Source organism: Arctopsyche grandis, chromosome 2 (assembly GCF_051622035.1).
Source record: "Arctopsyche grandis isolate Sample6627 chromosome 2, ASM5162203v2, whole genome shotgun sequence".
Lineage (NCBI taxonomy): Eukaryota > Metazoa > Arthropoda > Insecta > Trichoptera > Hydropsychidae > Arctopsyche > Arctopsyche grandis.
The window spans coordinates 1418046-1539941 of record NC_135356.1 but is presented as its reverse complement, the minus strand read 5'-3'; the positions used below and the strand labels follow the sequence as shown (position 1 = coordinate 1539941).

At 34.8% G+C, this 121896-nt stretch overlaps 2 protein-coding genes across 3 annotated transcripts; both read left to right on the top strand.

The window, feature by feature from the left end:
• Positions 1-1518: 1518 nt before the first annotated feature.
• SCaMC (Short Calcium-binding Mitochondrial Carrier) lies at positions 1519-60077 on the top strand. Its single transcript, XM_077444768.1, has 7 exons — positions 1519-2055; positions 9289-9415; positions 11864-11951; positions 17821-17932; positions 55880-56038; positions 57609-58182; positions 59776-60077. Exons 1-7 carry the CDS (start codon positions 1906-1908, stop codon positions 59958-59960), a joined length of 1395 nt encoding a protein of 464 aa, XP_077300894.1. The 5' UTR covers positions 1519-1905; the 3' UTR covers positions 59961-60077.
• Positions 60078-66448: 6371 nt separating this feature from the next.
• On the top strand, positions 66449-85451 carry LOC143922230 (pyruvate dehydrogenase [acetyl-transferring]-phosphatase 1, mitochondrial-like). Of its 2 annotated transcripts, XR_013261573.1 has the most exons (5): positions 66455-66662; positions 80135-80273; positions 80362-80531; positions 81592-82663; positions 84770-85451. XR_013261573.1 is itself a non-coding variant. In XM_077445446.1 (4 exons), the coding sequence occupies exons 1-4, from the start codon at positions 66546-66548 to the stop codon at positions 82564-82566; spliced, it is 1401 nt and encodes a 466-aa protein (XP_077301572.1). In that variant the 5' UTR covers positions 66449-66545; the 3' UTR covers positions 82567-84408. The 2 variants fall into 2 exon arrangements, 1 of the variants encoding a protein (XP_077301572.1); XM_077445446.1 differs by lacking the exon at positions 84770-85451 and having other exon boundaries at positions 66449-66662; positions 81592-84408.
• The last annotated feature ends 36445 nt before the right edge of the window (positions 85452-121896 follow it).

The window sequence follows — 121896 nt, the reverse complement described above, 5'->3', positions numbered from 1 at the left end:
GATCTTTCGACTTAAGATCTTTCGATTTTCGATCTTTGCCTTCCGATATTTGCGTTTTCGGGCGTTTCACTTTCGGGCCCGTGAGGGAGACCGATTCCTACACTACCTCTAATTATTACATTTCTCTGCCCTACCCACAGCCACAACCCTATTTAAGGATGGTAATTGGACTATTCGTCACATTGCGGTGGTCACAAAGACAATTTTTGCCATGAAAATCGCGAATACACAATATTTGGCACTCGAGTTCTCGTTAGTATGACAGTTATCGTTAGTATGATGGACTTTTCGGCTGCCAGATGTTCCGTTATAGAGATTTTAGTGACTTTTGGGCGAGCGCTTTGTGACCAATAATCACCGAACCGTATAATCATCATTCACAGTCGTTCGCCATCCACTGCTGGATGAAGACCTCTCCAACACACTTCCATTCGTCTCTGTTTTGAGCACGGACTATTTCGCACATTACGATCACGCACACGACAATCGTTGCCACGAAAATCGTGAATACGGAACATCTAGCACTCGAGTTCTCGTTAATATGATAGTTCGCGTGGACAGCTCTCGATGGATGGAATTTTCGAGTGGCAGATGTCCCGTGATCGAGGTTTTAGTGACGTGTGGGAGATCGCTTTATGCGGAATAATCCCCCGACAGTTTTGAGCAACTTTTATCCGTCTGACTCCATTCATTTTTTTTATTACATTCACTCATCTCCTCTGTGGCCTTCTTCCATGCACCCTTTTGGGTATCATTTGAGCACTTATTTCGTCCATCTACATATCATCCGTTCTTCTAGCTACGTGACCCTCCCATTGCCATTTAAATATATTTAAGCCAGCAGCATAGCTCGGACGTTAAGCTTCTGCTTACCGTCAAGAAGGTGCCGGGTTCTATCCCTGAATGAAAATGAATTTTTCAGAGTATGCTGTTGGTCAGACCTGGATTTGTGACTCCAGGTTGATCGTTTCCTATCAGAGTTTGCCAATTTTCTCTGATTTCATTGTTGAAACGGTTCCCGGAAAAAAAATTGGCTAAAAATCCTTCCTACCTACTATGTCACCAGTATTTGAAAAATTTTATTGATGTACAATAAAAATTTATGTACAATTCATAGATGTCTCGTTAATTTGCGAGTTTTTTCAGTGTCTCGCAATTCAACGACTTATAATAAAAATGCTGTATTTGTATTTGTAATTGGCCAGGAAGGCGCATTGGGATTTCCCTGTAAGGCCTTCCTGGTATATATGTAAAATAAAAAAAAATAAAAAAAATTTACTTCCGGTCTCTGTCACGGGCCCAAAGCAAAGATCGAAAACGCAAAGATCGAAAATCGAAAGATCAAAAAAAGGGTGCATGGTAAACGGTACATACTCACTTAATTTGCGCGAGCAGGATACAACAGGAACAAGAGGAACAAGCTTTTCCTCCCGTATTAATGTGCGCGCGCAGAATGCGGAATGTAGAATGCGAATGCGGAATATTTGACGAGTTTTCGTTAGTATGATAGTTATTGTTAGTATGATGGACTTTTCGGCTGCCAGATGTTCCGTTATACATAGAGATTTTAGTGACTTTGTGACAAGTAATTTGTGACCAGTAATCACCGAACCTTAAGGATAGTCGTGACGGTGCTATTTTCCACGAAAGAGGACACACTACAAAGTTAGAGAGCATACAAAAAAAGATTGACCGTGGAAATTGACAATGATTGGCCCATTTATGCACGCTGACGTCGGTAGTGATGATTGTCATGATTGGGGTTTTCCCTTTCCCCCCCTCCTGTCAGTCGTGCATGCGAGCTGTCAAAGTGGAACGCGCCCACAGTTTGAGAATGGTGGCAGTTTCGGTTCGATGAGAGGCGCGCGCGCGTAGTGTCAGTTCGCGCTCGGCGTGGCGCCTGTCATGGGGGTTCTTGCCAAGCTGCCTCCTGAAGATGAGGAACGTCTCGAGAAACTCTTCGCGAAGCTCGACTCCGACGGCAACGGCAAGATCGACATTCACGACCTGTCGCTGTCTCTCAAGGAGCTCGGCCTGCATCACAAATACGCCGAGGTGAGGCGAAGCCCCAGCCTTACCTAACCGAACCGAACCTAACCTAACCTAACTTAGACCCGACGGGTGGGAACGCGTGCTCGCTGCTCCCCTCATTGACACACATTCTCTGACTCTTGCTACGTCACACTTTCACCAGCTCGTGTCGTCAGTGCACAGTGCAATGCTTGGAAATTGGGTCCCCCCCCCCCCCCACTTCATTCACATTACTTTGTATATGGACGTATTAACAATAGATGATAAGTTTTGTCAAATCTTCAAAACCAAAATTCCAACTCGAGATTTTGTCGGAATCGATCACTGGTCGTGTTTTCGTGATGTATAAAAAAATGTGTGATTTTTTTTTTTTGACGTCGTTAGACTATTAGTATAGATGATAAGTTTTGTCAAATCATACCAAAATTCCAACTCGAGATTTTGTCGGAATCGATCACTGGTCGTGTTTTCGTGATCTAGAAAAAAATGTGTGATTTTTTTTTTTTTGGACGTCGTTAGACTATTAGTATAGATGATAAGTTTTGTCAAATCATACCAAAATTCCAACTCGAGATTTTGTCGGAATCGATCACTGGTCGTGTTTTCGTGATCTAGAAAAAATGTGTGATTTTTTTTTTTTGGACGTCGTTAGACTATTAGTATTGGTTACTAAAATTATTAAAATGCCAATTTTATTTTACTACCGCCATCTAAGTATGTTTAAGACTAAAAACTGGATAGACGTCAGTCAGTTTTCAGAAATTAAAATTTCAAACGCGTCTTATGGTGCGTACGCACCAAGCCAACGAACAGGCCAACTTTGATATTTAATTTCAATTTTTATTTCAATATTTTGTACGCTACAAAATCGTCGTTGGTTTAGTCCGTAAGCACCATTACACGGTATTTTTGCACCATCGTAATGGCATTGACTTACATATATTATTATTGTAATCGAATTATTATTATTGTAATCTAATTATTATTATGATTGTAATCGAATTATTACTATTATTATTGTTGTGTTAATTGTTCTACTGTATTCTAGATTAATTGTTTAACATTTAAAAATAATTTGTAATATACTTAAATAATGTTGTGCACACACCTATAAGTGATGTACATATATACCAGAATCATAAATATGTATAGAATATATTGTGTAATGTATGTACATTGTTGGTGAGCCTTTTTAAATGAAATTAAATTAAAAAATATATTGATGGCCAAAATGAGCAATATGGCAAAATATGAAAACGATCGGATAAGAGGCAAATTTTTTCCTGAATTGTAATCGTAAGTGAAACGTAAAGGAGATATGTAAGTATTTCAAAATTGTAGCTGATCCAATCAAACCCTAGATAACTACCGCCGAGGATTTCTAGTTTTGTAAAGGTGCGTTTAGACTCTCTATTATGTCTTGTGATAATATAAAATACACTACCCGCTAAGCCTTTCCAGGTAGCATTGAAAAAACTGCATTGAACATGGGTCGTGTAATCCGTGTCAATGTTTATAATGACTGGTTTACACCGGAATTTCTGAATTTATAACCATAGCAGAATTTCTCGATGGAAATTCCTAGCTGCTGAGTATTTTAGATTGTGAGCATTACATTTTAACAACAGTGAAGAAGAAGGAACTAGTTTTGGAAGAATACATTCATTAATAGACTTCTTTTGCTAATTTTATATTGTTGCAAGATAAATTAGAGAGTCTAAACACACCTTTACAAAACTCCAAATCCTCGGCGGTAGTTATCTAGGGTTTGTTTGAATTAGCTACAATTTTACACCTTTTTTCTATTGGATTTCTTAATAATTCTAGTTGGATATGTTGGCGGAATTTCAACAGAAAAGTAAGTCGTATTCAACCCATGGACCAAGGTGTCACATAATTGATGAAAAGGTTTTTAGTTCTTGTCTTGCTGGGAAAAATGATTACTTGATCAACTTGGGGAAAAATATGAGCCGATGCTATACACAGAATAGTAAAATCTTGATCAACAAACAAGGAAAAATTCACATAATTTCATGTTTTAGTTAATTTGGAGCGTTCAAATTATTCACACATAGATTCGGAAGAACTGAACGTCTGCAATATCGGCCTGATTTATTACCATTATTATTTTTCAGTTCTCAATTGCTAAGCATCCCATTTCCACTTTTCTATATGTTTATATTTAATTTGTATTATTTTTAACCCTTGCTGTTAGTGTGGCCACATCAGAACAGTCATTTTCCAAATTAAAATTACTACAAAGCTTAATGTGTGAAGACAGGTCGCCGGAACTTGCCATTTTATCCATTGAAAGTTAACGAGCATGTAATTTAAATGTAAGAAAATTTGCAAGTGAAAAATTGGCTGACTTTTCTTTTTTTTATTGATTATTTTTAATTTATGAGTGTGAACTAGATTTCATGTTACATTATTTTGTAAAACAAAACACTTCTCAATCAACAGTTAAGTGAAAGTAAATGCAACAGCAAATTAGCATTAAAGTTTCAGAATTAACGAGAAAAATTTTCACTATATTAAACTGGTGTTTATTTTTAATACAAGAATTTTTTTTTTAAATAAACCATTTTCGTGTATTTTAAAAGTTGCAGAACTACAATGATTTCTCAATAATTATTAAATAAATTTTATCTAAATACATAATTGTCATCTCATCCATATTTTCTATATCTATGGATTTAATGAACTATACTAATTAAAGGACGGAGGTCCAGCTTGCATTCCAGGAAACGGGGCAAACTACAAAGCTAGAGAGCATAAAAAAAGGTTCATTATAAAAATGGACAATGTACGGCGAACAACGAACAATGAACGGCGCAAAGTTGGTCCGCTCTTTAATAATAATCAAAAAAAATATATTTCACTTGTGTTGTAACATTGTAAGGACGTAAAATGATTTCTATATTTTTTTTAATTATTTCTTATTTAACTATATAATATTATTACAATATAATTCAATGCAAGGTCTTTAACCCTTTGCCCGCGTCACCAAATTTAGCGAACATGCCCTGTACGCGGCTGCTTTTTTGCGGATTTTGTTATCGCGTTTTCGACTATAAATATAGGTTGTAATATTTTTTTGAATTTTACAACCTATATTTATTTTTTTTTACTACTGCCATCTATTGAATTTGGTAAAGTATACATTTAGTAATATTTTCAACCAAGTTATAAAATTTTAACACAATAGACGGCTCTTATACCGGTTGGAACTTCCAAGACATCTATGCGTGTCTCACGCGCTGAGGGCATGTTCGCTAGGACATGTATAGTAGTCGTACGCGGTGGAAAGGTTAATCAATACTCAAATAGTGGTGACATAGTAGGTAGGTAGGTTTTTTAGCCAATTTAATCGAGGAACCGTTTCAACAGTGAAATCAGAAAAATTGGCAAACTCTGATAGGAAACGATCGACCTGAAGTAACAAATATCCAAGCCTTACCAGCAGCATTACAGATAAATACTCAGAATAAATTCTTTTCAATCGAGGTCAACTCACAAGATCGAAACCGGCGCCTTTTGGTGTTAGGCAAAACCTATATATGTGGCATAGTGGATAGAGCAATGAGATTGAAATGGCAATGGGTGGGCCACGTGGCTAGAAGAATGGAATAAAAGTGGACTAAAGAAGTGCTTGAATGGTTCCCGAGAGAATGCAAAGGGGTAAAAGGAAGACCGCAGGGAAAATAGGTAGACGAAATTAGGAAAATGTGTCTGGTGAGATGTATGAGAGTTGCTCAAAACGGAGACGTGTGGAAGGGTGTTGGCGCGCTGAGGGCATGTTCTCTAGGACATGTATAGTAGTCGTACGCGGTGGAAAGGTTAATAATATTACTGTGAGTTTTATTGTCCATAACATGACGTTGACAATTAATTTTATCGTCTAAAAAATATAAATTTCCATTAATATAAAATATGGACGTATTCCATAAATAAATTAATAAGATCAACGACTTATGTATTTTATATTAAAATTTTTATTAATTTAAATATTTAAAAATACGAAACTCGAACTCAAAACTAACAATAAATAAAAAGTCAAATTATACTTAAGGACAATGTTGTAATTCTTTACTAAAATGCAATGCGAAACTGAAACGAAATGTAATAGGCCATCGTGGGCCGTGTGGGGGGTGAATGCGATAGCATGTACATTTTACGTAAGTCTCATACTACATACATACATATATCGGTTCGACTATACTGGCTTTGTTTTAGACCAAGATTATGTCTGTGTTAAATATATTGTAATGTACGCCAGAATGCTGCACAAGGTCCAGTGTACTCAAAAAAGTATGGAACGCTGTATGCTTGGTATAGTTAGTAGATATAGAAAACGGAATACGTGGGTTAGAAATATGACAAAGGTGGTTGATGTTATGGTGAGAGTAAATAGTTTGAAATGGAAATGGACGGGTCGCGTATCTAGATGAAAAAAGTGCACGAATTGTACTCGAGAGAATGTGAAAGGGTGCTCGAAAGGCTACAGGGAAGATGGTTGGATGAAATCAGAAAAATGTGTGGGATGAGATGGATGAGAGTTGCCCAACATGTATTATACAGGTCAAAAAACGTAAAGGAGGTTAGTAAAAAATGGTGACCGGAAAAATGCACTCGAGATAGTTGCACTCTCGAGACTACCAAACTTTCAAAGATGCTCAAGGAGAACTAACGAAATAGAATTCCACAAAAAAGCGTCGAGGGGTATTTGTACGTTACCGGAGAGTGCTAACCTTTTTTTTTTTTTGAATTCTACTGCACAAGTTCTTTACGAGCGCCTTTGAAAATTATGACTTCTCGAAACTGCGCTACTATTTAGTGCATCTTTCCGGGAACCCCAAAAATTTAATTACACATACTATTTTAGTTAAAAATAGTATGTGTAATTCAAACTATACATTATTATTTATATTTAAAACACAACATATTTCCAATCCAAGTCTAGTTATATAAGTTATCATCGTGTTGTATTAGAATCCTCATCGGTCAATTTACTTCAATAAACTGTCAACTGAAATTAATGTTGTGTTGTGACTTATACAATCGATCATTTACTCTTATATCGAAACCTTGGATCACTTAAATCATTTTCTAGCCACTTCTGGTTGTTTACTTACCGACGTTTTCAACGTTTACTTGTAGTTGAGCATTTTTACACCCTTGGTAAAATAATAATAAATTATAATCTAGTTCGAAAAATTATGGTGAATTAGATACCCACTTTCACACTAACTAACCACTAACACTTTCAGTTCGCAAGCAGGAAGAATGTTAAAAAATATCCCATTCCACTTTTTTTTGCAACATGCTTGTCTAATTTTGGGGGATACTTAACCGAAGTTTATATTCATCTTCACGAAAGAAGCGATTAATTTTTTTGTTGAATGTAGATAAAGAAAGTCTATTTTTAAACGTTGCAAATTCTAATAAAAGGAGATCGCTTTCAATTATAAGCACATTGTAGTGTTTATCGGCAGGGAAGGCTTATATTTCGAATATGTTCTGGCCTATAAAAACTCGGTTGAATCTTTAAGAAGAACTTTATTCATGTTCAGTATACTAGTATTATTGTATGTACAGTGAAGGAGGTAGGTGGTTAACTTTGGAGGAGTGGGCAGGCTGAACTCCAAAGACTCAATAACGTCTGGGGTTAGTGCGCTAGTTTTTTTTATCTTGGTTGGTTGTGCAATGCGTAGCTGTGTGATGAGATGAGATGTGGAGCGAATCAAATTGTGTCTTTGCCCTTGTATGAACGAAGATATTTCAGGCTAGGATGCAATCATATGGCTTGTGCTTATGGGTAATTGGATGATATCACCTACCTCGATTCGGGATCGTACAAGTTGTACTATATTCCTACATACTGATTTGACATTTGACATACTTTTATAGATACACTCATTAATGTTCGGAAAAATATAATAAGGTTGATGGAATTCTACAGCAGTGTGGAAAATGACATTTTCAGGAATGATTACACTGTTTGACATATGACGACTTTTTTTTTTGGTTCAGAGACTAGATATGACTTTTCTTATAGATCTATGCCCAGTGAACACGAATCTGGTAATAAAAAATGTTGATTGGCTCGAGATTCGGAGATATGTGTTTTTTAAATCGTGCGATTTTCTATATCTTGGTGTTTGGTCGATGTCCCAAAATCTGTCAATTTCCTGTTCAAAATGAATATTGGAATCTATAGTCGGGTATTTTATCTTTCATTTGTAGTACTATTCAGCTTTCAAATCTCTAAGTAGTCTAAGTTCAAATCAAAAGTCAAAAGTACGTATTTTCACTTGTGATTTTTTCTCACTGTTAAGACTCTTTTATGTTGAGTATTTTCTATTGAAACATGTTTATTGGGATAGTTTTCTGGCCACACTATTGTTTTTTTTTTCGTTTAAAAGGGTTAATTGGAAGTGTGCTGAATTTTAAATCGGTAAAATTGCGAGCTAAAAACTCGTACTAGTATTTACTCGTATTTACACGAATCTGAATTGAATTAATAGGGATAATATATTAAATTGTCTTTATATGAGAATTAAATAAAATCCTACTCAGAAAAATCATATTTCGACTATTCCTGTGGATTAATAACAAAAATTCGTTTATTTTATCGAGGTAAGCCAGTTATCAATATAATCGAAGAAATTAATTTCAAATTGCTCCGAAGGTCTAGAAATCTTGATTAAAAATGGCGAATCATATGATTATAAACAAACTTTGGCAATTGTATCGAAAACTATATGATTTAATACCAATGCTTGTTTAATAAGGTAATGCTTCATAGACGTTTTACACACGTGTAAATCACAATCTAAACGTAAACACACATCAAATCAGTTGTAGATGATACAAATGCAGTATAATTGTTACCAGATGTAAACGATACTATCTTTAGCACGGCAAATACCTCAAGATAGTTTTCTTTTTTTTTTTTAATTTACTCTTCGACGTCCTCCTAGAATCTGTTGGCAAATTTTCTATCAAAAACATTTAAAAAAATAGTCGTGTCAGCAGCGTTTCGTTATTCGCACATCTAATTATGATTTATTTTTAACCTCATACTGTTATGCTATTTTCGACGTTTGTTGTGCTATTTTGTGACGAAATGGGTGTGTTAATTAATTATTATAGATGCGTCATGTTTATGGTGTACATATTGTGAACACGTTTTGTGTTCGCCGATGATGTAATTCTGTCAAAATATTCACATTGCCTTTTTTTTGTGCTTTACAGAAATTCTTAGCGCAGTCAGATTCAAACAAGAGTGGTGATGTCTGCCTTTCCGAGTTCATATTTTACGTGCGGGAGCATGAAAAGAACCTCAAACTTCAGTTTTCACATCTTGACAAGAACAAAGATGGTAATTCTTATTTTTTTATTTATGTTGTTAATGTTTATAAATGAATGAAAAACACCTTTGGACGAATGATGGATGGTAAAACTCGATCTAAATACAACAAGTAATAAGCTTGTTTATAGTCAAAACGATCTAGTGAAATGTACATGGTATCGCATTCAACCCCCCCCCCCCCCCCCAATTAAATATTTACATTAATAAAATTTTAATATAAAATATGTAAGTTATTGATATTATTAGAGTTTTGCGACAGCATGATATCTTTTTGCCAATTAGGGCTAAATCAAACGTGCTCATGAACTCCCCCCTCTCGAGAGCTGTTCGACTCCTTAACTTACTGGCACATTACTTGGACCTTTCAATGCCAGTTTTGTTGAGTTGACATTGACGCTTTGGGGCAACCTGTCAAGTCTCTGTGGTATTGATTTTTTTAAATAAAATATGTATATAAAATTGAATGTATGTCTGTCTCGTATAGGCTCCTAAACCACACAACCGATTACGATGGAGCTTTCAGGATTTGTTGTATGCATGTCCGGGAAGCTTACTGTGTGAAAAAAAAACCTCTTAATAATAATATTCATAATTACGATTTTACCGATGCGAAAGTTTGAAGCGCCATTGTGTAGTCACGGAAATGTTCGTTGGTAACCACATTACCAGTTGGTTTATGATGACACGGCGTTAAAGAGACGTTAGTTGAGCTCGCATGCCGGGTGCAACTATTGTAGTATATAAATATATTTATATGCCGATTGTAAAATGTCGAAAAAGATTGAAATTGAAAAAGTTGGCCCCGGGTATCAACAACCATCTATTATAAAATAATTGTTTCAAAATATGGTGGCGCTGAAAACCAAACTGGCCTATGCCAAGTTGGTAGACCAGTCTGCATACACACATAGTGTAGATCGGAAACAGTTTTACGATTAATAACTTTAAAAAAAGTCAAATTGAAAAGTAAATACAATATTTACTATCAAAACAAGAAAATATTGTATAAAATTATTTTTTAAAAAAATAAGTCACATAGAACTCAGTCTACATTGTTTTCGTAGACAAAATTTCCGAAATTGAAGAACTCCTGAATAGTTCAGGCAAAAAATCGTACGCCGATAAATCAGATATAACATATAATTGGCACCATCCAGTTGTGTCTGCTATCAGAACCACCAAATTATTTTAGAAATTCATTGGAAGGTTCATAAATTTGCGTACATATAATATATGTAATGCTATAGTACATATAATACATGTAATTTAACTTCACATTAAAATATTCACTAGCAAGTCATTAACCGTCTAATTGTTTCCACCACATCTGATCCACACATGTGTTGTTGGTGAACGTCACATGTGGCCAAAATTTTTGCCTAATATATGTATGTATATGTTGGCACAAAAAGAATAACGAATTGACTATTAAAAGAAAATAAAAATAAATGCAATACTCGAGTACAAATGTAAGTTTAAATGAGACTTACGAAAACTTATTATTGATTATTTCTTATTTAACTACTAGCTTATTGAACCATGCAATTCCCGTTCCCGTTTCAAATGATGATTGGAGCTCAACTAACGTCTCTTTAACGCCGTGTCGTCATAAACCAACTGGTAATGTGGTCACCAACGAACACATGTCCTTGACTACACAATGGCGCTTCAAACTTTCGCATCGGTAAAATCGTAATAACGAATATTATTATTAGGTTTAATATTATAGAGGTTTTTTCACAGTAAGCTTCCCGGTCATGCATAAAACAAATCCTGAAAGTTCCATCGTAATCGATTGAGTGGTTTAGGAGCCTATACGAGACAGACATACATTCAATTTTATATACATACATATGTAGATTACATATGTATATTGAAATAAAAGTTGTAATATATTTTTCTGAAGATACAGCAATTACAGGAATAAAATCGAATTCAGCACCACATATGTACATATGTATATCAGAAATCTACACTGAAAACTTTTTTCTCTAGTGAAATGTAAGACGTAACGAACCCAAAACGTTGTTTGACTTCATTTGTATTGTTGCTTTATTAAATTATGTAATAAATGTGGGTAACATAACAAGATTTAATTTCAATTTACTCAGTAATCTTGTTTAAAAAAGGCAAGTGTTCGAAAGATATCCAAAAGGATGCGAAAGGAATACTTGTAGATTATTTTAGAGGTTTTACGGTGTAATGTTATACATAATACTAAAACTTGTTACTGTTAAAAATTGTTATTCGATGCTCTTCGAATAAATTTCAGTGGAAATATTTAAAAATACAAATGGATTTGTGCGATTATGTAAAGTAGACGTCGCTCAGTTACAAATTCAATTCTTATGAAAATCTTGCTCTCAATTTACATATTTAAATTTTAATAACCTCTTCTTTGTCCACCTTTGTGTCAAAAAGCATATATGTAAATATTTGTCTAAATTTATCTTTCAGGTAAGGTGGATTTGGAAGAACTCATCACTGCGTTTGCTGAATTGGGTGTTGCTATGGATAGATCTGAAGCCACCAACTTACTTAAAAGGTATATCCTATGTACATGTACTGTCAAATAAGCGATTCGATTTTAACGAAATTACTCTTAATGATCCTTATCTAGCGTCAAATGATCGAATTCAACCCTCCCGTGTCATTGTTTTTGAACTCCCACGTCATTCATTGCCTTTGGCGACCAATCCATTGTAATTTTCTGTCACTGCAGACAGTATAAATTAATTGATGATTGAAAGTAAACTGTTTTGATCACACTGAGCAACAAAAAAGTTAAAGAAGCGGAGAATATTCAATCTTTACTAAATTCGACACGTGAATTCGAATACGACCATGATTTTTGTTGCTTTCTTCTCGTTTATGAGATATGAGTGTTCAAAAAGTGCACAATTTATACCGGTTTTTGACCTTTGCAGTCTTTAACTCAAAATATGGTATTGCTGTGCCTAAAGTGAGTATTGAAATCAAACAAAAGAGCGAGTTTCAAAGCAGCTTAATTTATGTACTTTGCCTGAAAGCCTACGTGGCATGTTTTCGGTGATAGAATGTTATGATTAAAAATAAAATATTAAAATGAGTTTGAAAGTAATTACCTTTCAAATTTTGCATAACTTGGAGTAAACAATAATAAATTTCATTGCACTTTCATACATAGATTTAATAGTACACCCTTGCGTTATTGGGGTTGTACGCTTAATACTTTATGTAATTTTTCAGTAGCCTTTACACTATCTTGGTTTTGCATCATTGTGGGTGTGCTAAGTTGAAATAATTGGGTCAAATTTGCAACTTTTAGCTATGGTTCTATAACAAAGAAACAATCGCTTTATTTGCTATTGCTCAAAGCAGTATTTTGAACTACTGTTGTAATTTTTTTAAACAGAAAACTCACTCCGGTCTGTTCCTGCAATTTTTCCTCAAATAATGGTCTCGTATTCCTTTAGATGTATCGTAAAAGTCTCTCGTCTCTTCTTAACACACACACCAAAAATGTTTTAAGTTATTGTTAATTCCAAGTGATTTTGCATTGCAGTACATAATGCCAAGTGTTTTTGCGTTATACAAAAAGTACTGAATCTCTTGTTTGATTAGAAGTTTTATGATTAGCCATCTCCCGTTGAAACTTAATTATCCAGATGGAAAATGTGAAACCAAATCAATGGATTGGATAAGTAAATCTATGTGTATCATCATCATATCGAAAATGTACTGTTCAAATTTTAAATTGTTTTAATAAAGCATATATATAAGTAAAACGTATGAAGTGAACTGCGCTTCAAAAGTTAAATATTGACTAAAAAAAAACTTAAAAAGTGTTAAATCTTCTACATATAAATAAAAGAATTATATATTATATATCATGAAATGTAATATTGTACTTTTCTTACATGTATATATGTAGAGTCTATACATATGTACATTATACCATCTTATTCCACGAAAACGCTGTAACAATATGTAAACCTGACTTTTGTCGTAAACTATTCATAATGATACATTCATCATTATCTACAGCTGCTCACCAACCAATGCTGGATGAAGGCCTCTCCAACACGGTTCCACTCGTCTCTGTTTTGCGCTCTCATCTTATCTCACTCCACACATTTTCATAATTACTTTTACCCATCTCCCTTATGGTCTTCCTTTTACCCTTTTGCATTCTCTCGGGTACCATTCTAGCACTTCTTTTCTCCACCTTTCGTCCATTTCAATATTCTCAAATAGATTTTAACCTCGCTGTTTTATCTGCAGTATTATTCTGTTTTCCATAAGATTCAAAATTACTGTAAATTTTTGTTTATCTGATACATAGCCGAATTATTGCTCGGGTAGGTGAGAAAATTAATAAATGGAATATTTACTGTCTACAGTCTAATTTAGAGTACCATGAGATACTATGCGAAATTAAGTGCTTTTAAATTGAAAACTGTAGATTTGCACAGCAGAAAAATGAAAAACATTAATATTTATAAATTAGAAGAAGATTTGTGACTTTTTTAGACAGGTTATTAAATATTAGGAACACCATTTTATTATAGTTTGATGAAAGAAGACTCAGAAGTATGATCATGCACAATTATAGCTTTATGTATTTTATATATGTAGAAATATTCCAGGAAGGCCTAACAGGTAAACTCCAATGCGCCTTCCTAGACAATTAATTACAAACATTGTAACATTTTTAGTACATAAATCGCTATTTTTCGAGAGGTTGAATAACACGAATTTAACAATTAATTAATTAATCCATAGAGACATATATATATATATATATATATATATATATATATATATATATATATATATATATATATATATATATATTATAATTTTTGTTTTTTCCTGCCGCCCCATAATGTCGTCGAAGCATTTCTATCAGAATATCGTCACCAGCGAAGAAAATACCGACCCTAACAACCTAATCTTAAGTGAATAGGGCCAACCCTAACTTAACCTAACCTAACCTGACCCTAAATTGTTTTTCTTTTGTGAAAATATTGATGAAATAAAACTAAAAAAAAAAACATATTTTAGCAGGCATCACCTATTTATTTAAAGGTCAGATTAGGTTAGGTTAAGTTAGGGTTGGCCCTAATCATTTAAGATTAGGTTGTTAGAGTCGGTATTTTCTTCGCTGCTGACGATATTTTGATAGAAATGCTTCGATGACATTATGGGGCGGCAGGAAAAAACGAAAATAATAATAAACAGGTCGTTGCTACTTACTAAAGTAGCACCAACTTTTTTATTATACATACATAAATTAAATTCAGATATTTGTGACATATCACCAGGTAGGCTGATTTTTGAGGAACTGTTTCAACAATGCAATCAGACAAATTGGAAAACTCTGATAAGAAACAATCGATTCGGTGTCACAAATATCCAAATGTATGGATAAGTGACTTCCCTAAAATTGTTTTCAAAAGTCTTTTATAACAATTTTCTTAATAGGAGATGCTGCCGAGTGTTGCAATATTTATATCATCAATGTTCTGTCATATCTCGTACAATTCATGATATGTATGTATATGTACATATGTAATTACAAGATCATATTGAGAAAGTTTGTATTATAAATAATTCTACTATTGTGTGACTTTTTCAGTCGGCAGTTCATACATATATACATACATATATATATATATATATATATATATATATATATATATATATATATATATATATCATCATCATCATCATTTACAGCCATTCGCCATCCACTGCTGGATGAAGGCCTCTCCAACACGCTTCCACTCGTCTCTGTTTTGCGCAACACTCATCCATCTCATTCCGCACATTTTCCTAATTTCGTTCACCCATCTTCCTTGCGGTCTTCCTTTTACTCTTTTGCCTTCTCTCGGGTACCATTCAAGCACTTCTTTTGTCCACCTTTCGTCCATTCTCCTAGCTACGTGACCCGCCCATTGCCATTTCAATCTCTTCACTCTATCCACTATGTCCACTACCCTTGTCATATTTCTCACCCACGTGTTCCGCTTCCTGTCTTTCCTCGTTATGCCAAGCATACAGCGTTCCATACTTCTTTGAGTGCATTGGATTTTATTTTGCATCTTGGCGTTCAGTGTCCAAGTTTCACATCCATACGTCATCACTGGCAAAACGCATTGATCAAAGATCCTTTTCTTCAGGCAGAGTGGCATTTTTGATTTAAAAACAGCATTCATCCGTCCAAATGCACTCCACCCTAATTTCATACGTCTCTTTATCTCTTCATTTTTACTACCAGACATGTCAATTATTTGACCTAAATATAAATAATTATTTACTACTTCTACTGGTTTATCATCTAAGGGGATGCTATCAGGCATGCAATAGCTATTGAACATTAGTTTAGTCTTATCTACGTTAATTTTTAATCCTACTTTTCTACTTTCCCTGTCCAGCTGTGTTAGTCTGATAAGTAGGTCAGCTGAATCACGAGCTACTAAAACTATATCGTCTGCGAACCGAAGGTGACTCAAAAAGCGACCATTGATGCTTACTCCGGCTGTATCCCAATCCAATTTCCTGAAAACTCCCTCAAGCACCGCATTGAATAACTTGGGCGAGATTGTATCTCCTTGTCTTACTCCTTTTCCTATGCTAAATCTATCTGTACCTGAAAAAATTTTAACCGAAGCTGTGGCATTCTTATATATTGCAGCTAACAGTCCCACATAGGGTTCCGGCACTCCCTGTGTTTTTAGAGCGTTAAGTACTGCATTATGACTAACTGTATCGAAGGCTTTCTCATAATCGACGAAACCTAGGCACAATGGCCGTTGATATTCGTTGGCGCGCTCGATTAGTTCGCCAACTACTTGGAGGTGGTCCATTGTGCTGAAATTTGCCCTAAACCCTGCCTGCTCTATGGGTTGGTTCTCGTCGAGGATATTCTTCAGCCTTTCTGTAATAACCTTCGTGAAGAGCTTGTAGACCGCTGAAAGTAGACTAATGGGTCGGTAGTTCTTGATATCGCTTTTGTCGCCTTTTTTGTGTATTAAAATGATAGTTGCGTTATTCCATCCTTCTGGTATAGCTTGGTTCTGGATGCATTTGCTGAAAAGCCTAGCTAAGATATTAATTAGGGGGGGGCCGCCACATTTTAGTAAGTCAATGGGAATATTATCTTCCCCTGGGGTTTTACCGTTCTTTGCAGTTTTTAGCGCGGCCTCTACTTCGCTAGGCAATACTGCAGGAACCCTTTGGCCGTGTGTCGATTCCAGAGCGGGGAATTGGCCGTTGTCGTTCTCGTATAGTTTTGCATAGAACGTGTAAACTCTGTCTATGATTTCTTCTCTATTCCTAATTATTACTCCGCTCTCTGATCTGATTGCGATCATTTGGTTTTTGCCTAAGAAAAGATCCTGTTTGCACTATATATATATATATATATATATATATATATATATATATATATATATATATATATATATATATATATATATATATATATATATATATATATTATATTAGATTTGAAACAATGGTTTTTGTTTCTGCTTCAGCGATCTGCGAAATATTTCCTTCATTTTCATCAGTCCACGTGTGTAAATTGGTTGAATATCATGGAATTTCATAAAAATTAGTTGTCATAATTTCCGCGCCTCTTTCATTTCTATCCAACTGAATTAATATTTACGTTATGTTGTTTCCATAGGAACGCAAAGTAGACATAGCTTTATCACACATCTTCATATTTGACGTTATCAATCATCACGGTTACATTGTGATCAGTTTTATTATATGCAGATTAATGCCGTTGTCAACTGTGCAAAAGATTTTTAGTATCTGCATGTACATGTGCCAATATTCTATTTTTATTTTTTGTGTGATGATTTATAAAAAATGTGATGGAATAAAATATAGATGGTGGTGTAAATTTTTCAACACGCATTTTATTTTATTTTAAGACCGGAAACGGAATACGTGGGTGAGAAGTATGACAAGGGTAGTGGACATAGTGGATAGAGTAAAGAGATTGAAATGGCAATGGGTGGGCCACGGGGCTTGAAAAATGGTTGAATGATGGATTAAAGAAGTGCTAGAATGGTACCTGAGATAATGCAAAAGGGTAAAAGGAAGACCGCAGGGATGATGGGTAGATGAAATTAGGTAAATGGGTCGGGTGAGATGGATGAGTGTTGCGCAAAACAGATACGAGTGGAAGCGTGTAAAGGCAGTGAATAGTGAATGGCTATAGATGATGATTATAAATATATATATATATATATATATATATATATATATATATATATATATATATATATATATATATCGTTATCTTTAAAGAAAAACGACTTGTAACAATGAGATAGGATCAAAACAGAGAAGAACGGTTAAATTTCGAGATGTTTATTTAAAATCATTGGTTATATCATGTTTGTGTATCTTTTAAGGATGGACCAGGACGGCAGTCTTAACATCAGCTACGACGAGTGGCGGGACTATCTCCTGCTTGCGCCGAGCACCGACATTCACGGTCTCATTTACTTCTGGCGGCATTCAACTGTGAGTTTGCTCAATATATGTACATTTTGTTTAATTATACTGTTTAAGCAGCTGATGGAATCACAACTGTCTGAATTTCCCGGCTACATTTTACCGAATGTACACATTATAAATCGTTTAGATTTATGATACAACTTTCATCAGTTCCATTTTGTACTATTTTTGATTTACAACTGAAAAGACCAAACATTTAATGTCCAGCACTCATCATTGATATCCTATTGCCAGTTTTGCATATAAATGGTGAAAGGTTATGTTGGAAGTCTTTCTTAACCCTTTGAATGCTGACCAACGCCGATCGACGTTTTGCCAACGATTCCATGAGCTTGAAATACGCTGATAGGCGTTGTTTTTTGAGTATGTAAAAAAATAAACAAGAATTCTACTCGCTAAGCCTGGAAAGGCAGCATTGAACATAGATCGTACAATCCGTTTCAATGTTTATAAAGACTTTTACATCGGAATTTCTGAATTTATAACCATAGCAGAATTTCTCAATGGAAATCCCTAACTGCTGAGTATTTTAGATTGTGGCTTGGCATTTAGATTGTGAGCATCATTTTAACAACAATAAAGAAGATGGAACTAGTTTTGCAAAAATACATTCATTAATAGACTTATTTTATTTATTTTATATTGTTGCAAGATATGTTAGAGAGTCTAAACACACCGTTACAGAACTCGAAATCGAAGCGGTAATTATCTAGGGTTTGTTTGGATCAGCTACAATTTTTACACCTGCTTTCTATTGGATTTCTAAATAATTCTAGCTGGAAATGTTGGCGAAATTTTCAGCATGGTGGATAAGACGTCAGCACACAAAGGGTTAAATGAAATATTTTACAGGTGAACATTGGAAATGTTTATTGTGTCTGGAAGTTTGATATGCCGAAGTGCTTGTGGATTATTGGTTTACACTCTCTACTTTTCAAATAATCTAAAAGAGCTTTAATCGAATTGTATTCAAAGCTGATTGACCTCGCCGCTTTGAATTTGGACTTGGAATGAGCGATTAGTGTATGACTGTTGAAATGGTCCAAATCATTGAACCATTCGAGTGCCGTCCTTCAATAATTTACACCTTGTCATCGATTTCCATTGAAGCACGACTGATTTTATTGTTTCGAGAAGAAAAAAAAACTGCAATCTAAATCAGTCTGTGATATTTAATTTGGGATGTCTTTGGCTTCTTCTTATTATTCTCCTACAATTTATGGCTTCGTCGAACACATTTACGTATTCATTTTTATAATAATACCGTCGACCGAATAAATTCCCTTTATATGTATGATGTGTTCTGTCAGTTGATGATTTTCACCAGCTAGAGGAGCGAAAATCGGATCCAAATTGACAGCTCTCGGAGCAGACCTGCCCCTTAGCTCCGTTATCGCAATCTTTAAACCGATACGGGCCTTTGAACATCAGCACTTCAGCTTAAATAAAGTCGGTAAATGATAAATTACTACATATGTTAAAATATCGACGGATTTAGTCACCACTTGAACAATTCATTCAACGAATGTTATATCTTCAGATAAGACAAGCGATCTCGTCTTTTTTTTTTAACACAGGAAACGTTTTCTAATCTAAAATATGTCGTTTGCACACTCCGTCGAAACAGTGGTTGCAAGAAATTTCTGCGGCGAATCTTTAAGCCGACATACATATATTGTAAATATTATGCATCACTTCACGAGAAATCTTTTGCTATCGTCCGACCAATCTAAATTGGTTTCTAGTATGTATCAATGTTGTGCATAGTGCAAAGTATACTCCGTCGCTTACATATACATACATACATATAATAATCAGCTTTTCTGAAAAAAAGTGGTGTTCCGAGTACACTTATGGTGCACTTGAGTGCACATCTTATTTAAAGGATGTACGGACATTATAGAACGAAATACATACATTTTTTTAGTCTTATTCAACATTTCTAAAATAATAAAAGGAAGAATATATTTTGATCAGTATGTACATATGTACTAAACGATCAGTATTTTTTATTCCAAAATTATCAGTATTATATATAAAATCTGGTTAGTAATCAATTTTTTGCGAAATGATACATATAAGAGGCTTGTAAAAAATACTAAAATGTCATTGAAAGTCCGCTTTGAAGGTCAAGGAATTGACCCTTAAAGCCCTCAACATGAGGCCACCATCCCCCTGAAGAATACAGTCTAAGAGACCCTTTCGTCGATATTCAAATGTCAATAGAAAATTTAACATGTCATATGTACATATATAATATCGCTATTCTGTATGTGTGTGTGTGTGTGTCGTACTATAGTAGTTGTTTCGATTCGACATGCATATGTACGTCACAGCTAAAAAAATATCAATAAAACGTACGAATATAATAACAAAAGAAAAAAACTTACTTAATGTGCGCGCGCAGAATACGGTAGGAAAAGCCTGTTCCTCTTGTTCCTGTTGTATCCTGCTCGCGCAAATTAAGTGAGTATGTACCGTTTATCATGCACCCTTTTTTTTATCTTTCGACTTAAGATCTTTCGATTTTCGATCTTTGCCTTCCGATATTTGCGTTTTCGGGCGTTTCACATTCGGGCTCGTGACGTAGACCTGTATTTCATATATGGTTAGTAAAATAACTGAAATGTCAGTGTGACTATTTTTTAGTTGAGAATTGGTTTTGTTATAAATTTCGACGGTTGAATGATCGAGTGCGTTGCCGACACGAATCGCGCCACCCCACGTCGCAACCCGGCTCCTGTCCATTCCCACTCTTCTCATGTTCCACTATCTGTTTCAATTTCGCTTTATTTGATGCCGCATTTGCGGATGGATGCAGCCAACACTTATTTATTTGGTTTTATTTACTTAAGGTTAGGCTAAGATAAGGTTGGTTTTATTTATTTAAGTTTAAGTTAGGTTTGGTTTTATTTATTTAAGGTTATGCTAGGGTTGGTTTTATTTATTTAAGATTACGTTATTAGGGTTAGTAGAACGTTGTATGTAGTTCGAATTCATACGTTGTAATTCGAATTACAAATTCACTGACATTTTTCATCGAAATATGTACTGATCGTTTATATATTTCATGCTGACGCTTTGGTAATATACACTAGTTTTTATAATAGTTTACGTTATTTGGTACTGTTGCGTAGAGGTGGGTGGGTGGGATCCAAGTAAAGGCCGAAGTCGTTTCACAGCATTTATTGGTGATTAAGGAGATACACGCACTGGCAGTGCTCCGTACAGAATGTCTTGATATGGTCTAAGTACCTCCTTATAAAGAACAGGTCGCTCAGGGCATCTTCGACGTCCGGTTACTTCCCTATTGTTTAGCTATGCACCCGGATATGTATTCCCACGACACTCAGTCCCATGGTATGGCTGTCACTTCTGAGAAGGGACCGGGTGCCGTTACTACGCCAATTCGGTGGCCATTGTTTAGCCTACTTGCACTTAGTCTGGAGATAATCCTTGAAACCAATTATAACGGTCGCACAGTGTCAGGGATGCGCCTCGGCCTAATCCGATTATCTTTCTTTTCGGGCGTTTCACTTTCGGTCCCGTGAGGTAGACCCACCTACATATATATTACACCAATTGGAATTCAAAATCAATATTTTTCAGCAAAACGAGGGTCGCTATACATATGTACACAGTGGCGGACTGGGACTGAAATCAGTGCATGCCAGGAGTCAAAGGGGGCCCACCCAGGGTTAAAAGAATTCCAACAAAATAAAGTAAAGGGGACCTTTCCCCCTAGCCCCCTATGCCCCCCCCCAAATTACGTCCCTGAAAAAAATGCATAATATTTTCAATTAATGTTACTCGAAAATCGGGATTTTGGGGAGGAGGCCCCTATCCTATATTTCTATTTACATGGATGTGTCTAGATTAGGAATAGATTTTATATTCGGAAACTTTTTAAAATTGTGTATTTACTATATCTTACTATATCGTCGAAGTATAATCAAATGTTATTTTGAAAGTATGAAGTAAATTTAAATCGCTGGTTGATGATGAATCGTCCTATCAAAATTTTTTTAAGCAATTCAGTTTATATTATTCACGGAAATTTGTTTATTACCTTTTTTTATTTAAGTAGGTAGTTGTTACATGGGTATTATGGGTATATACACAATATTGACGTTGGACAATTGCGTGGGCCCGGCAAAAGGGCCCACGCAATTGTTGAAACTCACTTTTGAGCCTAATAAAAAAAGTTAACCGATCCTTGGGCTGTTAAAGCAGGTATTAGCTGTTTTTGTATATCGTAAGAAATTTGTTTTGTTTAAATATCCAAACTTTAGGTCCCAAAGTGCAATATCCTATAAATTTTTACACACGTGAAATAGTTAAAAAGTTATTTAATTTTACTGAGGGCCCATATTTACTAACAGATAGTGGGGCCCACATGCCATTGGGCATGTTCGCTTGTATGGCCAGTCCGCCACTGTATGTACATATATTATACATTTATGATTTGTTGCTTGACTTGGATTGCATCATTCTCGCGATTTGTATATCTCCAACGTGATCTGAGAATTATCACATGATAATTACAATATACATGCATACACATGTGCGCGTACACATTGTTTGTATATCGTTCACCTCTTCGCGTTTCTAATTATTTATTTTCGTTTGAAATTTTGACTTGGAACGTCCTCAAGATGCCGCGGCGACTTTCGTTTCGAGCAGATTTTTATGCAACGTCGAAATGTATCAAAAGCACGTGTGTTTTGTTCTTTTTTTAGAGCGTTCGTCGTGTCTTGTGTCATATTGTGGGAAAGGCGGACATCTGATCTAACATTCGACCTTTAAGCTAATAATAATACACGGCGTTTACAAATTCTTTTCACCTCCTTGACAGAACTTTTGTAAATATTCGATTCTTGGCTCACCTTTGTCTATTTACCTACGTACAAACGCGTACTAAAATTTTATGTGTATGTATGTATATTTGTGCAGGATATGATAAATATTATCATATTGTGATCGATGTGCATGAGCTCTTTGACTTGTTAACGTGATTTATCGTAATGATTTAATTACCCGATTGTTTGTATGTTGTCGTTTATTTTTATTTTTATTATTTACATACATATACAATGCAGCAACTCAAATTGCTGAATTACGAGACACTGAAAACTTGAAATTAACGAGACATCTATGAATTGTACATACATTTTATTGTACATTAACCCTTTGCCCGCGTCACCAAATTTAGCGAACATGCCCTGCTTTTTTGCGGATTTTGTTATCGCGTTTTCGACTATAAATATAAGTTGTAATATTTTATAAATTATTTTAGCCTATATTGAATTTTTTTGACTACTGCCATCTATTGAATTTGGTAAAGTATACATTTAGTAATATTTTCAATCAAGTTATAAAATTTTAACACAATAGACGGCTCTTATACAGGTTGGAACTTCCAAGACATCTATGCGTGTCTCACGCGCTGAGGGCATGTTCGCTAGGAAATGTATAGTAGTCGTACGCGGTGGAAAGGTTAATCAATACTCAAATAGTGGTGACATAATTGGAAGTTAGGAAGGTTTTTTAGCCAATTTAATCGAGGAACCGTTTCAACAGTGAAATCAGAAAAATTGGCAAACTGTGATAGGAAACGATCGACCTGAAGTAACAAATATCCAAGCCTTACCAGCAGCATTACAGATAAATACTCGGAATAAATTCTTTTCAATCGAGGTCAACTCACAAGATCGAAACCGGCGCCTTTTGGTGTTAGGCAAAACCTATATATGTGGCATAGTGGATAGAGCAATGAGATTGAAATGGCAATGGGCGGGCCACGTGGCTAGAAGAATGGAATAAAAGTGGACTAAAGAAGTGCTTGAATGGTTCCCGAGAGAATGCAAAGGGGTAAAAGGAAGACCGCAGGGAAAATAGGTAGACGAAATTAGGAAAATGTGTCTGGTGAGATGTATGAGAGTTGCTCAAAACGGAAACGTGTGTCAAAAAGGGTGTTGGAGAGGGCTTCACCCAGTAATGGATGGTGAATGGCTGTAGATGATGATGACGATGATATATGTATATATATATATATATATATATATATATATATATATATATATATATATATATATATATATATATATATATATATATATATATATATATATATATATATATATATATATATATATATATATATATATATATATATATATATATATATATATATATATATATATATATATATATATATATATATATATATATATATATATATATATATATATATATATATATATATATATATATATATATATATATATATATATATATATATATATATATATATATATATATATATATATATATATATATATATATATATATATATATATATATATATATATATATATATATATATATATATATATATATATATATATATATATATATATATATATATATATATATATATATATATATATATATATATATATATATATATATATATATATATATATATATATATATATATATATATATATATATATATATATATATATATATATATATATATATATATATATATATATATATATATATATATATATATATATATATATATATATATATATATATATATATATATATATATATATATATATATATATATATATATATATATATATATATATATATATATATATATATATATATATATATATATATATATATATATATATATATATATATATATATATATATATATATATATATATATATATATATATATATATATATATATATATATATATATATATATAGATTATATACGTATTCCATAAATAAACCAATAATATCAACAACTTTTTTATATTAAAATTTTATCAATTTTATTTTGTATACATCGGGTAGTAAGTTTACTGACAAGTGCATTTACTGTAATATGTATAATTTAAGATGTCCAAGACTCCAAGGTACAATCTCTTATACATACCTCGACATATGTATATTGCACACACTGTCTGTACAAATTCGTTTTATATATACCACACATGTCCAATGTGGTATAAATAAAATATATAATAAACTAGCTGAACCCGGCATGCTTTGCAATGCCACAATAACGCATGCAATTCCCATTCCCGTTCCACAATCATTCAATTTTATATATAGGTATAGATATATTTGTTGACGTGAGCCATCCGCTGTGTATTTGTGGTACACCCCTGAATGGTCAGTACATTCGAGTGCGAGGTAGGCGTGGCGCGATTATTGTCACAATCGCGGCGTGATGCGTTGAAGGCGGGATAGCTTTACTTTCGCGTCAGTAAAATCGTAATTACGAATATTATTATTAACACACCTTAAGCGGGCGAATTTTTTTTGCGGCGACTAGCGGTAGATATAATAATAAATACAATAGATTATAAAAATCGTTCAGCATTAAAACTCATACAAAAAAAAAACTCCATATACTAAATGTAGTACTGCGTATCCCGCCTTCCGCGATGAACCAATGTCAAACGTAATACTACGTATCCCGCATTTCTCGTCAAATTCATATGAAACGTAGTACTACGTGACCCGCTTAAGGTGTGCTAGGGCGGTTTCAGACTAGCGTTTTATACGCGCGTATAATCTCGTTTTTTGAAGTGCATGTAGGCGCGTATAGGTGCGTCGTTTTCCATACGCGCAACTCGTACGAGCGTATACGCGCTTATAAGCTCGTATTATCCATGTTGATACTAAATCACCACTACCGGTTGGAGCGAACACGCTGGAATAAGCCCGTGTACGCGAGTGCGGTTTTTTGAAGCGCGTGTAAGCGCGTATGCCGAAACGATGTACGCGCAGAAAAATACGCTAGTCTGAAACCGCCCTTAAGAGTTTTTTCCCCGTTTTTTTTCACAGTAATCTTCCGGACATACTTACGACAAATCCCGAAAGTTTCATCGTAATCGGTTCAGTGGTTTAGGAGCCTATTCGAGACACACACACACAGAGACATTCAATTATATATATATATATATATATATATATATATATATATATATATATATATATATATATATATATATATATTTTGGTCAGGATGGTCCAAATCTTCATATTATTTTGCCTATAATTGGCGTTATTGTGTATTGCTTTAGTTCAAGCGGCCAATAACTATGTATACACTGTAGCGGTTTTTCTTTCTATGCAGTTATATGCATACTGGACGACGATAACATAGAAAATCTAACAAAACTCTATAATAAAATATATTTATCAGGCGAAGTACCTAGCGATTGGTTACAATCCATATTTATCCCGTTGCCCAAAAAGAGTAACGCGAGGACGTGTAGCGACTTCAGAATAATTAGCCTAATGAGTCACACATTGAAGATCCTACTAAAGATAATACAGGGCAGAATTTACTCACGGTGTGAAGAGGCGATTAGCAGAGAGCAGTTTGGGTTCAGACAAGGTTTGGGTACCCGAGAGGCCCTTTTCTGTATGAAAACACTACTCCAAAGATGCAGAGAAGTCCGTAAACCTGTGTACATCTGCTTTATAGACTTTGAAAAGGCCTTTGACCGTGTCCAACACGCTCGCCTGATGGAAACATTAAAAAATATTGGCCTGGATGACAGAGATGTCAGATTGCTACGAAATATTTATTGGAATCAGACTGCAGTAGTACGTGTCGATGATCAATTCACTGATGAGATTCCTATAGAACGGGGCGTCAGGCAAGGATGCATCCTATCACCTACTCTTTTTAACACCTACACCGAATCCATCTTCCACGATGCTCTCCAAGAGGCGGAGGGCATCAAGGTGGGCGGCGAGACGATCACCAATATAAGATATGCTGATGACACGGCACTAGTCGCTGAAAATTTAGCAGACCTGCAAAGATCTCTAGACCGTGTACATCAAGAAAGCAATCGAAGAGGTCTGCGCATAAATCTAAAGAAAACAAAATTTATGATAGTAGATAGAATGCAAACAGACACCGGGAATCTAACCTTGGATGGAGAGGTGATAGAAAGAGTAAAAAGATTCAAATACCTGGGTACCTGGCTGAATGAAGAGATGGACCCAGATGAAGATCTAAAAATCCGCATCGAGATGGCTAGAACAGCATTTGTAAAAATGAAGGCGGCCCTTACAAACAAGCATCTCAATCTTCATACGCGGTTGAGATTCGCGAAGAGCTACGTCTGGACAGTATTACTACACGGATGTGAGACGTGGACTCTGAAAACCAAGATGATCAGCCGCATTGAAGCTTTTGAGATGTGGGTCTATAGGCGTATGCTGAAGATTCCGTGGACCAAAAAGATATCAAACGAAGCTGTCCTCGGCATGATGGGGAGAGGCAGGGAACTTGTTTCTGTCATCAAGCGGAGAAAGATGGAGTACCTCGGACACATGATACGGGGTCCAAAATACGAATTTCTCCGTTTGATAACCATGGGGAAAATAGAAGGAAAAAAATGGATTGGCAGGAAAAAGTTATCTTGGCTTCGAAACATGCGCATGTGGACCGATATGAGCGCCGAAGAGCTGTTCCGAGCCGCTGAAGACCGATGCGGATATATTCAAATAATCGACGAGGTGGTCGCCAACGTCCGGATGCGGACAAGGCATTAACAAGAAGAAGAATATGCATACTAGTGAATAGCCCGATGAAACATCATCGCATGGGTATAAAATTATTATATACTCTTATAAAACTAAAAAAAAAAATCCGGAACCGGAACCGTTATTTTCGTAGACTCTCATAGATAGTTTTCAATTCTTTATTTGTAATAATTTTCGATTCTTAAAAATACGCAGACTCCCATGGAGAGTTTTCAATTATTTATTTAAAGACTTCCTATTTTTTTCTATTATTATTAGCTATCGCCCCGAGCGATACTGCAAATCGAAATCGATTCACTCGATCCATGACACCCGACTCCTTCCGACTTCTTCCGACAACTACCGAAGATATGACTCCGTTTTGATTGGTTGTCCATACGTTCTGTACGATTATTGAATATTACCGTTATTTAGAGCAGCCTTTATATCCGTATCATGGTGTACTGGTCAGTGTATATTGATCTGGGCGCGATGGGGGTAGGTTCGAGTCGGCGTCCTGGAATTGATTTTATTTTTTCAAATATCGCTAAAATATAAATTAATTTCAATTTCAATAATTTCAATTAAAAATATATATTTAATTGTTTTATATGAAAAGAAAAAAAAATGGTTCAAAACTTCGATAAATGAAATTATTAAAATTACGTATTTTTATATGGCGAGAAGGAATATTTCAATTAATGTTTAAAAAAAAAAGGCGAAATGAAAAATTGGATTTGGCACGATGTCCGAGACCATTACCTCATTAGACCCATATTCAGGCTATTTGGGGTGAACGGTTCGAGTCGCGACAAAGTCGTCTCGTCGAAAAATGAATTAATCGATTTTTATCGATTCGTTCATTATGTTCGGCGAGAGTTAGGACACACACACACCCACACACACACACACACACACACACCCACACACACACAGATTACCGTCTTTATATATATGATTCGGCGTCACCCAAGATAAAATTCATCCTAGAATAACTTATCGGTGTTTAAGCGGTTCAAATTAATGTGTGGCATCGATTGTGATGGATGTGCGAAATTTGCCTTTTGAAATTGGTGAGCGGGTCGGAGTTGGCACACACAAGCGGAACACTTCCGCAGTGGTTATTTTAGTATGAAAAATAAATTAACAAACGCAGACAGTCTCGTCTAGTTGCCCAATCATCGTTAAGACACGTCTGCTGTCAGGAATTTCCATTTTGGACATTCCAATTGATTTTTTTTCTTAATTTTCCGATTCCGATATGTACATATGTACAGATGGGTGATGAATTGAAGTTGGCAGCGGCCATGAATGACTTATTTTTCAGTTTATATATATTTTGAACTCTGAAACAGTCCAGATTCTATTCTATACATAGTATGAGACTTGTGTAAAATTTACATGTTGTCGCATTCACCCCCCACTCGACCCGCGATGGCCAATTACATTTCGTTTCAGTTTCGTATTGCACATTGGTGAATAAATTCAACATTGGTCGTATTTTGAAATATCTACGAATTCGAATACGTATATCAATATATTATATTAATGAAAATTTATATTTATATTCCTTCTTTTTTACTCTTCGGCTCGCGTCCTTCGACACCTAAGACTTTGGCTTCGACTCACCTGATATCATCACTCATATTCATACGTAATACGCGAAAAAAAATTAAACACTTTTAACAGTTGACCGTTGTCAATAGCGGAACACTGCAAAGTTGTCACTTTTTGTATCTATTCGAATGATCGTTTCATATTTTTAATGGTCACTTTATAATGCCAAAATATTTTATTCGATGCACTATACGAGATTGTTTAATTGCAGCGAAAATAATGCAAATTTTTAATGCACAAACATTTTTTTTAAGATACAAAGTATTTTTCTCGATGTACAGTTAATTTGCACCAGTTGTTTTTTTCCTCTTTTTGGATTTCGTTCATAACACCATTTATGCAGGCGGTCGTGGTATACTGCTGCAAAAAATCAAAGGATGTTTTGAATTTGTGACTTGTCCGTTCTAGATATACGACCTCAACTAAAGTCATTAGCCAGCAGCATAGCTCGGTCGTTAAGCTTCTGCCTAACACCGAGAGGCGCCGGGTTCGATCCCATGAGCCGACCTCGAGTATATCTGTAGTGCTGCTGGTCAGACCTGGATAATTGTGACTCCAGGTCGATCGTTTCCTATCAGAGTTTGCCAATTTCTCTGATTTCATTGTTGAAACGGTTCCCGATTAAAATTGGCTAAAAACCTTCCTACCTACTATGTCACCACTATTTGAGTATGATTAATGTACAATTCATAGATGTCTCGTTAATTTCCGAGTTTTTCCTTTTTTCCTGTCAAACCCCCCCCCCCCCCCTTGATAAAATCCTGGCTACGCCACTGCCTGTAATACCTTCCTGGTATAAAATGTAATAAAAAAATAAATATTTTACGCTCGCTGTTTTCCATGTCCGTAGCTTTCGGCGTGTCCCTCTTTCGTGACACATTTTCTATGTGGATTTTTCGTGTGCGGTTTCGTTATGGAACCACTTCAATATGTACATATTAGGCTTTTCAGTGTATCACGCGCCGTCAATGACGATTTATTTAGTTCACGTGATGCATGACAATATCACTAATTTCATTATCACCACTTACTTATTCAGCGACATTCGTCCAAAGTGAGCTCTAGGGTAAAATGGAAGAACGAACAAAGAAACAAATAAACCAACGACCCGCGGCGGGGGTCTTCGTGTGTGACCTGAACTGGATCAGCCGCGAGCTAGATAATCATATATATATATATATATGTGTGTGTGTATGTAGTGTTGAAATTGAACGAAAGGCTGATTACGACCGATTGTAGAGAGGGGATGGAAAGTGGCAGAGGGCGCAAAATCAGAGTAGTAGAAGTTAGCCTTCCACTGGGGGCGGTTGGTCGCTAAACTACCGCGTGGTGTCGTTTTAATAAACAACATGACTGAAAACGCACGTTTTTGATCTTCAATTCCACCACCACATCCCATCGTGGTCCTGAACAGCGTCAAATGTTTAGGAATTACACCCACATACATATGTAGTCATATATACACACCCGTCAACTTGTTTGTTCCACACATTTCCATAAATTTTTTCGTGTTGCGCAACTAGTCGGCCGACAAAGTTGCACGGTGCGGCCCGGCCCATAGGCTATGTAGTATTAACTACCAAATTTCGTGGTTTGAGGCTGAAAACTGTGGATTTGCATATATATATATATATATATATATATATATATATATATATATATATATATATATATATATATATATATATATATATATATATATATATATATATATATATATATATATATATATATATATATATATATATATATATATATATATATATATATATATATATATATATATATATATATATATATATATATATATATATATATATATATATATATATATATATATATATATATATATATATATATATATATATATATATATATATATATATATATATATATATATATATATATATATATATATATATATATATATATATATATATATATGCAAATCCACAGTTTTATATATATATATACATATATACATACATACATACGTACATACATACATACATACATACATACATACATAAATACATTCATCGCACAATCGATAAGTTTAAGGATGATGGTTGAAAATTTTCATCAAATTCATAATAATAATAATAATGTTTACGTGTTAAAACATTTGCTCTTATCGGCGATCTAATGTAGCGTGAGACGAGAACCGAGCATGCTGTCGCATTCGTGCATTGTGTAACATTTTAAGGACGTAAAATAATTGCTTTATTTTTTTTAATTATTTCTTATTTAACTTTATAATATTGTTATAATATAATTAAATGTAAGGTCTTAAAAATTACTTTTAACGTCTAAAAAATATAAATTTTTATTAATATGAAATATGTATATACACATACGTATTCCATAAATAAATTCATAATATCAACGACCTACGTATTTTATATTAAAATTTTATTAGTGTAAATATTTCAAAATACGAAACAAGAACTCAAAACTAATAAAAAATTAAAGTCAAATTCACAATGTCGTATTTCTTGACCAAAATGCAATGCGAAACTGAAACGAAATGTAATTGGCGATTGCATATTCGAGGGGGGGGGGGGGGGGTGAATGCGATGACAGCACATTTTACACAAGTCTCATGCTAAATCGGTTCGACTGTAATTATTTTTATGTAAAACCGTTGCGGTAATTGTAACGAAAAGTGCGTGCACCGTTTTTCCCCTGTTTATTGGCAACGAATTTCACGAAACAACTTGGAAGTTTCATATGATCTATGCTGAACTAGGTAGTTGAGTGGTTATTGAACAACACTCATTGTTGATTTTATCCAATATGAGTGTCGTTCTGCACGAGTGTGTTATATGCCCATATTTCTATTGGTGCGATGATTATTCCGCAAAAGGTGATCGCGCGTACGTCACTAAAATCTCGAACGCGGAACATTTGGCACTGGAAAATTCCATCAATCGAAAGGGGCCCGCGCAAAATATTGTACTAACGAGAACTCGAGTGCCAGATATTCCGTATTCGCGATTTTTGTGGCAACGATTGTCGTGCGCGCAATTTGCGCAATAATCCGTTTACCATTTGTATTATGCTTATATGTATGGCCACAGTGACGCGTTAGAGTATTCTGTAATGTCACTGGCTAATATGTTAAATAATAAATAAATAAATTTCGACCGTGCGTGGCCTTATATACATTGGATTTTTTAATTGAAATATTTATTTCAAATTTTTCATATGCAACACATTCTAATATTTAATAGTCTTCAACTGTTGTTTTTTAAATGACGAAGTTTTTATAAATCCGACTAAATTATGATGAAATACAAATGGGTTTTCCTAGAATGCGTTCAGTATGTATTATATGAATGAAGATAAGAATCTGTATTGTAAATCTGTGACGATTTGTTTGAATGTTCGCTAGTTTTATCGTTTAAATTTGATCTATCACATTATTTCAATTCCGTGTAAAATTTCAAGTCATCGTCATTGTATACAACAATAATTGAATTATGTATGAAGTTTGCAGCATGTGCTGATTAAATTTTTGATTCTGAATAAATAATACCGCACGTGAAAAGCAGTACGAAAAGTCTTCTTTGGTATATTCTATTATATGTATATGGACACATTCATATTTTATTTTATTTTCACACACATATATACCAGGAAGGCCTAACTGTTAAATCCCAGTGCGCCTTCGTGGCCAATTTCAAACATTGCCGCATTTTTTATTACATAAATCGCTGAATTTCGATATACTTGAAAACTCAAAATTAACAAGACATCTATGGATTCATTGTACATAAATCATATTCAAATAGTGGTGACGTAGTGGGTGGGATGGTTTTTGGCCAATTTGATAGAGGAACCGTTTCAACAATGAAATCAGATAAATGGGCAAACTCTGATAGGAACGCACTACGTATTATACTCGGAATAAAATCCTTTCAATCAAATCCGGCAACCTCTCGGTAAATTGGCAAACTCTGATAGGAAACAATCGACTTGGAGCCACAAATATCCAAGTCGGACCAGCAGTATTCAAGATAATAGAATAAATTCTTTTCAACCGAGGTCAGCACACGGGATCGAACCAGGTGACCTCTCGGTTCTTTGCATAAACGAAGCCTCGGTGCTTTGCATTACGGAAAATGCCGAGCCATGCTGCTGGCACTTTCCGTAATGTGTACGCGGCGTAGACTTACCAGCAGTAGCCGACACAATCTAGTACATGTCACCGTAACGTATCAAGCAAAACCGGTTTTCTCTGGCCACTGTGGAAATATTCACACACGACGTGACGTCATAGTAGCGATTGCACGCGTACTAACAAAAATGCGCATGCGCATATGAATATTTTCGGAAACGTCATATTGATTCGACGTAAGCAATATTGCGCCGTATCGTCGTGCTCTGAAATTTATATATAAGCCGATTTTGTCTTGCACTCAAAACTTGTCTGAACGTGCACTGCTGTATAGTATGAATAGAAGTAGTCTTCCGTGCCGGGATGTTGCCTTGCAGTTCTGCGTAGTATGAATGGACCTTTATCGTTCGAAAATGTTCGTTTTGACTGGATTTATTGGATATATTTGTATTAAATATTTGAAAATGTTTACACAACGGCTTGCGATTAAAGTTTTGCATGCATATTTGAAACGGATAGGTGTGGACTTATTAAGTGATATTAAAATAGACTTTTTAATGTTTCGTAAGAATTTAAATTTTACCATAGACATACATTATATATATATATATATATATATATATATATATATATATATATATATATATATATACATATATACATACATACATACATACATACATACATACATACATACATACATACATACATAAATACATTCATCGCACAATCGATAAGTATATATATATATATATATATATATATATATATATATATATATATATATATATATATATATATATATATTACTATTAATTATATATTACTAGTAATTATTATATTACTATTTATTGTTGTCATATCCATTGCCTATGTATTTGAATTCATAGAAAAATATATACTGTAATATTTTTTTTTTTTTTTAAGAAACATTTGAAATACATATAAGAAAAATGCCCTATTTTGCATGTTTTTTTAAAATTCGTATCTCGCCTTAATTTAAAAATATAAATAATCTTTTTTAATCGTAAAACATGTTAAATAGTTGAAATCAAATAATAAAACAAAAAAACTTGTGTATAGCTTCATGTAATTAAAAAAAATCGAAAACATCGAACTGTACATGTCTGTTGATTTGAATTTTGATTCAGCTGTTTGATTTTGATTCGGTCTGTTGGTTGCACTTTGAACTACTATGTAAATGTTTGTCTCTTCGCAAATTATTTTGCATGATTTGCAATCATCGTTGTTATCGTAGATCACCGCTCATACATAAATTACACATTACGAAGCTTTTCTTAAATATAATGTATATTTTATATTTTATAGGTGAATATTGGAAATCTTTTATGAACGTTTATTGGGGATATGTAATATCGTGATGTATATACATATGTACGTGAAGCATATGTAATATCGTTGATATGACTATCAAAACTTCATTTACAGGCAATCATTCAAATTGACCTTAATTTGATCATTTAATTATTGTATACCCAAATTGAATAAAATTAATATAAATTGGCTGTGGTTTCAACAAGACGATGCCACATTCCATACAATTTTATCAAACAATACATTCCATTAAAAGTCATCAAACAATCGTTCATTATTAACGATCGCACCATTTCCAAGGCAATTAACCCTTTGAATGCTGACAAACGCCGATCGGCGTTTTTCCAACAAGTTCAAGAGCCTGAAATACGCCGATCGGCGTTTTGCCAACAAGTCTGAGAGCCTGAAATATGCCGATAGGCGTTGTATTTTGAGTATGTAAAAAATAAACAAGAACACTACCCGCTAAGCATTTCCAGGTAGCATTAAAAAAAACGCATTGAACATTGGTCGTCTAATCCGTGTCAATGTTTATAAAGACTGGTTTACACCGGGATTTCTGAATTTATAACCATAGCAAAATTTCCCGATTTAAATCCCTAACTGTTGAGTGTTTTAGATTGTGGCTTGGCATTTAGATTGTGAGCATTACATTTTAACAACAATGAAGAAGATGGAACTAGTTTTGGAAAAATACTTTCACTAATACACTTCTTTCGTTTATTTTATATGTTTGCAAGGTATATTAGAGAGTCTAAACACACATTTACAAAATTCGAATTCCTCGGCGGTTATCTTGGGTAGTGATTTAGGGTTTGTTTTAATTAGCAACAATTTTTATACCTGGTTTCTATTTAATTTCTAAATAATTCTAGTTGGAAATGTTGGCGAAATTTTCAGCGTGGCGGGCTTTCTACATAAAAGACATCAGCACTCAAAGGGTTAATTAATTTTCAAAATCGTGCGTTTTGAACTACATATTTTGGACTATTTTAAATTTCATGCTTATTTTAAGACAAATAATTAAATAATAAGACATCTAGTTGTTATATGTGTATAAACAATGGGGTAACAAAGATGTCCCGGGCGCACCAGTTTTGAGGGCGCTAAGAAAAATTTGTCTCAAAATCTCACATTTTGCAGTAATTTAGGTACAATATGAGCGGGTGATGAATGAGTGAATAAAATTCGCCAAAAACATTAATGTTTATTAGTGTTATTCGTAATCCGTCTGTCAAACATGCATTTTTCTAGGTTTTGACTAAGAAACTGACATATATGCCGAAAGTAGGAGATGGGTCAACCTTTTTGTTTTTTGCTCTCTTGATTTGCTGCAATAGTGAACCATTTTTTGTGATCTCTGATCATCTTCATCATCTGACATCCACTGCCTCTCCAATACACTTCCATTCCAAATTCATCCACCCATCTAACTTGTGGCTTTTCTGGCACCCTACATTATCTCGGGTAGAATTTGAGCACTTCTTTTTTCCATTCTTCTGGCTAGATGACCTGCCCTTCGCCATTTCAATATCTTCACTTGATCAACTTTGCTTGTTATATAATACTTGTCACCCACACGTTCCGTTTCCCATTTCTCGTCGTTATGCCAAGCGTTCGAGATGGATTGTCATACATTGTATAGGTAGATTGATTCCCGATAGTGTGGTTATACTATCGAGTCTTCTTAGGTTTTAGATATTGATAATTTAAAACTGTAATAAATCATTGAAATAATTCCACAGCTGATTCCGTTGCATCCTTGTCATGTTAATTTATTTATTTTATTATATTGAGCTTTGGACTCCGATCAAACAGACTGATTTCAATAATCTTTTCTACGTCATCACGTTATGTACGTGTAATTGCGATAAACATATCACATTTGATGCCGAAAGATATCACGCTAATTTCCATACCAGACACAAGACTAGGCGAATGATCACGACTCGTGATCGCAATCTGAAGAAAAGCAGTATAATTCGGATATTTGCAAATACATATGTACATATTTATCAGAGCAGACTATCATTGCGTGTACCAAATAGAATGACTAGATGTAATGAGCTCCTTTACATACCTAATACTTTTTCTAATTATGGAAGAAGCTCATTCATCTGGCGTGCAAGCTCCACCGTCAACACACTAATCTTAACAATTTCTATGTTTGACTTATTTAATATTAATGCTATACAAGCTAGAGTAATTATTGCAAATTTGTTTTTCGATGATTAATTTTAATGAAAGTTTATGATTATGATTATGAATTTTTATTTTGATGTATTTATTTTGTCTTTTTGTTTTTTGTTATATATTATATTTTTTATATTATTTCATAATTTTTATCATATTATTATTCTTATTATTCTGATATTTTTATTATACTGTTATTTCTATTTTTTTTCTTTTTTTGTTTTCTTTAACTATCTTACTCTATTATCATTTTTGTTTCTTATTTTAAATGTTTGAGCTTTTCTTTTTTTACCTATATGTGAAAATTATTAATGGTTTACTTAACATAATTATATTTTTCTTACTATCAATCTAATAAACTGTAAACTGTAAATTTTCCAAATAAATAAAATAAATAAATAAATAAATATTTATGTAGATGAGAATTCGTGTGAAGACTATTCCGTTACTTCTTCAAATATTTTTCAACATCAGTTCAGAAGATTCTTTGAAGAACGTTCTCAGCTGTTAATAATCGACTTAATACTAAGGATCGGCGCCAGAGTGCTTTTGCCCAAAAAAATGCCCCAATTTCTATTGTGAACCTTTTTTTTTGCTCTCTAGCTTTGTAGGACAATAGTAATCAACCCTCTTTCCTGGAAAATAGAACCCGAGCGCCGAACTCTGCTTATAGGGCGAAATCACACAGCGGTGAATGTGGCACGTGGTTTTTTTTAGTTAGTTTTAAACATTTAGAACAAATGTGACGTTCATGGCACGCATGCATGGCACACGGTGGAACACGGCCTTTCAAAGCGGCACTTTCGACCTACATATGTCGTTGAAATTGTATGGCAGTGGTGAACGGTGTATCCCATATTCGTTAATCGATCACTGTCAAAGCAAGCATACAATTTTACCGAAAATGGTCCAAAGGGTGGGTCATTTTGGTATAGATCACTGTCAAGCAAGGATAAATACTACCATAAAATTTCAACGAAAGTGTCATTTTGAAAGGACGTGTGCCGTGCATGCGTGCCATGAACGTCACATTTTGTCTACACATGCAAGCATCTGTAAGGGTGAAAACACACAGCGATGCTCGTGGCACGTGATACTTTTAAACATGCGAAAAGCATGGTCCGTACCTTGCACATATTCATGGAACGCCCTTCACGCCCCGCCCCAAAATGACCCTTTGGGGTGTTTTCGGTAAATTTGTATCCTTGCTTGACAGTGATCGATAACGGTGTATGTTATATCGATATTTGAAGAAATAGTCAAAGAGACCACCCACAGCGGGGAGCCATGCACTCAACGTGTTGTTCTTCCCTGTGTGATTTCGTCGTAGTGCTAACGAAACAATCGACAAATTGTACAAATTGACTAGCAGCGATGGACGTACTTGAAATTTAATATTTTTTTCGATTCCAGACGGCATTTGACCCAAGACCTCTGTGCTGGTAAACAATCGTGTAACTAATGGTAATGAGCTACACAGCATGGATATTTTCTTTAGAAATTGAAATTGACGGGCTCCATTGGGGGGATCGTTATACTTGACGTTTTCTCGGAGCTCATTAAATTGATCTATTCATCAAGATGGGTATATATTAATAATAATATTATATTTTTTTCCAACTTAATGTAACTGCTCGCATTAGTTACGTTTTTGTCTTTGGCTATTTGGAGTTACGTTTATTTGAACTTGCTGATTTTATTCTTTGGATTGCTCTGATTTTCGAGAATCCAGGAACACAGTTCATACCATTTCTGCGATGAAAGAGCGTAATTAATAAACAAGTAAGGTCGTTGACCAATTTCCGGGCGTTGACAATTGCCAAGAGCCACGACTTCCTAACAAAACACGTACAATATGTAACCTTCAGATCTGTAGTAGGCGAAGATCTCACACTTCTTAATAGTATTGTGTATTTGAAATTTGGACTGATGATTCATCATATGGTCGAGACGGATTCGGATGACGTATATAACGACTAGTATTTCAAAATTTCAAATAAATAGTCGTTTCTTGATTACATTCGGTCGTTATCTATTCAACGAAATATTATATGCATGAAATGGTTCTGCATCGTATGTATGTATATAAAAACTTCTGAATTTGAGAAATGCACCGCTTATGATATATTTTTTACTAGTTTTGGAAAATTTTAACGGTGAGGTTCTGGGATCTTTACCTGCCCATTGGCGACGATTTTTTACCTGCTCATCGCTTACTAAAGCTCCAACTTTTTGCGTTAAAGATTAAGTTCTTGGATGTAATAAATGAATGATAAATTGTAATGGTTTCTGCTCCACCAGTGCCAGTCAAGAATTATCAGAATGCCTAGAATTTTCGGATAACAATTATCAGATGTAATGTAATAAACCAATTTACAGATGTAAATTGGTGTCTTTCGTAGAATTTTATCAAAGTCGCTAAATATGATGGAAAGCAATCTTTCATAATGAGAATTTTTGTATACCAATTTTGTATACATTTTCAATTTCTACAAATAACTGCTTTTTAGTTGTAAACAAATTTGTTTCATCAACATCATTGATTTTTACAAACCTCCTTTATGTTTCACTTTATTAATATTTGATTAATTAGATTTCGTCACCGTATTAATAATTAAACCAGTAAATTCGCTAAATTGAATAGTGTGTAATTCTTATTTTGATTTTAAATCCCATTCATATGTAAAGGTTTTTTTTCAAATTTAGGTATAACCCAGTGCCACTACATTCGGCTCGTCCGATAACCCCTTGGGATTTACGATTTCAAAATGACATATGTAGATAGCACGGTAGTTTATTGTTTACCTGATACGGCATTAGAAAATAAACCAGTTTTTGCAAATTATGGAAAATAATATACTTTAGGGTAGGCTCGGGCATATTTTAGACATTTATAATCTGGAAGCCGTTCGAATCACTTCAATATATCACAACTTAAAAAGGTGAATTTTTTTTTTAAAGAACTTTAAAGTTTCATGTATTCCGAAAAATTATAATTTTGTTTGATTCATAATAATTGTAAACAATTAATTAACGCTATTCAACTTCAACTTCACTTCGGTTATAAAAAGTTTTTAGAAATTTTGCGCATGTTCGCTTTTTTCCGTATGCATATTTTTTCTGACCGCTTTTCTCCAATGCTGAATAATTAATTTACCCTATTGCAGCATTTTGATCAATTTTTTAAATTAAGCCTAATTAACCTTTGACATAACAATATACACCAAAGTATTAAAACAAATTTTAAATGGCGTTATTTTATAAAATGCAGAGTTTAAGTTCGTCAAAAAGAATACGATTTCGACCATAAATATGTACATTTTTTTAGCATTGGGTTCATTTTGAAATATATCTGGAGTGTAAATCATTACATTTTGATATATTTTTTTCAATATTTTATATTTTTACAAGGCTCTTTTATATTTCACTTCGAAAACGATCCAGCTGAAATCCCTCGTTTAAAACTTAGAACGTCAACGATATAAATTTAAATCTCATCCGATAGTTCGATGGTGAAAAATAATCGTTACATACACGTTTATTACAAGCATTTTATTAGCTTCGCTCGTTTATTTATACATTAATCTAATTACATATATCAGGCTTCTTCTCAAATGAGAAAAAGACAGATCTGCATACATCGGGTATATTCGAGTCGCTCTTAGTTAGTAATTCGATAACTAGCGGGGAAGTTGGGAAAAAAATTGAAAAATTTTTTTCCCTACGATGCAGCGGTACCTACCTACCTACTAAGAGAAACTGTGCATGCGCCAAAAGGGAGACCAGTATAAGAGGTGAGGGCGGATCTAGTGTATTATACATCAATGGTTTTAATAGATTGTAAGTTCCTAAGTATGATTTAAAGGCGGTAGCGATAAGTCACATTTTTGACTGTTCGCTTGCATATTCTTGTTGATCGATGAATCAATGCGAGAGAAAGAGACAGCTATTGTTTTCGTCGCTTTTGGCTCGTGGCTATTGAGTCATGCAGTCGCCTGTTGGCCTTACCTATGTGCGTTTGCATGTCGATGTTTGTCGTTATTTTTTAATACAAAAATAGTCAAAAAACACGCTATATAGGACTAAAAAAATTATATTGATGTATAAAATGATTAATAAGATATATATTGAACCCATTTGTATTGAGAAAAGTTGTAAAACTCGACCCCGGTTCGGGACACGTAAAATCGGAATTGGATTTGCTTGAATTTTTAACCACTTCGACTCCAAAAAACTTCCAAAATTGGAAAATAAAAGATAGTTTATTGGATTTGAATATGAAAAATTATCATTATTATAATCAGTCCCTCTGATTTCTGTTATCTTTAAAACTATGTGTTTCATCGATCGACAAAAGTTGTGAAATGACCGGAATACGTAATCGCGGGGCTCGTCCAGATATGACGTCGATTGTTGAAAGTTTTGATAAAATAGAACCGGTGCAATGTTTAAATTCAAACGAAAACAAAAGAAGTATGTGCATATGTATTTATTTTGTCATCTATCAATTCAGACATCAACGTAACGATACTTTATCAAGTGTTTGAATCCCCGCGCTCGCTTTCGCATACGAACACCTGCGTCGCAAACCTTTTTACGTTCGCGTGCTAATATTTACAAAAAACAATAAATGTATGTCTTTGAAGGTTTCTGGAATGGTATTCGAAGTTCATACTGTTTTTTCGTCTGTATTTTTATTTTTTTAAATTATGTTCAAGGTTCGATCATTTTCTAAGTTATTTCTTAGTTCTGCAAACTTTCTTTTCCAAACAAAACTGGGTTGGAAATCAATCAATTGAATTTCTAAACTGCTCAAAAATCTCCAGGTTGAGAGTATCAAACGAGACAACGTCTGGATACAAAAGAAATTTTGACGTTTCTTCAAATATTCTGAATTATTCGAATCTTGGAGAAAATTGTTACTTTATTGATTGAAGTGCCGTGGAAAATTCAATTTCATCTGGTCTTTCGTCTTTAATTTTCTTTTTGTATTCGGAAAATATTTTTTGTTTTTAAATGCTTTTTATTATTACTAAATTATGTTCCCAATACTGATAATTGATCGTATTGTATACGATGTTTGCAATGTCTGACCATATATGCTATGTATGGTTTCGAATTATGTATTAAAAAATGGTTCGACGATTATTGGTCACAAAGCGCTCACCCAAAAGTCACCAAAATATCTATAACAAAACATCTGGCAGCCGAAAAGTCCCATCATACTGTTGCGTAGAGGTGGGTGGAGGATCCAAGTAAAAGGCCAAAGTCGTTTCACAGCATTCATTGGTGATTACGGAGATACACACACTGGCAGTGCTCCGTCCAGAATGTGTACCCATAATTATAAGAAAAAAAAAATTTTCTTATCAATTACATATCACAATATAACCGATATTAAACGATAAAATCGACTTTAAAAAAAATAAAATTTTTCTTGACTTCATAATTTTTGTCACATGTCTTGACGTCCGGTTACTTCCCCATTGTTTAGTCACGTACTCGGATATGCAGTCCCATGCTTTGGCGTTGTCAGTTCTAAGAACTCCACGGGAATGCGACCGAGTGCATTCGGGGGTCTCTCATTGTTAGCCGAATTGCACTTAAGCCTGAAATAATCCTCAAAACCAATTATGACGGCGACTCCAATACTAACGAGAACTCGACTGCCAAATATTCCGTATTCGCGATTTTCATGCCGAAAATTGTCTTTTGGGCGATCGCAATTTGACTAATAATCCAATTATATAATTTCTAGATGTTTATATAGTACACTCGTCGCATTGGAGCGATCTGTAATGACGAGTGCACATTGATTGATTGAATAAAAATAAAAGAATGCAGTGAAAGCAAAGAAAGTCCTCATAGTTACTGACACGATTCTGGGAAGATCATTTCCCCGTTTATTCTCAGCATTTACAATTGTATTGCAATTCTTCTCGATATTAATCTTATTACAATGTGACCCTAACGAAATTAGCCAAATGAGCTGAAATCTTGGTGAATCATTCGCGTGCTATTTGAGTTGTTATACGTGCCATAGGTTCTCTACCTCTGGCTACGTCACACACAACTTCCCCCTCCACCGGCTTTAGCACGCGCTCCGGACTCATATTTCAGTCTGACTCTTGCCGCCGTTTTGGCAGGACGTGCGTAGATTTGCGGTCCGTACCGATCAGCTGATTGATGCCGGTTTCGAAACCACGATCGCTCCAGAACATTCCTTGCAAAGTGGATATCGCCAGGCGTACCGCCAACATGTCGTTCGAGCTGGAGGACGCCCTCGGCGCCCTGAAGGGCGAATTCTTCGAGGACTTTTTGCACATGTTCAAGCAGTTGCATCAGGTTCGAACGTGTATATATATATATATATAATATATGTGTGAACTGATAGACCGGTGAAATTTTTCTGGTGCGTTCGGAAATCCCGCGACCCGACACACCCTTATTTCATTGCTGCCAACTCTATATCGTATATCGTATACCGTATACGTATTTACCATTTTGGAATTTTTTCTGATTTTTCCGGGTGCTTAGTACTATTATTAGTCATTGCGTGTTTGTGTGTGTGTGTGTGTGTGTGTGTTTATGCAGCTGCTGATCTGTGATGCGTTCGCAAATAAAAAAAAAATAAAAGGGAAAAACTTCATATAAAATGGAACCCCCCCCCCAACATGAATATCTGAATGGTGATCTTGTTCACTTATTATAATAATTGATGTTTTGTTTCAAATTAATGTCTCTTTGTATGGAGGGATCTGATCTAATTTCATTTGTATCGAATAAGGTAGAGGAGGGTTATTTATAAAAAAAAAAAAAATACAAATCGTAAACAATTAAATGGATATGTATATGGATTGGGATAGGTGTTTAAACGGTTGGCTGCGATGATATTTTTCAAAAACTTAGCGAGAAATGCTTACATTTTTATGTATATTTTTTTTGAAGAAATAAAAATTTATTATTTATTAATATACTACATTGTATTTGAAACAATAATTTAAAGCGGATGATTGATGGTTCTCTCTTTCTCCCTCGTACTATATACTTTCAACCTCGTAAATGCACTAGGGGATGACAGTTGATGATTTTGGTGTCGTAAACATTTGGTGTGCATTTCAGTTGCATTTAATATCACGACGGCTCGTGACCTCTATATAATAGAAAACGAATTTCTGTTGTTTTTTTGTTATTATTCGGTATTCTATATTTTTATAGATACAAAACAGTGGAATTAGAAACTACCCGAGCGCAAAGAAAACGTTGAAGAGTTGTTATAAATATATATTTATATGAATATAAAATGTTTCATACCTACAATGCACTATTCGAATACGGCCATTGTGGCGTCAACAACAGTCGTTCTCAGCAATTCTCTATGTTTTCATAAACAAGCATATATCGTTATTTAGCATGCAAGGGGTTAAAATGTGCTATAATTAGTCACTGGAGCCTGAGGGGGCCGTGTATTGTTCAAAGGTTGTAAATGCATTGTTAAAGGTTTGCCGAACAATGGATAGCACTGTGACTATCCTACCTCTAGTTATAATTTAGACGGATGTAAAAATTGTCATTTATGGATGGACCTTAGGAATAAAAAAGTTTTCGTTAGTAATGGCTAAAGAGCGGAACAACTTTGCGTCGTGCTTTGTTCATTTTTATTATGAACCTTTTTTAATACTCTTTAGTTTTGTAGTTTGATCTACTTCCTGGAAAATATACCAAAAACGCCCTGTTTCCTGGAAAAAGCACGCTTCCAGTCCTACCTCTAGCGGTCTCCGTGACGAGACAGAATGTTAAACGACAGAAAACGCAAATATCGGAAGGCAAAGATCGAAAATCGAAAGATCTTAAGTCGAAAGATCAAAAAAAAAATGGTGCATGGTAAACGGTACATACTCACTTAATTTGATTTTGATTTTTGATTTTTAAATGCTTTTTATTATTACGAAATTATGTTCACAATACATCTTATATCTATTTTAATAGCTACTGATCTACTGATCCTTTTCTATTTTACAATTTAATTTAATTTGGTTAGTAATCACAGTATTATCTAAAGCATAATAGGAAAAAGAGCTCAAAAACCTATTTACAATCCTTATAAATAATACATCATAATACATCTAATACATAATATTAATTAAAGACTCTCTTAAGTCGATGATCTAAAGCAGATTGTGTTTAGGTAATCTGTGTGTTATACCTGAAGGGTATAGACATTTTGTTGTAATCACTGAGACTCTTCACAAGTGTGTTAGTATGGTTATTAGTGATTCTGTCATAGAATCTACTGGTTAGTTTGTTAGTAATGTCTGTAACAAACGGAATTTTATATATGGCATGCAGTTTTTTCAGGTATGGGTGTATTATAAATTATTTTTAGGGTCACTTAATTTGCGCGAGCAGGATACAACAGTAACATGCTTTTCCTCCCGTATTAATGTGCGCGCGCAGAATACGGGAGGAAAAGCATGTTCCTCTTGTTCCTGTATCCTGCTCAAATTACGTGCAATTACGTGTAATTCCTGCTGCAAATTACGTGAGTTATGTACCGTTTACCATGCACCATTTTTTTTTTATCTTTCGACTTAAGATCTTTCGATTTTCAATCTTTGCCTTCCGATATTTGCGTTTTCTGTCGTTTAACATTCTGTCTCGTCACGTATATGGCGTATGTTAAGTTCAATTTTATAGGCTCCGTGTAGTCAAATGTGGTTCGGGGGTAAAAATAGGGTAGTTGAGATTGGATAGGTCGGGGGAAAGATGGACTATACGAGTTCAAAATATGGGAAATGAAAGAGAGAGGCCTTCATTCATTAGTGAATGGTGAACGGGATGTACGTGAGCGATGACGAATGATATTATGACACACACTATTCGATGCATGTTGGGGTATAAAACCAGCCGTTTTTAAATACATATGTGTGTCAAAACATGTTTTTGTGTGATTTAATTTCATTGAAGAACTAGTCGTTGGCGGGAAATCCCGGCCGGTGTGAGTCAACACTTCGGTTAAGGTCTGTTTACACTGGCGACACGTGGTCCTGCGCCACGTGGGTCCGAAGGCCGCAGCTGTTGTCATTGGAGACGAACTTGTCTCGAAAGTTGCAAAAAAAAAATTGAATCATGTCGACAAATCAATTTTTTATATAAAAAAAAAAATACACCTAAAAGGATATACTATATTGACACAATAAAAAAAAAATGCTACGACAAACAAATTACTACAAACGGACGCCATTGCAGATATCGCCAATGCAATTTTTAATTGCTTTTTTTTATTATTAATAAATTATGTTCACAATACATCTTATATCTATTTTAATAGCTACTGATCTGCTGATCATTTTCTATTTTACAATTTTAAATAAATTTTGTTAGTAATCATAGTATTATATTATTATTAATATGTACAGCGTAATAGAAAAAAAAAAGAGCTCAAAAACCTATTTACAATTCTGTCTATTTTTTATAATTTAACTCGTACGCTATTATTACCGTGGAAAAAGCCCTCTTCTATGATTTATGACTAATACACGCATTGTCATACATTGTCTAATTACGAGATAAGACGTGTTGAAAAATATAAAAATAGCAAAAGCCAGTTCAGTCAACCTTCCAGCTCGATATATGCCAGTTTTTCGCGTCCTGTCGCGTCTAAATGTGGCTTTGCTCGATCGGTTGTGTCGCGTCGCGTCTCGCCAGTATGCACACGGCTAAGGGTCAGTCGGACGCAACGTCGGCTCTGTAACTGTCGTGGCTTCGTATTGATTATATTCGTGTTATATAAAAGTTTAAGTTCTCTTAACTACATACATTATTTGCAATTGAGCATGTGATAGTGTGGAAATCGCAGGGACGGATCGGGACTTTGGGATTTTCCGGCGAATCAATCATGGCGATCTTTCTCGACATTCACGGAGATGTACCCAATAGTGAGGTATAGATACTGATCTACGGTATTTTTTTTTTTAGACATCATTAATTGTGTTTTTGAACGAATGTCGATTACTTATCCTTAGTAGGTTCTGTTTGTGAATGCATTTATCTACATATACAGTACCTACTACCTTGACTTTTCCATTCATTCTCCTGATTGGAAATTTCTCATCTGGTTTTCTTTTGTATTAAATACGGGTACACTTTTAATGGTTCGGGGTACGTTTCGAAATATATCAAATACTACTATAGATTGTAAATTATTTCAAAAAGATTCCTACATCTAATATATAATTTCGAAAGAGACTTGTAAGTAGAATCCGTGACGTTACCGAAAAAGTTTAATATTTTATTTATTTATTGAAGATGTAGAAATTCATAAAAATAAAGAATAAATATAACAAAATAACATCTGGGCCCAATTATAGATTTTTACAAAATACGTAATATATCTAGTACATATAGACAAGCAAATGAAAAACTAAAATTAAAATAGGAAAATGCATAATTAAACATAAAGAATATATAATAGATATAGAAATGGATCAATCAGTCAAGACTCTCCTGATGGCAGTCCTGAATTGATGTAAGAAAATACCGAATAGATCAACCTCATTTAGCTCCCCGTTACGCATACGATAAACACGCTGTAGATAGGAATATTTTAGGGAATTGGTTTTGAAAGGTTTAAGTGAAAAGAGTGCAACGATATTCTATGATGACGATATCGATATATGATTTCGTTTTCAATTTCGATCCCGATTCCTTTTTCCGTTCCGGATCCGTATCACTGCTTCAATTCCAGATCCGGATTCCAGATTCAAATAAATTTAATAAAAAAACAAATTAATGTTTACTATTAGATTAGTCATGTTTAAGCGGTTTATTCATATTGCAAACACCGAGCGAAGCCGGGTAAAACCACTAGTATGATATAAGTTAATACCATTAAAGGCACAACTTCAGGCTAACATACATTTTTAATTAGAATTTGAATATTTTAGAGCAGGTCGATAATTTATTTTAAACTTGCCCAGTTCGGTACATCACCTACAATACTTGCTATATTTGATGTGATACTTAACCCTTTGAATGCATGCAACAATGATATATCGTTGTTTATGACAACGTAATGGTCGTATTTGAATACGTACTTACATCGCCAGTGCAACGGTGCACGCCAGAGCCAGTGCATCGTTGGTATGAAACATTTTATATATACGTATACTTCTTACTTGCATTCCATTATTTTGTATATATAATAATATAGAATAATAACTAAAAACAATTGAAAATTGGTTTCTGTTATAGAGGTCACGAGCCGTCGTACAATTAAATGCAGCTAAAAATTCACATTATACGTTAACGATACCAAGATCATTAACTAGTGCATCTTATTCGCACGCTTGCATTTACAACCACGAAAGAGAGCCAACAAATACTTGCACATGGAAGAATGCGCACACAACAATGATGATATTTTTAAATTGTGTGCACATTTTTTTTTCATTATGTTATTTCTTAGTTCTGCAAACTTTTTTTTCCAAACAAAACTGGGTTGGAAATCAATCAATTGAATTTCTAAACCGCTCAAAATCTCCAGGTTGAGAGTATCAAACGAGACAACGTTTAGATACAAAAGAAATTTTGACGTTTCTTCAAATATTCTGAATTATTCGAATCATGGAGAAAATTTTTACTTTATCGATTGAAGTGCCGTGGAAAATTCAATTTTATCTGGTCTTTCGTCTTTAATTTTTTTTTTGTATTCGGAAAATATTTTTTGATTTTTAAATGCTTTTTATTATTACGAAATTATGTTCACAATACATCTTATATCTATTTTATAATAGCTACTGATCTACTGATCATTTTCTATTTTACAATTTAATTTAATTTGGTTAGTAATCATAGTATTATAATATTCTAATGTAAATCTACAGCATAATAGGAAAAAGAGGTCAAAAACCTATTTACAATCTTAAACTGGGTCATATATGAGGAGTTCGCATAATGGGCCTTTCTAGAGTAAGCAATTAGGGTTGTGTCGAACGTTGCAGTTGCGGGTTTAATTATACGTAAATTGGCAATTAACGTTGCACCCTGGAGTTTTCGATCCCGGGATGTTGGGGCTCTGGACCGATCCAATGCTTTGCATATTAGATTAATTGGCATATATATCAGATGAACGACCTTGATTTACTGATAAATGGACGTAATCATTCTGACATTACTGCTTTCGGTGAATATTTAGAACGTCTTTGTGTGATAATTCTTTCGCGAAATAATTGGTCCATTTTTTATGTTAGTCATGTTAAACAGTGAGTGTCGTCTCTGAGAATGTTAATATTCTTGTATAAACCGCAATGAAGTAATAGCGAGTGGTTTCGTAAGAGTTTTCCACGAAATTTTCTTGCTTTATGTTAATTTGTTAATCTACTGCATTAGTGCAAATATAATTATGTTTATGACTAGCTAGGATTTTTATGATTTTGTTTATTTAACTTCACCGGTGTTGGTAGTGGGGAGAAAAATACGTGATTCATATTTTTCGTTTTAGATGTTAACCCTTTGAATGCTGTCCAATGCCGATCGGCGTTTTGCTGACAAGCCCATGAGCCTGCAAAACGCCGATAGGCGTTGTAAATTTTGCATGTACAAAGTAAACTACCTGCTAAGCCTTTAAAGGTAGCATTGAAAAAAATGATTTGAACATGGGTCGTGTAATCAGTGTTTATAAAGACTGGTTTTCACCGAAATTTCTGAATTTATAACCATAGCAGAATTTCTTAATGGAAATCCTTAACTGCTGAGTATTTTAGATTGCGAGCATTACAATTTAACAACAATGCAGAAGATGGAACTATTTTTGGAAAAAGCCATTCATTAATAGACATCTTTTGTTTATTTTATATTGTCGCAAGATATATTAGAGAGTCTAAACACACCTTTACAAAACTCGTAATCTTCGGCGGTAGTTATCTAGGGTTTGTTTGGTTTAGCTACATTCGGCTTTCTATTGGATTACTATTCTATTGGATTACTAAACTAAATTGGATTACTTTCTATTGGATTCCCATATACTATAGGTAAATAAACGAGCTTTTTTACCTATAGTATATAGAAATCGAGATTTTGTGTATTGTTGCGTATGGGTGGGTCCAGGATCGAAAAGAAAGGCCAAAGTAGCTTCATAGCATATAACCAACGATTCAGAAGGTCCACTCGGTAGATAAGATATCCATAATATCTTATCTACCGTCTGTACTTCCTTTGAAATGACTAGTTGCACAGCACAGCCTCTCAGATCCGTTAACGTGTCCATTGTATGCTCGTGTCTAGGTACTTAAGGGCCTGGTCGGTCTACTCTATTGTCGAGTATCTATTGTTCACGCACGACCTAGCCCAGGTGTGTGAGAACTTCAGCGTGTCCATTGTTAGGTCAGATTGAGTAGGGGCCCAATGTTTGGAAAATCCGATTTTCCGATTATTTTGTATTTATAAATAATATAAAAAAATACAATATATTGTATTTTTAAAAAAGATCGAAAATTTCTGAAGTAATAAACGAATAAAAATCGTCGAGTATATACCGAATTAATGCAAGCTATGCATATTCCATTCACCGTTTAATTTGTACTTGACTCGCGGACGAAATATAATATGAGCCGTTTGTAGCTTTAATTATGAACAATACATCGAACGCATTTCCGAGAAATATCATATTAGCAGCTGTATATAAAATTCATATATCAGCATATCTATCTGTATGTATATATATTTCATAGATTATAAATTTTGCAATCATATTCAAAATGTGAGTAGTATCGTTTTTGTCAACTTGATGAGGAACCGTTTCAACAATGAAATCAGATAAATTGGCAAACTCTGATAGGAAAGCACTACGGACCATACTCGGAATAAATTCTTTTCAATACACATGATCGAACCCGGCAACCTCTCGGCGCCTAGCATTAACACAACAACCAAGCTTTGCTGCTGGCTAAATATTTTATTTGATTTTATATATAGGTAAATGTTTATTATAGTCTTTATTTTTTTTTATTTAACTATATAATGTTATTACAATATAATTGAATGCAAGGTCTTTAATAATATTACTGTTAGTTTTGCTGTCCATAACATGACGTTGAAAATTACTTTTACCATCTAAAAAATATAAATTTCCATTAATATTAAATATATACGTATTCCGTAAATAAATTAATAATATCAACAACTTACGTATATATAATATATTAAAATTTTATTAATGTAAATATTTCAAAATACGAAACACGAACTGAAAAGATAAAAGTCCTATTATACGCACGAACAATGTTCTATTTCTTGACCAAAATGCAATGCGAAACTGAAACGAAATGTAATTGGCACTAAAGAGATTTTCAAAAATCAAACCAAAGGAAATTTTGTTTTAATCATAGACGCATTGAGTCGTGTTTTTTTTTCGTCGAGTCGTGGTGTGTCGAGACTTTGCAGGAATTCTAGTGACAATAGTATTTTTCGTAGTAAAAACGAAAAGCCTTGAAATGCATCATCATCATCATCATCATTTACAGCCATTCGCCATCCACTGCTGGATGAAGGCCTCTCCAACACGCTTCCACTCGTCTCTGTTTTGCGCAACACTCATCCATCTCATTCCGCACATTTTCCTAATTTCGTTCACCCATCTTCCTTGTGGTCTTCCTTTTACTCTTTTGCCTTCTCTCGGGTACCATTCAAGCACTTCTTTTGTCCACCTTTCGTCCATCCTCCTAGCTACGTGACCCGCCCATTGCCATTTCAATCTCTTCACTCTATCCACTATGTCCACTACCCTTGTCATATTTCTCACCCACGTGTTCCGCTTCCTGTCTTTCCTCGTTATGCCAAGCATACAGCGTTCCATACTTCTTTGAGTGCATTGGATTTTATTTTGCATCTTGGCGTTCAGTGTCCAAGTTTCACATCCATACGTCATCACTGGCAAAACGCATTGATCAAAGATCCTTTTCTTCAGGCAGAGTGGCATTTTTGATTTAAAAACAGCATTCATCCGTCCAAATGCACTCCACCCTAATTTCACACGTCTCTTTATCTCTTCATTTTTACTACCAGACATGTCAATTATTTGACCTAAATATAAATAATTATTTACTACTTCTACTGGTTTATCATCTAAGGGGATGCTATCAGGCATGCAATAACTATTGAACATTAGTTTAGTCTTATCTACGTTAATTTTTAATCCTACTTTTCTACTTTCCCTGTCCAGTTGTGTATACATCAATTATTCCCAGAATCTAGAATAGTCTGGACTCGTACGATATAACTGTAAATTTTTACGGCTTTGAACGGAGACCTTCGACCGCACATATCACAACGGCCTACATATGGAACCAAGGAAAATTGCGATAGACCACGTATTTTCTTCAGACACGTCCACAATATAAGAATGCACTTTCGCCACAGAAATGTGAACATTCATATATATATATATATATATATATATACATATATGGATATATTTGATGCTTTCGACTCGCCGAACGACTGGCTTGGCACGGTTTGATGTGATAAGCGAGTGATAAGGATTACGCGACCGTCGGTTGGGGACCACTGACCGTTTTTCGCGGAACGAGATAATGACAGCTATCGCTTGCATGGCAACAGCGAGAGGTGTCAGTGTGTATGCCAATCCACGTGTGACGTCACGGCGAATGGCAGCAGCCGGTCGGCTCACACACCCACTTACCAACACCATCTCAGACACGTGTTAACACTTTAATGTCCCACTGCATACCTACAATGTGTCGGTAGACTTTGACCGATACCAGGTGCGTTTCCGCACTCTGCGACCTGACTTTTTTTTCCTTTATAGCTTAGTGATATACATATGTATAGTTTTCCTATCAAAGGTTTATACAATGTATGTCGGGACTCGGGATTGCAATTTACCGTCAAATTTCATAAACCGGTAAACGACAGATGATTTTTTCGTTCTACCGGTATTTACCGGTAAAGTAAATAGTTTTTTACTCGTTATCGTTACTAATTAAAAATAAATCTCAGGTGAATCGTGTCTAGGGATTGCAATTGTAGATAATTTTTCGTACTACCGGTAAGGGAAAATAGTTTTTTATGGTTGGGATAACAGTGTGTGGTCACTTTTTCTATGAACCTTAACCTAGATTGAATCGTTACTAATTAAAAATAAATCTCGGGTGAATAGTGTCTAGGGATTGCAATTTACAGTCAATTTGCATAAACCGGTAAGCGGTAGATGATTTTCCATACTACCGGAATTTACCGGTAAATGAAAAATCTTTTTTATGGTTGAGATAACATTATGTGATCACATTTTCTATGAAAGTTAACCTATATTGAATCGTTACTAATTAAAAATAAAACTCAGGTGAATAATGTTTAGGGATCGCAATTGTTGATAATTTTTACTACCGGTATACCGGTAAGGGAAACATTTTTTCTATGGATTAGATAACCGTATGTGGTAACTTTTTCTATGAACGTTAACCTAGATTGAATCCTTACTAATTAAAAATAAATCTTTATGTGAATAATGACTAGGGTTTGCAATTTACAAATTTTTTATACTACCGGTATTTACTGGTAATAGGATACGGGATACGGGAGGAAAAGCCTGTTCCTCTTGTTCCTGTTGTATCCCGCTCGCGCAAATTAAGTGAGTATGTACCGGTTACCATGCACCCTTTTTTTTGATCTTTCTATCTTTGCCTTCCGATATTTGCGTTTTCGGGCGTTTCACATTCGGGCCCGTGAGGTAGACCCAAATTTCATATATCAGCATATCTATCTGTATATAAATTTCATAGATTATAAATTTTGAAATCATATTCAAAATGTGAGTAGAATCGCTTTTGCCAACTTGGTGGGGAACCGTTTCAACAATGAAATCAGATAAATTGGCAAACTCTGATAGGAAAACACTAAGGATCATACTCGGAATAAATTCTTTTCAATACACGGGATCGAACCCGGCAACCTATCGGTGCTTAGCATTAACACAACTACCAAGCTATGTATGCTGCTGGCTAAATATTGTTGCGTAGGGGTGGGTGGAGGATCCAAGTAAAAGGCCAACAGTCGTTTCACATCATTTATTGATGATTAAGGAGATACACGCAGTGTCACTGCTAAGTCCAGAAAGACATGATATCGCCTACGTACCGCCTTATAAAGGGTAGATCTCTCAGGGCGCCTAATCTGTTTACCTGTTGTATAGTCACGTATTCGGATATGTATTTCCACGACATTGGGTCTTCCCGTACCCAATGTTTAGCCTAAATGCACTTAGAGTCCAGATATAATCCTGGAAGTAAGTGCAAGCACTTACATAGTTAATCCGATAACAGATAACCCTTGAACGGTCACATAGTCTCTGGGATTCTATTCGCTTAATCCGCGGCGTACGTAACAATATTTTATTTGATTTAATATATAGGTAAATCGAGCGATGTGTTGTAACATTTTAAGGACGTAAAATAATTGATTTATATTTTTTAAATTATTTCTTATTAAACTATATCATATTATTACAATATAATTCAATGCAAGGTCTTTAATAATATTACTGTACGTTTTACTGTCCATAACATGACGTTGACAATTACTTTTATCGTCTAAAAATATAAATTTCCATTAATATAAAATATATTCGTATTCCACAAATAAATTAATAATATCAACGATTTACGTATTTAAAACTAACAAAAAACAAAAGCCAAATTATACGCACGAACAATTTTTTTACCAAAATGCAACGCGAAACTGAAACGAAATGTAATTGGCCATCGCTGGTCGAGTGGGTGAATGCGATAGCGTGTACATTTTACGTAAGTCTCATGTTTCCACTATAATCAACGACACTAGCAGTGACGTAATTACACATGTTTCAAATAATGTTTTTTTCAATTTTTCGCGGTTCAATTTGAAAGCGCTAATCGTTAATACAAAGTTTTTTTTTTTTATCAATTCATATCATATTTACATACGTTCGTATCGCATACATAATGTAATATACTATTGTGACCGTTTTTTCTACTTATAGTGGTGGGTGTACGTTTCCATTTTTTTATAATATTAGATTGAATTTGAATATCGCCGTTGAATCGAGTATTAATTTCCCGAATGAGTAAAAGTATTATATGTATGAATGCCGTTCACCTTGTCGAATTTTTGCCCACAATTTCTAGCACGGTGCATAAATCACTTACGAAAGTAGAATTTTACAATGGATTTCGAGTAACTTTTTGTACACTAGGAAGTGAAATGTGATAAATTTAGGGCGGAAACACGCTGCGTGGTATCCGACTTCACGTGTCCTTGTGGGTTTTCTCCACACCGAATTTGGGTGTACTTGCACGTGCAGACTACATATGTATGTTTGGGATGTTGCACGTGTATGCGTATCCATATCCAAGCTTCTCCTACATTTCTTCATTGTTGTTCAAATGTAATGCTCACAATCTAAATGCCAAGCCACAATCTAAAATATTCAGTAGCTAGGGATTTCCATCGAGAAATTCTGCTATGGTTATAAATTCAGAGCTTCAATGCTACCTGGAAAGGCTTAGCGGGTAGTATTCTTGTTTATTTTTCGAGCCGATCGGCGTTGGCCAGCATTCAAAGGGTTAAAAGTATCTTAAAAAAAACGGTTACCTGACAACTCGTTCACAGATTTTCCGTAAACCGAGGATGCGCTCCAGGCATTACGTACACGGCCATCTCTTTGTCACCCCGTCTGTTCACCGAGATCTCGTTTACTATGCCATTACGTATGCAGCCATCTCTTTCACAAACCGTCTGTTCACCGATAACAGATGGTCTGTGAAAGAGATGGCTGCATACGTAATGGCATAGTAAACGAGATCTTGGTGAACAGACGGGGTGAGAAAGAGATGGCCGTGTACGTAATGCCTGGAGCGCATCCTCGGTTTACGGAAAATCTGTGAACGAGTTGTCGTGTCACCTAAAAAAACATGTACCATGTACCACTCGGTGTGTTTTCGCCCCTGCTCTCGATTACCTTTTACTATATACATTAGTATTGTAATATTACAGAAAATATATATATTTATTTTTTTTAATAGATCTGTAATTTAATCATTATTTTGTGTTGATTTCAGTATTTGGACATCGGTGAGGATATGAACGTGCCCGATGACTTTACACAAAGTGAAATGCAAACCGGCAAATGGTGGAGACATCTTCTTGCCGGTGGTGTGGCCGGAGCCGTTTCTAGAACGTGCACAGCACCCTTAGATAGACTTAAAGTATTTTTGCAGGTAATATTTTAAATATATTTCAAAAGTATTAATTGAAATTGTATTTGTGTTGATTGTTTATTGCATTGCTGGCGATTTTATATTTTGTAACACATTACATATGTACTGTGTCATTGTTTTTTTTTTAGTTATATCTTGAATGTATATGTATGTATATGTAAATGGTTGCTTTTGTTTATATGAAAATTTTAATTGTTGCGAATAACTTGCGGTTGAATATTGTGTTGCATTTTAGCGATTGCTTGGTCTGTTTTAGTTTTTACCATGAAAAGAGGTAAAAGTTTTTTTTTTTTTAATATTTCTGAATTATTGTCTCGATCTAAATCAGCCGTCTTCCCTATTATGCTATTTGGACTGGCGTTTCTTAAAGTTTTTACTATTAATACTTTATTTATATACAAAGTATCTATAGATTATTCATGAGAATGTTTGATTTTTTTTTTTTTTTCGATATACTTATACCACAGTGTCTTTACAGGTTAATATGACACTTTGGCCAAATAATACATAATTAACACACATTTTATATATACATGTGTGCATGCATATAAAACGTAAAAATTCATTTAATTTAATTTAACAAATATTTATATATTTATATTTAAAATACAAAAAAAAAATTAACAGGTTTAAATTAAACTAAAAGTAAAAAAAATACAATTAAAAAGTGGATAGATGTATTTACATACATATAAATAATTTTTATTTAACATAAAAATTAATGGTAAATTTTTTTTAAAAATAAACTCGTTTGTAAGTATTTTTTTTTAGATCCATATGTACATATATTATAATGGTGGCGAAATTTTTTTCAAAATAAAATTAAGACTACTATTTCGTGATGTTTTTCAATTATTGTAAACTAGCGATTTTTTTTTTTAATAAATTCACTTTTAAATAAATTTCAAATATGATGATTTATTATAAAGGTTTTTTTACTTTGGCCGCTTATGACATTTTAGCATTTATTGAATTTTCGCATTTATCCCATATACATAAAATGTTAGTATCTAAAAAAAAAACTTTTTGTTGTTTACGTATGCAAAACTTAGCGAAGATTCATTAAGCGGATTTTTCGGCTATAGCGAACATTTAAAACTAATCGAAAAACTTTCCCATGTATTTACATACATATATTCTATTGCACATATGTATTTTGAAATTTTAAATACTAAGATAATACATGATTTACTAATGAGAGGCAAACTACACTTTTGATAAACGCTGGTTTAGATAGTTAAAAAAACTTCACTCTAGGAGGCAATGGAATACTATCGGACAATGTCTTTCCCAAGACAATTGGCAGGCAATAATAAATTGTTTGTCACAGGGAAGCGACAACGCTCGAAAATCGAGTATGCATCAATAAAAACATTTATATATAATATACAAGGGTAAATTACACACGGTATTATTATTCAACGGTGATTTATTATTCACTTGAAAATTTACATCGTACATGCATGAATCGATTACTCGTCGTCTTACCCTCTTATATTATATAAAATTTGTATCTACACGTGTAAAGTGTGCGTGTGTGTGACATTTTCGATGATTTTTCTCTTTATAGGTTAACCCGACTAGAGAAAAAATGACAAACTGCCTTACCAATATGCTCAAAGAGGGCGGTCTGACGGGCCTGTGGAGAGGGAACGGAATAAACGTGATCAAAATCGCTCCGGAGTCGGCGATCAAGTTCGCCGCGTACGAACAGTGCAAACGGCTAATCCTCGGCGACAGAAAGGGTGCCCCGCTGGAGATCTACGAACGGTTCATGGCCGGCGCGATGGCCGGCGGCATCAGCCAGACCGTGATCTATCCCCTGGAAGTGTTGAAGACGCGACTGGCGTTACGGAAGACCGGACAGTATAGCGGGATCGGAGACGCGGCCAAGAAGATCTACCTGCGAGAGGGGCTGCGGAGCTTTTACAAAGGCTACATTCCAAATATTTTAGGTATCATTCCTTATGCCGGTATTGATTTGGCAGTTTATGAAACCTTGAAGAAGAAATATCTGAAAAATCATCCTGGAAACGAGCAACCCGGTATATTCCTCCTACTTGCTTGCGGTAGCGCTTCCTCTACTCTCGGTCAAGTTTGTTCTTACCCACTCGCACTTGTTCGAACTAGGTTGCAAGCACAAGGTGAATATTTTATTTTATTTTTTTTGTTTATTTTTTTTCACTCTTAATTGTTTATATTTCCGATACATGTGATAGTTTCATAATGGCATGTGTGTAGTGTATGGTACCCGGAAAAATGCACTAAATTGCACTGAATAGTAGCGCAGTTTCGAGAAGTCATAATTTTCAAAGGCGCTCAAAAAGAACTTACGCAATAGAATTCCACAAAAAAAAGGTTATCACCCTCGGATAACATCCAAATACCCCTTGTCGCTTTTTTATGGAATTCTATTGCGTTAGTTCTCCTAAAACATCTTAGTGCAACTATCTTGAGTGCATTTTTCCGGTCATCGTAGTGTTCATATATATGTGTGTAGGTTTGAATTGAGACTTTCATGCACTTTGCAATTACGGACTGTTAGAAAAATCATCACAAATGACACCGAGCAACAAAAAAAATTACAAGAGCTGAGACCTGATGAGAGCTGATCAATCTTTACGAAGTTTTGACCCACTGAATTCGAATATGATAATGATTTTTGTTGGTTCGCTCTCGTTTATGAGATATAAGCGATTTAAAAAATTCCATTTTTTTAGCTTTTGCGGTCGGTAAATCAAAATCTAGTATTTCTGTGTTCAAAATGAGATATTTTTCCTATTGATTGTGATATTTTATTGCTTTAAAATACTTATAATTAATTATCTAGCGAATTTTAAAAGTCAAATTTTTTTTTCTCATGTTATACTCGAGCGGTAATTGCGTTAGAAAGGCTTTCGTTGGTGCCCGTGTTCGTACACATTTCTGACGCAGATGGCGTTGGTGCAAGCGAGATGGCAACCAGTCTGACCGCTTACACGTTTCATTATCATATTCGAATTTAGTGGGTCAAACTTAATTCAGATTGATTAGTTTCCGCTCTGGTAACTCAAAAGCGTGATTTTTTGTTGCTCAGTGTTATTGGTATATACCACTGATTTGAAAACGAGTGCTTTACACTGATAAGTACAGTAGAACCTCGATTATTCGGAGTAATTGGGGATGAAGGTGGTCGACAGAGAAAGAAAAGAACGCTTATTATGAATAATCTTCTATATGAATAGTTCAATTAATTAACCCTTTCAATAACGATCGCCGTTTTGCCGACAAGCCCATGAGCTTTAAATACGTCGATAGCCGTTGTATTTTGAGTATGTAAAAAATAAACAAGAATACTACCCGCTAAGCCTTTCCAGGTAGTATTGAAAAAAAAATGCATTGAACATGAGTCGTGTAATTCGAGTGCCAAACATTCCGTATTCATTTGGGATTTCGATTTTCCTGAAAAAAATTGTCTTTTGGGCGATCGCAATGTGACTAATAATCCAATTACCAATTTTGAAGTAGTCAATATGTAAAAAATAATGAAAATGACGCGCTTTTGAACCCCTATATATGCATGATTTGTTGTTATACAATTGGTATATGTATGTATGTATGTAAGTAGTTTTGGCCGAAGGGGCTAATGCACAAGAGTATTTCGTTTGGTATTCATAGTACAGCTTTGTAGTAAATTTGGTGATATTTCCAGTGTACGTTCATACAAAATCACTGATTGTGCCACTTTTATGTTTCAGAAACTGCAACAAGAGGTGTGGACCAAACGATGCGCGGAGTATTCCGTAACATAATAAAAAAAGAAGGAGCCTTAGGATTGTACCGAGGCATCACGCCGAACTTCATTAAAGTGATACCGGCCGTTTCAATCAGTTATGTCGTGTACGAGTATGCGAGCAGAAGTCTGGGCGTCAATATGACATGATGGCAAGGCTCTCTAGGAAATTTCGTTATAGTATTTATATTCCTTCTCATATAGGCTTTTACTATATCAATGTTTATTATCTAAATAAATTGAAATTTCATCAGAAAATAATAATCAAAAAAAAAAAAAACAAATAATAAGAAAGGAATGTTGACTGCAAGGTTTGCCGACCTTTGTATGGGTCGCCTTAATGAAATCGCGAGCGAGTGTATTTACAAATCGACGGTTACAAAGTCGACGACTCCAATCGGCGAAGATTTGTAAACGGCTCTGTAAGAGTTCATTGTGATATTTAGTGTTCGCAGTTTGATTATACGGAAACAGTTATATTGTTAAAGTAAGTAAAGGTATGATTTTTGTTGTGACCTGACTGTGATCTATTCAATTTTGTGAATCGGATTGATAGTCTGAACGTTATATTTAATATCGATTAATGCGTTTTGTTTTCGAGTAGCCGTGTCGTCCCAAAGATCTTTGACGTTTCGTCAGAAACGAACCGACGGACCGATTTTACTTACCGATAGATGAAAATTCAATTCTAAACAAATGTACATACATACATATGTATATAGGGGGGTTCTGTTTAGACTCGTATATATATATACGAGTTTAGATACTGTTTAGACTCGTATATATATATGTGTCGGGCCGCACATTCTGTGCATCGTCACGTTAAACGAGGAGAACTTTCGGGATGATTCAATACTTGTTGCGATATTATTTCTTTATAAAAAATATTATTTAAGTAAGTTTTTTCAATTTAAACGTGAAATTAAATTATTTAACCTCTTGTCGGCATATTGTGTCTTTTTAGATTCAACTCAAACAACGATTCAAGCAATAATAATAGTAGGTAATTTTTGAATACGTATATTTTATATATATTTCGTCCTTAAAGTGCAAAGGTGATAATTTAACACAATCCAATTGTTTAGAGTGGCGTTTAAAGATAATAATATGACTGAATATAAAAATATAAATTTTTCATTTATTTTTTTACTAGTATTTGTTTATTATATTTAATTTTAATACTCTGCTAGAACTGGAACCGAACCGCATTCGTATTTGGGTACGATTTAACTGTACATTGAGAAAAATACTTTGTGTCTTAAAAAAAATGTTTGTGCATTAGAAATTTGCATTATTTTCGGTGCATTAAATATTTTGGCGCTATAAAGTGACCATTACAAAATATGAAACGATCATTCGAAAAATACTTTGTATCTTAAAAAAAATGTTTGTGCATTAGAAATTTGCATCATTTTCGGTGCATTAAATATCTTGGCGCTATAAAGTGACCATTACACAATATGAAACGATCATTCGATACAAAAAGTGGCAACGTTGCAGTCAGTGCCGGTTTTAGGGGGGGGCTGGGTCGGGTGGCGCCCAGGGGCGCCGAACGATGCGCCAAAAGCGCTTTAAAATTTAAAATTAGAGCGCCAAAAGCCATTCAAAATTTTAGATTAGAGCGCCGAAGGCAAAACTTTTTTCTAGGGGTGTTTAGAAAAAATTGCCCGAGGGCGCCATCAGGTGTAAGGCCGGCACTGGTTGCAGTCTTCCGCTATTGACAACTGTCAACCGTCAAAAGTGTTAACTTTTGTTTCTCTGTAGTGACATGTAATTTTAAATAAATAAAACCAACCCTAACTTAAGCTAACCTAACCAAACCATAAATAAATAAAACCTAAACGAACGTTGGTTTGTATTTTGGTATTCGCTGACGTTGCCGATGCAGTTCATCTTGTCATTTAAATGCACATTTCATTCACTTTTTAAGTAGCAAATATTTTTTTCAATGATCAAAGCAAACTCTCTAGTGCAATTTGTATCCGTAATTTAGAAATGCACGCAAATTTTTTGTAATGTACAGAAACTTTTTTAATGTACAAAATTTTTAAATGCACATTTATTTCATAAAATGGACGTTTAAATTGTTCCCTTAGTATTTCATTATGGCCGAATTGTGGACATATCACCGTTGCATTTTAAGGATATGGTACGTAGACTAGATCTCGCAATGAGCTTCCAAGTCCATAAATTAGTATAAATCGTAATAATCAAATTGAGACTGTCGCGTACCACATATGTATGTAAGCTGGCAAGAGGTTATTCAATTCAGTCAAGTATTTTTTTTCCTTTCCAATGAGACTGCTGTGTTTAATTTTAAGCATTTGATATACATTATATTAATTTATAACGAATGTAAATGAGTGGATTTTCCGTTGGCAGTTCAAATATGTATATTAAAAACTGCTAGCGCGAACGCCTCTTATATGTATATTTCTGATGAAAATTGAACGAGTCATACTATATGTATGTATATACACATTTGAACCATCTTTTTTTTTATTATTATTTATTGTTCACGCAATAATCTCAGCAAATTTTGATTTTGCCATGCGGTTAAGGAACGAAAGAGTCGTTATAGTGATCGTTATTAAGTTGTTAAAGATGTTGCATACATAACCACACGTGTACTAGTTGATTTTGTAGAATGACGTCACACATGCATACGTTCATCTACACACAATATTGTATGCATAAATAATGTAATGGAAAATTGTATGCACTCTGTGTCACACGGAGTTTGGACCTGAATACTTTCTGTACTAATAAAATTACTCAACCGAAGCTGTGGCTCGTGTGTAGTTTGTAAGATAAAATTTAGACTATTTTACATATTTATCTTGTGGTTTTCATGGGTTGAGCGTTTTTGTCATGTATACACATTGTATTTATGTATGATTTTTCGTGTATTCTTAACAACGGGGACAGGATTTTTGGATCGTTCAATACACAGTTGCCAATATTCTAAATGGAAACATTTATACAGGCCCGATTGCAGTGGCCAGATTGACAATCATGATAATTATTAAGGTGACTTTGTGTTTTTGGTTGTTGTATGATTGATTTGTTGAGCTTCCTAACTGTTACACCTGCTGTTGCCTTATACGAATGTCCTGTCTCCGGTAATAATCTTATATTATATGTATATACATATGACATTTATCAAAATTTAAATTTGATTTCTACTCGTAATGAAAAGTGTATTTTTAAATAATAGTTATGACAATTTTATTTCATGACATTTATCAGTGTTTTTGAATAAGTTAATTTTAGTCCTTTTTTATTTTGGAAATTAATAGCGTTAACAGTCCATACAGCGTTTTTCTCTGTTCTTTAAATGAAACAAAGATATAACGGGCGTAGTACTGTTTGCATCTTTTAATCCATTACAAATTAAATTTTTAATCTTGAATTGAATTGTAATTTGAAAAATGATGTAAAACACTGATTTGAATAAAATTTTGTTGTTTTTTTATTATTATTATTATTATTATAATTTATTTAAATAATTTTTTTAGCTAGACTAATTAGTAAAAATCTCATTAATATTTATTTTTTCACTAGTTTTAAGTAATCAATTTTTTAAACTAATTAATTTACCGCATATTCGCACATAAAAATCAAATTTTTTAGTTTCATGTTTAGTTTTTTTTTTTTTTTTAAATATTCATTGATGTAAAAAATTGATAATTTATGCATAAAATTTTGATGTCGAAATATAAACTGATATGTGATTATATTTAGGCATAAGTTATTGCTTGATTTGTAAGACATAGTTAAGCGTTTTGTAATACTTATGCCATGTCTGTATATTATGTAAAAATAATGATGACGGTCATCTAATTAATGTACTGTTTATTATATAAACTTACATGTCAGTGCTTAATTTTTTATGATGTTATTTATGAATCATCTTTGAATGTTATTTTTTAAATATTATTTATTGTCATGTTGAGGCAATCGGTAGCTAGGTGGTAATAAACTCAATAGTTGAGGATTATATAAATATGATACATGCGCATACATTTCGAATAAACTGTACATATATAACAATTAGAAACCAATTCTTTTTTAAAAAAAAAAAATATATATTCTTGCTGTTATAAATGATTGTTAATACTTCTGAAAGGAAATTCTGCTTGGAATCTCATATATCAATGCTACAATTACATATTTACATGCGGTAATTCATAAAATCAATATTTAACCAAAATAATTAACAAAAAAAAAAACCAAAAAAATCAGTGACACTTATAAACATACCAATAAAAGTTTTGAATAGTTGTATTTCGTTTTTATTCAATTTGTTTCCTTTGTTTATTATATGATTCATTGATCCTTTTGTTCAAAACTGTTTTGATATTTTGGATTTTTTTCATTTAAAAATTTCTATTATACATACGTTGCGTCGACCAATCATTAATTTACTTTTGGTGTTGGGTGTATTTTATAAAATCGATTATATAAGAACTTATCCAACGAGTTTTTAAATCTTTCGATATTAATTTGTGAAATCTCTTTTTACTAAAGTTTTCCTTAACTATATATACATATAAATATATATGTGGTAAAGTGCGTGTTGACTAAAGAAACGATTTTGTGCAGATGAGGATTTGTCGTCCATTTTTATATCTCATCGAACGCCACTTATTGAAAATTGTATGTTAACATTAGTCGACCTTTCCCCTCTGCCTTAATCAAATTTTGAAATCTAATTGCTTGTTTGTATGTAAATGTTTCTTCACTAATTTCCTGTTGAATTTTGTCTTAAAAAGAATAAATATTGCAAATGGTGTTATATCTCTTGGTATATTCATTCTTTGTCATCCAATTTTCCTACATTCCCTATTAAGCATTTGTTTAGTTTAAATATATGTTGCTTACTGCAAAAAAAAGAGAATAAACAATGACACCAACAGTCATCAGAGCTGTCAGTATAGAAAGTAATAATTTGCTGTTGTTTTAAGTCACTGCTTAAATGTGCATATCTATAAAAATTTCAATCAATATATATTCGCACGAATCGGAATTCATTTTCCAGGGCGATTCTGCGCCGTGCCATCGTGCCAAATCCATAAGGTGTTTTTTTTCCACTGCCTCATATCGTAATTGGTCACCGGAGCCTGAGGGAGCCGTGTATTGTTCAAAGGTTGTAAATGCATTGTTAAAGGTTTGCCGAACAATGGATAGAACTGTGACTATCCTGCCTCTAATCATAATCAATAACTAAAATTAAGTATATCAAGCTAATTTTATTCTGTAAATTTTAGGTGAAAGAATTTATTGCAAAGAAGGGCATTTTGTCATTGGAATGGCCAGGTAACAGTCCAGACTTGAACCCTATCGAGAATATCTAAATTTTGCCCAACTAAATATTAAATAGTGTATTTTGTATAGCTATTGTAATTTTTAATATAATTTAAGTTAAATTTTTTAGATAAATAAATTAGTTTGGCAGAAAAAAATTTTTCATTGAACTACGAATTTTTTTCCCAAAATCACTAATTTACAAGAATGATGATAATTTCAATATATATAATTATACTTAAGTTTGAATCACTTAAAAATATCATAAATACATTGATTTCAATAATAATGTACAATAAATATATTAGAAAACATCGGTTTCCGTGACGAGACAGAATGTTAAATAACAGAAAACGCAAATATCGGAAGGCAAAGATCGAAAATCGAAAGATCTTAAGTCGAAAAATCAAAAAAAAAAAAATGGTGCATGGTAAACGGTACATACTCACGTACATATTCACTTAATTTGCGCGAGCAGGATAAAACAGGAACAAGAGGAACAGGCTTTTCCTCCCGTATTAATGTGCGCGCGCAGAATACGGGAGGAAAAGCATGTTCCTCTTGTTCCTGTTGTATCCTGCTCGCGCAAATTAAGTGAGTATGTACCGTTTACCATGCACTATATTTTTTTGATCTTTCGATTTTCGATCTTTGCCGATATTTGTGTTTTCTGTAATTTAACATTCTGTCTCGTCACGTAGACCCATATAATTATACTTAAGTTTGAATCACTTTAAAATATCATAAATACATTGATTTCAATATTAATGTACAATAAATATATTAGAAAACATATATACATCAGTATTCAACAAAATATCGATTATCGGGAGGGGGCGATTGCTCCCATCACCCCGCCTCTGGATTCGTATTTTTTTCCGGGGAGTGGGAGTCGGCCAGTTAGCAAAATGCCAACCTAACCATTGGCATTTCCGCCAACCGAAGAGAAGATGAGAAAGACGTAGTGTTATAATTATGAAATTTCTTTGTTTCTTTTTCGTTTTTCAGGCTCCCTTTTGTAAAGTTAAAGTTTGAATATCTTTCAACGTCTGAGCGGTGCTCCCATTGGGGCCGTTGACACCAACAATATGCCACAATATTTTCCATATACAGTTCCGATATTACAACCTGTAGTTGCTATTTGGGAACTGGTTATGGAAAATATTGTAAGTAATATTGTAGGTGTCGACGGCCCCATTCGCTAATAACTGATATACTGATAATATATTGATTTATTACAACTGTATCATACAATTGCACGCCAATTCAACGATAGGAGTTGTCAGAATAATGCTGGCCACATTTTTCAACCATTACCAGCTGTCACATGTATACGTTGGCAGCAGTGCGTCAAACGTCAGATGGGCCGAGTGCGCCGTCGCTGTAGACTGTTTGTTTGTACTTGCTTTATTACCGGTGTTTCCCGCCATGGTTATCAATTCGACGTTGATCCTTCGTGGAGTGAGGACGTTCAGGATGGCATCCTTCAGCGGAACTGCTCCCATGTCCAGTGCTCCGATCATAGAACATCTCACTGCGGCGCAGGTGATTATATTTTCATTATCTTTTATTATATGTACATTTCATTTCATTTTCCATACGCACTAAGCTACATTTGCGATTCTGCACTCGACTTTGGCGTTTAATTTCAGCCTGCGCTCGCCCAAACGAAACCCTCCATGCATTTGTTTTCATATTTACATAACCTGAAACTTTGTAATGCCTAATCTTGTATGCATGTTTTTATGAAAGTTTAAAAAGCACTTTTATATGAATGAAATTGAAAGAATGCACATTTAACTTAAATTTTTTTAAATACACATCTCCAACGAAGAGAAACCTTTTAAAGTTTTTAAATGTGGAATCATTTTACTAAGAAAAGTTGGAATTTTTCCTCAAGTAATTTATGAAAGAAAGAATTTATAAAATATAATAGAATCATATTGTATCTAACGTATGCAATTTCCATTATTTAAAAGTTTTTTTATTACATATAAACCATTGTCTAGCGCGATTCAATATTCATAGTGCAGTCAAATAAATCTCTTAGCGGCAAACTTTAAATTTAAATTTAGCTACAACAAATATCAAAATGACATTTTTTTTAATATAAATACATAGATTACTAATTTACAAATCTACTTATAATATGTAAGATTTGGCCGTATTGAATTAAGTCCAACTGAAAATTCGTTCCGAAACATAATTCTTTTGTAATATTCGAAAATTATATGCTTTATTGGAAATATAATTATTTTTTTTTTTTATTCAATTTATTTCTATTTGACTTTAATTTATATTAAAATAAAAAGCTCTTTTCCATATGTTTCCGCGTGACGAATCTGTTTCTGGCTTGATGATGGTTTAAAATCCGAATAAAATTAAAAAAACACACTTTTACTTCAAATAAATAAAAAAAGCAATGAAAAATCATATATTCATACCTCGCTTTACACAAAAATATGTTTAATATGTAGGTATATTTAAATTATGTACGTCTAGAGGAGCATTTTTAACATTAAATAATTCGACCATGACTTCAGTTATGTATTTGAGGAATATAAAAAGTATAAAAACAAAAATTCGATAATGAAAGCATTTTCGATACAAAAATATAGGGAAACTTACACAAGACAGAAGTTCTACTTCTGGCTGTTGGATTTTGTTCAATTTTTTTTTTATTACTTAACATCACCATAAATAATATAAACATAAAATATCAAGAAGATACAAATAATTTAAAAGGTCAAAATAAAATGATAAAATATTGTTTTAAAGAAAATTACTACTTTTACCGATTTAGACGAGTAAACAATTACTTACGTAAGATGAGTGGTCAGTAATTACGATAGGTTAAAACGCGAGAACATTCCGGACATTTATTGACTGACTGCAGATTTAAATAAATTTATCTGATCGTTATTGTTTGGAGTCAAATGATAGCATATGGCGCTTTGGAAAAGCTCGATTGAATTATATCTTGTAAATCGGGTACATATTTATGTATGTTATAACTAGAGGTAGGACCGGAAGCGCGCCGTCTATTGTACCATTATTGTAAATGCTTTGTAAAAAAGGTTCGGCAAACCTTTAACAATGCATTTACAACATGTGAACAATGAACAGCGCGCTCTGGGTCCGCTCTTTAGTAATAACTAGAGGTAGGACCGGAAGCGTGCCGTTAATTGTTCAATTGTTGTAAAGCCTTTGTAAAAAAGGTCCGGCAAACCTTTAACAATGCATTTACAACATTTGAACAATATACAGCCCCCTCAGGGTCCGGGCTTTAGTAATAACACTGAGCAACAAAAAAAAAAAACCAGAGCAGAAACTTATCAATCTTTAAGATTAAACAGTACTTCCGGAAGGTCATGACATTCACCCCTTAGAATTTTTAGAAAAGCTTACCGAGTTGAGCGTTTCTACGCGAGGCTAAGGGCGAAAACACACTGAGTGGTACGTGGCACGTGTTTTTTTTTAGATACTCTTAAACATGCGAAAAAAACGCAGCACCCCTAGCCTATATACATGGTATACAGTCCCAAAAATCACTCCCTGGAGTGTTTTCGGTGATATTTTATCCTTGCTTGACAGGGATCGATAACGGTGAATCCCATGTTTGAAGAAATGTAGGAGAAACTTGTCGGTTGCGGTGACCGGAAAAATGCACTCGAGATAGTTGCAGTCTCGAGACATCTTTTTGAGCGCCTTTGAAAATTATGACTTCTCAAAACTGCGCTACTATTCAGTGCAATTTAGTGCATCTTTCCGGGAACCGTCCGTTGTGAGAATCATTTTATCGTGCAAACGTCGAGTAATATTTTTATTGTATTTTATTTTATTTCATAGAACATGAACACTCACACTCACATTTACAGATCGCTCCAAAGCGACGAGTGCACTTAGGGCGGTTTCAGACTAGCGTTTTATACGCGCGTATAATCTCGTTTTTTGAAGTGCATGTAGGCGCGTATAGGCGCGTCGTTTTCCATACGAGCGTAGACGCGTTTATAAGCTCGTATTATCCATGTTGATACTAAATCACCACAACCGGTTCGAGCGAAAACGCCGGAATAAGCCCGTGTACGCGCGTCCGGTTTTTTGAAGCGCGAAAAGTAGCGCGCGTGTAAGCGCGTATGCCGAAACGACCGTATACGCGCAGAAAAAAACGCTAGTCTGAAACCGCCCTTAAGCAGATGCAATACAATCGAAACACATAAGCATTTTATACAATGCGAATTCATACAAACATCCACAGTGACATATATGGAGACATTTTCGCAGTGTTTTATAATCAAATTGGCGAACCTCAAGACGCTGAATAACTTGAGATTAGCAGGAGAGATAGGAAAGGAAATGCCAATTTTACAGGAACTTTCAATGAAAATCAGAAAAATTGGCAAACTCTGATAAGAAACGATCGACCGGGAGTCACAAACTAAGGGTCTGGCCAGCAGCGGGACTCGAACCCGGGACCACTCTGGTCGAAAGCATAATTTGCTGACCCCTAGTAAATTATGCTTTCGACCAGACCCCCATTCTTGACTCGGTGGTTGTGTTGATACTGAGCACCGAAAGGTCGCTGGGTTCAATCCCGTGAGCTGACCGCGATTGAAAAGAATTTATTACCGACTTGGATATTTGTGACTCCAAGTCGACCGTTTCCTATCGGAGTTTGCCAATTTATCCGATTTCATTGTTGAAGCGGTATTTCTGTTAATATTGATCAATGTTTTTATTTCGTAATGGCATATTTCGACTCATAGAAGCGTTCAGTATATTTGGAGATATAAAATAAAATATAAATCCTGGTCATTCGCTAGCCTTCACAGTGCGACAAGTGTTAATAAAGTAAACGAGGATTTATTCGGAAGTATTTTGAAATTAAAAAAAGTTATTTTTAGTCAACATTAAAATCAATAGTATTTTATTTTATTTTTTCTTAATTTTACAATATACATACATATATGTACGTACATACAATGCTATTTTTACCCACGAGTTAAATCCATTTTTCGTTGGTTATGTAAAATGATGGTAAATATTTCACATTGCGAGTCAAGGGTTGCCAATTTTCACTATTTATGTATTATTATTTTGCGCGCTTTTGTCTGGGTGCCTTAGCCGGGCCGCACCGTGCAACTTCGTCGGCCGACTAGTTGCGCGACATGAAAAAATGTATGGAAATGTGTGCGAGAAACAATTTGACGGGTGTGGCATGTCCCAATCTACCTGCATACATTGGTCTGGTCGCCCTCAACCAAGTCGCTCGCAAGTCGCACGGTGCGGCCCGGACCTTACTGCGCGCTCTAGCTTTGCGCGCCTATTTATATATATATATATATATATATATATATATATATATATATATATATATATATATATTTATATGTATGTATTAATGTATAACATGTTTGCATCATAGTTACCAGTCTCTGTGACGGGCCCGAATGTGAAACGCGCGAAAACGCAAATATCGGAAGGCAAAGATCGAAAATCGAAAGATCTTAAGTCGAAAGATCAAAAAAAAGGGTGCATGGTTAACGGTACATACTCACGTACATACTCACTTATTTTGCGCGAGCAGGATATAACAGGAACGAGAGGAACAAACTTATCCTCCCGTATTAATGTTCGCGCGCAGAATACGGGAGAAAAAGCCTGTTCCTCTTGTTCCTGTTGTATCCTGCTCGCGCAAATTAAGTGAGTATGTACCGTTTACCATGCACCCTTTTTTTATCTTTCGACTTAAGATCTTTCGATTTTCGATCTTTGCCTTCCGATATTTGCGTTTTCGGGCGTTTCACATTCGGGCCATAGGTACATATAATGGTACAAATTCTTTTCTTTGAAGGAACTTCGGCGTAAATCATTGGCCCTCAATACTATTCACCATCATTTCTTCAACGAGAAAGGTGGACGTTGAGAGCCACTGATTTACGCCGACTCGCAATGTGAAATATTCACTGAATATTTCACATTGCGAGTTGGAGGTTGTCAATTTTCATTATTTTATTAATTTATTATTTTGCGCGTTTTTGTCGGGGTGCCTTACTGCGCGCTCTAGCTTTGCGCACCTTTGTCGGGGTGCCTATTTCTATATATGTATGTATGTATGTACAACATGTTTGCATCATAGTTACATACATACAATGGTACAAATTATTTTCTTTGAAAGAATTTCGGCGTAAATCAGTGGCTCTCAAGTCTCAACCTCCACCTTTCTCGTTGACGAAATGATGGTAAATATTTCACACTGCGAGTCAAGGGTTGTCAACTTTCATTATTTTATTTATTATTGTTTTGCGCGCTTTTGTCGGGGTGCCTTACAGCGCACTCTAGCCTTTCGCGCTTATGTCGGAGTGCCTATTTCTATATATGTATGTACAACATGTTTGCATCATAATCACACACATCTGAAAAAAATCTTTCAAGCGAAAATTTACGAATACCTTTGTACCCCTAATTGTTCATTCCCACATCAAGTTTCTTCTCGAAAAAAATCTCGATAAATGGTTCTTATTATTTTACGACTTTTCTTACGGAATTACACACACCAGAGAAGTTTTTCAAAAATCTGAAAAACTCTTCCACAGACAATGTAAAGTTTCAAAGCATTCCGTGTTTCCTTTCGACATAAGTACATACATATTCATAAAATACATAGTCATTATTCCAGAACCATACATTCAACTTTGCTCTATTAAATATTGATATTTGCACCTCGAAGATAAGTTTGTGTTCATCAATATCTAATAGAAATGTATGCCGTCTCTTGAATACAATCCGTATTAATTATTTATAAACGAATTAAGATCTATTTATACTGACACAGTACATACCAGCAATTGCACGTAAGCAACATCATAGAAAGTGTTTGCTACATTCTGCATATATGGACACATTAATATGCTTTGTAACGTGTAGGTGGTGTAGACGTACCAGCAGTAGCCGATATAATCTATTCATACTATACAACAGTATATGTACGTCACCGTAACGTAACAAGCAAAATCGGTTTTCTTCAGGCACTATGGATATATTCACGCACGCCGTTACGTCATAATAGCGAGTGCACGCGCACTGACGAAAGTGCGCAATACGTGCGAAAGTGCGATACGACGCAAATAATATTGCGCCGTATCGTCGCGCTCTGTAACGTATTTGCAAGCCGATTTTTCCTTGCACTCGGCCAAAACTTGTCTGAACGTGCGTTGCTTTATAGTATAAATAGAAATAGTCTTTTCCGTTCACTGCTGTGCTGGGATATTACCTTGCATTGCTGGATAGTTATTATACCTTGCATTTTGGTCAAGAAATACAACATTGTTCGTGTGTATAATTTGACTTTTATTTTTTGTCAGTTTTAAGTTCGCGTTTTGAAATATTTACATTAGTAAAATTTTAATATTAAATACGTAAGTTGCTGATATTATTAATTTATATATGGAATACGCAGAGAAATTTTATAATAATAGAAGTGGCCTTAGGTGTCGTATTGTTGTCTAGTGGAAAAGGTCTGTGGACCTTTCATAGTCGTTTTTGATGTTTGGTGCTCGACGTATGTACATATGTCCGATTGTTTGTTAAATTTACTCGCAAGAAATTTGAGAAGATTTGCAAGAAAATTGCACAATGCATCCAAAAATACACAATAAACAACATGGGATACATTTTTATAAATAAATTAATCATCTAAGTAACATATTATTCAATTAACATCGTAGTTTGACAGGTTTTAAAATTGTCATGGCGAATGCATGCATTCTACATACAATTTCAGGGGTGGCAACAGATAAATGTAAAAATTATTTTTAAATAAATGTAAAAACATTGACAAATGCAAAAAAAGTGGACAAAAATAATCCGCCAATTGAGAAAAGAACGGATTGGCTATCAACGCCCAACACCGCCATATGCTCAAATTGTAAATAAATTTATATCAAAATAAAACTTTTATTTATGTAGTGAAAATGTGATGACCCCGGTTCTATTCCGTGCGTGTGTATCTGTATGTAGTCATGGAAACGTTGCGCCTATTATTATGACACAGGCAATGTATTGGTAAAGGCGCTTCTATTATTCTAGTAAAAAATAAATAATTTAATAAAATGTTACAACACATTGTACGAATGCGAACAATTCGATAGTATGTTTCAATGCTAGTAGTTAAAAGCTTCTATTAAGCCTCCAGCAACAGATTGTCCGATTTGTCTTTAGGTAAATCTCCAAAAGAATGGGTCTCGAAGTGAAGGAGATCAGCATGTATGTTGCGGATGATAATGATTCATGTCGTATACAAAACGTGTTTCAGGTTTTCATCTCCAGTGGGGAATTCAAAAATTCTTGAATAACAAAAATTCTATTGATAACTGGCTTACCTCGATAAAATAAACGATTTTTTTTTATTAGTCCACAAGAATAGTCAAAATATGATTTTTCTAAGTGGAATTTTATTTAATTCTCACATAAAGACAATTTAAATACATTATCCCTATTAATTCAATTTAGATTCGTGTAAATACGAGTAAATACCAGTACGAGCTTTTAGCTCGCAATTTTACCGATTTAAAATTCAGCACACTTCCAAGTAACCCTTTTAAACGAAAACAAAAAATAGCGTGGCTAGAAAACTATCCCAATAAACATGTTTCAATAGAAAAAACTAAATATAAAATAGTATTAACAGTGGGAAAAAATCACAAGTGAAAATACGTACTTTTGACTTTTGATTTGAACTGGACCACTACTTAGAGAGATTCGAAAGCTGAAAAGTACTACAAATAAAAGATAAAATACCCGACTATAGATTCCAATATTAATTTTGCACAGGAAATTGACAGATTTTGAGACATCGACCGAACAACACCAAGATATAGAAAAATCGCGCGATTTAAAAAACACATATATCTCCGAATCTCGAGCCAATCAACACTTTTTATTACCAGATTCGTATTTACTGGGCATAGATCTATAAGAAAAGTCATAGCTCGTCTCTGAACCATTTTTCGTGTCGAACAGTGTAATTGGTTATAATAATATATTTCCATATGTAGATTTTTTTGTATGGAATCGTCTTATGATTACTGTTAGATGAAACCTGCAAATTATATCAAGGGACGGTCAATGTTGATTTTTATTAATTCACCGAGAACACTGCACCTGACCATGAACTCTCAACGGGAAACAGTTGTTTATAATAATTCAGCCACGTGAATCGTTTAATGCATCGTCGCTCAAATGATCCCTTTTTATTATTTCAAGTTCAAATCTCCGTTTGTTTTATTTTTAAACTATTGAATCGTTTTCCCGTCACGTGTCAAAAAGTTCAAGTTCATGGTTGGATCGAACCCGTGTGATATATTTAAAGCATTGTGCTATGTGCTAATTTTTCTTTACACATTTACATATATTGTTTCAAAGTAACCGCCTTCCATCTTTTGAATGCTATTTTCGCCATATTAGTCGGCTTCACACGGGCGAATGAAAAATAAATCAACTTTGACCTTATCTAAAACACAACGCTTCGGTACTGCAATTGATTATCTAAATACTAAAATAGTAGGTTGTGAGATGTTCCTTATTGGCGGTTTTACTATATTTAATACTGTGGAATTGCACAACGGGCAGACGTGCATGGCGTTGCCATGGATTTCAATATGAGTCCTGAGCCCTCTCCAAACACAGGTACGACTTATTTACGGTTGAGAGATATACCTAATTGGAGGTTTTGCTTTATTTAAAACTGTGGAATTGCACAATGGGCACGCATGCCCGGCGCTGCCCTGGATTTGTATATGGGAGCCCTTCGATATCGATCTTTGAACCAATCTAAAACTGTGGAATTGCACAGTGGATAGACATGACTGGCGCTGTCCTGGATTTTCGTAAGGGAGCTTTTCGATATCGAGCTTCGAGTCAATCGAAAACACATCTACGGTCAAAGCTTAGGTACCGCGATATGTACATAGCATACCAAAATTATGAGATTTTACATTGAAAATTAATAAATTATACAGTGAGCAGGCATGCTCGGCGCTGCCCGGGGAATTTTATACGAATAGTCCTTTGAACTCGCGTACTGAGTCCTTTCCAAACACGTCTACGACTTGATGGTTGAGAGATATACTTAATTGGCGGTTCTGCTATAGTTAAAACTGTTGAATTTCACAATGGGCACGCATGCCCGGCGCTGCCCTGGATTTCAGTATGGCAGCTTTCCGATATCGAGCTTTGAACCAATTTAAAACTTAGAGCTTTGAACCAAATTTTGAGATTGTACATTGAAAATTAGAGAATTGTACAGTGAGCACGCATGCTCGGCGCTCCCCGGGAATTTTTTTACGAATAGCCTTTCGAACTTTCGAAACACATCTACGACTTAGTTACGGTTGTGAGATATACCTAATTGGTGGTTCTGCTATATTTAAACTGGGATTGCGCAATGGGAAGCCATGCCTGGCGCTGTCCTGGATTTTCGCAAGGGAGCTTTCCGATATCGAGCTTTGAACCAATTTAAAAAACGTCTACGGTCAAAGCTTCAATACTGCATAGCTTACCATATTGAGATTTTTCATTGAAAACTGTGTAATTGCAGTGGGCACACATGCCTGGCGCTACCCGGGTGTTTTTATACGAATAGTCCTTTGAACTCGCATTCTGAACCCATTCCAAACATGTCTACGACTTTTTTGCTCTAGTGAGATATATCTAATTGGGGGTTCTACTATAGTTAAAATTGTGGAATTGCACAGTGGATAGACATACCCGGCGCTGTCCTGGATTTTCGTAAGGGAGCTTTCTGATATCGAGCTTCGAGCCAATCGAGCAAAACACAAAAGCTTCGGTGCCGCGATATACACGTAGACAAATATGGAGTTTTAAAAAAAAACAAATTTTAGAATACCAGTAGATACGTTATGCATAGGGATGTCGCGGGGAAGTGGGGGGGGGGTGGAGCGTTTGACTTGTGCTCCTGATATTCAGCGCGCCTGAATTTAGCGTACACACATACACACATCCACGAAGAGACACACACACACACATTCATTCATAATTTTGAACGGGTTAGATCGGCGAGCGTGTGATGCTTGCACTCAACATTGTACTATTAACCTTTCCACCGCGTACGACTACTATACATGTCCTAGCGAACATGCCCTCAGCGCGCGAGACACGCATAGATGTCTTGGAAGTTGTATAAGAGCCGGCCATTGTGTTAAAATTTTATAACTTGGTTGAAAATATTACTAAATGTATACTTTACCAAATTCAATAGATGGCAGTAGTCAAAAAAAAAAAAATATAGGTTGTAAAATTCAAAAAAACATTACAACCTATATTTATAGTTGAAAACGCGATAGCAAAATTCGCAAAAAAGCAGCCGCGTACAGGGCATGTTCGCTAAATTTGGTGACGCGGGCAAAGGGTTAATACATGCGCGTGCTTTAAATTACCTTACATTATATTTATATATAGTAACATATAACTTTATTCTATATTGTGTATCGATTCCTTCCCGATGCCATCCGTTTGAAATCGACGGGCATATAATACTAGTGTATTAACCCTTTGAGTGCTGGCGTCTTTATCACGCTAAAAATTTCGCCAACATTTCCAACTATAATTAATTGGAAATCCAATAGAAAGCAGGTATATAAATTGTAGCGAATCCAAACAAACCCTAGATTACTACCGCCGAGGATTTCGAGTTTGGTAAAGGTGTGTTTAGACTCTCTAATATATCATGCAACAATATAAAATAAACAAAAGAATGCATTTTTCCAAAACTAGTTGCATCTTCTTCATTGTTGTTTAAATGTAATGCTCACAATCTAAATGCCAAGCCACAATCTAAAATACTCAGCAGTTAGGGATTTCCAATCGAGAAATTCTGCTATGGTTATAAATTCAGAAATTCCGGTGTAACCCAGTCTTTATAAACGTTGACACGGATTACACGACCCATGTTCAATGCATTTTTTTTCAATGCTACCTGGAAAGGCTTAGCGGGTAGTATTCTTGTTTACTTTGTACATGCTCAAAATACAACTCCCATCAGCATTTTTCAAACCCATGGACGTGTTGGCAAAATGCCTTGGCTTATAATGATTCAAAAGCAAAGTCTCTCGATATTTCCAGCTACCTCAAATACACAGTTTCTATTTACGAACCTCTACGGCAAATCTCTACCTCTGTATACCTTGCTTTGTTCAGTACTATGTACTATTTAGGTTCCTAGAAGGACCTGGTACCCACTGTCTACTTGGTAGATTACATATATTCAATGCCGGTTTTAGGGGGGCTGGGTCGGGATGGGCCCGAGGGCGCCAAATAAGTTAAGGCGCCGCACGATGCGCCAAATAAGTTAGGGCGCCGCACGATACGCCAAAGGCGCTTTAAAATTTAAAATTAGAGCGCCAAAGGCGAAATTTTTTTCTAAGGGGGTTAATAGAAATAATTGCTCGAGGGCGCCATTGGGTGTAAGACCGGCACTGCATATATTATATATGCACCTACATAGTTATTCAGAATTGCAACTACAAATAGCTTCGCTTGCCTCATTATATGTAGGTCACCTCCTTTTAGTTGCGACATAAGACCCAGTCCCTTTGAAGCTCTCAGACGAATCGTTCCCATGACAGTTATATCTGACATGAGATTTGCACGTGTCGTCGTTTGCCTGCTTTCGTTATTTTCCATTTGTCGCATTCAGTGATGGTTCAGCGGATAAAAGGGCAAGGTTACAAAATACGTGCATCGAATGCTGCAACTGGGTTTATTGGATTCGTTATAAAGCACGCATTTCGCACACAGCCTTAATAACCGTCGATTGCAACGGGACACGTGCTGGTTTTATTTTTATTTTTAGTGCTGTTTGTTTTCCATCGCGCTGAAATTTTACAGGGAAACGAGTTGGAAAATTTTGCAATAGGGAAAACCTCACGCTCTCGTTTATTATTTATCAACACGTTTGTTCGAATCTGAACACACACACACACCCACACACACCTAAATAAAATATTGAATATTTATAAATACATTATGAAGATGTGAATATTTCAATCGTATACGACAAAAACACTCTGAAATATGCTTATATAAAAAAAAACGACAAAATGTACATAATAGGGGAGGCTTCGAATCGAACGCAATTCATTTCAATTCAGGAAAGCACATTTTTATATTTAATAGCCGTTTTCAAAAATTCTACCACTCATTTTAGATGTTTTATAATTTCACAATCCTCCGACTATTCTTATCTCTTACTTATTTAAATCGTTCCCATACATTATCAATAGACAAATCATTTAAATCGATTTTTGTAAATTACAGACTACTAGTTGTTTCACTCGGCTTCGCTTAGTATTTTTGATATAAACAGCGTAAATATGGCGAATCTAATAGTAAATATTCATTTATTTTTTTATTCAATTTATATGAATAAAAAAAAATCGACTCGTCGTCATAGGACTTTTGCCTTGTTTACGAAATTCCCAACCAAAGATACATACTAGAGGTAGGACCGGAAGCGTGCTTTTTCCAGGAAACAGGGCAATTTGGGTGTATTTTCCAGAAAACAGGGCAAACTACAAAGCTAGAGTGCAAACAAAAAGGTTCATCAAGAAGATGAACAATGCACGGCGAACAATGAACACATACATACTTACAAATAAGGTCTCGAAATTATATATTAGACAAGCTGAAGCGATATTTTCCTAATGTCGAAGTAGTTTTATATAAAGAAGTTTTGGAAAAATGCATTCTTTTGATTATTTTATATTGTTGCAAGATATATTAGAGAGTCTAAACACAAGTTTACAAAACTCAAAATCCTCGCCAGTAGATATCTAGTGTTTGTTTGGATTAGCTACACTTTTTACACCTGCTTTCTATTGGATTTCTAAATAATTCTAGTTGGAAATGTTGGCGAAATTTTTAGCGTGGCGGGCTTTCAACAGAAAAGACGTCAGCACTCAAATGGTTAATAAACATCATTCGGTTCCTTTGAGAGTATTATTTTTACAAACCTCCTTTACGATTACAATTCAGGAAAAAATTTGCCTCTTATCCGATCGTTTTCATACTTTGCCATATTGCTCATTTTGGTCATCAATATAAGTAAATGGATCCTCCGCCATTACGATAGAGATAAAATATCGTTTAAGACGCGTTTGAAGTTTGCAAATATGAAATCTGGGCGATATATGGTCTATGTAGTCTTTAGTTTTATACATAGATGGCGGTAGTAAAATAAAATTATTGATATTTTTATTCAAAATATTAATTTATATATCTTATTAAATAAAATGAACATCTCTGTTGGCAGCTAGATAATATCTTGCCTACAGAAAAAAGTATTTAGTTAACAGTAATTTAATACAACAATACATAGTCTCAATGAACGGGCATAGCGGGTACTAAAATACCATAAGTATTCATTGCAGATATTTCCTTCGAAAAGATGCTAGAACAATATCAATTTCTTGACTGGTATTCGTCCTTTATTAGTCGAAAGAAAAAAAGATTCGGCCATCTCTGATATATGTACATATGAGGCAGTGACTCGGAGACTTTCCTCATAAGACGCAAAATGTTTGAAATGGACAGCATTTGAAACGGAAGTTCTAGTTCAATCTTCAGACGCCGTTGATAAGTATTCGCTATACACATCCTTAAAGTTACAGCCAACAACCTTGACCCAACCTTCCTCGCAAAGTCTCCCTTCGGTTTGCTTCATCGGAGGACAGCCATGAATAAAATTATAGAGCCGGACACGTGCGCACAGAAACAGTGTGCATGAAAACAATCACCGTGATTAGTAGGGTTGCATACAATATGTCAATTCCCCGCAGACCTCGACACGTTCCAGCCGGAAAACGTCATTACAAGTATTGATGTACGTATTTAAAACACGTTCGAACAAACAAAACCCCCGGACAATTCTATAATATATTCATATGTATGTATGTATATGGTTCCTTTGCATATATTTTCAAATGTTTATGCCCCGACAGATTTCGGCCATTTTAAGATACAAAGAAGTGAGGACGCCGGTGAAGAACCAAGTCGTGAAGATGGTGGATTTCAATCAGCTGCCGTCGAATGATCCATGCGAAGACACTCACTTCGAGGCCAAATGCTTGCATTCGCCGGGTATGTGTGTATTGCTTATGCAGCAACAGCCGTACAATCTTGAAATTATACGTTTCAAATGATTATTGATATATATTTATGTTTACAGGTTATATATTTGGCGTATGTGATGGTCACGGTGGTCAAAACTGCTCCATCGCTGTGTCCAAGAGGCTGAAGAATTACATCGCTGCCAGCTTGTTGCCGGCGGCTACCTTGAAGAAAATCACCGACAAGAATTGTGTTCCAAACTTGGTGCAGGCTATGTCTACGGACACGGTCAGTATTTATTAAAATCTGTAATATAAGAATACGAGAACCGAGCATACTGTCGCATTCGTGCAGTGTGTGTTGTAACATTGTGATGACGTAAAATTATTTCTTATTTAACTATATAATATTATTACAATATAATTGAATGCAAGGTACCGTCGCGGTTTCGGAAACCGGAACACTTGTGATTTTACGATTTTTGGGCAGTAAAAATATTGTCCCTTTAAGTGTTTGGTTTTCAACGATCGGGTCTTTTACATATGATTGTTTTCTACGATTTGAGTTCATTTTAGTGTGAGCTTTCGAGGTTTATGGATCGAAATCGTTGAAAATAAAAATACCATGCAAAAATACATTCAACTATCATTGGAGGAGAATATAAAAATCGCGGCTTTAGCAGACTATGGACATTCATTGCGATCAATTTCTCAACAAATGGGACCTTCTGTATCTACTGTGTCAAGAATAATGAAAAAGAAAAAGGATTTTGGAACTTTTGATCGTAAGAAGGGGACGAGACCGAAAAGATGCACATCCGAGAGACAAGATCGCCTGATAACTCAATTAACTTTACGGAAACGGTTCAAAACTGCTGTAGAGATAAGAAAAGAGATCTCGGATTAATTTTTAATTGAAATTAGTGATGTAACCTTAAGAAGACGACTAAGAGAAGCTGGAAAAATATTAATTAAGTTTTTATAATTTGTAAATAATACCATGTGACTAATAAAATTAAAAGTTTACGCTCAACTGTGTTTTTTCATTCAAAATTTCATTCAACTGTGGAGACTGCGTTTGGTCATAAAAACCGGCTCGGACTAAATTCTCCCTAACTTTTTTTTTGTTGTTTCTTTTCTTAACGATTGTCGTTAAAATGAAGCACTGTGATATAATCTACCATTTTAATGACTTTGGGTGTTTATTTTATTTAAGATCACTGATATTTCACGCAAAATCACATTTTTCTATGGTGTTCCGGTTTCCGAAACCGCGACTGTAGATAAAAAAATAAATAACCATTTACTGTTAAAAAGTAAATAATACATGAGAGTAAATATTTTTTCAGGTGAAATTCACTGATGATTTGCAGCCCGTATTCGACAACAGTTTCAAAAACTATCTCAAGAAGCTAATCTTGGCTAACGAGGAGGACTCCGTCGAGGCAGCCTTGGAAACGGCGTTTCTACAACTGGACGATGACATATCGACCGAGATACTTGCGACGAGGCACGACAAAAACAAAGATCTACATCAGAAACTATTGTCGGTTGGAATGTCAGGATGCGTAACATGCGTGGCGTACATCAACGGACTTGACCTGTACGTGGCCAACGTTGGCGACTCTGGTGCAGTTCTGGGTTCCCTGAACGAAGAAGACGAGTGGGAAGCCATCAAATTGGTGTACGAGCACAACGCGGATAACGCCGAAGAGGTGGAGAAGATTATCGGCGACCATCCGCCGAATGAGAGAGAATCCGTCATAAGGAACCGGAGACTGCTCGGCACACTGGCACCTCTGAGGTCTATCGGCGACTACCAGTACAAATTTTCGAGGAAGACCCTGCAGGAGCTTTGTTCCGACTTCGAAGTCTCGTCGCACTATCAGACCCCACCGTACCTGTCGGCGAAGCCCGACATACAACACCACCGTCTAACAAACAAGGACAAGTTTCTGATCCTCGCTTCGGACGGCCTTTGGGACATGGTGACACCGACGGAAGTCGTAAGCCTGGTCGGCCACCACTTGACGTCGACGGTCGAGCCCAAGAAGTTCGTAAATCTGAAACCCCAGATATGGAGTTTGTTGGAGACGCTCGATCAGATGGCTATAGAAAGGCAGGCGAGGCCGGACGATAGTAACGGAGCCACGCATCTCCTGAGACACGCTCTCGGAGGTATCAACGAGACCGTGGGCGAGCGAAATTTGAACCTGTCGCGATTTTTGAAATTGCCCTCGCAGTTTGCTCGCAAGTACCGCGACGACATAACCATAACCATTGTCTATTTCAATCAGGAGCAACCCGAGGACGATGACGAGTAATTCAACCACGTTTTAACACATTCGTATATGTATGCATGTGCATTTGCATAACCTGTGCGTTGATATTATATTTGTGATTGATGGAGCTCTAGTCACCGCTGCAGAATTGACAAAAATTCATTTATTATATCCATTTTATCAAATATTATATTATACTAGCATATGTTTGTATAATACATGCATACATTCCTAGTTCTGTTCAGACCAAAATTGTAGTGTAAATGTCAAATTATTCAAAAAGTAACTTTGCGGCATATTGCTATCTTTGATTGCGGCTTATATTAACCCTTTAAATGTTGGCTTGCTGATCGGCGTTTTGCCAACAAGTTCATATACCTGAAAAACGCCGATAGGCGTTCTATTTTGTGCATGTACAAAGTAAACAAGAATACTATCCGCTAAGCTTTTCCAGGTAGCATTGAAAAAAAAATGCATTGAATATGTCAATGTTTATAAAGACTGGTTTACACCGGAATTTCTGAATTTATAAACATAGCAAAATTTCTCGATGGAAATCCCTATCTGCTTAGTATTTTAGATTGTGAGCATTACATTTAAACAACAATGAAGAAGATGCAACTAGTTTTGGAAAAATGCATTATTTTGTTTATTTTATATTGTTGCAAGATATATTAGAGAGTCTAAAGACACGTTTACAAAACTCAAAATCCTCGCCGGTAGATATCTAGTGTTTGTTTGGATAAGCTACACTTTTTACACCTGCTTTCTATCGGATTTCTAAATAATTCTAGTTGGAAATGTTGGCGAAATTTTCAAAATGGTGGGGTTTCAACGGAAAAGACGTCAGCACTCAAAGGGTTAAATAGGCAAAAAGTTCGTATTAAATACCTTTACGTGATCATAAACAGTCCAATGATCAAATCATAGACACTAGGCAATGACGTGCAATCAAATAAAATGTCACTTGCATTGCAATTTTGCATTATGTCCGATACAGAGCTGGGTAATTTCACTACTTCTATTATATTTAGTAAGTTGCCAGCTTGTTCGTTTATTTATGAAATTTAATGCTTATAAAATGCATAGCTCTACACGTGTGTGCAATGTGTAAGTGTTTGCTTTAAATGGTCAATTTGTGCTAACGTTTTCTTTAGTTTGTAGCAAACATACATACATAGGTTTGCAGCGAATTTGCTTATTATTACTTGAAGTTCGTCTACTTGTATGATTTATACACCTCATAGGTGCATTTTGTTTTTATTGTTTTTATGTATTACCTATGCAGAATGAACGCGTTACATTGATGCAGTTCTTTTGATTTATGTAATGTAAAATGTACATATATGCAGTGGCGGCTCGTGGATAAAATATCTGGGGGTGCTGCGAAAAATAAAAAAAAAATGTTTATTTGGATTATATTTTACTATTAACATCAAAATGATCGGTCTTTTTTCCTTGAATTTAAAAGGTCTATCACCTTTTCGTTAAATTTTTCAATGTTCATAATCATTTTTTTTCAATTGACAGCATATACAAAGCCGTCAATCTTTCCTGAACCATTGTGTTTCTTATATATGTATGTCTTTATTTTATTTATTGATGAAAAACACCGTTCTGGCTCAGAGGTAGTTGAAGTTGTAAGCAGAATTTGAATAAGTTTTATTTGCAAAAATAAGTTTTAAAAATATTAATATATCATTAATTGTATTCAGTAAATTGGTAGAATATGTTATTGTTTTATCAGTATTTTCGGAAGAATATTTAAGTTCTTGAAAACATTGGCTCAGCTTCTCTTGATTTTGATACCAACTTAAATACTTAAAGTGACGTGTAGAAAGGTAGAAAGTGTAAGAGGTGTAGAAGGAAAGACAAAAGGTGCAGAAGAAATGAAGAAAAGTGAGGAGCGTGTCGAGCGCACACGAACGCAACAAGAAATGTGTATAGCACTGTTGGAAGTGCAGTACGGACCAAGCTTCTAGCTGCCCCCGCGCCCCTCCTTCACCCACTCGGCATATTCCATCGAAAACCGTACTGCACAAAATCATAAACGATGCCTCACTTTCTGATATTAGTACTGCGATGTATGATCATTATTGGATGTATCGGTGTGCGGGCGAGCTTAATACACGCTTAAATAATATTGATATTTTCATATAATATACATACATTTATGTATGTAATAATATTAAATTTTTCCCAATTTCCTTGGGGGTGCTGCAGTACCGCAGTGCGTATGGACGAGCCGCCACTGCATATATGTTTGCTGTCAATTGATGAACGAGACTATATATTTATATCTAATACCCTCGGGCCGGGCCTGTATGCAGAGTGATTATGAATTCCAACAAACCGCCATCAGATGGTTGATGAAAATGTCCGAAGAGTTAACCTTAAAAATACTGAAAAATAGTTGGATTTCACTACAAAAATAAGAATTTTGAATTTACTTAAAAATTATATATTTTTTATATATACACCTTTATTGCAGATGGACCCGATATATGTAGGTATATATGTATAATATATTTTAATAAAATATCGTCCTATATTTTCTATGTGACTGAATTTAATGGTTGTAAGCATTTACCAAAAATGAGATTTATCGTATCTTAAAATATCTGTGTTGTAAAAGAAAACATGCTTATTTAAACTGATACATTTCTCAAACATATATGTGAAATTATCAATATACACATGAATGTAATACCTTTCCGAGTGAAAATTCAAAATGACTGATGCGCTTTTAAGACATTTATGGATTTTCATTTCTAGAAGTTTCCATGTGTGTAAATTTTGTTCTGTTGTGCCATAGCGCTTATATTGTCAAGTTTATATATTGCATGTAGACATTCTTAAAATTGTATCAAATACAAATGATGTAGTATAGAAATTTATTGTAGCAGAAATAAATCTCCACTTATTTCAACAACTTTGTGTTGTTTTTTTTATTTCCATGTTTACGAGGGCTGGACACCAGCGCCTTGTCCATACAAACGTGTTACACTTCCCACATTCTCAATTATGGCACTAGAGAAATTATTTTTTAATATGCTATGGATATCCACCATAGGCATGTTTCTGTGGTTTTATTTTTTTGATTAGTTATTTTTCATAGGAGGTAGGAGCCGCCAAACATCTATAAAATCGCCTCTTTTTTACACCCACGAAAAGAGTCCAGCATGCTTATTTTAACGGTTGATTTTTAAAAAAATACGAGCACACCAACATAGAAAATATCTTTCTCATACCGATGATGAATACGGCATTCATTCAATATATGTATATATCGAAGAAAGGAACAGCAACAAAATTAAGGTTTCTACAGTATGTAAGTGTAAAAAATTCTAAACTATTGACCACTTTACAATATAGATTTTTTTATTTTATTATTATTATCAAATAGCCAGGGCTGTGGAGTCGGAGTCGTAAGAATCATACAATCATAAGAATCATCTGACTCCAACTCCTTTTTATTATTTTTTTTAATTAATAGTTTTACAGTATGCATCAACTATGTAGTGTCCAACTTTACTGTAGTAAATTCACTAATAAATTGAAATTCAACAATTTCTTTATAAAAATCAAGAATTTAAATTAGATTATAAATAAAATCGTCGAATTGCACATATTTTGATGTGTTTTGGCAAAATATGTTTCCTCCGACTCATACTTTATTTTTATTCTATTGATTTGTTTGTTTATGAAATTCATACACATACACTATGAATTTACTTCCTTTTTCTTTAATTTATACCGGGAAGGCCTAACAGTTAACCCCAATGCGCCTTCCTGGCCAGAAACATTTTACATTTGGTACAAATATTATCAGTATTATACAAAGTACATAAATCAATCGATATCTACGGAGACATCTATGGTCAAATTTGTAAATTTGCAGCATTTTATACAATTCAGCGAAATTCGAGATTTTGCGAGAAAATGGGTAAGTATGCCAATTTTTTGGAACCGTTTCAATGACAGTCAGATAAATTGGCAAATTTTGATAGGAAACGATCGACCTGGAGTCACAAATCCAAGGTCTGGCCAGCAGAAACCAATGGGATTTGAACCCGTGACCACTATGTTCAAAACATATATGCTAACCACTAGTCTATTCTGCTGGTTATACCTATTTCATTACCAATAATAAAATAAATTGGGTTACATGTCAATTTTTAGTGACTTTTTATCTTCTTTTAGTGTCATGTCAGGTCCCCCCGACGTTGACTACCACCTGTGAGTATGTGTCCCTATCCTGAGCAGCTCTAAACAGTGCCTCGACTGCTCTAATCTCTGTCCAGACTCGTATTTTCCGGAGCCAGGAGATCTGTCTTCTATCCACACTTCTTCCCACCCTCTATTTTTTATTTTATGATTAGGTGCAGTAAACCGTACATTTCGCCTCTAAGTACATGCCCCAGATATGACACCTTTCGGACCTTGATATCAGTCAGCAACTGTCTATGCACTCCTGCTCTTTGGAGCACATTTTCATTTCTGACCATGTTGGTCTATGGAATCCGTAATATTCTACGATGCATCCACATTTTGAACGCCTCTAGCCGGTTCATGGTACTAATGTTAAGGGTCCATGATTCAACTCCGTATAAAAGCACCGACCAAACATACACACCTAACCATTCTTTGCCGAAGTTTCAAATTGAGGTTATCATTGCAGAAAATTATTCATTTAGTTGCTGCCGAATGAAAGTCTTTCAAATCATCTCTATCTAGCTTATTTTTTTAAAAGTTTCGTACTCATATGGATAATCTACATAACGTTTATCATCCAAGTTTCACACCCTCTCATTTAGACTAACAATATACGTACATTTATTTATTTATTTTACAGTACAATTATTTATTTATTTTCGATACAGTATTTTAATATATTTTCATAATATTGAAACCAAAAATGTTTCTATATACATATTTATTTATCTGCATATTATATATTGACTTCGACCATAGGTAGCCCGTAAGGCGACACCTATGCTCAAACTTAAATACATACATACCATCATTACTAGGGTTGTGGAGTCGCTTCAAAATTTACTGACTCTGACACTTTTATCTTAGGCTGCTTCGACTTCAACTCCGACTCGAACGATTTTAGTAAGATCGCCTTTTCTTGCAAACGTATAAAATTGTGCTCTGAATATTCACAGCAGCCGTGAACAGAGTGCGGATGGGTATTCTGCTAATAATAAATAATAAATAATAATAATAGTAATAATTAATAATATTAGTAATAAATAATTATATTAATAATAATAATATTAATAACAATCATAAATAATAATAATAATAATAAATGGTGTAAAGTTATTAAGAGAAACGCCCGTAGACCCATGACGTCAACAAATGGAGGAGTCGGGCATTGCGGCCAATGGCAGTGCCGGACTCCTCGACCAATTTCTAAGCCCGCTTTAAAGGTCAAGGAATTTGACCCTTAAAGCCCTCAACATAAGGCCACCACCCCCCCCAACGAATACAGTCTAAGAGACCCTTTCGTCGGAGAACGAGACGGTTGTTCACGAATATCGCACAAGAACAACCGCACATCACTGTTCTAATAAAAAAAACCACACTGTACATAACCAAGTACAAAATAAACAACAACGCATGAACACATAAAGCGCGCATGCGTTAGGAAATAATACCTGAAATATGCCGTGCGAATGCACGCACACCTCCTCGACCAATGACTAACTTCGACCAACGTGTATGCGCTGAGCGCTCTAGGATATAAATATGGTGCGCTCTCGAACGGTGGCATTCGGACTATGGCCTCCACCTGACGAGCAGCAATAAAGACTTGGAACCTGCCTGCGTGTTTTCTTGTACCTCGACCTGACTCCACTTACCTCTGAATACTCTTCACTGGTGTCAGAAGTGGGATTAACATGGTTGGGACAAGGAGCAACAAAGGCATGGCTTCGAGATCTTCAGCGCTGCCGGAAAACATGGAGCCGGATCGAGAACAGAGCCACGGAGGACGGAGACGGGAGGAGCCGAGGAGCCAGGAGTCGAGGAGCCGGGAGCCGAGGACACGGGAACTGAGCTATAAGGATCTAAGCCAGGAAGTGCTGAGCTGCCAAGAGCAGGTCCGGTCCCTGCAAAACACTTTCGCCACCTTCTTGCAGTCCTGGGAGAAGTCTGCGACACCAACGCAGCCGAAAGCCGACGTACATCCAGAGCCTCCGAAAAGATCAGAGGTTTGTTTTGAGGACATGAGGACCACACAGTGAGATACGTACGGGTCGCGGCAATATTCCCACCGGTACGACTACACCACGTTCGACGGTACGAAACGGTGGAAGGACTTTTTCAACCATTCCAATTTTGATGCACGGCTGAACCGGGAGACGACGAACCTGGAAGACCGACTGTGCTGCCAACTTCGAGGAGCGGCCGCCATTTTCGCCAGTCAGCTGCCATCGACGCTGAGTTACGATGAATTGACGGAAGAGCTGGCACGCTTCAAACGACAGGGCAAGCCGATTGCATGCTTTGCGGCTGCGGAGCAGAGAAGATGGAGTACAGAAGAACAGGCCGCAAAACACGTGGATACGATACGAGCCCTCTGCCAAGACATGCTGGAAGGCGTCCACACGAACGCCGAAGCAGTCGAACGCATGATCGTGTGCATAGCGGCAAACTCCTTCACGTACCCCAGTTTACGGGCCAAACTTGGCACGCTCCGGATCACCCCAATTACAGCGGACGTGATAACTAGAGCCGATGCAAAACTTCAAGCCATCATCTTCGAAGCGAAGATGATGGCGAAGATTGGCACAACCAACATCGAGAGCAGTACGTCCCGACGCGGGAGCGTTCAGACCACCTGGACCCCCACGTTGGGTGTCATCGGACCAGACAGCGCGACCAGCTTACTCCAACGTGCTGGAACTGTGGACAAACGGGCCACATTAGCCGGTTGTGCCGAAACACCGACGCCAGTCAACATAGCATTGGCGCAGTTTTGTCTCAAGTTCAAGGGGGAGTGGAGAAAGTGATCGGGTATTTCAGTCGGACAATGAATAAACCCGAACAAAACTATTGCGTGACCAGAAAAGAACTATTGATGGCAATTAAAGCCATTCAACACTTCCACCACTACCTATTGGGTTCGAAGTTCACGTTACGAACCGATCACTCAGCGTTAACGTGGCTGAAGAACTTCAAAAGACCGGTGGGCCAGTTGGCGAGGTGGCTGGAAATTCTGGGCCAGTACAACGTGACCATCATTCATCGACCGGGGATAAATCACGGGAACGCGGACGCACTATTGCGAAGGCCGTGTACGGAAGAGTGCTCCAAATGCTCACGCGCAGTGACAACCGATCGGGATAACAACTTGGCCCGAACGGAACCAGTAGAACCCACAGAATCGGAAGCACGAAAAGCACTCGTGGGGATCCCGCCAAACGAGATGACAAAATCATCGAGTGGAAAAACGCCGGAACGAGACCACCTTGGAAAACTGAAGAGCAGGAACTAAAAATCCTGTGGACCCAATGGGCCGCATTGGAGGTGGAAGGCGGTAAACTGTACCGGAGATGGGAGAATACCGCGGGAGAATACCGCGGGACCGAGAAGATACCCGAAATCATGTGGGAAATGCACAACGCACCCACGGGGGGGCACTTCGGTATCAACAAGACGTACCGAAACGTGCGCCAAAAATACTACTGGCCGACGTGTCGAATCGACGTCACCCAGTGGTGCGAAGGATGTGCACAATGCGGGGCCCATAACGGACCACACCGAAGAAATCGCGGGGCACTCCAACCATACCTTTCGGGGACGCCACTACAACGAATGGCAGTCGACATTCTGGGCCCACTTCCGGCCACCGAACGAGGAAACCGCTACATACTGGTGGCTATGGACTACTTCACGAAGTGGCCGGAAGTGATTCCACTACCGAACCAGGAGGCGGAGACCGTAGCAGACGCCCTAGTCGAACAAGTGTTCACGCGACTAGGCGTCCCGAACGAGCTGCACTCTGACCAGGGACGAAACTTCAAAAGAGTCAAAGTTGTTCCGTCAGGCACTGGACCGGCTGGGCGTCCACAAAACAAGAACAACACCGTACCGACCTCAGTCCGATGGATTGGTGGAGCGACTCAACCGAACCATACGGGCGCACTTGACGAAGTTCGTCAACGAGGAACAGGACGACTGGGACACGCTGGTTCCGCACTTCCTCATGGCCTATAGAGCGGCCCAACACGATGCGACCGGAGCATCACCAGCAGCCATGATGTACGGACGGGAATTGCGCATGCCAGCGGACCTATTATATGGGTGCCCTCCAGCAGACAGCGAACCTCAGGATCCACACCGATATACCACAAAGTTGACCGAAGACATGGCCAACGTACATCGGTTCGCCAGAGCCCACCTCCGGATGCAGAACAGCCGGATGAAGACGCGATACGATGTCCGCAGATCCGAACCGGCTTACGAGACAGGTGACCGAGTCCGGCTGTACAATCCTGCCAAGACTCCAGGGCTTTCACCAAAGCTGCAATCGCTGTGAGAAGGACCGTACACCATAGTGACCAAAATGAATGACGTAGTTTATAGGATACGCAGAGAATTCGACGGCTCAAACCGATGTAACTGTTTTATAATTGTTGTATAATTAATGGGTCGATCGGGACGATCTCTCTTAAGAAGGGAGTTGTGTAAAGTTATTAAGAGAGACGCCCGTAGACCGATGACGTTATGGTGACGTCAACCAATGGAGGAGTCGGGCGTTGCGGCCAATGGCAGCGCTGGATTCCTCGACCAACGTGTATGCGCTGAGCGCTCTAGGATATAAATATGGTGCGCTCTCGAACGGTGGCATCCGGACCATGGCCTCCACCTGACGAGCAATAATAAAGACTTGGAACCTGCCTGCGTGTTTTCTTGTACCTCGACCTGACTCCACTAACCTCTGAATACTCTTCACTGGTGTCAGAAGTGGGATTAACATGGTTGGGACAAGGAGCAACAAAGGCATGGCAAGGAGCAACAAAGTATTAAATAAGTGGGAGGAGCATCGAGCAACGGGTGACACACACACACACGCACACACACACACGCACACACGCACGCACACACACGCACGCACACGCACACACGCATGCACACACACGCACGCACGCACGCACGCACACGCACGCGCAAACACACACGCACGCACACATATACATACACGCACGCACGCACACGCACGCACACACACACGCACGCACGCACGCACACAACGCACACACGCGCACACACACATACACACACGCACGCACACACGCGCACGCACGCACACATGCACGCACACACGCACACACACACGCACGCACACACACACATACGCACACACGCGCACACACACATACACATACGCACGCACACACGCGCACGCACGCACACATGCACGCACACACACACGAACACACACGCACGCACACACACACACATACACACACGCAAGCACACACACACGCACGCACACACGCACGCACACACGCACACACACATACACACGCACGCACGCACGCACACATACACACGCACGCACGCACACACACATACACACGCACGCACGCACGCACACACACACGCACACACGCACGCACACGCACACACACATTCATTCATCATTTCGAACGGGTGAACGGCGCGGGTATAGGTCTGACCGCACTATGCGTCAAACGAAAGCTCCGACACTTCACAATAGTGTGCGACAATATTAGGTAAACTGCAGACATGACAGCGATGCGACACCACGCAGTAAATTAAGTCAATCATTCGTTCGGTACCTCGGAGCAAGATGGACGAAACAGACGCTATTATAGTATATTTTATATGCGAGGAAGAATAACAATCGAGAAAAATCAAAAGATTATGGCTACATGCTATTTCAAAGTCACGATATGAAGAAGGAGAATAATTGTCGCAAGGCAACCCCCACTCAACGAAACTTGCGTCACGTCGTAAACGACACCTTGCGTCAAAGTTGGTCGAAAAGACAACTTTGACGCAAGGTGTCGTTCTACGTCATGCGACTGCCGCGAAGTGCGTTATGTCTCATACAATTTCATACAAACAATATTTGGTTGCGTATTGTTGTGAAGTGTCGGATCGTTCGGTTGTCGTATAGTGCAGTCAGACCTTATAACCGCGCGCGCTTATAAATTACCTTACACTATATTTATATATAACTAGCTAAGCCCGGCATGCGTTGCAATGCCACAATAACGCATGCAATTCCCGTTCCTGTTTCAAGTGATGGTTGGAGGTTGAAGCTCAACTAACGTGCCTTCAAAGCTGTGTCGTCATAAACCAACTGGTAACGTGGTTACCAACGAACACATTTCCTTAACTACACAATGATGCTTCAAACTTTCGCGTCGGTAAAATCGTAATTACGAATATTGTTGTTAAGAGGTTTTTCCCGTTTTTTTTTCACGGATAGCTTCCCGGAAATGCATATAATAAATCCTGAAGGTTGCATCTCAATCGGTTGAGTGGTTTAGGAGCCTATACGAGACAGGCAGACATACGAACAGATATTCAATTTTTTATATGTATGTATAACTTTATAATTCGTGTATCAATTCCTTTCTGTAGTCACCCGTCGAAATCAACGGGCATAACACTAGTTCTTCATAGCATTAACGTTGGCAGATTTAATTATTATCACATGTATATATATTAAAAATTTTCATGCAAATTTTATTAAATACCAAATAAACGATTTAAAATAAAGTTTTTTTTTATTATTTTATTGTTGTGTGTATGTTTGTATAAGAAAAAAAATGGTAATAGAAATAATAAAATAAAAACCATTATATTATTGGTACAAGAAAAGTTACAGTCAATATTTCAGATATTTAATATTACAATTACATATTTTTTTAGAAAGTATATACTTCGGTGCGGATATAATTTTTTTATGAAATTGATTAAACTTTGTCCATTCATTGTTTGACCGTTGTTGAAAGGAGTTTGATAAAAATTTTAACATTCTGAAAGACCAAAATTAGTGGTAAGTTCTGGTAAAAATATGATTCCCTTTACAAAAATTTTATTTTCACGAAATATTTTAGTTCTTTGAAAAGGTAGGAATAGTTTGTATGTAAATTAAAAATGGTTGGATTTTATTTAAAAACAAAATATTTGTACAATATAGTTTTATTTATAAAAAATAGTTTCAAACATGAAAAATTTTATCATGTTTATTAATTTTTATTTTTATTACATGAAAATGATTATTCTATAATACAAAATATATATGTATGTAAAATAGAAGTAAATTATAAACATAAAATACAAGTAAATGGAATTGAATACAAAAAAATACTGAATACAGAATTGAATATTCGGTTACAAAATACAGCATTCTTTTTTACCTTTGGTATCTGCGAATCTTACTTTCTTAACTTTTTTTGGCTTGTTTTCTTTATCTGAAATTTCAATACAATTTTTACAATAATTTTAATAAAAACATTTTTAAATACTAAATAAATATGTAATTTTTTTTACCTTTCTTTGAAGTGGAAGGAACTGGCTCGGGAAGGCTGATAACAAAATATAATAATGAACAAATCGGACGTTGAAAGATATGAGAAATAAGTATATTCATCGAACATAACATACAAATATGCAGGGCTTCTTCATCATTTAACTTTTTCAATCCATATTCATATGGATTAGTCAAAAATATCAAAATTTGGCATAGGAAAAGCTGTTTTAAATTTTATTTAAATGCTATTTGAACAAGAATTGAGTTTCGGCGTCTTCTTTTTTTAAAAAAAACCCTGCAAGTAAGTATATACGTAGAAATCTATGAGAAACAAACCTGGGATGATTCTGAATTTCAGGAACTTCCTCCGGCGGTTGGTCCGTAGAGCTTTCTCGGAAGTACATCTCTATGTAATCATTATCGGTGAGATTATTATCTATTGAATACATAAATCATACTTGACTGCTACTTTTTTGATTTACAAACGCAACAAAATCTATTAAACTGATTTATAAAAATATTAATTACCATAAAAATCTGGAAAGTGCACTAATATATGATTTCTAATCGAGTCCTGGAATGGAAAAAATACATTCTCAAACTGAGTACTCATTTAATGAAACTCTTAACAAAAATTTATTATTTTTTAACCTGGCTTTGGAAAATTGTTGCAATTTCTCTATCGAGTAAATCCTGTTCATATTCTTTTTGCATCTCCGATTGTTGGTGCATTTGAAGTCTGGTAACATAATATGAAAATAAACATAATAAATTTGACGTTAAAAGATACAATAAGTATATTAATCGAATATAATATAAACGTAAGTATGAAACAAAGGTATGTATTTAAGAGAAACAAACCTAGGATGATTCTGAATTTCAGAGAGTTGCTCTTCTGGTTGAACTGTAGCATTTATATTGAGGCACATCTCTACGTAGTCATTATCGATGGGACAAATATCTATGTATATTTATTAATAAATTATATTTTACTATATAACGCAATAAATTCTATTTAACTGATAGATAAAAATATTTACCATTTATGTCTTGAAGGCTCGAATTTTGAATTGCACACTGAAATGGGAAAAAAATACGTTTTCAAACTGAATGCTAATTAAATATAATACAACATAGAAATGTTTTGTTTTTTACTTTTTTATATAGATTTTTCTTGTATGCACCACCACCTGAAATTTGAATACTATCCTATTAAATTCTATTTAAACCACTTTAAACACTTAAAACCGTTTTCAAGAAGTAAAAAAATATGTTATTCTCTTTTTTTTACCTTGCTTCGATGTTGAAGGAACGGGCTCAGAAATTCTGACATTGTAATACAAAAATTAACATAATTAGAGTAATAAGTACATTAATCCAACATTTGTACATATGTATGAATACCAAACCTGAGACGATTCTGAATTTCAGGAGTCTTCAGTGGTTGCACCATAGCGTTTCCTTTTAAAGACATATCTAGGTAATCACCTTCGATGCGGTTATTATCTACATTGTTGAATAAATTATTCTTTGCTATTATTTATTATTACAAACACAATAAATTCTATTAAACTGATCGATAAAAATATTTACCATGTGAGCGTGGTGAATGCATTGCTACCGTATTTTGAACCGCATCCTGGAATGTGAAAAAATACATTTTAAAAGTGAATGTTTATATAATGAAAATTAGCCTGGTCGTGTGATATTGAGGTGGTTTCTCTAGCAAGTAAACTGTCTTAACATTCTTTATCAATCGCCTTTACAAAATATTAACAAACAAAGTCTTATCATTACTTAGACTGAATATAAAGTGTTTTTTTTTTTTTAAATAATTATAAGATCTTATATGTATATCTATAAAATTTGTGTGAAAGCAGTAATGGTATATATTTAAAAATCTATAAATTTATTTATATGTACATATTTGTATATGCATATGTTATTTGCAATCAAGTCGATTGAAACGTAAAACGATACAACTGGGTTGTGTTATGAACAAAGTTTTGTCTGATTTTTGAGCTTTTTGTCATCTGCAATTTCATGAATCTATAAAAGTAAACTTAAAAAGCTCAGCAACGAATGTATGTATGTATCATATATTAACAACAGTGGTAACATTTAACCATTAAATTTCATGGCCTTCCTTTTGCATTGTATAAAAAGATTTCAAACATGTAAAAGTGTGTAATATGGAAAAAAATACTCATGAGGGTTAGATCTACCATCAATCAAAATTGTTGATATTATACTACATAAATCAATAGAAAAAGTGTTAATATGGAACGAAAACATTGATATTATTAAAATATCATAACAGACAAAAGACATACATTTATTATTATGTATTTAAAGTAATATCAGCTTACATTATCAGCATATTTTCTCTCTCTTTCTCTAGCTACCCCAATCTTCCTAAGATCTTCACTTATCTGCGGATCCATATTGTCTATTAGCGTTTTGTTTTTTATCATCTTTAATAAAAATGCATATATCGATTATTAAACAGGCAATACAAAACGAGAAAAGATTAAAAATGTGTAATTAATGTAGTATTAGCTTACATTGTAAGTTTCTTCTCGGAGCACTCGACTTCTAGTATCTTCTATAGCCGTCCCGATCTTTGTAAGGTCTTCTCTCATCTCCGGATCCATATTTTCTAGGAGAGCTCTAATTTTAAGCATCTTTAACGAAAACACATATGTACATATATCGATTATAAAACAGGCAATTTAAAAAAGGGGAAAATATTATAAATTTCTAATTAATGTAATTCTACTTAATGGTACTGATTTGAAAAAAAAAATTGTACAATAGAAAAACAAAAACAGTATGCTATATTACCAAATTTTATAAATTGGCGTTAATATTTTACAAAACAAAATTCATGAGATTATCCACAAAATCCTCGAGTACATATGTACATATTCACAACTATATCCACATATAATATATTATGGGGATTTATGCAAGTTCTCTTTGTTACTTTTTTAGCAGGACGAAGTGCTCTGCAACTGTTCTACTTGCTGCTGTTTTAAACACTGTAATGAATTTTAAATTGATTAACGATTTGCAGTATATTGATGCTGCAAGTTTCGAATTTCCACTAGTTTCATATTCCAATAGAACAAACAAACTCTGTTTAAAATACCCCCACACACTCCGATGATTAATATTCATTGGTACATTCTTTATAAAGTGATAACACTGTCTGCCATAATTGCCTTATCTTAATTGCGAGGAACTCATCATTGCTATGTTATTTTATTTTATATTATATGATGTACTGAAATGAGCTTTTACCTAAACAGATACATAAATAGGTATCGAGGGAATGTTAAATAAAAAAATCATTGATTTTAAACAATGTCCTGTGACTTGACTAAAATTCCGAAAAAGTAGGTATTTTATATATATATATATATATATATATATATATATATATATATATATATATATATATATATATATATATATATATCTTTTTTTTTTATTACAGTTTCGATTTTTTTATTATTTACAAACAATAAACGTTTAATATTTGACTGATAAACTATGTAGAATTCAAAGTTGCCGTTTCGCTTGAAAGTAAAATACATATGTAGGTCATTTCAGCCTCCGTATATTTTATATCATTGGCAAACTTTTTGACTATTTTTTTTGTTCAGATTAAAGGTGTATACCCAAGGAAGGTCTAGATGATTTTTATTTTCAAAATAATCACAGGAACATGAAAAATACGACGATTTTTCTTAAAATAACATTTCCCCATACAAACACTCTTTGCGAGCGCGGGACACTTTGTATGGGGACTTTAGAGCGAAACGGTGACTTTGAATTCTCGTTTATCAGTCAAAACTTATGATAATCGATCCAAATAAACTTCAACAGGTGAATTTTCATTTTTCACAAAGAAATATGGTCAGCGTACACATAACAAATCAGGAGGATTCGTATCGGTCGATATTAATCAAAGAAATACGCAAGACCTTTTTGTTTTTTTATAACACTATATGAAGTTGATTTTATTTGACTTTATGTATCTTCATTTATAAAATTGTTTATGTACATGTGTATGTAAACACTGCTCAATGGCGTGCAGAATTTAATTTAAAGGGTTAATGTGATAAAAATATTAACTTAGATAGTATTTAAAAAATGTGAGTCTGTCTTAGACATATTTCCGAAGACCGACTGCGATTTAAAAAATTAACAAACCTGCAGAACATCTCTGGCAAACTAATACATGCATACATGACGCATATATGCATGGTTGTGAGTTGATGTAAATCATAGTAACATTCGATTAAACTTTTTGTATTATTTTATGTACACGAAACTAATCAAATATATGTACGTAGTCGCGAGCACAAATTCGTTGCGAACTTCCGCACGTAAACAACGAATGTCTGCTATCAACTGATTTAAATCCACAATCTTCGACCGTCACTTGTGGACTGAAAACGTTCTGTCAGTTACTGAATGAAGACGAGAGTCGTGCTTAATGCGTTTTCGGAAACGCGTACGTGCACGCAAAAACGCCTCATTGACTTTTATTATCGTCTGGTGATATTTTGTGGAGAACAATAAAGGTTACACGTTATTTGCACACCAAGTTCAAGGCGAGTATGTTGAAATGGCTGCTATAAATAAGTACATATGCATTTACATACATACATTGTATGTACTAGTCAATACGTGCAAATATCGAACTTCTCGCAAATGTTACGCATTTCGTTAAACAAAGAATGCTTTCGTGCAAACAACGTTATTTTTTTACATCATTACATTTCTGATTACATCAGAAATCGATTCAAATTTCATGATGTATTGGATTGGTGTAGAAACACTATTATAATTCATCAATTTTTTTGTTTTAAATACTGTATAAATCCGCCACTATATAAATACGCATTAGGCGTAACGGATTTGTCAATTATAGATTACATATATCTCCCTAATTTGATGTCTTGGCGAGATAAATATGTATATGCAAAAAAATAATCTTTGTAAAAACATAAACATTGCGACTCAAGTCTGTATACATTGGGTATATGTAAGTGAGTCACTTTTGTCGTAAGTACGAGTTCTTTTACACACTACACGTTCGTTGGTAATACAATAAAATAAAATAAAACAATAAAGAATGCAAACAACTTACATTGTATGTGCATACATATAGTATGGGTGTGCATTTTGAATATCGTTGAACCTGAAACTTTGTATTGATTAATGACATGTTAATCATGGTTCGGTGATTATTCATCACAAAGCGCTCGCCAAAAGGTCACTAAAATCTCTATAATCATCCGGCAGCTGAAGTCCATCAGACTAACGATAACTATCATGCTAACGAGATCTCGAGTGCCAAATATTCCGTATTCGCGATTTTCATGGCAAAAATTGTCTTTTGGGCGATCGTGATGTGACTAATAATCCAATTACCGTTAATCATTACATACTTTGTAAGTTTTTTCCTAAATTTCCTCTTCTTCGTCGCTTTCCCCATTCCTGAAGGTTGGCCTAGTGCTTCCAAACCAGGAATGTTTTTCAGAACCAGGACTTTGGTCCTGGAAATTTGCAATCCCAGGATTCTGGCGCCACCTCCGAAAATCTGAATATATAAAACAAACAAAAGTATAAAAAATATATATCTCGATGTATTTTGGGGATTATTTTAACACCATTAATCCTATCAAACTGAAACTTATTACCAATTACTTAATTCCCATATAAAGACAATTTAATATATTATCCTTATTAATTCAATTCCGATTCGTGTAAATACGAGTAAATGCTAGTACGAACTTTTAGCTCACAATTGTACCGATTTAAAATTCATCACACTTCCAACTAACCCTTTTAAACGAAAATAAAAAATAGTGTGACCAGAACACTATGCCAATAAACATGTTTCAATGGAAAATACTCAATATAAAATAGTATTAATAGTGAGAAAAAATCACAAGTGAAAATACGTACTTTTGACTTTTGATTTGAACTGGACCACTACTTAGAGAGATTTGAAAGCTGAAAAGTACTACAAATGAAAGATAAAATACCCGACTATAGATTCCAATATTCATTTTGAACAGGAAATTGACAGATTTTGAGACATCGGCCGAACAACACCAAGATATAGAAAAATCGCGCGATTTAAAAAACACATATATCTCCGAATCTCGAGCCAAACAACATTTTTTATTACCAGATTCGTATTTACTGTCATATGTACTTCATCTCTGAACTATTTAGCCATACGTTGCAAGGGGTAATGTGCTGAAGATAGTATTTCAGCTCTGGGATGAGATCGCTATATTTCTACAACAAAACCAACGACCAATATCAGAACTATTTCAAAACATAAACTGAGTAAGCAAGCTACGTAGCTTATTTGACAGATATTTTTTGGATTTTGAACGACATTCTTCCATGCAAGGAAGAATGTCATATTGTTATACAATAGCAGACAACACAGTTAGGTTGAACGGAAAACTAAACTCATGGAAGATTCGTACTTCAAAATATTGCTATGACATGTTTCACAATTTGGCTGATATTTTTCTGTCTTTGACAAATTTATCAGAGCGATTCGATTTCTATTTCCCACCAGATGACGATCCCCGAAAGGGAAAAGGATGGATACGAAATCCATTTTTGCCATGGAATGATATGTATGTATATCGGTTAATTTGGAAGATAAATTAATTGATCTGACTACAAATCAAAGTTAAAAAAGTGTTTTGAAACCACGACTTCACTTGCGTCCCTTTGGATCAAATTGAAAGCAGAATTCGCAGATCTTCATGAACTTGCAGTGAAAACTCTTTTACCATTTGCATCAACTTACCTTTGCTTGACTGGTTTCTCAACCATGAGTTTAATTAAGACAAAACATCGTAATAGTGTGGATATTCATGATCCATTACGTGTGGAATTGTCTTCAATGAAACTACCACTGGATAAGTTATCTAATAACAAACAAGCCAACTGAAAAAGTTTTAGTAGCACTGGGTTACAGTGTTCTCTTTTTAAGTTTTTAAAATCTCCGAAACCAACGGTTTCCAACCTCTTTTGACTCGCGTACCACTTGGTAGTACATTACGCTAAACTGTACCACCATATATGTATGCAAAAATGATTGTATTAAATGAAATTTGATATTGCACGTGTAATTACATATATAGAATTTGCATTGTATGGAATGCGAAGACAATGAAGAGGCAATCGATCTCTTTTGTTAAGAAATTTTGTAGAAAAATTGTTATTTCCGGAGTCACAATTATAATATGCTCAAAGTTTAATATATTTATCTACTACTTCGTCGTACTTCTATTACTGATAAATGGTTTTAATAAAAACACAAAATTACAAAGTACATATCATATATTCTCTTTTCTTAATTAAATCTCCTTACAAAATAAATTTAATGATAACTTTCTGCTTGTTTCGAGGAACATAGTTTTTTTAAATTCGGTTCAAATGATGCGAGATATACCCTTAAGAGGGCTGTACATCCGAAACCTTAATTTTGTTTCCGTTCCTTTCTTCAATATATATATTGAGTGAATGCGACAATATATATATATCAATATATGTATTGAGTGAATACGACAGTTGCGTTTCGACCAGATAAAACGGACAAAATCGAATTTATAACCATAGCAGAATTACCCGAGGGAAATCCCTAACTGCTGAGTATTTTAGATTGTGGCTTGGCATTTAGATTGTGAGCATTACATTTTAACAACAATGAAGAAGATGGAACTAGTTTTGGAAAAATACATTCATTAATAGACTTCTTTTGCTTATTTTATATTGTTGCAAGATATATTAGAGAGTCTAAACACACCTTTACAAAACTCGAAATCCTCGGCGGTACTTATCTAGGGTTTGTTTGGATTAGCTACAATTTTTATAACTGCTTTTTATTGGATTTCTAAATAATTCTAGTTGGAAATGTTGGCGAAATTTTGAGCATGGTGGGCTTTCAACGGAATAGACGTAACCACTCAAAATGTTAAATAGTCAAAAAGTTCGTATTAAATACATTTCCATGATCAAAAAAAGTCCATTGATCAAATTATAGACATTAAGCAATGACATATGATCTTATAAAATTTGATCTACGTTGCAATTTTGCATTATGTCCGATGTTTGTATCATTAATTTCTATCTTCGTTATAATGGATATGTATATAGCGCTTCAAAGTAATAAAAATTTAACCGTAGGTAGAACTTGGTGGTGATTTATGGTTTGTTTGGATTAGCTACAATTTTTATACCTGCTTTCTATTGGATTTCTAAATATGTAATTCTAGTCAGATTAGACGTCAGCACCCAAAGGGTTGAAGATTGTTTTATGTAGAGCTGTTCTTGAGTGTCAAATTCAAGTATTTATTGGAGCGCTAACCTGGTAAATTTAAAAAGCACTCCAAAATCCATACCGGATCAAAAGGAAACGGTATCGATTGCCCGAATTTCGATCATCGATTGTATGTATGTACATATTGACATCGATTTAATTGCGATAACTTAACTAAGTAGAACTCTTTTCTTGTGTGAATTTCCCTACATTAGCGCTGAAACTTGTATCGAAACTGCTCTCATAGCTAGGGTTGTCAGATTTCATGCAGCTCAAACCGGGACGACCCCCCAAAAAAAAAATCAGATCTTAGACTTTTCTATAAATATATTTTCAATCGAAGTGATAATATTTAGAATATCTATAATTGATTTTTTCCCTTCTATTTTTAATATATGTAAATAAAAAGTGCTTCAATAAAAATTAAGAAACCAAAGATAGACTTCACTGAGAGGATTAGTGAAAAAATCTAATAAGGTTTTTGGTGCTTTTTATCCAGTTAAAACAATCTTTAAAAGCTTCAAATAGCTTTAGAGTGTGTTCTATTGCAGGTAATAGTGATAGCCACCTAGTTTTTGAATGTGAGAGTAGATTTTTATATTCAATATTAGAAAAATCACAGATATATTTTAATCTTTCTGTTCTGACAGTGTCTATTCCGTGTTTGCGTGTGATGAATCCTTCAGAGTGTAAGAAAATTATCGATTCAAAATAAATTGATTGATGGCTGATACACGTTTTTTGTCTCCCTTGAAACACATAGTTCTCCAGAAGGTATAATGGTGCTTACGGACTAAACCAACGACGATTTTGGGCCAACTTTTTAACCAGCAGTAGCGTACAAAATATCGAAATAAAAATTAAATTTTAAAATTGAAATTAAATATCAAAATCAAGCTAAAGAGCGAGATTGAGCTAAAATTAGATCATCGTTGATGTTTTGAATTACAACAATGTTTTGAATTACGACAATACCGCATTTAAAACCAGAGAAATATTATAATTTCTCTGCATACGAGCGAAAAAAAATATTGTTAAAGTCGTCACGAGATGTTACTGTATTTCCACGTGGATGATCGATAGAAAAAAAACAATTCATAAAAAAACGCGGTGTCGGATGTCGGTGATTTGTCAAAGGGTTTTTTTCTTTCGTCGAAATAAAATTAATAATCACACATTATCCGATAAATTCTACCTCTGAAATGATTTAATTACTTGATTTATTTCGACGAGAGAAACAATTGAAGAATAAAAAAATCCGTTTGATGTGACCGACAACACCCCGGGTTAGCAAAAATCGTTGGATCACCCATACTAATACATGATATATTCTCAGTAACTGCGCATTACGGGGAAGTAAAAATAATAATTCTTTGATTTTTTTTTGATCTTAGTGCCTATCTTCGTAAGTCAAAACATCTTCGACAAACAAAAGTCGAGGATTACCTGTATGTGATTGTTGATGATCTAATTTTAGGTCAATCTCGAAAATTTATTTAAATTGTGCATGTTCTGTTTTAACTTTCAATATTTAATTTTAATTTTAATATAATGATTATAATTTTATTTTGATACTCGAATTTAGTTTTAATATAATAATAATAGTTTTAATTTTGATATTTAATTTCAATTTTTAAATTTAATTTTTATTTCGATATTTTGTACGCTACTGGTTTTAAAAGTTGGCCTGTGGGCCATTCGTTGGCTTGGTGCGTACGCACCATTAGACAGAGACAAATAGTTCATTGTTGAATATTTGCTGCAGTGTTTACCAAACTGTTTGGTCCAGACATCGATTTTTTGATTATTGTTTATGTTAATTCTGAGTTAAAAACGTCTGTAGGAATTTAAAAAGTAAACCGGGACATTTGGGCGTTCCGAGAGGTTTGTTCGGGACACCGGGACACGAGACTTAAAACTGGTGACAATCCCGATTAATCGGGACGCCTGACAACCCTACTCATAGCCGATATGAGTGAACGAGTCTGTTTTTTTTGTACTTCGTAGATAAAACTACAGGTTGGTCATATCCGAATTTTTTGTGTTAACATTAATTATTGACATATTGAAATAGTGGTAAAAGTATGCCATTAACACACGTTTGGAACCCCGTTTCAATAATTCGACTCTTCCCAGTGTTTCTTCCTTGATTTGCTCGATTTGATTTTGTATTGCAGAATTCAGTTCTTATACAGAATACAGAGTGCGTGACTTTCCTTCGTAAATGTTTGCCTCACAAATAAATATCACACATGGAAATGTCAGGTGAATGGGCAGGCCAGGTGACCACTGAAGCGTGAAAGTAGCCGATTATGGAACGCTCGAACTGCAGCCAGTAAAGCTGTGCTTGCCCCGTCTTGCTGGAGCCATATGTATGTACATACATATACATATACGTATGTACATTTTCCTTATTGACTCCTCGTCTTCGAAGTCCTGATTCAAAGTTGAATCCCGTCTTGGAGTGGGGAATCGAAAAACCCAACCTCAGGTCCCCCTCTCTCTAGATCAGTGCTACTCAAACTTTTTCAGCTGGCGGACCAGTATATATTTTTCAGTAATTCTCACGGACCAGCATCATATTTTAAAATAAAAAGGTTATATACTCGTATGTATATGGTTGAAAACTCGTAAACAAATAAAAATAAAATAAAATGTAATTAATAAAATTTATTTTATTGAATTCAAAGAAGTACAATATGTACATATATACTCAGACAAAGATAAAAAATGAAAAAAAAATAATGAGACATACATATGAGCTTGTTTTTTATTAGATAACTTATCAAGTCACGGTTTAATCGAAGACAATGCCACATGCAATGGATCATAAATATCCACACAATGACGATGCTTTGTATTAATTATACTCATGGTTGAAAAACCAGTCTCGCAAAGGTAAGTTGATGCAAATGGTAAAAAAATTTTCACTGCAAGTTCATAAATATATGGAATTCTACTTTTAATTTGGTCCAAAAGCCTGCAAGTGAAGTTGTGGTTTCAAAACATTTTTTTTAATTCTTGATTTGCAGTCAGATCAATTAGTTTATCTTCCAAATTAGGTGATATATCATCATTCCGTGGTAAAAATGGATTTCGTATCCATCCTTTTCCCTTTCGTGGATCGTCATCTGGTGGAAAATAGAAATCGAATCGCTCTGATAAATTTGTCAAAGACAACTGATTACATCGCGAAAAAGATCAGCCAAATTGTGAAACATGTCATAGCAATATTTTGAAGTACGAATCTTCCATGAGTTTAGTTTTCGTTTCAACCTAACTGTGTTGTCTGCTATTGTATAACAATATGACATTCTTCCTTGCATGGATAACTTAAGATCATTCAAAATGCAAAAAATATCTGTCAAATAAGCTAGCTTGGCTATCCAGACTATATTTTGAAATAGTCCTGACATAAGCTATTGTTTTATTTTTTCAATTACGTCTTTCTTCGCGGACCGGCTACCGAATTTATTTATGGAATACGTATATATTTTACACTAATGAAAATTTATATTTTTTAGACGATAAAAGTAATTGTCAACGTCATGTTATGGACAACAAAGCTTACAGTAATATTATTAAAGACCTTGCATTGAATTATATAGTAATAATATTATATAATGCGGATGATTCAAAGCTCTATTTGAGTATAGATTCTGAACGTTCTTGCGATTTTTTACAAGAGGATTTATGTATGTAAATGCTCTTCTTGCTTAGTTGTTAACTAACCGTTTGCCTCTATCCCCTAGAGTCTAGGGGATAGATCTAGACCTAATGGGAAACTTTCATTGTATCAAGGGAACGTTAGATAAATTATTTAATTGATTTTAAACAATATCCTGTGCTTCTAATCAATTGATTTATCTCAACAAAAATTTAGAAAAAGTAGGTTTTTATCATATCTCCTCTCTTTTTCGGAAATAATTTCGATTTTTTTACTATTTAAAAAAAATAAATACTCATTATTCACATATTGAAGTTTATTTAAGTCAGTTATCATAATTTTTGACTGATTAACGAGAATTCAAAGTTGCCGTTTCGCTCAAAAGTCATCTTTGTATGGGGAAAGCATCATTTTCAGAAAAATCGTTATCCATTTCATGTTCCTGTGATTATTAATCTTACTTGTGCATTCATAATACTTTGTATATCTATCAGACTTTCTTGCAATACAATATAAATCAATATCAATTGCATTCACACTAAATGCATCAATCACACAATCTGGAATATTTTGATTTATAATATCATTAAACTTACATATACTTGTGAAACTACTTCAAAATCTCAATATATACATACTGTATGTCGTGATCATTATCTTGTATTTCATTAGAAATATCATGTATTTTGAAAAGATTGAGATTTCCAATAAAAGCAATAATTATATTTTTACACGTTATAAGATTACAACATTTTCCTTGTAATTGTTAACAAATCAAATTTCTCAATTTTACACCAACCATCTCTTCCCAAAATTGGTTTTCACTCATAAAGAATACAATACAGTGTACCAAAGTATAACAACACGATTAGAACTTCTGTGTGTATTAGAAAGCGCCCAAAATCCTCCTCGTTTTCCTCACATATGTATGTATTTGTCGAAAAAGGCGATCTCGAAGTGGACTTACTTTAATGAAATTTATTGTTTTTATTATAATATTAAGAGAGCCATGTAAACTCCTTCCAAACCTTATTTAAAACATATTTGCGATAAGTCCTCGATATTTGCCAACCATTGAAGCAGCCCCATCAGTTGCACAAGCATTTTCCTTAACTATTTTCTGAAATGCAAACGTATATTCAGTTCGATGACAAATAAAACATTTAAGTTTTTCTTTCGATATTATTTATATATAAAAAAATTATAATTTTATTCTGACCGTGCTTTCCCTAGAGCTCGTTATGCCTTCCCAAAAGTAGAATTTTGGTTTGTGCCTCCCTTGAGAGGGTCTGGGCCTTCCAAGGGACCACGTGGACCCAGGTTGAGAAACGCTGGTTTAGAAGATAATTGAATCCAAAATTTAAAAAAAGAGGACATCTGTGTATAAGAAGGAAGTACCACTTATGTCATGTCGTGACAAAAATATAACGTCATGTCGATAAGCATTTCAATAATTGACACTAAGTTTCGGTGTGATAGAATTAACGGTATTCGAATTACATATCTATAAAACATGATAAATAATCGATTCTGAATTCAAATCAGTAAAATTTTCACATGAGGATTTCATAAAAGAGCCTGTTTTCTCCAGATAAATAAAGCAACATGGCAGAAATACCTTTTTTTTCTTCTCAAATAAAGGAATAAGCATTTCCTTCATTGCAATTTCCATGCTTTGGAAACTCAACTTAGTAAATCCTGGTTTCAGCACTGAAGTTGAAGTTGAATTTCACCAAAACTCTGCCAAATGCCATGAAATAGAGATAATGGATAAAATAAAAATAATTTCAACATGCACAAAAAAATAAAGAGTGTTAGTGGTTGCATTAATAAAAACAACAACAAATCTTTGTATTTGAAAAACAAAGATGGAAAATTTGCAAGCAATACGGTTGAAAAATGCAATATTTGGAAGGAATATATAGAAGAAAATTTTCAAACACAACGTATTGAACCAGAAATAAGGGAAGGATTTCAAACATCAAGTCTGAGTATATTAAAATCTGAGGTTGAAAATGCAAACAAAAAGGCCAAAAATAAAAAAGCTCCAGGAAAGGATTCTATTCCTGTAGAATTATTAAAATTATTGGACGAAGAAGGCATTCGAATACTGACGAAACTTTTCAATCAAATATATGAAACTGGTAAAATCCCTCAAGAATGGTTGCAGTCAACGTTTATTCCATTACCAAAAAAAAAAATAAGCCAACCGGCTGCAATGACTATAGATTGATAAGTTTAATGAGCCACACCCTTAAAATACTTCTCAAAATCATCCAAGAGAGAATAAGGCGTAAGTGCGAAAGTATGATAAGCGATTCGCAATTTGGATTCAGAGGAGGGTTGGGAACAAGGGAAGCGTTGTTCTGCATGAACGTACTCCTACAAAAGTGCAGGAGTACGTTACAGGACTTTGAAAAAGCATTTGATAGAGTGGAACATGATAAATTAATCCATGCACTAAACCAAACCGGTATAGATGCAAAGAATATCGCCCTTTTGAAGAACCTATATTGGAACCAATCTGCTGTCGTGAAGGTTGAAGACTTGGAAACCGAAAAAGTAGAAATTAGTCGAGGGGTACGGCAGGGATGTGTATTGTCGCCCATGCTCTTCAATCTGTATTCGGAAATGGTGTTCAACCAGGCAGTCGATAGTCGAATAGGAGTAAAAATAGGTGGCGAAATTATAAATAATATCCGTTTCGTTGATGATACGGCAATATTGACAGAGTGCTGAAGACCTACAATTGTTATTGATCACAATTGATCATTCATGTCAAAAATGGGGTCTGTCTATTAATATCAACAAGACAAAATCAATGGTAATATGTAAAGAAAAGACGGATCCATTAAACCTGAGTGTGCGCGGACAAATGATTGAACAGGTCGAACTATACAAATACCTAGGAACAATGATCAATACGGAAGTCAGTTCCGAAATGGGGATAAGAAGAAGGATCGAAATAGCAAGAAATGCCTTCGGCAGCATGAAAAATGTTTTATGTTGTCGAAGGTTGTCTATGAAATTGCGTTTAAGAGTCCTGCACTCCTATGTTTGGTCGGTGTTGCTGAACGGATGCGAAACGTGGAAACTGTTAGTGACATCTATGAACAGGATAGAGTCCTTTGAAATGTGGTATTACAGGAGGATGCTAAAGATCTCTTGGAAGGAGCATGTAAGAAACGAAACAGTACTCCAGCTTCTTCATAAAAAGAGAGAGCTTCTTGACACGGTGAAGCGCCGTAAGATGGAATACTTTGACCACATTATTCGCGACCCCAAATATGGCCTTCTACAAACAATCATAGAAGGGAAAATAGAAGGCAAACGGTGGCTTGGGAGAAAGAAGCTCTCTTGGCTCCGGAACATCAGGTCATGGATGGGACTCGGTCTCGAAAAGCTATTTCGGCTTGCCCATGATAAGGAAGAATTCGCACGGGCCATAAACGATGTCTGCCCATGGTAGTCGCCTACGTCTGAATACGGATTCGGCATTAGAAGAAGAAGAAGAAGAATATTAGATTTTGAACTGATGACTGCAAAAGCCAAAAATCTGTAAAAATTGCACATTTTTTTAAATGCTCATATCTCTTAAACGAGATTAAGTCAACAGAAATCATTAAGTGGGTCAAATTTAGTGAAGAATGATTAGTCTCCTATACGGTAAGAAGAAAAAGTGATTTTTTTAAGCCGAACCTCAATACGAGAAAGTATGTATTGTAGTACAGAATGGTCAGAACACGGGATGAAGTCAGTATAAATTAATCTACTACATACGCGATAAAGTCTCAAGTTCAATTTCAATTTCTCAAAGTTCAGAAGTGCACGTTCAAGTTTATTCGAATATACAAGTGTATTTATAAAAGTATAATACAAAGAGTCAGTGTATAAAGAATCTCTTTCATTTTTCCTGACACATAAATTGAACGTATATAAGTTGAAGTGCAACCATATAACAAAATTTGGTGACAACGCATAGTGTAGTCGTTTGCAGATCTGCCTAGACATTCACGAGCTTAATATTTTCCGAAAAACTATTAAAACATCATCGTTTTATATTGTTGAATATCTAAACTTTGACGTACTGTTAATACAATTTTATTTAGTCGTGTCACACTTAATCAATCTTGGGATTCGTGATATGCGTGCGTTTGTCACTTCCAGATTGGAGTTCAATTGTGGTCTAATCGAAAGCTTTATTGATAATTTTTTATGGAATATTATTCAAAAAGGTATTTTCTAATATATTTAGTTAAAATTTTATCAAAAATATTATTTATTTCTTTTGCAGAAATTTTGATTAGAACATTCACCTCCCTAGTTTGATATCTATAAATCAATGTTTGTCTGTCTGTCTGTCTCGAATAGGCTCCTAAGCCACTGAACCGATTACGATGGAACTTTCAGGATTTGTTGTATGTATGTCCGGAAAGATTACTGTGAAAAAAAACGGGAAAATACCTCTGAATAATAATATTCGTAATTACAATTCGTAATTTGTATTATCGACGCGAAAGTTTCATGCGCTATTGTTGTCAAGGAAATTTGTTTGTAGACAACCACGACAACCAGTTGGTTTTTTGAAAAGACGTTTGATCTCCAACCATCATTTGAAACGCGATATACAAGTCCGCAAACTCCAAACATTATTTGAAACTAGACGTCTGCCAACTGAAGAAAGCAAATTCGTATTGAGTCGCGGGCAATGCAACGGAAAGCGAAAACATTAACAAACACAAAAAAAAAAAGAAACATTTACATTACCAGTGTTTTTATTGATAGGTAAAGTAGGAAACTACCGTTTTATACATTTAAATAAAAAAGGCTCCTAAAACATTCAACCGATTACGATGGAATTTTCAGGATTTGTTGTATGGATGTCCGGGAAGCTGTAGCAGAACAAGCTAAAACTAAATTAACAAGACGCTTTGTAAAAGTACACACCACAAAGGAGATTCTGAAGGTTCATTTATGACAATATTGGCGAAAGACATCAAATCACTAAGCAAAACAAACATTTTGTCATTCGATCACAGTGCGTTGACAAGAGAAAATTATTTAATCGCAACCGCAAATTCTGCATATTCTGGCGAAGCTATGGGAAGAGTATTGGCAGACATGTATTTCCGTAAGTGCAAATATTAAAGGTTACATTGTATATTTACCTATTTACTTTAATTCGACATGTAACGAAAATTTAAGGCGGTGCTAGACATTTCCACTTGATGGGTAAAATAAAATCGGGAACGGGAACGGGAATTGCAGGCGTTATTGTGGCATTGTGGTTCAGCTAGTTTTTTCATAAAAATTAAAAATTTCACTAAGGTTTTTAGAGTAGACCCCCACTCGACCCCGCCATGAATTTAATTAATTACACTAAGTCCTCTATTTACGCGGTTAATTCGTTACGAAATTTTCAGTGTAAGTCGAGGAATTCTTTAATTCGATATATGTATGTATTTATCATATGTATGTATCATTCCTGCATGTCCGCCATTACTGATATTTTTTCGCGTACCACCAACCATCAACCGCGTACCACAGGTTGGGAAACGCTAGTGTATACTAAAGATAATGATTTTAAGTAAAAATAAAAAAATAAAATCACCAAATTTATTTTTTTAATTCTCAACCGCGTAAGTACGAAATCAGGTACGTTGACGACTTACTGTATTAAAGTTGAACTATATAACAATAAGAAACTGCAAAAATTTGTTGCCACAAAGTCTTCGTTTTTTATGTTCATATCTCTATGTTGTCAATTGTTATACCGATAAACAAATTTTGTTTTTTATCATCATTGAAACGTAACTTTTATGATATAATTTTTCCCACGGAATACGAATTTGATAATTAAATATATTAATATATCAAACCTATAGTTTTTTTCTGTGTAAAATGCAGTGTAAACTCAATTCTGTGCGAAAGTAAAGTTTACTATTGAATATTTCATTAGGACGATCCTACCGGCAAACGCTAAAAACTGGTTCTGCTTTCTGCTATGGAAATGCTTAAAATGGTTCGAATCTTTGCAATTGTAATTCAAGTGTGAAAATAAAAAGCTTTTCGTTAATTCGGGGTAGAGTGCTATACATTTTATTAAACCTGTATTGATTATTTAAATAACTGGGACAAATGTTTCGCGGAAATGGAAGTGCATATTTGAATGGGTCATATTACGAGAAATCTCTATATACATACATGAAATCTCTTTGCTTATTTCTAACCACTTGTTTTTTGTTTTTAAAATTACAAGCCCTGCCAATATACATAAGGGGGTTGAATTATTTTAATATTTCACAGATAAAAAAAAATCCTTTAAAAATTCATAGCTGTTATAAACCATAGATCGGGGTATTGTTGTTAATTTCTTAAAAAAACAATTATTTGCCGTCGTGCTGTATACATAATGTGACCATTTATTTTTGTCCTCAAAACGGGACATCTACCAATTTTTACGTCATAGTATGTGTATTCAAGAAAACGTGTATTTTTTATTTATTAATAAAAAGAACAGGAATCATTTATAACAAAAATTCTAATATTATTAATAACAAAAATTCTATTAATAACTGGCTTACCTCGATAAAATAAACGAATTTTTGTTACCAATCCACAAGAATAGTCGAAATATGATTTTTCTAAGTGGAATTTTATTTAATTCTCATATAAAGACAATTTAATATATTATCCCTATTGATTCAATTCAGATTCGTGTAAATACGAGTAAATACTAGTACGAGCTTTTAGATAGCAATTTTACCAATTTAAAATTCAGCACACTTCCAATGAACCCTTTTAAACGAAAACAAAAAATAGTGTGGAACACTATCCAAATAAACATGTTTCAATAGAAAAAAACTCAATATAAAATCGTATTAACAGTGGGAAAAAATCCCAAGTGAAAATACGTAATTTTGACATTTGATTTGAACTGTACAACTACTATATATATATATATATATATATATATATATATATATATATATATATATATATATATATATATATATAATTCAATAAATATGCTCTCTTTTTGAAAACGGGACATTTCGACGTCCCGAAGCTGTGCTTGGGGACAACGGGACAGGCTACCTAAAAACGGGACGTATGGTCACTTTATGTATACACTGATAGCCAAGGTGCCGCTCATTGTTACATTGTTGTAAATCCTTTGTAAAAAAGGTTCGGCAAACCTTTAACAATGCATTTACAACATTTGAACAATACCCGGCACCCTCTGGGTCCGAGCATTCAGTGATTTATTTTATTTTTTATTTAGTTTACACCAAGAAGGCCTAACAGGTAAACCCAATGCGCCTTCCTGGCTAAAGACAATTATATAAACATATATGAACACCATCCATATATACACAAATACTTTCACGTATACACAAATACATATAAAAATACACATACATACATACATACACACCCACACATATATATATATATATATATATATATATATATACATATATATTTATTTATATATATATATATATATATATATATATATATATATATATATATATATATATATATACACATACACATACAATACATACATCTATATACCATATACCAACATTATACATCAGTGGCGTATATTGGGTGTGTGCTAGGTGTGCGGCGCACACCCGTGAAAACCAAAGACCACATAAAGTAGTATTTTAATACAAAATAATGTGTTGTTGTATAAACAGGCATTGATGTGTATGGTGTATTTACCGCGTGCGCTAAATGTATGGTGTATGGTGTGGTGTGCAGTCTGCAGCGTGTTGTGTGATGTTAGATGTAGTTTGTGCGCCGCGACGAGAGAATACCTATGCCGTGCAGCAAATTGGTGGGTTTGGTTGGAGTGTGCAGGCGGATATTCGCTTGTATAGGTTTGTTCGCGATATTAAGACGTACGGTGTGCTACGACTTCAGAGCACCGCGCACCGCACCGCACCGCACGATGCGACACGTGGTCTCGTACTTTTTCGCACATTCGTATTTTTATGGTCATTCGTATCTCAGTCATACCTCTAATAACTAATAATGGCTAACAGTGTTCAAGACATTTTAACTATTCCGTTTTCAAATAGAAGTTTTGAGATAAAATTAAAAATAATTAAAGATGGGAAACCGTGTCCGCCTCTTCCAAATTTATCCAGTTTGCATAAAGAAAAAACAAAAGTTTACACTAGACATTTTTGCGTTTCAAATTATAAAAAATTCGAATGGATTACAGGCTGTGAAATTCGATCCAAACTTTTCTGCTGGCCATGTTTATTGTTCTCCAAAGATATTAATGTGTGGAACAAAGAAGGATTTGCTGATCTCAACCATTTGACAGCAGCACTGAAGAAACACGAAGGATCGCAGGCACACGTTCAATCATTTCTTTCCATACAAATGTTTGGCAAACAACGAATCGACGTATTAATTGACAGTCAACGTAAAGCCGAAATAAGTCGACATAATGAACAAGTAAATAAAAATAGAGATGTTTTAAAACGAATTATTAACGCAATAATCTATCTAGGAAAACAAGAACTGTCCCTGCGAGGTCACGACGAGTCATGTAATTCCGTAAACAAAGGCAATTACATTGAATATCTAAATGCTCTTCGAGAATATGATTCTGTTTTAGATACTCATTTAAATACTGCTACTACCTTTCGTGGTACTTCTCCAAGTATACAAAATGACATAATCGAAGCAATCGCTCATGTTATTAAAGTTCATATAAAAAATGAAGTAGAGTCAGCAAGTTTTGTTGCTATTATTCTCGATGAAACTTCAGATATAATGACAAAATCACAGCTCTCAACAGTTTTACGTTTTGTATGTAAAGGCAATGTACATGAACGGTTTATTAGTTTTACAGACGTTAGTGCTGATAAAACATCTAATGGTCTATTCCGTCACGTGGTGAACATAGTTGAAGAATTTAAAATTCAAGACAAATTGGTTGGACAGACTTATGATGGAGCAAGTGTAATGAGTGGACACGTAAATGGTTTGCAATCCAAAGTCCTCAATGCTTATCCTTTTGCTCTTTTTACACACTGTTATGCTCATGTATTGAATTTAGTATTGCAGCAAGGTCTTTCTGATATTAAAGAAAGTAAATCATTTTTTCAAACTTTAAATGGATTGTCTACATACTTTTCAAAATCTTCCAAAAGAGTATTCGCTTTACAGGAATTTGTGACAAAAAGACTTCCCTCTGTAGCACCCACAAGGTGGAATTTTACATCTCGTTTAAGTAGCACAGTACAACAATACAGAAGTCAATTTACAGATTTTTTTCGACATGTTATAGAAAATTGTGAATTATGGGACACAGATACTGTTATAAAAGCACGAGGGTTTTTAGGCTTTTTAGAGGATTTTCAAACAATTAAACTTCTTCAAATTTTTTCAAAACTGTTTGGAATAACTGATGTTTTGTATAACATTCTTCAATCTAAATCTTCGGACGTTTTATATTGTTGTAAAAAAATTAATGATGTTTTGCAGCAACTGAAATACGAAAGGGATAATAATTTTGAAATGTTATGGAATAATTATTTAAATGAAAAAAATGATGATCATGATCGTAGGCCACAAAGATTAAAAAATTATTCAGAAGTAGAAGATAAAACTTCATTTCGTCAATTATATTTCAAAATAGTTGATAGCATAATCGCACAAGTCGAATGTAGATATTCTTCACTTTCCAAATTAGAATATTTCCACCTTCTTTGTAATGATAAATATGACGAATATAAAGAAAATTTTCCAAATGTTTTAATTAATAAATTAAAAGATTTTTATGGATCACTGTTTGATTATATTCGATTGAAAAACGAACTCATTGTGCTATATTCCAGCTCTGAATTTTCAGAGAAACCTGTTCATGAATTAATACAATTCATGACAAAAAATAACCTCGAATCTGGTTTTAAAGAGGTGTTTAAGCTGGGAGAATTAATATTAACGATACCAAGCAGTACAGCTTCAGCAGAACGTTCTTTTTCGGCGCTGAAAAGAATAAAAACTTGCTATAGAGGTACGCAAGGTCAAGATAGATTATGTGGCCTTAGCTTAATTTCAATAGAAAAAAAGTTATTGGTGGAATTAAAACAGAAAGACACATTCTATGCAGACGTGATTGAAAAGTTTATGTCTCAGAAACGTCGCATTGAACTTATGTATAAATAACTAATAAATTAAACATTTTTGTAATGCAAAACGAGTATTTTTTTTTAATTGCTAATTTTATACCCTACGCCCTACGGCATACACAGCACACCCGGTATTAACACCCACCGTCCGCCACTGTTATACATGTATATACACATACACATACAATACATACATCTACATATATACCATATACCAACATTATACATGTATATACACATAAACACATAAATACACATAAATAAAGATAAATTACTAATAAAAAATAGCTTACATATATAAATAAAGATAAAACCTACATACATACACATTATGCTAAATAATAAAATTAAAAAATGAAGAACGGTTATGGAACTGTCTTAGTTCCGCGAAACACTAGTGTTCCGCCGAACCTGAATACGTTTTCCGCGACAATTTCGAAAGGTTTAAACATTGCAACACATTTAAATACCTTCTACTTAATATTAAATGGCGAGTGGTAATCAATTTCCATTGATTAAATTAAATTTTAGAACACCTACATAACTTGAAAACAACTCGTTTGCAATATTTTATAAAAATTAGCAAGGACGATTCCTGGGCTTGGAGTCCATTTTCCGTGACAGCTAAACCAGTAGGCTTAAGTTAGGGTTGCCAGGCGTCCCGATTAATCGGGATTGTCACCGGTTTTAAGCCTTGTGTCCCAGTGTCCCTAATGAACCTTTCGGGACGTCCAACAGTCCCAAATATCAGATATCAAATACAGATCGTTGGAATTACAAAATTTAAAAGTACATTTTTGTACTTTTCTGCATTCATTATTAAAGCCCGGACCCTGAGGGGGCTGTTCATATTGTTCAAATGTTGTAAATGCATTGTTAAAGGTTTGCCGAACCTTTTTTACAAAGGATTTACAACAATTGAACAATAAACGGCACGCTTCCGGTCCTACCTCTATTCATTATACACTGAATAATGGTCAGAGATCCTAAACCATATGCGGTCATACACCCTTAAACCATTAAATGGGGTGAATGCGCAACGACCGGAGAAAAGCACTCCGCGCAATAACTTTCGCCAACTTTCCGACGAACAATGATCATCCCATCCTGCCCAAAGAAATTGAACTTCGATTTTTCAGAAACTACAACTCTTTTACAATCATCGACAGTCCAGTGCCTATGGTTCTTAGCCCAATTTAGATGATTTTTTTGCATTTTAAGGGTAAGAAACGGCTCTTTGGCAAAGTGGTGTGGCCGATATCCATACTCCGAAAGTCACTTCCTCAATTTTTTTTTCCATAAATATCACATGATCTGATACTTGAAGCTCTGCGGTAATTTCTACCGCTGTTTTGAATGGATTTTCTAGCATCATGTGCTTGATATGACGATCTTCGCGAAGACTGGTCACACGTCCTCTTGCGTTCCCAGGTTTTCTCCACAGAGTAACAGTTTCTCGACATTTTTTCAAAAATCGACAAACCGAGCCCTCTCCAAACGCATAGAAAAATTTGCTTCGAATAACGTAATAATTTTTGATTTTAAAACAATCGACATCTGTTTTGAGTTATCCATTTTTGCGAGATGTTTTGCGCGATGACGTCCAACAAAAAACTGTCGAACCTTAAACACTCGCATTGTTTCAAATATCGAGTACATGAAGTGCGCCATACCTAAAAATAAAAATGAAAACAATCGAGACAGAATTCTGAGAAAAAACCCAAATTGAATGTACTATGCCGTCATGCGGCATTTTTACTAACCTCTTCTCACCTTCACGTAGTATGTATTATGCCTACGACGTATACCCTTAAGTCTGGAGCTGCATTCAATATATTTATTTATTTTAATTCAGCTTTTAAAATGCTATCACTTGAAAGTTCAATCAAGTTTTCCTTTTCCTTGATTGATAATGACGTAGCTGTCCGAAAATGTTCATTATCAAAAGGGTTTTAAATCCAATTATTTGTTTCTTCAGGTTTGGAGAAGTACTGCGTAAAAGACGATTTCAGCCCCATTAAATATTCAATTTTTTATCATGTACAGACCCATGACAGGAAGTTCTTACCACTAGCGTAAAACTCGTTTTTTGTCGATTTTGTTAAATTTTAGAACAGGAAATGAAACAAAACTTTTTATTTTACACACATAATATATTCATCAATAATATTTACAAAAAAAACTGTAATTAGCTTAATATTTAGTTGTCCCTCCCCTATTTGTTATAACAGCCCAAATTGATCTCTATGCATGACTGTATTGTTTTTTGATTTTTGAATTATTTTTCCATGTATCTATTATTTTTTCTTTTAAATTATCTAACGTAGTATTAGGGCTGTTATAAAAAATACTTTTTAATACCCCCAACAATTTTCAATTGGATTTAAATCCGGTGAATTACCTGGCCATAACAAAATTCGAATATTTTTTGTGGTCAGGTAGTTGTTAATTGTTTTGGCCGTGTGACATCTTGCATAAAAATGTAATTATGTGCATCCATCCCTTCTGATTCAAAATAAGGCAAAAATACGTTCAACAATTTTTTTTTGTATTGATCCTGCCCCAATGTACGGGTCCAGCCCCTTATGGGCCCAGCCCCTTTTCCACTAATAATGGACCACACCATACAGATGCATTATATTTTATTGTTTGAATGGTGCATTCGTCGCTCAGCTTCTCGGAAGGTCGTCTTCTGATGTATTGGACAACATCTGTCATTGTCCTTAGAATTGTTTCGTCAGAGAAACAAACCTAAAATGAATGAAAAATTAGTACATAGGAGGTTATCAAGTATTTTTTAGTTTAATATTAATATTTAAACAATACCTTTTTCCAATCATCAACAGTACATTGCTGATGTTCCTGAGCTTTTTTTTTCATCGTTGGTGTCAATTTTGGCTTTTTTATGGGAGTTCGGCTCTTGACGTTAACTTCACGAAATCTACGTTGCATCGTCCTTGTGGAAATATCGATACCCTCTTGGTTCAGAATAGCTTGAATGCCTTTATTAGGCACCTTACGGTTCTCCAAAGCTATGGTGTGGTTTTTCGTTTTCTCCCACATTTGTCGTATAATGTAGCAGTTGGAGACACTCCCGATTGCACCAATTGTGCAATATGGGCTACCGTAGGGTGAGAAACATGATTTTTTTTTGCAATTTGTCTGTAACTATATGCCTTTTCACTAATAAGCGTTGCAATGGCCACTTTCACATCTTCTGAAATGGTTTTTTTTTGAGCCATTTCAAAAATAAGTTTTTGATTAAAAAATCAAAAAATATATTAAAGCGAACGTAAAAACACAATAAATTATACACAGTAATATTAATTTATAACTTATATTTAAAATATTTAAAAAGAATTAAATCTTAAGTCTATTTTTAAGTCAATAATTGTTAATTTACGCAGCGTCTTAACAGGGCGAAAACTGACCGTGAACTGATTCTTTGTTTCTTTCATCCCCAGTTTCAAAAATTTCGGTTTTTTTTTACCACCACATGTGGGTTGCTATTCAATCTATCTACCAGTGTTAAAATAAATACGTGTTTCCCACATGTTTGTCAAATACCGAGACAAAAAAATCTTGTTGTCGGATAAGAAATTATGTAAGATTTCAAATACTGCAGGTTGATCATTTTCGATACACAGCTTCCAAATATCAAATTTTCTAATCATATTTTCAAGTTTATCCGCAACATTAACCCTGAACTTAAAAAATGCATTGAACACGGGTCGTGTAATCCGTATCAATGTATATGTTACACCGAATCCGTGAAATTGTCTATTACACGCATTCGGCAAGAGAATTGCCGAATGCGTGAAAAATGCAAGCACGTTGCCCAGTTCGCGGATTCGGCAAATTCTTTGCCGAATGCGTGAACTGGACAGCGTGTTATATTATAACCAAGTGTCAAAGTGACAGCTGAATAAGGATGTTTAATTTAGTTTAATTTACATATTATTATGTATAATATGACTACATACATATGTTTCGATGATCTCATATAACTTATAAATAAATTAATGCTATTTTTATACATTTTGATCAATATTTTAACAGTCGGAGTTTTATACCTTGTGAAGAATCAGTATTATATTATAAATATTTAATTTCATTACACATGTCCCAGAACATAGCTCTGGGCTACACCAACCAGACCAATTGTACATATGAAAATGTGAGCGACTAAGAAATCACCCGGTGTGAAACGCTGTATCTAACTGCATACGCTTCTCCGGAGTCCAGAGATGCATTTGTCTTGAGGACCAAAACAGCCCTGCATGTATCCCATTAATTATATATTAGAGTATTGTAATGATATTACTTTGGAAAAAATATGATTTATTAAATATATTTCGAATTGACATACGACGGGCTGAAAACCAGACTGGTACAAGTGACATTTTTAAAAAAAATCTTTTTTTTTCGGATCGGATTTTTTTTTACATAGGTTTATACGAGTATATAATAATTTTATACCCATGCGATGATGTTTCATCGGGCTATTCACTAGTATTAGATAAATAGCAGAAATCTTTTAGTTTTTCTGTTCTGACGGTATCTATTCCACGTCTGCATGTGATGAATCAATCTGAGTGTTAGAAAATTATCGATTGAAGACAAATTGATTGATGCCTGATACACATTTTTTGTCTTCCTTCTACACGTAGTCTTCCAGAAAGTATAAGACAGAGACAAATAGTTCACTGCTGCAGTGTTTACCAGACTTTCTGGTCCAGACATCGACTTTTTGTTTATATATTATGTTAATTCTGAGTTAAAAAACTTCTGTGGGAATTTAAAAAAGTAGTAAACCGGGACATTTGGGCGTCCCGAGAGGTTTGTTCGGGATACCGGGACACTGGACTTTAAACTGGTGACAATCCCGATTAATCGGGACGCCTGACAATCCTAATTATGTCCGATGTTTATATCATTAATTTTTATCTTCGTGAAAATTGACGTGTATAATAAATGTATATAGCGCTTTAAAGCTCAGGTTCCCAAACTTATTTTCCCCGTGGACCCCTAACCCAGTATTTTATCCTTCGTGGACCCCCTCCCCCAGGATGCCTAATAGTGAAATTAGTAATAGTGTAATTAAAAAAAAATATGTATATTTTTTATTCTTATCGATATTGAATTTTTTTTTAATGAAAATGAACAAATCAAAACACTGTTAATGAGAGGGATGAACCTGATGCTCCTATATCAATTGGTCAATAGTTGGGTTCAAATTCGTAAGGTACAGTCGTAAATCTCCACGTTCAGTGATTTGCAACCGATTTCTTTTTTTCGTAAGAAAATTGGTAACTGCACTAAAACCTCTTTCCACGAGGTACGAAGTAGGAAATGCTATCAAAAACTTACTTGCGATAGCCCACAATACAGGATAAGCAACAAGGATATCTTTCTACAGCCAGAAATGCTGGTAACCCTCTCTAAACTGTACCTTAAGTTCTTTGTTTGTGCTTAATCCAATCAATTCTTCTTGTACTGTGTATTAAAACCCGCATTATTTTTATTAAATTTGATTCCATTGATTCCGGTCCGTGGATACCCATTTACATCTCGTGGACCCCCATTTTTTACTAACCTCTTATACGTTTCACATAGTTTTCGTGTAAGTGGTAATTTATTTTTCTTCCTGTCAGGG

What these genes read in the sequence shown, in the direction of transcription:
- SCaMC (XM_077444768.1), top strand. Translation starts at nt 1,906, where the DNA reads ATGGGGGTTCTTGCCAAGCTGCCTCCTGAAGATGAGGAACGTCTCGAG. An exon ending in TCTTGACAAGAACAAAGATG is followed by an intron (nt 9,416 to 11,863) that starts GTAATTCTTATT and finishes TTTATCTTTCAG; the next exon opens with GTAAGGTGGATTTGGAAGAA. An exon ending in ACTTCTGGCGGCATTCAACT is followed by an intron (nt 17,933 to 55,879) that starts GTGAGTTTGCTC and finishes TGTTGATTTCAG; the next exon opens with TATTTGGACATCGGTGAGGA.
- LOC143922230 (XM_077445446.1), top strand. Translation starts at nt 66,546, where the DNA reads ATGGTTATCAATTCGACGTTGATCCTTCGTGGAGTGAGGACGTTCAGG. An exon ending in AACATCTCACTGCGGCGCAG is followed by an intron (nt 66,663 to 80,134) that starts GTGATTATATTT and finishes ATGCCCCGACAG; the next exon opens with ATTTCGGCCATTTTAAGATA. An exon ending in AGGCTATGTCTACGGACACG is followed by an intron (nt 80,532 to 81,591) that starts GTCAGTATTTAT and finishes ATATTTTTTCAG; the next exon opens with GTGAAATTCACTGATGATTT.